Source organism: Primulina tabacum, chromosome 1 (genome assembly GCF_025594145.1).
Source record: "Primulina tabacum isolate GXHZ01 chromosome 1, ASM2559414v2, whole genome shotgun sequence".
In the NCBI taxonomy this organism is placed as follows: domain Eukaryota; kingdom Viridiplantae; phylum Streptophyta; class Magnoliopsida; order Lamiales; family Gesneriaceae; genus Primulina; species Primulina tabacum.
Window position 1 is genome coordinate 53,736,458 of NC_134550.1, and position 140,417 is coordinate 53,876,874.

Sequence of the window (140,417 nt, forward strand, 5' to 3'; positions counted from 1 at the left end):
CAGATGTAAAAATATATGAGATGGAGATTTATATTCATAATAATCCATTTTTTTCCCAAAGAAGATAAATTCGCATTTTCAATGAGAAAAACCTACCAATATTTAAATAATTGCTTTTCAATCTTAATTGATGAGGTCTACAATTTGTCTTTGACTTCTACTCGAGATCGATATGTCTACAAAACTTAATAAACTAAAACTCTTATATATGATCGTTTTTACGAGTCAAATTTATCATAAAAAATTAATGTTTTTGATATTTTTTCATGAATTGAGTCAATTTCGAATATTCACATTTTAAAAATAACATGTGAAACGGTCTAACGAGATTTTTTATGAATTTATTATAACAAATTAATTTATATAGTTTAAATATTATATCCACATGATCCACCATTCGAATAGATTATTATTTAAAATTAAATTAATGTATTTATAATTATTACATAAATTAGTTGTGTGTGTGTGTGTTTTTTTTTTTTTTTTTTTAATGGGGAAAAGGGATTAATGTATTTAATCGTCATCCCTTGACCGTTTACTTTCCACATCCACATATATACACGTGCATTTAATTAATGAACTTTGATAAAATGTTACACATTTCCATCTAAATTATAGTTGTCTTTAATATCTCTCTTATTTTATATATATACAATGATGGTGGTGATTTCTTATCTAAATCAACTAAATACGAACATAAGTAAAATCCGTACTCAATATTTCATGAGTAGGTAGGTCTCTTGTAATACGGGTCAATACTATTGATATTCACAATAAAAAGTAATATTCTTAACATAAAAAATAATATTTTTTTATTGATGACCCAAATAAGAGATCTGTCTCATAAAATACGACCTGTGAGATCGTCTCATACCAATTTTTGCCATATTTCATTGTCTTCAAACATTTTTAAAAAAATACCTCCGAAAGTGTATTTGAAATACACTATATATGTCGCGCACCTATGTCACTTGTTTTATGATATATTTGTGCTATATGTTAAAGTTAAACCTTCAATGATAATTAAATTTTAGTATGTCGGATATTTTTTTTATATTTCAAAAAAAAATCGTTTAACTACCAACCTTATATTATATATATTTTTCATTATAACTTCTCTCTCAACATCTCTATTTAAAATTTTTTTTTTGATAAGTTTACTATTTTTTTTAAAAAATACTTATTTATTATTTTTCTACAAAGTATATATATCGTATCGTGTGTGTCATAATCTGCTATCTAATAATAATCAAACAATAGCTAGCCACCAGGCCTACAATAATAGTTTGTGGTCATTTTAATATAATTATTTTATTATTGATAAGACTTCTTATACGATATTTGTTTTCTTAATCTATATCATTTTTGATCTCTTTATTTATCCTTTTTTTATTTTATAATATTTATTTCTCTAATAATAATTCAATTAAATAATAGTATAATATAATAAAAATATCATAGTCATGCTAGGAGTTGCCCACACTTGATCAACCTTGAATTTTACTCTAAACATGGATGGATTCACCAAGTGGAATTTATTGAAGACATGCGAGGAGTTGGAGACAAGGATCGTTTTTTTGGCAAAAACTTGTGTGAGACAGTCTCACATGTCGTATTTTGTGATACAAATCTCTTATTTGGGTCATCCATGAAAAAATATTACTTTTTATGCTAAAAATATTAATTTTTATTGCGAATATCGGTGGGATTAAGCCGTCTCACAGATAAAGATTCGTGAGACCGTCTCACAAGAGACTTGCTCTTTTTTTTTCTGAACAATTAATTTTGTATATGTGCAAAAGTCATTAATTTAGTTAAATATTTTTCCCACGTGTAATCTACAATATTTTTTGTTAGAATTAAAAAATAAAAATTTTAATTAATATTGATAAAAATGGATCAAGAAATTGAATTAAAGAAATATATATATCGTAATTCGTATCATCTACAAATTTTTGTATATTCCATACTTCCATTGGCTAGGAAGGATCACGATACATCATACAAGGTGATATGTTGATTGTGGTTAGATATTTACTGGTCGACGAGAGGCCAAACATTTAATTACAATTAATTAGAGTATAGACTGAAGACTATTGTGTTTTGAATTTATATAATCTATTTTAGATAATGTCATCATATTAGAAAAATCCTAATTAAAAGGTCAAGCCTCTTAAAATTAACTTATATGATTTAAGTGTTTGTTATTTTATTAAAAGTGGTAATCGATTGTAACAATACAACTCAAATCTTTTAAATCTCATAAATAAGTCAACTGTCATAGTATTTCTAGCATATGCAATTATTTAACATCAACATTATCTCTTCCCATAATTGAGCTATTTTCGAACACGTGATCTTGACTTTAATATTTTTTTAAAATTACATCTTTTTCGAGTGGAACATGTTGATCGCTTTCCATTTGTTAAACAAGTGCATGCTGTTCCTTTGAAATTTTCTTCAACAACATGAACAGATCGTCAAAGAATCCCCCAAATTAATTATAATGTAACAAATATTCGATTTTGTAATCAAGATTTATCCTCCACTCGTTAATTTATAATGCATGTCTTTCAAGAACAAACAATCAAGACGAAGACAACAAGACTTTTTCTAGACAGGTTCATGCATGAATCTTTGTAATATATTCGAATCTTATAAATCCATTACACAGGCACTGAAAAGTCAAGGGTGGGTGACTACTTTAATGGCTAAAACCGGCTCCACTACTTTTGGCCCCTGCTCTAAGCATCATGAATTTCCTCGAATCTTCTTTGTTTCCCTTCGCCATTTTCATCAGCATTTACTTCTATAAAAATCCGATCCCTTCTTTTATTCGGAAACTTTCGGTCAAACTTTTTGTTGTCTCCATCTTTTTTCTTTTCCTATGGCTGGAAACCTGTCAAGATTCAATCTTTGATATTCTCCTCCAAGGTACGCAAGGGGAAATTGCTTCTGATTTACGGGGAATTTTTTAAATTCTATTTCAGGGGTTTGGGCCTTTTTTCACTGTCTTGTCCTGGTTTTTTGGATAGGGTAGCTAGCTATTTTTTGATATAAAAGTATCAAATTTCAAGATTTTTCTGTTTTAACTAGCTGGTATAAAACTCGATTTAAGTTTGAATTTGGAATGAATACTGTAGTCCATCAATACCCGGTTGCTACGGAAGATTTTCAATTTAATCACCACGCAAAACCAAAATTTCCCGAAGAAAAAGGATTAAATGAATACAACTTCAACCATGATTTTGATGGATTCCCAGTTAACACAAAAGGGTCGCCCCCTGCTGATGAATCTTCATCTGAGGGGGAAAGTCCTACAGAATTTGACCATTCTGATCCGATGCTTAAGTTCATAAACCATATGCTTATGGAAGAAATAGACTTAGAAAATAAGCCTTGTATGCTTCATGATTGTTTGGCTCTCCAAGCCACTGAAAAATCCTTGTATGATGTTCTTAATAATGATCTTGGTGAAAATCCCGGAAGCCCGAGTGATAATTTCACGAAAAATACCAGGGATAGTGTTAGTGCAAGCTCCTCTGATGCCACCAGTTTTATTGAGTCCAATTGGAATAATCAAAATCAATGGGAGTTCGAGTCCTTTGTTGCTACCCCTTCATATGAAGTTCTGAATTCTTCTTCGTTGGCTAGGCAGCTAGATTCACAGTCATTTTTTGGTTCCTCGGAGAGGATCATTAGTCATGGTGGTTTTACACTGGATTGCCCTCCGTTGAGTCAATTTTCGGTTTCCAATCCATTGAGTGAGAGCCCAGAACTCAAGCTTAGTGATAACTTTGTTAGCCATTCCTTAGAAACTAAGGATAAAAATGATGATTGTACGGAAGTCGTGGGAAGAGACAAACTTGACTGTTCTCCAAATAGTTCAAAAGAGAAGAAGAACCGTGGTAGAGGAGATGGTGATTTTCGGGAGGAGTACCGGAGTCGCAAACAAGTGGCTGACGATCTAGGTGAAGTGGAGCCACTGGAGATGTATGATAATGTGTTGCTTTGTTCAAATACCAAAAACCCCCTGATGCCCGCCCATGACGAAGTCAAGAAAAGTGAACCAAGAAAGAAATCCCGAAAAAAAGATAAATCGAAAGACTCAAACAAAGGAAATTCAAAAGGTGGCAAGAAGCGAGGCGAGGCGAAAGAAGTGGTGGATTTGAGGGGCCTATTAATACAATGTGCACAAGCTGTTGCAAGTTTTGACAGGAGGACCTTCAATGATCTCTTAATCCGGATAAGGCAGCACTCGTCTCCTCATGGTGACGGCTCGGAAAGGCTGGCTCACCATTTTGCCAATGCCCTTGAGGCTCGTTTGGCTGGGACTGGGACAGAATTATACGCGGTGTTTTCTTCCAGGAGGATATCAGCTGCGATGATTTTGAAAGCTTACAAGACTTATATCTCAGCATGTCCGTACAGGAAGATGTCGAATGTGTTTGCAAACAGGACGATCAAGAAACTAACCACTGGAGCTACAAGAATTCACATTATTGACTTTGGAATTCTGTATGGATTCCAGTGGCCCTGTCTGATCCAGGCTCTTTCTGATCGACAGGAAGGTCCTCCAAAGCTTCGAATAACGGGTATAGATTTTCCGCAGACAGGTTTTCGGCCAGCAGAGAGGGTCAAGGACACTGGCCACCGTCTTGCAAACTACTGTGATAGATTCAACGTCCCATTTAAGTTTACGGCCATAGCTCAAAAGTGGGAAACTATCAAACTTGAAGATCTCAGGATTGACAAAAACGAGCTACTCGTGGTCAATTCTTTGCACCGGCTTCAAAATGTGCCAGATGAGACTGTAACCGTGAACAGCCCGAGAGATGCAGTTTTAGATTTGATCAGGAAGATCAATCCTGATCTATTCATACATGGAGTCGTCAATGGGACGTACAACACCCCTTTCTTTATTACTCGATTTAGAGAAACACTCTTCCACTTCTCCTCCATGTTTGATATGTTTGAGGCTTCCATAGCTCCGGAGGACCCTGAAAGGCTTCTTTTCGAGGAACAGATCTTTGGGAAGGAAATTATGAATATTGTAGCTTGTGAAGGCAGTGAGAGGGTCGAGAGGCCAGAGACTTATAAGCAGTGGCAGGCCAGGAATATAAGAGCAGGTTTTAGACAGCTCCCGCTCGATCCAGAAATCGTTAAACATGTGAAGAACAAGGTGAAGAAGGAATATCACAAGGACTTTTCAGTGGATGAAGATGGGATGTGGATGCTGCAAGGATGGAAAGGTCGTGTCATATATGGTCTCTCATATTGGAAGCCTACCAGCAAGTGATCTAGCGATGGTACAAGCTATATTAAGATAGAATTTTTGCGGAGCATAATGTACGGAGCATGTTTGTAGAGCTCTTGCCTTGGTTGTGGATAGCTCTTGTCTGTATGGAACTTTTCGTCTTTCGTATGATTGACCCTTCTTGCCACACCTGCTTTTGATGTTACTCGTTTGTTACTCCCATAATTAATTTCAACCATTCAGCTGAGTTGTGTTGGGATCTCTTTCTGGTCTCTTAGAATTAATCATTCAATGCAAGGGATGTACAATGTGTGATGATGACCAAAACTATCAAAAATTCTAGTAGGTCGTAAAGTTGTAGCCATATTGCATTTCAAGTAGTGATTTTTTTTTTTTATGTACATAAATGATTATCGAGGGCTTGGATGGTTGGATTTAATCATAATATGGATGCAACGTAACTGATATAAGGAATGTGGAGGATAAATGCATGTGAAAATTGCTACTGTTATTAAATTGATTAGGTGGATATGGTAAAATCCACATCCATTAAGCCAAGCAATACAGTTAGGAATGGTAAAAACAACGGTTATTTCCAATACTCGGAAGAAATACAGGAAAAAGAAATGAGCGAAAACAAGAAGTTCAAATTTTTATGTTCTCGATCTAGTGATAGTTGCCCCAAGTTCAAGCTCTCACTCAAGTCTCAAGAGAAGCTTTCTCAGAATGGAGTGTATCCATCTTCTCTCTGGCTTCCCACAGCTCTGGCAAGGCCTCCTCCATATTGTGGATGCTCTCCAATGAATAATCTACACCTTTTTGGCTTATGAGGTTTGCCAACCTTTATTCAAGAAATACAAGTACTTGGGAAAAATGTACAAGTTTGATACTTTATTTGTCTAGTTTTTGTCCTGGGGAACGGGTGGTGGATTCAAATACAAGAACTGTTTGTAGGCTAAGGGCTTTGCTGTTTGTAGATTTAGAATAGTTATCAAAGAACAACTGGAAAACAACTTAATTCTGTTATACGATGTATTTCCTATGAAGGATCTAAATGTTGTTAAAGCCATATTGTAAAGTATGCACACGGATGTATCGGTCAGTATGAGATGCCAAGAAAAAACCAGAAATACGGTGTGCTTCATCTCCTACCGTTTTGTGAGGATTAATATCTGCGACCTTAAAGGCTTGTTCAAAGGCATTTTCAAATGGCTTGCACACAAAAGGGGACTTGGGAAGTCGTAGAACAAGAGAAAATCAAGAAAATAATCAAATATAAGCATAAAGCCAGACAAATTGCAAAATGCTCTTCGATCTTTTCAACTCATCACCAAAATCATCAACTACTACATCCTTGTGTGTAGGATTCAACGTCTCAAAACATATAATATCATCAGAGCAATCCTCTGTTCCTAGCCAGCTAAGAATTTGAGCAACATGAGCGTCATTTCCGTTCGAAAAAATCTGTATCAAGTGACGTTGTCGAAGTCCAGACACTTAAATTGAATGTATTCATTTCTACATATTAAAAGAAAGGAACTTACAACTTTTCTTATCGGTAAGCTGTTACAACCTCAAATTCCATTGTGATGAAATATAATGGAAATAAAGTTCCCAGAGGTGACCCTCTTGTAAGGAATAAACTTCCTTCCCTGGCAAAGCTAGTCTCACTCACACAAACAAAAATAACCGAGTGACCACCCATCTTTCCTTCCTCACACTTTATTCCAACATCAATTTGGGCTGTAACATAAGCCATGCAGAAGACTCCTTAATGTGTGATCGAGCTTTAGCCATTCATAGGGTAATCTTCCATGCACAAAGCTGCACAAAAGAATATGGTGTCTTGAACACTTCCACGAAGACAAAATTTGACAGATACAACTCTATTATGAAAAACAGCAAAGAATACGTTTCCACATTTGTTTCATTTCAAAGGAAATGAGATGGAAATGCTTGTAATAATATAGATATGACACTTGGCCTATCATTTCAATTTCTGATTTTATTTTTTAGTAAGATATCCATTGAAAACATTAAACTTTGATAATGATTTTGCTACAGAGGAGAGTGCAGCAACAAACACTTCTCCTATGTACATTTCTTAGCAAAAAAAGAAGCTATCATCAAAACAAAACAAGAAGATTTAAAAGGAACAATATTAAGTACCTGTGACAATCATCATAATCAAAATCATATCCAACGAACTGAAAAAAATAATGGATTTTGAAGTTATGAAGTTATAAGTTCTGATTCAACGGTAAATTGTTTCTCTTCAATCACCTTCATTGTCAAATGTGGCATTTAACAAAAAAATTCAAGAACACATACCCTAAGACACAGCCATAGTGGTTCCATAATCCTTGTACAATAGAGCACACATTTCCGGAGCTTTATGCTTCTCTATCTGAAGCTTATTGATCATGTACTCTAAATAAAAAAATCAAATGAGAAGTCAATGAAATAATGATAAAATGAAATTACACCACTTTCACAAATTATATAAATAAATATTATCAACATGTTACCTATGATGCTCTTGGTGCATTCAACAGGTATACCAGAACTCAGGGGATAAAGGGTATCATCAACATCTGCAAATGTCACAAGAAAAATTAAAATTTTAATATAACCATCAAATAATCATTTCCCCATTTTTCCATTCATATTTTTTTGAGCAAAAAAAACTATTCGAATGGACTTACTCAGATTCATGCGATTAACATAATCCTCTTGGTTCATAATTTATACAGGAAAATAAACATATTTATAGTTCTTCAATTAAATGATATGAAAGAACATCAAATTTAAGGACTATTACAAAAAGAAACAATTAAAATTTCAAAACCTCATATTTGAAATTCAGCATTTCACAATTCGTCGTATTATCGTGAGACTACCTAATCTGAAGTCGTTCATGTTCATTGTCATGCATCTTCAAAGTCACAAACCAAAAAGAAAGAACCCAAATAATTTATGAATTTGTTTTAAGATTGTTGGTGGGGATTCTCCTTATCATCTTCGTTTAAACTGCAACGTTTTGATAACTTAACGCATGGAAATATATTAGCAAATTTGAAATCGAGGCAAGAGAAAACTCTTTGTCCTTATGACAATTTTCCCACGAGATATAGTTATCATCTCCAATGATACAACGACTTCCAACTTGTGATAATAGCACTACAAATCACAAGTTTCATAATCATAAAATTAAGTAAACTACCTTTTGAGAATAAGAAGAAGAAGTTCAAAATGAATGCAAAATGCTCTTCTTTTTTGTTAATCCTCACAAAGTTGATGTTATATTGTCTCACTCTATGTAATTCATTAAGATGGAATGATATTTAAGTCATAAATCTTGAAAATGTGACGAAGAAACACATTTTGATAAAAATGATCCTTGAAAACTCACAACCCTTGGTAAACAACGTCGTCAGGCGCCTAGGCGACTCCTCTCTACCCTGGAATTTCCAGGGCAGCAGGGAAGCGTTGAGGCTGTTAGAGTAGATGCTCTGCAAGCCAACTGTTGGCTAGGAATTTTATTGACTCAGTTGTAATTAACAATCTTTATTTTAATATAATTCATTATTTCATGGTTTGTTATTTCTTTATCTGTATACCCATGTTATCAAACATAGATAAAGACCTTGATTATACTTTAATACAAATGAATCGTAATTCGATGTTGAAACTCGTTTGTAAACACTGTATGATCTAAATTCGTTCCTAGTCGATTCAGCCGCCTAAAACATGGATAAAGATCGCTTGAGCTCGATACTAGCATATGTGATGTTATGTACCGCGTTTCTTGGTAAGGGCATAGAGATGTCCAAACATGCAGATGGGTAGTCATATGATGATTATACCGAACAACCCTCCCTCGGACTTTCTAAGTGGTTATCATTCATCGAGAGGATAAGTCCGTGGTTATGATTGTACACCATTAATCCTTACGACCCGAGACAACACTGAGATTCTATATGTTAGGCCTATGCTTCGACTCGTTTATTGACTCTAAGAGAGCCATTAGGTGACGAGGTTGGGTATAAGCCTCGTTAGTGTGAAAATTAGTCATCAATGTTTATTTGCCGACCACACGTTTCGCCTACTTGTCCATTTCTGGACGAGGTTTAATATTTAATTCAATACATATATCTATCTCCCTCGTTTTAATCACATTCTTCAAAGAATCCTTGGAAATCGTGTAGAACAATTTGTTTATTGTCACACATTTACATGACACAATGTAACAAGTCAGAAAGTCAACAAGTTTTTATTGATTTATATCTATAATATTTTTATTGATTGACTCGATCGATATTTGAAGTGAAAAATAAAATTTTCGATTTATAAAGTAATATATTTTTATTGATGGGATCGATATAAGAGATTTATCTCACAAAATTGTAATAAAAGACAATCTTATATGAGTTTTTGTATTATAAAATTCCAAAGATTTGTGAGTCGTGATATTACTAATTTTTTCAAGAAAATTACTATTGCTTGGTTACTCCATAACTATAATAGCAAACAATGTTTTTAAAATCGGATCGGACTGATCGGTTCGACCGAGAATAATTCATGAGTCCAGAACACTCAAAAAAGGTTTTAGCAACTTATCAAACCCGATCAAGAACAACAATAGATTCAGTTTTTTTCTTTGAAAATTTTAATTTTCTTATTTTTTAGAATCTTAAATTTAATATTTTGTTATATATATGATTATTTGAAATTAAGAGTTTGTTAAGAATATTATTTTAGCATTATTATAGTTTATTTAATCTATTTTTTGTTTTAAATATATGTAACTATAATTGATGCTTTAAATATATAATAGTTTTTAAACTTATGATAAATATATTTTTTTGTTTATTTATATACATTTTTAGGTTTTAAATATATATTCATTATATTATATTAATATTTTATATAATATTACAGTATTTCGATTTGATGGATTGGTATGTTTCTTTAAAAATAGATCGATTCGATTATTGGTCCGATCATGAAAATATCGGTAGCAAGATAAAACTTGATTTCGTAAATGCAGTCATTCCATGTTGGAGAGAATAAATCTTGAATGAACAAGCGAAATTGGGACAATGATGGGAGAAAGAACAATGAAACCCCTTTTGTCGCCAAGATTTTATTGTCACTACGTTACATTTACAAACCAATTAATTACATCCTCCGCTGTCTTCTCTAAAATCCAGATTCCCTCCGCCAGATTAAAATGAAGCGATGATCAAATGCAGAAAAGTTTTTAGTAATAATACATTTTTATGGCATGTATCGATGAATTTTTCCAGTTAGTACAAGAGCACCCCGAGGCATCATAGGTGCAGGTAGAACTTTGCACTCTGGATATGTCGAAACAAACATCAGATATCAGCAAAGATCAACGGAAACTTATGCGGGAACTACTTCTGGAATAAGAGGTGAAGACCCGTCATCTTCTGTTATCCCATCCTCAAAAGTTTTCCCAACCTTTTGTTCTTCCTCCTGAAATCCTTGCTTAAATCTGTCATAATTCGTCAACTCACTTGATTTGAAAGGACGCTCGCCAAGTACCTGGACCAAATCCTCTTGATGAAGAGTTTCTTTTTCCAGCAACAACTCAGCAATCTGTGCCACTTGTTCTTTGTGTTCCTCTACGAGTTGCAATGTATGTGTGTATGCCTTTGAAACCCAGTCTCGCACTTCGGTATCAATAATTGCTGCAGTCTTGCTGCTGTAGGGTTTGCTCATCTCAAATCCATCATCCCTCTGTGGAAACGAGAGAAGGCCTACTTTCTCACTAAAACCGTAAACCGCAACCTGGGCATAAGTCATTTTCGTCACTTTCTCCAAATCATTCTGAGCTCCAGTTGAAATTTTCCCCAGTAATACCTGAACCAAAAAATGGCATAAAAGTATGAAAGATTTTATACATAGAGAAGATGGAATTAAGAATTTCAAAGACATTTTCAAAGTCAATTAAAATACTTGGCAACCTGTTCTGCAGCACGCCCACCAAGGGTCATGCAAGTCATATCAAAAAGCTGTTCTTTAGTCATGAGAAGGTTCTCACTGGGAACATATTGCGCGAAGCCGAGTGCTGCTGAACCACGAGGAACAATAGTCACCTTCAACAAGGGTTCTGCATGTTCCAGAAACCAACCGACTACAGCATGGCCTGATTCATGATAGGCTACAGTCCGCCTTTCGAGTTTACTTATAACCTTATGAGAGAAAAGCAGAAAAAAATGTTGTGCTTAATTGAAAAGAAAGGGGTCAAAAAGTCTGCAGAAAATCAATTACGTTACTATGAAATCATAAATATTATGCACCAGTCGATCTAAAGAATATAATTTTAAATGCAGTAATACATCATCGGGATTAGAGTTCGACTGCTATGAGTACATTGCACCACATATGAAAAACTGTTTTAAATGATAATGAGACCTATGGAAACTACTTCTCCAGGAACTTATTCCAAGTTCCATCAAAGAGAAAAATAGAATGACTTCAGAAAAGCACTTCCGTGCTGACGCCCATTTCTATATCACAAACTGCAGAAAGTCGAGAAAGATAATAGACATAAGCCCCTCTAGATCTCGTGATACAAGTCCAACTCGCAACTCAACCCCTTATATCAGACCTTTGAGAGGGAAAAGGACGCCAATTTCTATATCACAAACTACAGAAAGTCGCAAAAGATAATAGACATAAGCCCCTCTAGATCCAACTCGCAACTCAGCCCCTTATATCAGACCTTTGAGAGGGAAAAGGAAAGAATAGAAATTCACTTAATGTGGCGAGCAAGTGGCATTTATAAGTAAAGAAATCAGAACGTATATAATGTCAATTACACATCATGTTTTATGAGCCCATAACCAAAATCCTAGGCAACAAGTTTGACGTGATTGAAATATTGCTAGAAAATTAAGGGACAAAATTCAAACATATTTTAGAACTTTGAAAGGAATCCAGAAGCAATTAAATTTGGGCAACTGTCAACTTTACATGGAGAAATGTAAGATTTATATCATCATTCAACTGTCTCGAAATGAATGTTGCATTGTTATCAACTTTTGAACATGCTAACTTCAGCTATATATGAAGTCACCCCTCCAAGACATCCAACTAAGCTGTAAAATCATCACTCAACCATCTCCAGAAAACTTTCGTCGTATCAAGCTAGATTTAGATTCTAAATTACAATGAAGATAATATTGTCAATATTTTGTTTGGATGAAAATGTGAAGCAAATACACGTACAAACAGTGACAACAGAGAATGCTTTCTTCAAGTTTTACATGATACTCAACCAATATATTAAATTTAAGATATACTATATTTTTAAAGAAAAAGACGAAAACCAGTATATTCTGCATTTGGCATTTTCTTCTTATTTTCATAATCCCAATCAATAATTGTACTCCCACCTCATGATTTTGAAAACAGTGCATAATAGATGAAGAATTGACATCGCAGCAACTTATCAGTGATCACTAAAGTAGGAGTGTCAAGCAGTCCTCAATTTGTTGCTTATGTTAAATATAACTGAAGTAGGAGTGTCGAGCAGTCCTCAATTTGTTGCTTATGTTAAATATAACTTTTAGACTTAAATTACTAAACAGTTGTTTAAAATTAGCCATGGTGATGAGAGGCTAAAATTCCATAAAATAAACTCATTTGCCTCGTACCAGAGCTTCCGCAAGCAGTAGAAAAACTAGAAACAATTATACCCCAATAAACAAGAAGATCCCAATTCATAACGACATACCTTATTTTTCTTCTCAAGACCACCAATGATTCTGTCTATTGCTCCATCAAAATTTTCCATTTTCACCAGAGTTTGATCACATCTGGCAGCTATCAATGCAGCTTCATTGCAAACATTTGCAATATCTGCACCAGCAAATCCAGGAGTGAGGGCCGCTAGTCTCTGAGAATAATAAGGAGGTTCATGATCTAGTTTAAGCTTCTTCAAGTAGATCTGAAATATCTGTTCACGGCCTTTGATATCCGGTTTATCTAAGCTGATTTGACGATCAAATCGACCAGGCCTCAACAAGGCCTTGTCTAAAATATCAGGTCTGTTGGTGCCAGCAATAACAACCACACCAGATGTAGTTCCAAATCCATCCATTTCTACAAGCAACTGGTTAAGGGTGCTTTCACGCTCATCATTAGAACCAGCAAAACCCCCACGTCCTCTTGCTCTTCCAATTGCATCAATCTCATCAATGAATATGATACTAGGTGCACATTGCCTTGCCTCTTGAAACAAGTTTCTAACTCTTGACGGGCCAACACCAACAAACATTTCCATGAAATCAGAACCAGATATGGACAAAAAAGGCACACCAGATTCACCAGCAGTTGCTTTTGCCAGAAGCGTTTTACCCGTCCCTGGAGGTCCAACCAGCAGAGCACCTTTAGGAATTTTGGCTCCCAGCTCCTCATACTTCTTAGGGTTCTTTAGGAAGTGAACAAACTCCATAATCTCCTGCTTTGCTTCATCACAGCCGGCAACATCTTTAAAATAAATCTGAAACAAAAGGAAAAAGAGAGGACAAAGACCTTTAGCCTCGGAGACTCATATCCATAGAATGGAAAATGGCTCAAAAAATTTGGTTCAAGATGGTAGGATTTGATGACAAACCTTATTTTTTGCATTTTTGTCCACCTTCGTGATGTGCGCTTTTCCGATGTTGAAAATCCCACGTGCGCCCTTTCCACCAGTACCTCCAACACCGATTCCCCCTTGCATTTTCCGACCCATGTAAAAGAGGAATCCCAATAACAAAACTGTAGGAGCAAATCTCATTAATTCTTGGAACCAAACCATTTCAGAAACATAAGTAACTGGTACGTAATCATGTCGGTCAATCCCCAATGCTACCTGGGCTTCCTCCAACTTTTCTTCAAACGAATCAACACTCCCAATATTAAAATAATATTTATATTGGCTTGTTTTCTCACTTGCAAGGGCGCCACCAACAGGATCTTCAAATTTAGATTCTTCAGTTGTATCATTGCTATTTTGACTTCGTGGTGAGCTTCTTACATAAATTTTAGCAACTGACTTATTAGACACAACAATTTGGTCCACTAAACCTGGTTCCAGCAGCTTGTTTTTGAACTCTTGAAAACTAATCTGCTAGGTTACAGTCAATAATTTTATTTCAAAAGACTAAAGTAGAAAATTTATAGAAGTGTCATTGACATCAACAATCATCACCATATCATTGCAAGCCTTAGTCCCAAATTAACCAGGCCCAACCACATAAACAATCATTTCCATCTTGCTATGTCAATAAGCAACCAAATGTTATCCAAGGCAGGCATTAGTCTAAAAACATATGTTTTAACATTTCAGTGCCAGGACATTTTTGAAAACGACCTTAATATCAGAGTTATTTAAATATATCATGAAATTAAAGCTCTTGGTAGTTCCTCATAAATGGCGTCCAGAATAGTATGTGTATAGTGTTGCTTAATCCAATACTCCTCAAATTAAAGAGTAGCAATTTTTTTGCCTTTTTTTTTCCTCTTTAAAACTATTTCTTAAAACCTGACATTATGTATCTATCCATAACAGAAAACCAATCTATACTAATTTTCTCATTTTCCTCTTCTTTTATTCCATGAATGTGAACATCCACCGAATAAAGTAAATTAAATTGTGACAGTTCAGCAAGTAATTACCAAGTACCAACAAGTGATGATTCCGAAAGTCAAATTATTTGAATTGCGCTGCATATAATATTTGATTATTGGCCTTTTGGCCTTTAAATGGTTTGATATTATCATTAACAATATTATAGAACTGGTATGCTCTCCCACCACAAGAAGGAACAAGCATAAAGAACATTATAACTTGCCTAATTACTTTTGAAGTCTAAACCTTATAGATATATACTCAAATGGCAATCGAAGTTACAAGAATATGAGAATTGCAATCGAGCAATCAATACCAACACAAAATCAAACCAGTTCGTGACATACATAAAAAAATAGCATGATGAATATTTTTCCCGGAGAAACCAACGGATTAGTATTCAAGAGAGAGATTGTAAATAAATCCACGGGGTTTTAAAAATTGTAACATTGTAAAATTTATATAGACTACTTATCCATCTACATTTTTAAGACAGAGAAAGCAACACAGATTAACTAGCCAAAGTCCAGAAGAGCAAAGAGTCCCGCAATTCTTCATTTTAGTATTAAAAATAGTAAGTACGCATAATCTTACCTGTTTCTCTTCATGCGGCATGCGTGGAAATAATGAAACAACCAATGCAAGCGCCAAGATTGGTGGGACGATATTAGGCAAATACTTGGTGAAAGTGTCTTGAAAATTGCCATGATCTTCTGTATTTCCTTCCTCTGAGATTGAATAAACCAAGGTCACAGAGAGATATTTGATACGGCAACTTAAAAACATCTAAAAGTCTAACATTCAAATGTTGTGCCAAGATAAAAACTCAAAACTCAATTTCGTATTGTGGAAATTTCACGTCACTCATATGGTTATACAGAAGACACTTTGCCAAGCACTCAACTGTTATTGTGGAGCCATCACAACAAAGGAGAACATAATCAGATGGAGCCAATTGACGAAAACATATTCCAAACAGTAGCAAAATTCTTAGCGATGCACCAATTGAATCACATATCTGAAGAAAACTTGAGTAAGATATGCCTAGATGCATGATACTGCTTGAAGAAACACCAAATGAAGATTTGTTCATTAATCAATACAGGGTTCAATATAAAAAGACAAACAACCATGGGACTCAGCCCTCAGGTTTATGTATTTTAACTATGTCATAATTTATTTTAACTGAGTCATAATTTCCGCAAGGACTTAACTTGCAACAAATATAGCTTTAAACATCTCATTGATTCCACCGACTGTCTTCTATGCAAAAAATAAGGAAAGAATAACAAACCTTTCGAACCAGATTTCTGCTCATTTTGCTTCGGAATTTCCTTTTTCTGTCTGGGATAAAATTTTTCGTAGTCTAGCAACACAAAACACAATAACAAATTAAAAGGCGCGACCTATGATACACAATTCCAAATTTTCAACATAGAACTAAAAATAGAAGCTCTTACTTTTCTTCTTTGGCGCTTCACTGGAAAAAAATCTACGTATCCGGGCGTTTTCAATTAAGTGCTTAGAATTTGATGAATAAAATCTAGAGATCAACCCATTTTTAGCTCCTTTCGTAGCTAAATACCCCCTGAGAAAACCTAGTTTTCCATGAAACGTATTATTCACAAGATAATTCGAATGATACACATGCCGAGCTCCAAGAATTTCCTTGTTCAACAACAAGTACCCGCCGTCATCAACACCATTAATCACATTCTGCAAACACAAAACAAAACAAAATAATAAAAATTCTCCAATGAAAACATCTATAAACTTCACCCAAAAGATATAGATCAAAGCGGAGGCTCGAAAGTGGCTTACTCTTGAACGAGAGGCACGCGACAAGGAACGACCGATTCTGGAATAAATCATTATTCGGCAATCTGATCGATTTCGCGTGGTAGAGATGGATTTTATAATTTATTGTAATTAATTGAGTAATTTACGATTGTTCATAATTTTATTTTATTTTTTTTTGTCGAAGCCAATTGAAACCCAAACAGCATGAATTGATGATAAAAAGATCTTTTTTCCGGATCCGCCCAAAATATGGAGCCAAGTCGAACATATTAAAAGGCGACTTTTCTTTTCCATTGTTTATTTAAAAGTTCACAACTATATCTCTACTTCATGGAATATATCAAACTAATTAAAAATTTATTAAAATCTAATAATTGAGTGCAACGAGATAATAGTTATTATAATTTACAATTTAAAATAATTAATTTTGATGTCATTATATATTTATTTTCTCAAATTACAAAAACATTGTGTTACATCTTACCTATATTTATTATATCTCGATAAATATTTATGTATATTTATATATATATGTGAAAATTTTTAAATATTAATATCACCTATAACATAAAAATTTATTATAAAAAACTTTTAAGGTAAAAACTTGAGTGAGACGGTCTCACGAGTCGTATGAGACGGATCTCTTATTTGGGTCTACAATAAAAAGTATTAATTTTTATGCTAAGTGTATTACTTTTTATTGTGAATATCGGTAAGATTGACCCGTTTCACAAATAAAAATTCGTGAGATCGTCTCACAAGAAAGCTATTCAAATTTTAATCACGATTGTACTATATTATCTTTTATTAATAAATTTATTTCCATCATATTTATTATCTTCTATTTTTTCAGTTAAAAATTGAATATATCATTTCAACTTAAAATTTAATAAGCTTCGTTTTTTTTCAAAAACGTTGATTTTTTTTTTTTAACATATCACAATGTGTGTCTCGACTTGTTAATTTTAAAATTAAATATTTTAAACTCTGAAAATTTGTAATTTATGGTAAAAAAAAAATGTATGTTTCATCAACAAACCCAAATATATATTATTGTACCTTCAGTTTTTAGTAGATTAGCATGTGAAATTATATACTAGTAATTAATATTTTTTTATTTATTTGTTATTAATATTCTGTTGGCGGTATTAGAAAACTGTGTGTGATCCAATGAGCTTGCGAAACACGACATTTGACGGGTCAAAACAATGGCCCGGACTGCTTGACGACTTATCGCCAACTGAGTGCGTCTTTCAATTTCAACCTTATAATATAAATTAATATATAATAAAATAAAAAATGTGATTAAACTCGATTTTAACAATAAAAAAACAAAGAAACTATATATTACAAAACGACAGTAAATAAAGAAAATGCAAGTTAACGTACAACTTCCGTTATTTTTTATAATTAATTATACATCATCTCATTCAAAATCACATGGATTTAATAGCCTAGAATATAACATATTGTAAGCATTACATATACAGCCATAAAACGGGTCAAGCCATGAGGGGCGGATCGACCCATCAAAAACCCACAATTTGGCGGGATACGTCGAAAATCTTCAACTCAACCCAAGTTGAATCCGGAGGTGAATTACGAATTAGATAAGACTAACGTGTGGGTCAGTACAATAAAACTAAAAAAAATTATTATAATTTATTAAAATTTTCATTTCATAAACAAATATTTAAAAAATATCTAAAAAATTCTACTTTTTATTTTATACTTATAATTAATAAAAAATTTACGACTTTCATTAAAAATATATCACTAAATTCATAACGTGCTTTCCAATTTTACTTAAGCCCGCAACAAGTACCTAAATTCCGGTTAGGTCGATGCTATATGTGGGACAGTGTCCCACATGATTTAGATGAACAAGATTCACACACATATGTGATTTCAAAAAAATTAGTGGACTCCATGTATATGTGACTAAATTTGAACCCTTGATTCTATCATAGGGTAGTGTCCCTACACGTAGGATGGAATGAACCCTAAATTCCTAACGCAAAAAGATTATTTTCTTTCCAAATTCAGCCCATAACAAGCACGAGTTGACCCACTAGACCCGCATTTTAATAGTTGAAAATTTTCATTTCAACTCATTTAAATTGTGTGACAAGATAGATGATCCAAAAAACCGAACCTAAATTGATACTCTGACACAAAGACAAGACCCATAAAAGTCCAAATTACCACTTGTCCCCTCTCTTTATGGCCAGAAAATTAGCCATTTTTCTGACATTTAGAGATTAAACACAAAATATAGACAAAATTAACCTGAGTCACGGTGAAAAACAAAAATAAGTGAACAGTAACATAAGAGTACTCTGTCGTGAGTAATAGATCTTCCACAGCGAAAGGTGCAAGTGTAGCTGTTTCTGTCTTCTACAATTTTTAAATCTTTTGTCCCATTTTAAATGCCGGGAGTAAGATTAATGTGATTTAATAAATCTTTTAAATGTGGTTCACCATTTGTGTATGCAAAATCCTTAAAGATGCTACAAAACCACACCACAATTTGAACATAATATATAACAAAAATCACAGTTGCATGGCGGGAGCAGAAGAACTAAGCAAAAGCCATCTGCATCAACTCTTGTCTAAGCGCAAGTCTCACGCCGAGACCACAAAGAGAAGAGCAGCTCCAGTTCCGGCGGGTGAAAGTACCCGTTCTTCGGAGGCTCTAGTCTCTTCCCATCGCACACCTTCGGAGACTTTTTCCTCGGCGGAGGCGGAGGCTCTTTCCTCGACGGGATCCTGCGTTTCGGGGTACAGAAACCTTCTTCAACCGCCACCATCTCAGTGCCACAGGCATCAATCATCTTCATTTTCTGGTATGTTTCTCGGAAAAAACTGCGTTACCGAGAGAGCACCGAGACCGGGTGGTTTGAGCTGTGTAATATAGGGGGAATGAATGACGCTGTTAAGAGGGTAGGAATTGGAGCTGGGGGTTTATTCTGGAAGGTGCCTCGAATATGTGGCGGAGAATGGAGGAGACAGATGGGTGGGGCTTCTGAGTCCACGTGGTCGGATGGAAGGGGTTTTGTCCCACGTGCCCAGCACATGTGGCAGTATTGGAACCGTCGGATTGGGGGTAAACTTTAGGCGGCAAATTCTACGTGCCTCTTTATTTGAATTGCAGTCATCTGTGACCCACTGACCCTGCACTTTTCCACGCTGCTTCTCGGACCCACAAAGCACCATCCACCTCCAACTCGGAGCCACCTACCGTACTCGGTACTCTACTAATATTTTAGAAACGATGTCCATCCGATGATTGGAACAGTTGACTATTTGAATAATAATCAAAACACTACATATTATAATCTACCAAATATTGTAATAGAATTTTTTAAATTTTATATGTTGTTTTTATTCTAATAATTTTAAAAAACATTTCATGTACTTCATGTCTAATTTTATTTTTAATATTTATTATTCAAGATGTCGTATCTGAAACGAATAAGTGATATCAGAGTTTTTGTTTAAAATTTTTCTTAAAATCCTGAATATCCTATGTGTTTATATCCTTGTCTGATCTTCCACATGCGAAAAAAATTTGACATTTTTTTTATTAAAGTATGATTATTTTGTCAAGTTTACTATATTGTTGTAGACATAATGACAGACATTTACGATATTGTAAAGTTTAATGCAAACAATTTTATGATGTGGAAAATAAAGAAACAAGTAATTTCAAGAAACGAGAATTGTTTGACGTTTATTGAAGATAGACTAAGAGAAATGACGGACAATAGAAAGTGGGATGAAATTAATGATAATAATGATGTCAAGTATCTCTGAGAAAAATACGAAGGAATATATTTGGGATACTGAAAAAAATTATGAGGTCAAGTCACTACATAACAATGCTTTCCTGAAAAAAAGGCTTTATGTTATTCGGATGATAGAAACTTCACTTATGGCCGATCATATCAATACATTAAATATTATATTTGTCTATCTCACCTGTATGGGGAATAAAATAGAGGAAAATGAACGTGTGGAGCTTCTATTTCAAAGTCTATCAGATTCATATGATCAACTTATCGTCAACTTAACCACTAATATTCTTATGAGTTTTCTAAAATGCAATGATATCTTAACAGTGGTTCTCATAGAAGAAAACTGGCTCAAGAACAAGGAATGTAGTTTGGTAACTTCGAAGCTTTACCGATGATAAGAGAAATATTTATGGATCGTGACTCCAGTGACAGCCAAATGCGAGATAGATCAAAGTCGAGAAGCAAGAAAAAAAATATTTACTGCTTTGAATGTCGCAATAAAAAACACTTCAAAAAAGAGTTTACGAGTACCGATAAGGGTTCTCATGGAAATGTGTCAATTATTTTAGGTGGTGGTGAAATATTATTCAACGAAACAGCAATAGTTGCAGAAAACAGACACAAATTTTTTGACACATGAATTTTGGATCCAAGAACGAAGTGGTATTTGACGTCCAGAGATAATAGTTTGATCAATATGAAGTGGTCTCATGAGGATTTGTATTCATGAGAAATGATCATGTCTTGAAAATCAATAAAAATATTTGATGGCATCATTCGCACCACACAGAGGTATGACATGTGATGGGGCTGACGAATAATATTTTGTATTTGAGACAACTAGATGATATCAGATGCAAAACCCATATCGAGAACGAGATCATGAAAATTTGAAGAGCGTGCTTGTGGTTATGAAGACGAAAAATGTTACTGCAAATCTGTATATATGTTTGAGAAAAATACACAAAGAGTCGGAACTAATGGTTGCATCGATATGTGCAAGAGAAGAATTAATAGTGTTTTGGCATAGAAAGCTCGAACATATGTCAAAATGAATGTCAGAACCGAAGGTGCTGCTCAAGCTTACAAAAGTGTATACCTTTTTGTGAGCAACATGTTACCAGTAAAAAAAACATATTAAAGTTTGACAATTCTTGTGGGGACCTGGGTGCTAACTTGTCTTCTTTAATCATTGGGACTAATTAGATCAATTATGTATACTACTTTGGTTTAAAAAAAAAATTTCTTATATACAGAGCATTACTAACCAAAATGTATACAAGCATACACCAAGCTAAGTTTATTTATTTTACAAGATCAAAAGCAAAGTCTACAACACATGGTCAACTTGCAAAATTATTCCATTTACAAACCATCTAACTAGTGTTTATTTCCATCAATGCACGTCTAGGAATACACCACCAGTTTCATATCTAAGCCTGGATCACCACGCTAATCATCACTCGTTTAAGCTATTCCCGGTACTGATCATGTCTCACTTGTTGTCATGCACACATACAAACACGACAACAGCCGGAAACTCCGGTGAGAATAAATCCCAGTATAAAATATGTATACATGCAATGCATAAGATCATATACAAAACATAAACCATGTATCAAAAACATGAATCATGATTTTTATGACACATTGGTGAATACAGATAAAACTCTTGACTCGACTCACATCTAAGTCTAGGGATCCCGGTGTGAATAAGACGTAACAAATCTCCCACCTACTCTCCCAATCGAGGTGGCGGTACGTCTTATTCCTAGACTTCGGTCCTTTCTGTATCGAACATCTACAATAGGAATCGTTCTTCTCCTATGCCATTCGATACCACCGAACATCTACTAACTTGGCCGCTCTGCCAATGACTCATCTATCTCAAGTGCATTTCTATAATTCAATAGACAAAATATAAACATCTCAAAACATAAACAATTTAGTATGTGGTTTAGGGAAACTCCAGTCCAATCTGACTCGAGTCGTATCTCCCGGTTCAACATTGATTTATACATTTTTCTTCTCGGTCTGACGAAGTCGAAGTCTCGGACTCAAATCTGTCCATATAAATCTGTTAATGACAAAGGTCGAGGAGTATAATATCAATACACCAATCAATTCAATGCTGGATATAATCAGAATTTAATCAAATTCTGTTTCAACGGCATAACTGTACGATCTCGAAATACTGGCAATGCAATATCAGTATATACAAATCAACAACTCATCTGATACCAAATCTGAATAATATCAATACACCCCGTAATACTGTATCAATCAGATATCAATCCCAACATCTCATAATCGATAACAACATAATTCTGATATCAAATCGGTCTAATCACAATCAAATCAACTCTGAAAATTCATAACAATTACATACGGTATCTGTTTTTCGATCCAGTTTCAATTATACAATGTCTGATATCGCAAGAACAACATATATGAATCATATCTGATTCTGGCAGTATCATAATTTCAAATCATCTTAGAACATAAGAAAACCTACGTTCAGTTGAAGCTCTCGTCGATAGAAACTCAATACTGAAGTCGGATTAAAAATGGAACGGACGGATCACAAATCTAAGAAATATAAAGGCGTAAGGATTTTCTCATAGTTCCCTGAAGCTCTTCTCGGTTTCCTCCGTGTTCTTGCCACTGAAATCTGAAGAATGGCACTGATTTACAAATTATATACCTCCACCAAGCATGGCAAGAACAAGTGTTGATTTCTTGTTCAGCATGCCTCGCGCATATGCGCGCCCTAGCTCCGAGCATATGCGCGAGATTTACTGTCTCAGCACGTAACCTCCTCGGCAGATCGCGCATATGCGCGCACTTCTTCCGCGCATATGCGCGAGACCTACTGTCTCGGTGCACAAACACTTGCGCATATGCGCGCCTCCAGCCGCGCATGTGCGCGCAATGTTCTGTTCCAACTTCTTGGCTGCTGCCCTCCTCGCGCATGTGGGCGTCTTCAAGCCGCGCATGTGCGCGCAATGTTCTGCCTACCTCGCGCATGTGCGCCTGGCTGAATCGCGCATATGCGCGAGGGCTCATCCTCGCACAAATCAAATGTTTTATTCCGTCTATCCCGGTCTGATCTGTTCCGTCTATAATTACATCTCAATTATCGACAAATCATATCAGATTACAATAATTGAAATATCGGGCCTTACAATTCTATTGCTTGAAGTAAAAGCATTAGAGCTGATTCATTTGAATGTTTTGACTAGTGTAGGTTGTATCCATATGAAGAGCCATAAATTTTGTCCCGTTCATTGATGATTTCTTTGTGAGATGCTAGGTGTATCCAATCAGGAAAAATTAGACGTTTTCAAAGTCTTCAAAGATTTAAAAACACTGGTTGAACTTGATTCTAAAAAGAAAATCAAGTATTCGATGAATGAGAATGAAAGAGAATATACGAATTTGATGCATTTTGTCAACATTAGAACATCAAAAGACAATTTACGACTGCTTATAAAATTCAAAAAAATGAAGTGGCGAAGCAGATGAACATGACCTTGTTGGACAGAACAAGAGTCATGTTGATGATTTCGGGTCTAGCCAAGTCATTTTGGACGGAAGCAGCCAAGACTGTTAATAAATTTTTCAGTAACTAAATTAACAAATTAGGGATTAAAAAAACAGATTAAATAAAGATAAACTAGTAAAATAATATTAAAAATGAAAATTAGATGTATATTTGAGATAGATGAAAAATGAAATCCAGGTTAAATATATGAACATAATATCATGTACATTATTTATTGTTTTATTTGATGATATCTTACCATTTATGTCATCACAATATAGATTTGATAGTCGATGTAATTTTCTTTATCCTATTATGAATCGTATTTATAACATACTGGTACATACATATACATATATATATATATATATATATATATATATATATATATATATAATAGAGTAGGTCTTTTGTGAGATAGTCTCACGAATCTTTATCTGTGAGACGAGTCAACTCTAATGATATTCACAATAAAAAGTAATATTTTTAGCATAAAAAGTAATATTTTTTTATGGATAACTTAAATAAGAGATCTGTCTCACAATATACGAGCTGTGAGATCGTCTCACAATATACGATCCGTGAGACCGTCTCACACAAGTTTTTGTCTGTATATCATATGAGACAATTGTTGTCAATTGTTGTATTTTAAAAAAATTAAACAAGATGATCTTAAGCTTGGTTCACCATCTTTTCAATTCCTCAAATATTTCTTCCTACATAATGATTGTAAATTTAGCTTTTTTATATAAATATTAAATTTTTATATATACATAATAAATAAATATTTTAAAAACGCGCATGCCAGTTGGGAATGTTAACTAAATTTCCCTTCATTATTTCTTTTCAACGTAAACAAATAACACCATAAACCAGTGTTTTAAAACTAGATCGATCGGAACGATCCGATCATAAGTTCGGTCAGAACAAACTTATAAATCGTTTTATTGTACAAATTATTCACCCGCTTTTTAAAAAATCTATATATTTGTAAATGATTATTTAGATTTTGATTTTATTTAAAATAATATTTCAGTAATATTAGACATTATTTTGATTTATTAATTTTTTTAAAAAATAGATATAATTATTTTTATTATATGTATGCTTTTAGATTTTAAACTTGGATAAATATATATTTTTATTATTTATATACACATTTAAAATATTTATAATTTTAAATTTATTATATTATTAATTTATACAATATAATATTTCTCGATAAAACCATCAATTCAACCAACCGACCGATTGAACTGTTTTTCAAAATAAACTGGTTCAATGACGAACGTGTTTATAAAAACATCGCGATAAACTATATGTTACAAAGTCGTATTAAACAAAAATCACATAGAAATAAAAAATGAAAATTTTAAAGTATATACAATTATTATCTTGCCTTTCCATTTTACAATTGTCTACACCAAGGAAACCAATTCTCACCGCCGCCGCCTCAAAGAGTATCTTCTAAAAATAGAATAACCCGAACCCGATGAAGAATCGGACCTTAACCTCCTAAAAAAAGATCCGTAGTTATGGAAGAACCTCCGAATTTTACCACCCTCCGTCCGCCGCCTTATCCACAGAACTAGCTCATTTTCCCTCTGTACACCACCATTGAGACTCAAACTACTCCATTTCAGGAAAAACCGTCGGAATATCGGCTTCTCCTCTCCCAACAAACCTCCTCCACCACAGAACCACCACCGGGCAGCCTCCACTTACTCAGCCCCACCGTGTGACTCGGAATTGCGTCATGGCAATCAATGGGCAACTGGTACTGGCAGACTGGCGGGAAATGCAGAAACTCAGCCATGGGAGAATGCACTCCGGATGATAAATATGTTTGCAAGGAATTTCGCGGGCCTCGGATCCTATTGAGATTTGAGACAGCTTCTGTGCAAATGGCGCAGTGTGAATCTGAACTCACGTAGGTCGAGAGAATTTTCACCACCGGCAGGGATTCAACTGCCTTCTTGCTCGTCGGCTGAATCCGGATCCAAGCAAAAACTCTGACATCGTCCACAACAAAGGTCGTAGACCCGAACTAGTGTTGTCTTCGTAGTAGAGCTCGTAAATCAGCCTGCCGCTCCTCTTATCTAGTGGAGGTCCAACTTCGACGGGCTGCAGAGTACAATCAGCGGGTTCAACGACAGCCCGTCACAGCGACTGTCGGGACGACGGTCGGGAGCTGCCCGGGGATAATCGAGCCTCAGTAAAGGGTGCAGCGAGAAATCCGTCGGATCCCCGACCTGTATGTGTTAAACGAATAAACGTCAATATTTATTTTTTGTTATTTTTTAAGAGGTTTGTACAAGCTCCTATATATAGGAGTAGAAATCGTGATACAAATAAGGAAAAGACTAAAACTAAATGCGACTTTCATATACATGTTCATGGGCTAATTCTGTATGGGCCGATTATGTCATATACCAACACGCCCCCTTCAAGCTTGGAATAGATTCTGGACACCAAGCTTGGACAATAAAAAACGATGTTGATCAGTGCCCAGGCCTTTGGTAAAAATATCAGCAAGTTGAAGTGAGGAGGCCACATGGGCAGTCTGAAAGCAACCAGCTTTAATCTTGTCACGAATAAGGTGACAATCGATATCGATGTGCTTCGTGCGTTCATGAAACATAGGATTCGCAGCAATGTGTAGGGCGGCACGATTATCACAATACAACGTGGCATGTTCTACAAACAAAACTCCCGTATCAGATAACAAACCTTGAATCCAAATAATCTCGCACGAGGTGGTAGCCATGGCCCTATACTCGGCTTCGGCCGAAGATCGTGAAACAGTGCTTTGTTTTTTAGTGCGCCATGACACTAGAGAATCACCTAATTTAAGACAGTAACCTGTTAACGATCAACAAGACATGGGACAGGAAGCCCAATACGAGTCACAATAAGCTGACAACTTCAAGGCACTGTGAGCAGATAGGAAGATGCCCATACCAGGAGCACCTTTGAGATACTTGACAACTCGCATGGCAGCAGTCATATGTGAGCGTTTAGGGGAGTGCATAAATTAACTCAACCGTTGAACTGCATAACATATATCGGGCCGAGTAATGGTGAGATATATCAGGCGTCCAACCAAGCGTTTATATGAGTCTGGATCAGCGAGTAAATCATCTGAAGTACTGACGGATGAAGGAGGAAGTAAGAGATCAAAGGCATGGGAAGTAAGCTTCTGGTGTTGCTCAGTGGGTGTATCAAAAGGTTTGGCACCCAGAACCCCGACATCCGTAAGAAGATCCAAAGCATATTTACGTTGGTTTAGAAGAATGCCACTGGTAGAACGTGCTATTTCAATCCCCAAAAAATATTTCAGAAGGCCAAGGTCACGAAGCTCAAGCTTAGAGTGTAAGAACTTCTTCAAGGCAGCAATCACATCCAAATTATTTCCAGTAATGACAATATCATCAACATAAACCACTAAAAGAGTAGTGGTATGAGCGTCATGACTGGTAAATAAGGAATGATCATGTTGAGATTGTACAAAGCCTGCATCAATCATCACAGCAGCGAACTTCTGATTCCATTGTCGTGAAGCTTGTTTAAGCCCATACAAGGATTTGCGAAGACGGCAAACTTTAGTCCGCTCTTGAACGTGATAGCCGGGGGGTAATTGCATAAAGATCTCCTCATCCAAGTCCCCTTGGAGAAAAGCATTGGCAACATCCATTTGAAACAAACTCCAACCTCGGATGGCTGCTACGCTAAAGAAAACGAATGGTAGTAATTTTAGCAGTAGGAGAGAATGTATCATGGAAATCAACTCCAGCTTGTTATGTGTAACCCTTAGCCACTAAACGAGCTTTAAACTTATCAACATCTCCATTGGGCAAGAATTTCAGTTTATACACCCATCGGCACCCAATTGGCTTGGCATAGGGTGGTAAATCAACAACATCCCATGTATGGTTAGAGTCTAAAGCCCGTAGTTCTAGATCCATTGCGTTCTTCCACCTAGGATCCAAGATGACCTCATGGTAGGAACGTGGTTCAGTGACAGCGGAGATGGCAGTTAAAAAACTTTGATAAGATGAAGAAAATGATGAGTAGTCGATGTGATTGGAAATGGGATAGCAACTAGAATTAGTAGAGGCATGAGATATTGTGGGACAAGAAAAATCCTTTGTCCAAATGGGTGGTTGAAAAATCCGAGTGGATCTCCTCAAGGGAAGTGGATGTATGTGGGCTGTATCTGAAGGTACATTATCAGAGTTGGTTACTGGAACAGGAGTAGAGGTGGAATCATCAGACAAGTTTTGACCTTCCAGTGGGGAAGAATCAAAGGATGGAGTGGATTCCGGAAATGGAAGGTCTGGAGGAGATTTGACAGCAAAAGGAAAATGAGACTCATGAAAAACAACATCCCTTGACACAAAAAATCTCTTGGTGTCAAGATCCATCACTTTATATCCCTTTTGAAGAACGGAATAACCCAAAAACACACAAGTCGTGGCTCTAGGACAAAATTTGTGAGTGACATGCAGGGCTGTGACATAACAAAGGCAACCAAACACTCTCAAATGAGCATATGACGGAGCTTTGCCAAAAATGACATCAAAAGGAGTTTTGTTGGCAATAATTGGGCTGGGAGTACGATTTATAATGTATACTGCGGTGAGAACACAATCTCCCCAGAAATGAAGAGGAATAAACGATTGAAAGCGTAAATCCCGAGCTAATTCAAGAATGTGGCGATGTTTCCGTTCAACTACCCCGTTTTGTTGAGGAGTATATGGACAGGAACTTTGATGCAAAATGCCAAGTGACGTAAATAACAGCCCACACTCAAGTTTAAAGAAATCAGAAGCATTATCGGTTCGGATGGTTTTAACTTTTGAAGAGAATTGAGTATTAACCATGACAAAAAACTGGTTTAGAAGTCGAAGGATATCTAATTTGGATTGCATAAGGAACGTCCATGTACCTCTGGAAAAATCATCTACAATCGTTAAGAAATATTTCTCTCCATTGTAAGTTGGTGTTCGAAAAGGGCCCCAAATGTCCATATGTACCAGTTCAAACAGATAAGAAGTTTTAGACAAACTAACTTTAGGAAAACTCAATCTTGTTTGTTTTGATTTAGGACATATCCCACAATGAGGTAAGTCTATGTTTTTTGATATAAAAGGTAATAAATGCATTCGAGAAAGGGACATATGCCCCAGTTTTCGATGCCACAAGTCATGAGAAATCAAGGTACAAGAAATGAAAGTATTACACTGTGGTATATTAGATGCTATGTGGTGTGTAGCTCGAACTTGAGGTAGCTGGAAAGGCTGGGATGGTGCTGTGGATAGGTGGTAAAGTCCATGCCTTGCCCTACCAATCCAAATTATCCTTCCACTTTTGTGGTCCTGAAATGTACAATAATGAGGATAGAATGTGACATAACAATCATGGGATTTGGTTAATTTTGAAACGGACAGGCAGTTGAAATGAAAGTTGGGAACATAGAGTACATCATGGAGCAGAATGTTGTCTACCTTTTGCATTTACTAGGAGTTGACTACCATTTGGCAACCTCACGGAACTAGGGGAAGAACACAAAGATTTAGCATTACGCAACAACGAATAGTTACCAGTCATATGCTCATTAGCTCCTGTATCAATAATCCAATCTGTTGGAGCACCTTCATAGAACTGTCCAGCCATGTTAACAGCATTGGTATCTGATGATTCCTGAATTTTTGCAGCATCAATTGTTGATGAATGCAGAGTGGCACCCCCCAGTAACTGTAATATCTCAGCATATTGAGCTGGCGTGAAGCTCGAGCTAACCCCTGTATTGGTCTTTGGTGAAGGTTCGGTGATGTTTCCAGCCACATTGTGAGCTACAGCCCTCGTCTTGGATTTGTCAAAATCTCTACTGAATCGTTGAAAGTTCCCTTTGCCCTGCTGTGGTTTATGCAACCGGTGACCTGGAGGATAGCCTACCAGTTTAAAACAATGAGCTTTAACATGTCCATTCCATCCACAATGATCACATGTAAGTCCATCTTTCCCTCGCTCATCGCATCTTCCTTGTTTTGCATAGAAAATCGAAGTCGGTTGGTCAACTGAGGACAGAGATCGATGAGATTCTTCTTGAGAGAGTAACGAGAAAGCCTGATTAACTGTTGGCAGAGGCATCATCATCAAAATCTGGCTTCGAATATGCACATAACTCTCATTAAGACCCATTAAAAATTGCAACAAACGGTGTTGCTGATCATGCTCAATATATTTCCATGCTGCAGCACATTCACACGATGGCAAGATGACCAAGGAATTATATTCATCCCACAGCTGTTTCATTCTACAAAAATACACTTAAATTGTGTTGTTTCCTTGAGTCAATCTCCCAAGCTCTCGGTGAATAGAGAAAATTCTTGAACCATTCACTTTGTCAAATTGATCTTTCAAATCTGACCAAACCGCGGATGCATCACTAGAATATACAATTCCACTAAAGATATCTTTCGAAACCGAGTTCATAATCCAGGACAATACCAACGCATTACATCTTTCCCACTGATTCAAGGCAGCGTTTCCCGCCGGTGGTCTTACACATGTTCCATCGATAAATGCTATCTTATTCTTAGCACGAAGTGCGATCAATATAGCACGACTCCAAACACCGTAATTTTCAACTCCTGTCAATTGTTCACTAACAATGGTCATACCTGGGGCATCAGATGGATGCAGGAACAGAGGATCGTTGAAATTAGTGTTGTTGGCCATGGATCTGCTGGTTCGGAGCTGCAAGGAAGAAGTATGAAAGGAGACGAATGCAGCGCTCAACGATCTCAATCGATTGAGTTCAAAATCAGCTGCAATTCAAGCTGATTGACGGAAAGATATAACCGCTCCGATACCATGTTAAACGAATAAACGTCAATATTTATTTTTTGTTATTTTTCAAGAGGTTTGTACAAGCTCCTATATATAGGAGTAGAAATCGTGATACAAACAAGGAAAAGACTAAAACTAAATGCGACTTTCATATACATGTTCATGGGCTAATTCTGTATGGGCCGATTACGTCATATACCAACAGTATGAATCCACCGTCGCAGTGTGGACAAGTGACATTGTCCCCGCCTGTGGACATCATGCTGGCTGTGCTTTTGCAGGTGTAACACCAATACCCCGGCGCCGTGGGAATGGTAGTTGAAGCCATCAGATACTGCCTTTCGGGATCTACGAGAAAATTTAAATTGTAACGATACTTTAAATTATTTATCCTCAAAATTATCAAAAAATTTGAAGGGATATAATAAGACATGTAACAAAGAATGTTCAAATTTCGAATAAAAAAAGAAGCATAAATCTAAATCGAAAAAGACAAATATTGAACCGAATTGAATCTAAATTTGAATTTTGTAATTTAGATATAAATTGTAAAACTAAGTTTATTTTGTTTGGTTTTATATTATATATGTCAAAACAAAACCGACAAAAATTACTAAATTAATTTTTTATTTTTATTTATATTTTTATTATATATTTTTGAGATGATATTCAAATAACAAATAATTTTTTTAAATACTTTTTAGTTAGATTGTTCTTATTTAATCCATTAAGATTTTATATTTAAATGTTTTATTTAGAAATTACTTAAAAAGATAAAATATTATATTTTATAATATATTTATATTATTTATTTAAATAATTGTATAAAAAAGAATTAACTAACCGAAATAAATGAAACGTTTTGGAGAAATGGAACCAAAGAAAAATTGTTAAGATATTATATTATAATTTTTAAACATGAAAAATCAGAAAAAAAAAAAAAAAACGAAAATCGAATTCAATCGACGATACATACATCTAACGTGAACAGTGAAGACGCAAATTATTTAACAATTGCGTGACACTATTATTACTCATATATCTAAATAAATAAAATATAATAGAATATTACATGATAATTTAATAATTATTAGATAATATCATTTCACTTTAGATTGTGATTGTGTCAGAACTCAAATGCATAAATTTGTAATTTGCCAGATAACTAAAATGATTTATTTCAGCCATAATCTCATTATATTTCACTGATAAATTTTTTTTATATAAAATTGCAAAGTATCTTTTTATAAAACCCAACTCAGTCAACTTAATTATTATCAAAAGATGGCAATGAATAGAATTGGGTTTGTCATTAACATCAGAAACGTACAGAAAAAGTAAGAGTTGAGTTCAATGTTTTGTAATCTACAACGACAAAATGAATATTTACTTTAACTTCATCCCTATTAGTTAGCCTACTCTTCCGCTAAATAATTGACACGTCACAAAAATTTCATGTGACGGTCTCATCGATCAATTTTATAAGATTTATATTTTGTTTAAATCATCCATTAAAAATATTATTTTTATACAAAAAATATAATTTTTATTGTAAATATATAAGCTTAATTGACACGTCTCACGAATAAAGATTCGTGAAACGATCTCATAAAAGACTTACTCTCTTACACTTATGTTCCGATTCTTTAGTAAGATAAATAAAAAAACATGGATAAAAAAGCGCAATAGGCTAAATTTAAGTGAGAAGTAAAATAAAATAATATAGCATTACTTGTCGATAAAAACCATGATTGATGATTTTATTGTCATACTATAAAGTTTATTGGATACAATTTTTAATTTTATTTAAAGTCATATTGTTAAACGGGTTATTATAGTTTGAGTTCATTTTTCGATTCAATCCCTCGATTTATTCATGTGTCTGAAATAACATAAAAAAAATTAATGTTATGAACAAGTGAGTCTCACATTATTTATTCCGACATAACATTAAAACCCCAGGAACTCTTATTTTCATTTATCATTCAAATGAAGAAAAATGATGTAGTTATGTCGTGGCATTTGAAAAATGTCAAAAATTTATATGAGACGGTTTCATAGGTCGTATTTTTGTGAGATATATATCTTATTTGAGTCATCAATGAAAAAAATATTATTTTTTATGCTAAAAATATTATTTTATTGTGAATATCGATAAAGTTGAGGATAGTTATATAATAAAAATAATAATAATATCGGAGCTTAGTTTTTAGGTAAGTTAGCAGCAGTGATTTGGCAACAAGTGTTGTTCGCAGTTTGAAGATTCTCCAAAAGGTAAACGTGTCATCCGGATACTTCCTTTGGAACACGCTCACTTCCTCTTTCTTCAATCTCTATCTTCATGCATCGTATTTGAGACTTGATAATCTCTTTTCTAATTTCATTTTATTTTTATTATTATTATTATTACATATAGTAATAAATGGCGTTTGGAGTTGGTTATCCATCACCGAGTCAATTAGGCGTCCTAATATTTAGGGAAATTGTTGAAATTATGTATGAATGATACGGAAAAAAACCTGCCCAGAATTACCAAATGCTTTTAATGCATTTTTGGAAAGAGATAATATATATAGTATGTTAGATACAGTCACAGTAATGAGAAACAAAACCCTAAATGGGGCTTTGTAAGAACAATTCGCCGCCAGTTTGATCTTATCCCGGCAGGCTTTTTGCCCCACCAACACTTTCGTCTCACCCACTTCTGAGCTCAGCTTTATTTTGTTTTTATTTGTTTCACTTTGTGTTTTTGTCAGCTGAATTTATATGCTTATTTTTCTTGAAATTCATTGTGAAAGGAACATGGACCTTTCGCCAAGGCTCAATTTTCTTTAGTTCGTAAGCCGTGAAAGATGGTTATTCTCTGTGTTTGATCATTATATTTTGATATCCATCTTTAAGAACCGAGCTTTATTGAAGCTTGAAGGTCAAAAGGTCGAATTTTTATGTGTTTGAAGCTATGTTGTTCAATATGCGCGTATTGATTTTGTTTATAAAATGGATATAAAGCTTTGATCTTGATAGCTTTCTAGGGCTTTTGGGATTGGTGTTTGTTGGTGGCCATTTAACCTTGTTTTACTCGTGGGATGTGCAAGTAAATTTATCTGGGTTTCAATTCTGTGAAGAAACATGTTATCTGAATTGGGTAGGAGGCCAAGGATTGGAAATAATGAAGGTTCCTTTGGAGACGAGTTGGAAAAGGAGTTAGGGTTGTTGCTCCGTGAACAGCGGAGGCACGAGGCTGATGATCATGAAAAGGAATTGAACCTGTATAGAAGTGGGTCTGCTCCACCTACTGTGGAAGGTTCATTGAGTGCAGTTGGAGGGCTGCTAAACCGGGGAGGTGGAGGCGGCGGCGGCTTGGGTGAGTTTGCTGAATTTGCGAGGAATAAGAGTGGCAGTGTTTTCTTGTCTGAGGAGGAGCTTAGGTCTGATCCTGCGTACTTATCTTACTATTACTCAAATGTCAATCTGAACCCAAGGTTGCCGCCACCTCTGTTGTCAAGAGTGGATTGGCGGTTTGCTCAGAGGTTACAAGGAGGGAGTTCTGCAATTGGGGATAGGAGGAAGGTGAACCGAACAGATAGTGACACTGGAAGATCAATGTTCTCAATGCCACCGGGTTTTGATCCAAAGAAGCAAGATGGTGAAAAGGATATGGACAAACTGCAGGGTTCTGTCGAGTGGGGAGGTGATGGACTTATTGGTTTGCCTGGATTAGGACTTCATAGCAACCAAAAGAGTATTGCGGGGATGTTTCACGTGAGTCACCTGTATCGTTTTGCGATTTTTTGCTTATATAGCAGTTGAATATATATTAATTATTGCTGATTAATTTAATTTCCTAATAGAAAAAATTGATCTGGTTTGTCGATACAAAAAATGCTGATGTTTACTATGTTGGTTTGCATATAAAATAGATATGCAATGGCATAAAAAATGCAATTTTGTGTGGTTTATTGAATTGTATGAATGTAATATGCTGCATCATGGGCTGATGTCATAAGGACAATTGGTGCATTTGAATATCGTTCTGGGCATTGCCTGTTTTCCGGCAAATTTTTTTATTAGATTGAAAATCCACTTGGTTCCTACAACTGTCACCGCTTTTATATCATCACAATCAATGTAACCTTTTAATTAAAGTTCCTCCTTTCATTTTCGAGTATCAAACATACCTTAAATCTGGTACCTACAAAAATTAGAATTATGGTTCCATTCCGAATGCAACAACATTATTTATGTGTGAAACCTATCCATCTCCATTAATCATCTTTACCCCACGAGTTCAAAGATTTGGTAATAATTAGACATTAGTGTTTTTATCTTCTTGTGGTCTCTCTCTCTCTCTCTCTCTCTCTCAATCTAGCGAAGATTATTTTTTCTCTGTATTAGTAAAAAACAATGCTGAGTAGTTGTTATCGATCAATCAATCATGTGAGTGAATTGGTGGGCGTTAATCCTTTATAGCATTTGCATTCATTATGATTTGCTTGCATACGGTTATGTTGCTCTTATCATCTCTTCCCACCTTAAATAGACTGGCATAGCTTGATTTCTCTGTTTCAACCAATCAAAACCTCGTGATGTTAATGCGATTGATGAATGGATAGCTAGGCAAATGAATGTGTGTGTAAGTTTTTCTGTAGTCCCCTATGTGACAGGAATATTATCAAGCATTTTTACACCCCACTCAGTGTTTTGTATACGATTTTAATTATTTATCATGTTCTTATATTTCTGTCCCGGAGCAAGATCACAGATGAAGTTCGTTCAAGTCTTCTTTACTTAGAAGGGTATTCTCTATTTGTGCAGGATGACTTGAATCGTTCCACTCCGGTTCCTGGAAACCCTTCACGCCCAGCTAGTAGAAATGCTTTTGATGAAAATACCACTACCATGGTTTCTGCGGAAGCTGAGCTGGCTCATCTGCGTCATGGTTTGGCAACTTCTGACCCTATACACTCTACTTCTAGTATTCAAAATTCTTCGGCTGCTCATCATGCTAGGCAACCTGCATCATATTCTTATGCCGCTGCGCTGGGTTCATCCTTGTCAAGAAGCTCAACTCCCGATTCTCAAGGACCTCAACGTATTGCAAGAAGTCCTAGTCCTTGCCTAACTACTATTGGAGGAGGCAGAGTAGGAAACATAGAAAAAAGAAACATTAGCAGTCCTAGCTCCTATAATGGTGTGTCTGCTCATGCCAAAGAATCTGCAAATCTGGTAGCTGCTTTATCTGGCATGAATCTTTTGAATGATTCTATGGATGCTGAGAATCTTCCATCATCCCAGATTGAACAAGATTCTGATGACCATAAAAATTATCATTTGACTCTTCATGGTGGCCAGAATCAGTCAAAGCAGCAAACATATCTCAAGAAACATGAAAGTGATCAGTATAGTGCATCTTTTGTTCCTCAGCCAGGGAAAGTAACCCGTTCCGCTTCAGCCTTTAACTATGGTGGCGTGTCAAATTTCAGTAAGACTAACCTTACGTCCGAACTGCCAAATAATACAGTTCCTTCTAATAACTCACATCTGAAAGAATCTTCTGCAACTGCTACCAATTTTGGTGGAGGTCTACTTTCTCAGTATCAGCATTTTGGAAGTCCTAATTCAGCGTATTCAAATTATGGATTAAGTGCATATCCTATGAGTCCAATATCAGGTCAACTCGGCTGCCCCAATTTGCCACCTTTATTTGAGAATGCTGCTGCATCCGCTTTGGCGGCTCCTGGAATGGACTCTTTAATGTTGGGGGGATCAGATCTTGGCTCTGCTGCTGCACATCAGAACCTCAGTAGAATGGGAAATCAGATGGCTGGGGGTGCGGTTCAGGCACAGTATGTTGACCCTTTGTATCTGCAATATTTGAGGACAGCTGACTATGCTGCACAAGTTGCAGCTCTTAACGATCCTTCTGTTGATCGGAACTACATTGGTGATTCATATATGGACCTGCTTCAGAAAGCTTATCTTGGTAATATGATATCTTCTCCAAAATCACAGTATAGTGTTCCACTTGGTGGCCAGACTGGTGGCTCAAGTCCACATGGCTACTATGGGAATCCTACCTTTGGAATTGGGTTATCTTACCCTGGAAGCTCGTTGTCCAATCCTGCTGTTACAAATTTACCTGGAGGACCTGGTAGCCCTATGAGGCATGGAGAGTTGAACCTTAGATTTTCTGGTGGAATGAGAAATGTAGCTGGTAGCGTCATGGGACCATGGTACTTGGACAAAATGGACGGTAGTTTTCCATCATCTCTGCTAGAGGAGTTTAAGTGTAATAAAACAAAATGTTTTGAGCTTTCTGAGATTGCCGGCCATGTTGTGGAGTTTAGGTATGTGTTCTCATCAGAGAATCTATATTATATTATCGTTCAGATCTGATTTTCTAAATTATATTATCTGTGACTAGTACGGATCAATATGGAAGCCGGTTCATTCAACAGAAGCTCGAAACTGCCACTTCAGATGAGAAGAACATGGTTTTCCAAGAAATTTTTCCTCAGTCTCTTACATTAATGACCGATGTGTTTGGTAACTATGTAATCCAAAAGGTACCCAGAAATGTGGGAGTCATTCTGCAATAATCATGCCTCTGTAATACCAAGTCAGGAATTGGAGCTTTGAATTGGAGCTTTTTGAGTATGTTAGTTTATCTCTGATTCTAGTATTGTCTTTTCCCAGTTTTTTGAACATGGAATGGCGCCTCACAGAAGAGAAATGGCCGCCAAGCTTCTTGGACATGTTCTTACCTTAAGCCTCCAAATGTATGGTTGTCGGGTGATACAAAAGGTAAAGTTACCTATGGATCTAACCACCTCCTTAATCAAAAGTTTTTGTATGACAAATTCTGACTAGTTTTGTCCAGTGGTGATGTAGACTGTATGATTACCCTGTCAGGACATAATTGCCAACTCTGTTGAATTTATTCTAATTGTTATTCCTCGTGAAATGTTATAAGCTAATTTCAAAATAGGACTTGCTCAAAAACCTAAGTGACAGACTTTTTCCAATTATTTAGGCGATTGAAGTCGTCGATATGGATCAAAAGATCAAAATGGTAGAAGAGCTAGAGGGGCATATTATGCGTTGCGTGCGTGATCAAAACGGGAATCATGTCATTCAAAAATGCATCGAATGTGTCCCAGAGGCGCACATTCAGTTTATCGTGTCAACATTTTTTGACCAATTCGTGACCCTCTCTACTCATCCATATGGGTGTCGTGTGATACAGGTCAGCAAAATTATGGTGTTTCGTAAGTTTTGGGGTGGTGGGGGTGAGATGCTTGGGTTATTTTCAATGAACATGCATTCTGAGATACACTTTTTGTTCGGCAGCGAGTTCTGGAGCATTGTGAGGATGAAACAACCCAGAGCAAAGTGATGGGAGAGATCTTGGGGTCTGTTACTATGCTCGCACAGGATCAGTATGGGAATTACGTTATACAGGTTCTTTTTGAAAGATTACTTTGTTAAGTATGCTTGTACTATAGTATATGCTTTTGCCATTATGGAACTTTTAGTGAAGGTCTACAGAAGTCTTATGTTGATTTAGTTGGTTTTTAGTATCTCTTTTCCCATTTTTTCCCTAAAAGAGTGCCTACTTGAATGTACTTTGATCACAGTTTCCTTCTTTTCCCATGTATTTTACATTATTCCTTATGTTTATGTGTCCCATTTCTTCCATGGAATAAGGAGTCGCTATTTTTACAAATCTGTGTCAGTTTTTTTTGTTGAATAAATTTAACATCTTAGAGACATTCATTGATTGGCATGTATTCCAAGATTTTCTGGTTCATATACTCTACTGCCGTTCTTTTACTGGTTGTAAAGGTCTTGAAAGGATTCAACTTTTCTAGTTGCTGATGGTGCTGTGTTCTTGTGAATGTTCTTAGACGGAATGCGATCCGGTCGTCAGAAGAGACGCCACATGTATTTCCTCTAATTTGTTTCATGTATTGTTGTTATTAGCATGTACTGGAGCACGGAAAGCCACATGAACGGTCTGCCATTATCCAGGAGTTAGCTGGAAGGATAGTTCAAATGAGCCAGCAGAAGTTTGCATCGAATGTGGTTGAGAAATGCTTAGCTTTTGGCGACCAAAATGAATGCCAACTGTTGGTGAATGAGATGCTTGGAACAACTGATGAAAATGAGCCTCTTCAGGTGATGTCAGCATATTCCCACTGTTTCAGTTTTTGCTATGCGCTTATTTTCTACTAGATTTAATTGCATTTTTATCTTGTCATTCCAGCATTCATAGATACATTTTTTGTCTTAGGATTTATTGTTTGAATGCCGAGAACTGTTTTAGGTTAATGCACTTGAAGAAGAGTTAAAAAATCAGTTAGCCATATATGTTGTCTAAATAGTCCATTGTTGCAGTTAGTTTAAAACTGAGTTTCCAGCACCTTAAAAAGTAGCTTGCGTTTTTTGTGAAATGATATCTGCAGTTCTTTCTTATTATTGGAACATAAAGTAGCATCAGATTATCTTACTCTGATGGTTAGGTGTTCAGAGTGGTTGCACCATACATGTTTTTTCATTTTTTTCCCTCATTTTTCTTGCTTATGCGATAAATAAGTGACCTAATTTTTTTCCTTTCAACCAGGCAATGATGAAAGATCAATTTGCGAATTACGTAGTACAGAAAGTACTCGAAACTTGTACTGATCAGCAGCGTGAACTGATAATGTCCAGAATCAAAGTCCATTTGAATGCCCTGAAGAAGTACACTTATGGAAAGCATATAGTAGCTCGTGTAGAGAAACTTGTGGCTGCTGGGGGTACGCATATTTTGGCTTGCGATCGTTTATTTTAAAGTTCATCTTTTAAAAAGCTTTCGATGTGAAAGTACCTTGATTCATCTATATCCCCCGCAGAGACTGACTTAGGTTCTTCAGCCTTTTATTCATCTCAATGGGTCATGTAATACTCCAGGTCGCTCCAAAATCGACGGCTGGATGCCTGGAATTGGAGTGGAGTTTTTGAAAACAAAAACTGAATCTTTCATGTGTCTTCTTTAAAAAGAAGACACGTGACTCTAACGAGTCGAAACGCAGTCAACTCCGACCATCTAGGGACTAATGTTTGTGTGCTGACAATGATTCTTCATTGATACACTTTCTCTACGCCCACTTTAACTCGCTTTTCTTGGTGACAGAAAGGAGAAGCGCTGCTCAATCCTCGCATGCCGCTGCGACTTTTTAGGAAAGGAAGTCATTGTACAGCTAACCGAGGCTAGTTTGAACTACCCATCGTTTTTTTCTTGATTGCAAATAAAGTCGTGGTCTGTACCGAAACCTGTACATTCAGTTTTAAGCTTTCTATATATACGAGTCTAGTGAGCCTACGAAGCTTAGAGGCCGAATGTTGCTAATGCCGGTGCAGTGGATTTTAAATTTACTAATACAAATGCAGAGGGTGTGTATTATACAGAGGTGAGGGAGTGGGGTTCATGTATAAATGAGGCCTTGTGGAAACTTGTTTTCCCGTGTAGAGCCAAGTGGGAGGGTGTATGCCATTATGTACGGTAAATTTAACATTTTTCTTGCTCTTCCTGTTTATTTTGTATTTGATGTGATTTTTCCATCATCCCTCCATTCAAGCTTTACTGATTTGTAATTTTCTTTTGTTCAAAATTTTAATTGATAATATTTTTAAAAAAATTTACAGTACAGATATTATTAAATTATTTTTTAATTTTATTTCCGAACCAAAAATATCATCTTCTCAACTTACAAAATATTCAATTTCTATTTTTACAAAATATCATAAAAATCTAAATTTGTAAATTCAATTTTATATATGACTATCGCTCATCCGTTCTAAATAAAAATGTCAGATTTATTTTTGCATCCATCTCAAAGATAGTCTATTTTAAATATTTTTTTATTATTGTAGCTATTTTATTTATTAATATATGGTATCATTAAATATGTTACGATGATTTATTTTATTATGTTAAAACATCAATTAAATAAGGTGAAAATTAAATTTTTTTAAAAATATTTAATTTTTCAATATTTTCATAATTTATGTGAATACATATACAATCTTAACACAAAAACTGCTGTGATATTGTATAACAAATCAATTTTGTAAAATGTATTTTTCATTTATTTGTATAAAAAATATTATTTCACTACATATATAATTAAGATCGACGTGTCTTAAAAAAACTTATTTCAAATTTAAATATATGGGTCAAAATGAACGTATCTTAATAAATATTTTATCTTAAAACTATAGAACATAACATAAAATATTATTATTAAAATTATTTTTAAAATTATTTACTTTGAATATAATATTTTTAAATATAATGTTTTTTAATATGTAAGTCACACTAGTTAATATGTATAAACTAAAACAGATATGGCAAATTAGCATTAAATTCACATAGGGATCCCAGTTCCTAAACTATTTTCTTTCTTAGCTTAAACTCCCTCTTAGCCCAAAAATATCATACATCACTCTCACATATTTAATATTTTTATCTGAAAAAACATGTCATTAATATCAAAATTTTTTATACATGTTTGGATACTCGAAAAATCATTATTAATTTTAGATCTGAAAAATTTATTACTCAAATATCATATATTAATACTTGATTTTTAATGTTTTATATCGAATTTTCATCCGAAAAAAAATGTCATTAATATCAAAATTTGTTACATATTTTTAGTACTTAAAAATCATATATTAATTTAGTTCTAAATGTTTTATACCGAATTTGATTTTAAAAAAAACCACACATGGGCTCAAACAGTGAAAAACATTTTTTGAATTAGTCACGTTCTAGAGAAAAAAAAATCGATAACACATTTAATTAGATTGATTTATTGATAATTTGCTTTTTAATGATTGTTACTACAAGTTTATATTTTATAAATAAAAATTAAATAAGAATCGAGATATTTTAGAAAATATCTGGGTAAATAGCATTGAGCGTGGCTAGTCTGGAATCTCCCACCGCTTACTCCACTCGCTCTTTCCTATTTAACTCGGCTATCAACATAAGAATCTAAATCATGGATGATCAGCTGAGGATCGAGGGGGATGATGGAGTGGCGGAATGGGAGGCCGGCCTTCCCTCCGTCGACCAACTGGCGTCCTTGTCTCTGTCTTTGATACCGGTGGATCTGGCGTCGGCGTTTAGAATCTTACCGGAGCCGCTGCGGACAGCGGGTGATGTCAACCGTGCCTCACACTCTAATCTTACCTCCCTTCGTGATATTAAGCCCGCTAGGGATTGCGTGGTGTACGAACAAGAAGGATCCGACCCGAAGAAGAGCCGGCTGATGGGCCCAATCGATGAGGAGGGCGGTGGTGATTGCATGGATTACCAGTCGATGGACGTGTCGGAGAAGGCTGTGAAGAAATCGCGGCTTGTGTGGACCCCTCAGCTGCACAAGCGATTTGTCGAAGTGGCTGTGCACTTGGGCTTGAAGAACGCGATGCCGAAGACGATCATGCAGCTCATGAACGTCGAGGGTTTGACGAGGGAGAATGTTGCCAGTCATTTGCAGAAGTATAGATTGTATATTAAGAGGATGCAGGGGTGTTCCAACGAGGGGCCCTCTCCGTCGGATCATTTATGTGCTTCAAGTGAGGCGACATCAAAACGGATGTGATCCCATCCATCGGACTGGGAATCGAAATGAAAACATACTTCACAACAGTGACGAGAGTGGAAATCATGAAGCGTGCAATGGTAGAATACCGATTCAAATGCCATATCCGCTGCCACTACACTTTACTCCCGTTCCGGCTGAGAATGTTAACTCCGGGTATCATGGAATTCAGCAGCAGCACAATGCTATGATGATGCAGCAGCTGCATAATGATATGATGATGATGCAGCAGCAAAGAGACTGGTCTGGAAACATGTATAATAGTATTCCATATCATGTTATGAATCAAAATCGGAAGTAAGTCAAGTAACCGAAATTTTCGCAAATGGTGTTGGGTCTGGTGGATTCATTGTTTTGGGAAATTGGCTAGGTGAACAACTTTTAATACTTTCTTATTTTAAATCCTGGATGCTCATTTTCAAGAGTGATAAATTTCTAGTGGTTTAGAAGATTTCCCTTTTGTTGTTATTTGGTCTACAACATAACCCCATAATTTAACGTTCCTGTTGAAAGATTAGTTCTTTGACTCAAGATCGATTTTCTTGGAAAGGAAATTAAGATAATTCGAATGTACTTTCTGATTCCTGAGAATTTTTGGCTGGTCGTGTTGCTTCAGGATGTCATATCTGAAAAGAATTGCAATTTCTGTCTTTTATATATATTCAAATGAAGGGTAAATTGTATTCTTGATTCATTGGACTTTATTTCATATAATTTTTCCTAATTGAAATTGTCATTACTTGTTACCTATTTTACTAGTTACTGATTACTGATTTGGTTGGTACCTAGTTATTTTTATTTCTATTTTTGTTTGGGAGAGGTATACTTTTTGAAATATTCTGATGCTACTTGTGTCCCCATCATTTCGTTTATAATGCATGACCTTGAATTACTGATGAGATGAATTAGTTGCAGGAACTTACATGAGAAAAACCAATTTTGTTGAGATGCAAAATAACATCGGAGTTTCTTAATTTAAGAGTTATTAATAGTATTCGTTTGTAATGTCTCTTTGGTTTAGACTGATATGTAATTCTAAATTCACCGCCTGTTCAGAATTTCGAATATGTACAGTTTCTAGTATTATCAAGTTCGAAATATCTTGGAATTCAGTTGGTTAAACTTTAATATTGTCTGTGGGGGATTGTTGGGATTTGAAGTGGACTTATTCTGGCATATAAAATTTCTTGGTCGCATCTTCTGGGATCATAAGAAACTACTGAAAATCTTGCATATTTGCTGAAATGCTATGCAATCGATCAGGTGAAGTTTAAAAATCCTGTGAGGTTTGCTTCTAAAATTTCTCAGGTTTCATGCTGCTATGAATGTAAACTTGAAGTTGTTTACATTTGGGTGGGGGCGAGTGATAAAAATCTGTGTTTTCCTAAAATCTGGAGCATCATTTGTTCATTTTAGTCCTCATGTGTTCATAATTACATTGTTGACTTCATCTCCTGATAACCTGGATCTGTTTTACTGGATCTGTCATGGGATGAATTTCTAAGGATATCAGGCCACCAACGTGGAATCTCCTCAGGGAAAGGCGACAATGCACGTGTCTTGGACACTACAGGGACCAAGTACAAGCGCCCTTCATGATCTAGAATTGCGTTCATTATCTATCTATATAATTAGTTTATAAATCCCAGACCAACTTAGTTTTTTTGTTAGCTATCTTACATCCTAGGCGAATGTTTTTCCAGCCACAGTTAGCAACCTGATGTTTTCTTGCCCTTAAAGTTGCAACAATCACAACTAATATAGTATCTCGTCGTTTTTCTGTATTGGTGAGAACTGTTACACTTGATGTGTCTTCTGTCCGATGTTGCAGCTCGTAAACGAGAAAACATCTCAAGTGCACGCACAATGAAGTACTAAAGAAAGGAACTTTAATAAGGTGCTGTTCAGGTTGCTTCCTTGATGTTGTGAGCTGATTCGGTTTTGGAAGAATGGATTTTTTAACCCAACTCGTGAACATGCCTCGACTCATGAATATGATCACATATCAGTATGTTAGTCAAGGTCTCGATCTATTGATGGAATAAGTTCAGTAATATACATGCAAAGATTGATTGATTTCTTCAATTCTCATCTCAATATCTTTCATAATGTTAGAATAATACTAAAAAAATTTAGAAAATAAGTTGTGGAATGAATCTCTCATTTGTTCAAGGAAATGAGACCTAACATGTCACTAAAATAAATTCGACTTAGACCAAAAGATTTGGAATACATTCGACTCAATATACGATGATGCCTAGGACAAATTAATGGGCTTTAGTGAAATCTTTCATGAATTTACATACACAATAACATATCATCAAATGACAACACGACGCTCGGCAAGCCCGATGTTCTTAAATTTACAGCACAAACATTTACACAATTATCTCCGATGGACAATATAAACATTGTGTGACAAATACCATTTTGCTTCAAAACCAGAAATCCGTGATCACATTTTTCCCACCTGAAGGCTTTTACTGCAAAATTTTGGATTCAATTTCTTCTAAGCTCAAGCCTTTGGTCTCAGGAACATTTGCTGTCACAAACACAACAGCAAGTACAGCAATCGCTCCAAATAGAAGAAACAGATTCCCTGCTCCAAGTAACTCCTGAGAGAGGGATACCATTCAATATATATAACAATTTACTTGCACCTTGAATTTGCGATGAAAGAAGCCCGAAAGATGCAAAATGACTGCTACCTTTAGAGGGGAGAACGCGAAGGTCACTATAGCATTTGAGCCAAAATTTGTGAGCACTGCAAGACTGATACCCTTTCCTCTAGTGCGAAGTGGGAATATCTCTGATACCATAAGCCAACTGATAGGCCCGAATGATATCTAAATTTTGGATGAATATCGAAACATTTATTCATCGGCTGACCGGTTCAAGAAAATATTACGAGGCAAGTTTTTGGTTTTTGATACTGATACTCTATCTCCATTTTTATTTGTGTCATAAAATAGTTTTAGGCGGTCATTGTCAATTACCTGATAGCAGCCTACATAGAGAAGTAAAGCAGCCACAGCAACAAAAGGAAACCCTCCGAGGAATTGGTAGTAAGCTGAAAGAAGCAGCAGAGAGAAGGCCTGTCAACACGAACACCAAGTTAAAAGACATTCATACTTTGGCTTTGACTTTTGGGATGAGAATTTAAATTCAAATTTAGTTTTTGGACAATGATGACGATGGAACATACAAGACCACCGACACCTCCAATGAGCAGGGGTCTTCTCCCAAGATCATCAACCTTCAGAACGGCTACCCCAGTCATTAGCAACTGCATATAAAAAAGGAAAATATAAACGTCACACCCATTATTGCATGATGAACTGGTTTTGAGACAACCAACAAAAATATTCAATAATTTTGGTTGTTCCTTGAGAAGTACCTTAAACACACCGATGACAACTGAAAGTTTTGTGGCATCAGCAGCTGCAGAGAAACCAGCACTCTTCCGAAAAATGATTGGAGTGTGATCAAACAAGAAAAGAAAAAGTTACAAGATTGGCATTTAAAACCAACTGAAGTCAATCCAGTTTATAAAAAGAAGTACTTGAAGTATGGAGCCTGCATAGTACAGAACACTTGGTTGCCCAGTGATCTGTATGCAGTTGAATCCAGAAATCTTTGTCAAATATTTGAATTATATGAACCAATATATGATGCAACATTTCTATAATTCAGTGGCATAGTAGGCAATTACACAAGTATCACATGAACTTCAAACAAGACAATAGAAACAGCTAAAATATGTGACTTGTAGATATTATGTCAACCTGCTGAAATAGAACCAATCCACCTCCAATTATAAAGGCTTTCAGACTTGGTCCCTGGAACACCTCAAGTAAATTTCCCTCTGATTCCTGATCACTATAAGCAGATTTTAGAGAGAGAAGCGTATCCTCGATTTGTTTCTCAGATACTTTGTCATCAAGAGATCCGCCTCTTAGTTTTCTCAATGCAAGGATAGCCTTCTCTTTGTATTCTTTTAAGGACCCTTCGCCTTGAATTGCCTTGAGAAGCAACCAACGTGGAGATGGCGGCAGACTCAACATACCTAAACCCATAATAAAGGCAACTGGAGCACTGGATCCATACATATAACGCCACCCTCCAACAGCATCAATTTCAAAACTTCCAATGAAATAGCCCAACTGCGTCAAGAAACATGCTTGAATGTATTGTTGCGTTTTGAGCTAAAAATAATGGAACAGTTGTGGGTTGGAGAGAAGACTAACCAATATCCCTAGAACTATGAAAAGCTCCTTTAGAGATATCAAAGTTCCCCGAATTTGAGATGGACAAGTTTCTGCTATGTAAAGAGGCGCCCCATGCATTGCCTAAACAAGATGATCATTAATTGATGTATTATCATTTTATCAGCACCACATTACTTTGACTTTGAAGACAAAAAGTACAGGAGAATATTAGATAACCAACCATGCCGATACCAAGACCATACACAAGCCGAGCTATCAAAAGAACTTCAAGGCCAGGAGCATAGGCAGTCAACAAACCACCACTTAAATACAAGAGGGATGCAATGATAAGTTCTCTCCTCCTTCCTATATGTATCAATCAAACATAATCCTTAAACTGTAGTTACAACAGAAGTTTTAAGAAAAAATATGTTATGACTGGTCGAAAACCATACCAAGGAAATCAGCCAGGGGATAAACAATGAGAGAACCAAGAAGAGCTCCATAAAGGGAACCACTAACCTTAATAAAAGAAGCAATCAAAGAAAAACAGTGAAGTATTCCATGTAATTACGCACGAGACATTCAATAAAATTTGAAGCTTACCACTAAACCAAGTTGAACTGCTGAAAGGTTGAACCAAGTTGTCCCACTTAGCTCAGGTGACTGTAAAATGACAAAATTTTTTTTATCAAAATTCCAACAGAGATCCAGGACATCAAGTGGGAATGTTACCTGCAATGAGATGGTAGCTCCGGAGGTAGCACCAATATCATAGCCAAATAACAAACCACCCAATGCAGGGAACACAAATCTGACAATCGAGTATAGCAGTCACCGCATACAGAAACAATAAAACTGTGGGAACATAGATATGTCAGAAATAAAATGCAGAAAATATATTTTCACAATCCAATCCCAACCAGCAACTCCATCAACTCTGGAGAACTGAAGGAAACCAAACTCGAGGAACTTTTCTTCCATTCTTTAAGGTCATACCTAGATGGGCGTTCTCAAATCATCACCAACTAAGCAATACTCACAGCTTTTGTAGAATACCATGATATGTGTTTTACTCTAGGGTGAGGCAGAACATATTCAACACATTTTAGTGCATATATTGATCCAAATGAGAGAACATTTCATTGAGTCAAATTAGATATTATTTACAAACAAATTCGTCATTTTGCTGCGTTTCATGGACACACAAACAAGTTCAAAATCAAAAGGGCCAAAGGAGAAAAGGAAATTGAAATTAACCCGATCAGGCTTCACTACACCGGACAATTTATCCAAAATTGAACCGGGGCAAATAAACAACGAAGGAATCAAAAGAATGACTTACGGTAAGATAACAGAAGACCAAGAAAAAACTTCTTGCTGTGCTGCTTCAGATTTAGCTTCCCCCGACGAAGCTCTCACCTTCCAACAAGAAATAAAAAAAGTCTTCACAAAAATATATTAAAATGCAACCAACCATTTAACACACCAAGTAAAATATCAAGAAAAAAAATTAATCTTTCTTCATTGCCTTCAACAAACTGGGTTTGGCAGCTGAGAGCAAATAAGGCATTCTAAATCTTCTTTCCTTGGTGCAAAATGAGCGGCTTTGTGAACACAGATTAAAAGGGTCTCCACCTGCACGTGTACTAGTCGTATGAGTGGATTTCACGGAATTGCAGAAATGGGTTTTTGAGTGGGTCTTTGTGAGACGGATATCGAACGAAGGAGGAGCATAAGTCAAGGCCATTGTTAAGACAAGGTTTGCTAATTGAACAGAATATCGTTCTGGAAGTTGGACGATTCTTGTGGTCTACAGTCTTGCGGTTATTGTACGCGTTTCGCTATCAGTAGTGGCCCATAAAGTATGATCTGTTGTATGTATAGATAAAGAAATCGGGATGCATCTTGAAAATCTTTCTGGAAAAGAGTAAAGCTAGAAGAATTTCACTGGAAAAGAATCAAGCGACTATTTTGCATGCATACATCTATAATTAATCCAGGATGATGGTAAACCTATATACACTTGTACTCTACATACATTTTTTTTCTTCTCATTTGAACGTTTGATGAATTTCACTGGGAACACTTGTCCAACACTCTACCATATAGTTTATCTTTTGAGTAGTTTTCACGCGGTTTCAGATATTTTTATTCGTGCGATTGATTCACTCGATCCATAATTATAATGAATGATAATTGATGGGTGATGAGGCTCAAATTAAGTATAAAAGCCCATGCCCACAATTATTATTAATTATAAAAGCCCAAACCCACTATAAACTCTCCAAAAAAAATCTATAAATAGGAGGGTATTCTCATTATTTAGGAGGGAGGAAGACTTTTGGATACGAAAACCTTTTAGCTCTCAATTACTTGTTGAGCGTCGGAGTGGATCCGACGCCTCTGACGTTTCGTTTCTGACGCAGGTGATAGCCCACAAAAATTCTCTCCACCAGCTACTTGGACTCGTTTACGAACCAGCAGAGTAGTTTGGATAATCATCATTTTTGTCTACATCAATAATATTTTTAACATTAAAAAATATATTTTTTCATGAGTTGGATCAAATAGAAAATTATGTGATTATCTCAAATTGTTTTTAAATTATCTTTTTATTGTCATCCCACTATTACTGTACGGGTCATCAGAGAAGGTGAAATCCCAGCAAATAGAAAAGTAAGCTCGTCATCTATCTTTTAAAATTTACATTAAAGAGGTGAAAGATCTCATTTATTTATTTTTTTCTAAAAAAATAGAGATAGAGAAAGAGTGAATTGAAGTTCCTAGAATAGATACAAAGTTATTTCCCATTATAAATAAAAATTGAACACTAGAAAATAAATTTTATTATCAATCAATATATCATGAAAATAAACAAATGCCGTATTTACAGAACACTTGCATTTATGATCCAAAGTTAAATCTATATCTATATGAACGTGAATTGTGAATTTACATCAATGTCCTTACATTCATTTAATAATAATCATTAATACATGTTTATATATGAATGTGAATTGTGAATTTACATCAATCTCCTTACATTCATTTAATAATAATAATTAATACATGTTTAGTTTTTTTTTATTTTTTTGTGAATTTACACACTCCATTTTTAATTTTTTTTTGGTTTCCATGTTTTTCATCTATTAATTAATGAAATTTAAATTGAAGATAAATGAATTTTAGTCTTTTCCAATCTATTAATTAATGTGATTTTTTATTTTTTGTGAATTTACACACTCCATTTTTAATTTTTTTTTTGGTTTTCATGTTTTTCATCTATTAATTGATGAAATTTAAAATAAATTGAAGAGAAATGAATTTTAGTCTTTTCCAATCTATTAATTAATGTGAATTTACACACTCTATTTTTAATTTTTTAATTTTTTTGTGAATTTACACACTCCATTTTTTTTTTTTTTTGGTTTCCATGTTTTTCATATATTAATTAATGAAATTTAAAATAAATTGAAGAGAAATGAATTTTAGTCTTTTCCAATCTATTAATTAATGAATTTACACACTCCATTTTTATTTATATTTTGTTTTCCATGTTTTTCATCTATTAATTAATTAATGAAATTTAAAATAAATTGACGAGAAATGAATTTTAGTACTTTCCATTCTATTAATTAATAAAATTTAAAATAAACTGAAGATGCATGAAATTTAGCATTATTTTTTGTTGTAATGAAATTTGCACTCTATTTTTTAAATTTTACGATATAACTGATACGATATAGCTAATACGAAAGTCACAACTAACAAGTTAAATTCGATTAAAGAAAATCTATATCTATATCTATATCTATATATGAATGTGAATTGTGAATTTACATAAATGTCCTGGCCTTCATTTAATAATAATAATTAATACATGTTTATTTGTTTTTTTTTTAATTTACACACTCCATTTTTTATTTTTTGGTTTTTCATGTTTTTCATCTATTAATTAATGAAATTTAAAATAAATTGAAGAGAAATGAATTTTAGTCTTTTTCAATCTATTAATTAATGTGAATTTACACACTCCATTTTTAATTATTTTTTTTATTTTCTATGTTTTTCATCTATTAATTAATGAAATTTAAAATAAATTGAATAGAAATGAATTTTAGTATTTTTCAATCTATTAATTAATGAAATTTAAAATAAACTGAAGATGAATGAAATTTAGCCTTATTTTTTGTTGTAATGAAATTCACACTCTATTTTTAAAATTTTACGATAGAACTAATACGATATAGCTAATACGAAAGTCACGACTAACGAGTTGAATTCGATTAAAGAAAATATATATCTATATCTATATCTATATATGAATGTGAATTGTGAATTTACATAAATGTCCTGGCCTTCATTTAATAATAATAATTAATACATGTTTATTTTTTTTGGTGAATTTACACACTCTATTTTTAATTTTTTTTGTTTCATGTTTTTAATCTATTAATTAATGAAATTTAAAATAAATTGAAGAGAAATGAATTTTAGTCTTTTCCAATATATTCACATAAATGTCCTTACCTTCATTTAATAATAATCATTAATACATGTTTAAATTTTTTTTTTTGTGAATTTACACAATCCATTTTTAATTTTTTTGTTTTCCATGTTTTTCATCTATTAATTAATGAAATTTAAAATAAATTGAAGATAAATGAATTTTAGTCTTTTCCAATCTATTAATTAATTAAATTTAAAATAAACTGAAGATGAATGGAATTTAGCCTTATTTTTTGTTATAATGAAATTTGCCATCTATTTTTTAAATTTCACGATAGAACTGATACGATATAACTAATACGAAAGTCACAACTAACGAGTTGAATTTGATTAAAGAAAATTAACAAGTATATGATGTTATGATGTGATGTTTTGACATGTTATACTATTTTACGACATGTTTACCCTTATGCTAAGATCATGAAATGTATGTTGAGTACAGTAATTTTCATTGTTGCATGTTATATATATGTATTTGTTATTAAGTTACAGGTGTTGAGTCTTTAGACTCACTAGGTGTGATTGATGCAGGTAAGCATGTTGATCAGTATATCGAAGGTGCCGAAGACTAAGTAGTCGGAGCTGGATGTGCGCACGCTAACCCGAGGGCCTTATTTTTTCCGCATGTTTTCATCTATTAATCAATGAAATCTAAACTAAATTGAAGTAAAATAAAATTTAGCATTCTTCTTTTGTGATGGAATTTGCAATCCATTTTTTTAAAAAAAATTTATATCTATAATGAAATTCAATCTATTATCTATTATTATTATTATTATTATTATTATAAATATATGAGTTTGAATTGTGAATTTACATATATATCCTTATCTTCATTAAATAATATTTATTACTACTATAAATATATGAGTTTGAATTGTGAATTTACATATATGTCTTTATCTTCATTAAATAATATTCATTAATATATATCGCTTTGTTTGTTTTGTTTTCATATATTAATTAATGGAATCTAAACAAAATTGAAGAAAACTAAAATTTAGCATCAGCCTTCATTCTTCAGTAAAAATTTGCACTCCATTTTGAATTTTTTTTTGTTTTTCTTGTTTTTCATCTATTAATTAATGGAATTTAAAATAAATTGAAGAGAAATGAATTTTAGTCTTCATTTTTTGTGATGAAATTTGTACTCCATTTAAAAAAAAAACATATCTTTAATGAAATTCGAAACGATAATATTAATAAATATTTTTTTTTATTTTTTATCAGCTATTAATGACTTCTAAAATAAATTAAAGAAAAATGAAATTTAACCAACTTTTTTTGGAATAAAATTTAAATTTATCTTTCATTTTTTGAATCTCCATTTTTTTGATGAAATTTGTACTCCATTAAAAAAAAACATATCTTTATTGAAATTCAAAACGATAATATTAATAAATATTTTTTTGTTTATTTTCTATCAGCTATTAATGACTTCTAAAATAAATGGAAGAAAAATGAAATTTAGCCACCATTTTTTAAAATAAAATTAAATTTATCTTTCATTTTTTGAAATAAAATTTACAATATATTTTTTAATATATATATATATATATATATATATATATCTTTAATGAAATTTAAAATAAATAAAAGAATAATGAAATTTACATTTTTGTTTGATTTCTATTTTTTATTAATTAAAAAATTTTAAAATAAATCGAATAAAAATGAAGTTTACATTATCGTTCAAAATTTTATAATTCTCCAATTTTTATGAGGTTTTATGTGAAACAGTTTCATTGTTATATAGTCCTGAGAGGGGCTGACCCAGTTATTTCAGGGGTGAAAAATAATTTTTTTCACGATTCAAGTCAGATATGAGACATATTTCACAAAATTCACTCGTGAAACAACCTCATAGGAGTTTCTGTGTCAATTTTATTTTAACTTAAATAAATTAACATCTATGAATAACATAAATAATAATAATTAATATAATTTTCTTCGCTTGTTTGTTTTTTCCATCTATTATTTAATATATTTTAAAATAAATTGAAGAAAAATAAAATTTAACCACCAGTTTTTAGAATAAAATTTAAATTAAACATTCATTTTTTGGAATGAAATTTACACATCATTTAAAAAAAATATCTTTAATAAAATTTAAAATAATAATAATAAATACATATTCTATTGTTTGTTTTTTCCCAACTATCAATTAATTCTAAATACAATTGAGCAAAATGAAATTTAGCCATCATTTTTTGAAATGGAATTTATACTTTATTTGTTTTAAAAAATATATCTGTTATATAATTTAAAATGAATAGAAGAATAATAAAATTTACAATATATTTTCACAGAATGAAATATATCCTTATTTTAAAAATAATTTTTTTTGTTTGACTTATCTTTTTTTTTAATGAATTTTTATAGTTCTCCAATTTTTGAATTGGACTTATGTGAGCCGATCTCATTAATATATCCTTCAGATGGCCAACCAGTCAATTTTCAGAGTGAAAAACAATGATTTTTCATGATTAGTGTAGGACATGAGACATGTTCTCGTGAAATAGCCTCGTAGGAGTTTTTATGAAATTTTTATTTTAAACTTGAGTAAATTAACATCCATAAATAACGTAAATAATACACGATTAATAAATTTGAAAACTCTAATAAAATTGTGTGAATTTACATATATTTCCTTATTTTCGTTAAATAATATTAATAAATACATGTCTTTTTTTGTTCGTTTTCAGGTATTAATGAATTTTATAATAATTGAAGAAAAATGAAATTTCATTTTTGGAATAAAATTTACAGCTTTTTTTAAATATATATATATATATATATATATATATATATATATATATATTTAATGAAATTTAAAATAAACGACACAATGTCAGCAGCTTAACTCACTAAAACTTCATAGGAGTTCACTCATCCCAATACTACCTTCACTCTTGCATGTTTAACCTAGCAAAACTGAATGATAGTGAAAGATTTATCTTTTAGTTCGAATGTTGCTTAATCTTTATGTCAAAATTTATATTTGTTACATACGACGCATTATTTATTTCTTATAATTGTGATTTACCATGCAAAGCCCTATACTAAGCAAATGGTGAATATAATGAGGATTGCATTGACGTGACTGTCAATTTTCCAAATTGTAAAACCCTATGCATGACAAACACAAATAATTGTTTGGTACCATAAGAAAACATTTCAAAAGAATCAAAATGAGTTTAAATTAATTTTATGTGTAATAATTACTCTTATATACATCAAATGGATAGAAAAAGTGGAATAAAAATGAAATCAAATCGTTTTTATGTAAAACTAATTACCAATACCCAACCCAAGTTTTAGATCACACTAAAAAAAGGTGATCATTACTTTACTTCTTTATGTTACAAGTATAGAATAACAATCACAATTGAAGATGAGAATGAGATGGCAATAATAACATTATTTGGAAAAGTTGCAGCGTCTTTTGTTGGATGTTCTATTGAAAATTTTATTCAAATTCATGACCAGGTATAAGATAAAACAAACAAATGATTTTATATTTACATAAATATTGCATCTAACAATAAAAATTTTCAATGCAGAATTTACCAAATAACCCATATAAAGATTCGTTAAATCAACCAAGCTCCACACATTCTTGTTCAAGTTAGATAATTCATTGGAAAAACGTGATGAAATGTTAAAAATTGTGGCAGAAGCTATTGAGATACATGTCAATTATCCAACAACAAATGCCAATAATCTCGAAAGATTATCAAGCCAACTAAACAAAGCTGTGTACCACCAAAGGTAGAAAAATCAAATGAAATAAATATCAACAAAAACATGAAGATCCATGAAGACGAAGATGAAATAGAGATTCGAGATGAAGAACCAATTGCCGAGTACAAAAAAAAAAGATAAGAAGATAAAAACCGATGGACACAAAAAGATTTCAAGAGGTCTTCAAATCAAAGACAAGAAAATGTGATGATTTCATTTGTAACTAAATAATTAACTATTTATCTATTAAAAGTTATTCTTATTTCAAAAATAATTTAAACACATTTAAATAAAATTATCATAGACAAATTATCACGTGCAACGCACGTGCATTTATCTAGTAACCACTAAATACATCGTACACGATGTTATAGACAAGGCATAGCTTTATTTTGGCATTGACTCGTCACCGAATGGTTAGATATGGCTGAGAAAGACAAGTAGTTGAGATCATCCCTTCAATTTGCTACCACGCATACCACTAATTGCACATGTTCCACTGTCAAGGTCATTGAAAATATTGCACAAGACTAATATGTCATGCTAATTCATTAAAACGATCATGATTTGTGTTTACATATGATTTAGTTCGTCTTCATTCAGACAAGGACATAGAGAACATTAAAAATCATAGCTAATAATCCAACATTTAAATATCAGCTGTTCTGGATGGATAGTCTCAATCTCACTTCTGCAGAAACTTCACACAGCACCCCAGCAATTAAAATGGTTTCACTTTGATGCATCCCTTGGCTCCATAAATGTCAAATTTCCAACCTAAGAACCCAATTTGGTTGTGTTGGTTGCCAAGTCCCTTACGAGGTCGCGCCTGGATCGCTAATCACACCCAAAAAGTCATCTTTTATGGTGCCGATACAAAACTGCAAGAGAAGAGCAAGTATGATAAGGCTCAAGGTCATGGGATTGAACAATATCTATGATATATGTTGTATTCAATATGACAAATAGTCTTTAAAGTGAATAAAACTAGATCCTGGAATAAATTACTCATCAAAACAGGATGCCACTCTTCACTCGTCAGTTCTGCTGTATAGACTTTAGATACAGGGAACTTGTCCGCCACCAGAAAATTTAACGGAAAATAATCTGAAACATGAAAAACTAGGGATAATTTCTTATATAAATAAAGTTTCGCATGTTTCTCAACAACCCCGTTGAAAAACCCACCCCTGTGAACTGCTTGATTCCCTGGTAAAACAATTGGAGCTATATTAATTTTGAAAAAAGACAAAAAGAAAATATTTGGAATCATGTGTGCTGAAATTATATAGTTGTCAGAGTAATAATGAGAAGCTCTTACTTCCCTAAAAATAAAATAAATGATTATGCTCATTGTGGGATCTTAAAATAAACAGAATTTTAGTTCTTACATTATATATTAAGCACAAGAGAAATATTGAACGACATGTTGCAACAAAAGGGCAATTGGAGGACATACAATTTCTGTGGCATCAACCCGGGTTCCAATTATCTTCAGCCTAACTTCACTGTCTTTCTGAATTTTGACCTGGCGATTATCAGATAATCAATTGCTAATGAGAGTTTAAAAACTTTAGACAAGTACTACACATTTGGGCATCAAGAAATAGGATGGAAGCGATAGTGATAATACATACAGAACCATCTGAAGTTGTGTAATTAGGCATGTCCCCAGATTGAAACTCCATATCATCTGGTATCAACTACGTTCAGAAAATGAAGTGACAATCAGAGACCATATGTTGATGGAAGAGAAGACTTTTGAAACAGAAAATCAGAAGATCACTGCATTTTGACGGAGACGAGTTCGGTATAAATTATTCACTGCATTTTCACGGAGACGAGTTCGGAATAAATTATCTAAACAATTAAGGCCCCAAAGAAACAGAGGAGATATCCCAATATATATATATATATATATATATATATATATTTGAATAAAACAAAAGCCCGTGTCAAAAGTAAAGACCATCACCATGTTTTACTAGTCGATATTACCATGTGGAGTGAAGATTTGCAAGCAAGAGGAAAGCACAGGGACAAACTCATGATAAATTAAAAACCTCAAACCCTAAAAATCCTTGGAAGACAATATCCATACCACCAGCCAGAACAGACAGTTCCAGCAATAACTGTCAAGAGACATGGCAGCGGCAGCAAAAATATCACATAAATGTTTCAAACACGAGACAAAATGGAGAAACTCACATGATTAGACACGAAAATTTGGACGGGACCTGCTTCAGCAAAAAAACCCATCTGCAAAATTCTTCTCACTAATCACTTAACTTAAAAAATACAATGAGAAATACGAACCAAAGGAAAAAATTTCACCTTATTAACCATCGTAACAACAGCTTCCACGATCTCTCCTTTAAAGGGTCGAAACACAACGCACTGATACTTAACAGGGAACGTGACAAATCCCGTTCCATCACGAATTAATCCCTTCCCTACACTTTCAATACCGGTAATCGCCACAATGAACCCATGTCGACCGCTGCCCAATTATAAAACGTCATACACAACCGTAATTTAATTGAATAATTTATCAAAAAAGTAACCACGACATCAATGAGTAAAGAGTCTGGAAGTTTAATTAAAAGGCTAAACAATTCAATTGCGGATGAAAAACCTGCAAGTCCCTTCGACGTCCTTCATAAGCTTGGCCACGAGCTTATCGCGTAGGTCACGGCCGAAGTGGCGAGGATGCAACTGCATGTTCCGCTCCAATACTATGTGAAAAAACATCTCTTTCAGCCGAACCGAATTGTAGAAAAGTATGCTTTCCCGATACGATATGGACGGGGGAACAAGCACTGTAGAATGATCGTGCCTTAGGGTTTGCAGTGTCTACGAGGGAGATGAAGGAAAAGGGACTGGGCAAATTGCAGACCAAATAAAAATTCAATCTTTTAAAATTATAGTTTGTTATCCATTTTTTATATATAATATTTTTTTCACTCTTTTATAGATTTATTATTATCTCATTATTAAATACATTAACTATTTTTAATAATATTTTATTGTATTATTAAATCAGAATAAAATTGATTTTTTAAAAAAAAAATTTACTTTTTCTAATAATTTTCTTAATTTGTCTGAAAACAAATACAAGTCAAAATACATATGACAAAATGAATATTTATCTTGTAGTTATCTTGTGAGACAGTCTCACGAATCTTTATCTGTTGAAACAGGTCAATCCTATCGATATTCACAATAAAAAATAATACTTTTAGAATAAAAAGTAATACTTTTTCATGGACGACTCAAATAAGATATATGTCTCACAAAATACGACTCGTGAGACCGTCTCACACAAATTTTTGTCATTTATCTTACATTTGACATCATTCGAATTATATTAAATCACACTTTTTAAGAGGATATATGTAAGAAAATTACAAATATAAGGAGTGTGCAATGTTAGTAATTATCAGATTTATTTATTATTTTTTACGAACATGAAATGAGATATATATTTAATATTTAAATATATTTGAGCTTTTTAATATGAAAAATTTATGAGAGAAGTGGATGTAATTAACCCTAATTCATTTTCAAAATTAATAATTTTTTATTTCAAAAATAATTTGCGTTGTATCCCTGAGATTAAAAAATCAATAATTATTGAGCGACATAGATAATTTTTATTCAATAGTTTCATTGTTCCAGATTTCAAATTTATTTTTAATAATTTGTAAAAAATAATTTTAGATATTTGAATAATATAATTGATAATAAATTGTACATGATGTCATAATCAATAATATAATACAATATAATTGATAAAAAAATCATATATATTTTTATTAATTAGTGCTCCTAAATTTCAAGCACTCGTATTTGTGCTCCAGATTTTTCTTTTTGAAAATTTATAATATAAAATTGCCCTTATTTAAATCTGCTCGAAAGCTAAGCAAGGTTATTTGAGCTATCTTATGTCTCACACATAATATATGTGTAAGGATCGTATATCGTATTATCGTAAATCCTATGTTGATTATCGATAATTTATGAAATTGTCATGTGATTATGTATATGATGTATATCATGACAATGAAATTGAGAAAATAAGTATTTGATATTAATTGACGTTGTAAGAGCTCGAGTGTAGAAGCCAGACGCCAATACAATGCAAAATCAATATTTGGACAGAACTTGTGGCGCCCGAGCAGTAGAAAATGACCGCCCGAGCGCCAGTGTGGGAAAAATTGAGGCTCGGACAGAACACTCCGCGCCCGAGCGGTAGTTTTTGACCGACCTAGCGCGGTGTAAGTAGAAGTCGAGGACAGAATGTCTCGCGCTCGGGCGCGAGAATTCTACCGCCCGAGTGCGAGAGCGGCGGTGATAAGAATGAGATTTTCTCTTTTCCTTCGCCATTTTCTTGTCAGCAACTTCGAGGAATTCAAGAGAAAATCAATTTCTTTCGTACAAAATCACTTCGAAACGTTGTCCAAACTTGAAACAAATTATAGATTCGGAATCTTCGCGTTGAGAGCTTCCTTTTGAGGTAAATTTCTTCTAGTTTCAGCAGCTCTAAATATGAAAGTGCTGGAATAGCATGTAGTTGAAGTCGAGATTCATATATGTGGTAGAATAACCGACAAGAAACTCGTATTCGAAGTCGGAATTGAATTATGTTATGATTTTGATTTGATATGAATTTTCAAAGTTTCAAAAGATATTTGGAACTTATATTATTGATTTTGGATCATGTTATTGATTGAAATGAATATGTTATTGATGTAGATAAATTATTATACAGATATTTTCAAGCTACATCAACTGGAACGAAGAATTGAGGTATGTTGCGACCGGGTAACATACGACAGGTATCTGTATTATATGATATATGTTGGATTGGTTTGATTGATTGGAATGAGAATGCATGTTTATATGCCTTATTTGGTGAGATTATGTGGCATACATGACATTGTGATTTGAATATCTATGTATAAAATAAATGTTTTGTTAACACACATCGTTTGATGCATACATCGATACATGACATGCACGTTGAGCTATGATCCTTGGATACCCTGATATGATTTGATTGAATTCTGGGGTTTGTGAACACAATGCTATGTTTGGTATTACATGATCCTTAAAGCATAGACATTAGTGGCCCCGATGATTGATTGAGATTTGGAATTTGATGGTGTTTTGTCGACGCTATCATACGAGTATCCCTTATTGAGGCCGGTGTGCCAGCTCGAGCATTTATTTGATAGCGATTCGTTTGATTCTGACATGTGCTCAGTGGATGGGCATTTGACATGATACCTCCACGACATACATGCATTGCATACCATATATCATTGTTTAGATACTTGTGGTATATATGATGGTTGTTCCATATGGAGCTTTGCTCACCCCCAAGGGGGGCTGTTGTTGTCTTTGTGTGTGGACAATAGCAGGTACTCCAGGATATCAGGAGGCCGGAGAGGGTACTTTTGGAGGGAGTCACAGTTTGGGCTGAGGTTTTATGTTTTGTTCCCAGTATATATATATGTATCTATATATACCGGGGCATGTCCCGCGGATTTGAGGTGCTTGTATATAATTGGTTTTGATTATGTGTTGGCGAGTTTTATGATATGAGATAAAATATTATTTTTAGTATTCAAATTATAGAAGAAATATTTTGGGCTCATCGTAAAGAAAATTTAAACTCGTTTTCCGCTGTAATTAATTAATCCTAATCAGATTGTATTGTAATAACGATTAGGAGCTAAGGGCCCCACACAGAGTGGTATCAGAGCATGGCTGGGAATGCTCGATTGAGTCTTGTGTACACTGGAATAGGCACAAATGAATTGTGCATATGTGTTTGATTTATTTATATTACTTGCTCCTACTTGATTTAGTTTGAGTAAGTTATTGATGAGATTGATTATATGAGATGATGATGATGTGAAATTGTTATTGATTTGTGATATTCATTCTCTGATTTGTAGATTGATCACACAAATGAAACTGCGAGTAGCAGTACTGAGAGAATAGTCGGACAAATTGAAGGATTGTCCATGGATATAGTGATGGCTCGATTCCAGGGTCTTAAACCACCGAGGTTCTTTGGCACTGAGAGTGCAGAAAGAGCAGAGGCTTGGTTAAAGGATATCGAGCATTTGTTTAATATTGTTGTATATTCCAAGGCTCGGAGACTGAAATTTGCTCTCTATCAGTTGAAAGACCGAGCAAAATCTTGGTGGGAAGTCGCTGAGATTGGATTGAAAGAAGCCGGGATTGAAGTCACATGGGATGTCTTCAAGGCCCAATTTTTGGAGCACTATTGCCCTCCTTCCTATTATACTGCTCAGGAGAATGAATTTAATAGTCTGCAGCAGGGAACGATGACTGTTGCAGAGTATGCTTCGATATTTTCTACTCTGTTGAAGTATGCACCTCATGTAGCTGGGAATGCAAAAGCGAAATACAACAGGTTTGTGAATGGTTTGCATCCTGCTCTATATACTTTTGTTGTTTCTGGATTGCCTACCAGCTACGCAGAGGCAGTTGAACGAGCTAAGGCAGCCGAGGCTGGACTCAGGCGAGGAGGTCCACAGTATACTCCTCCACCGCCAGTGTCAGCTCAACAGCCTACACTGCGCCCGAGAGGTAAAAAGTTCAAGAAGACTGGTTCTGTTTCTTCGTCTTCTTCGAGTTCTAGTGGATTCTAGAGAGGGAGTCCCGTGATTGCTCCTTATTTTAGTCATTGTGGGTGTAAACATACTATCGAGCAGTGTCGAGGTATGTTTGGTACTTGTTATCAGTGTGGGCAAGAAAGTCATTTCTCTCGAGTATGTCCGAACAGGGGTACGACTTCTTCCCAACCCCAGCCAGGATTTAGAGGTGGCCCCAGCATGATGAGACATGCTGTTCTTGTTCCATCTTTTCAGCAGTCGAGTGTCCCACGATATCGAGGACCAGGTGGTCAGACTGCTCAAGTTCCTCCTCAAGTAAGAGTGTATGCTATGACGGAGGATCAGGCGAAAGAAGCTCCTGGTGGTGTGATTGCAGGTATTTGCATGCTTTGCGATTATCCTGCACGTATTTTATTTGATACAGAAGCATCTCATTCATTCATATCTCATGCATTTTTTGCATCTCATGGTATTGAGTGTACCCCGTTGTATGATATTTTGTCGATAGCCACGCCAGCAGGAAAGATTATTTTGTCTGAGCAAGTTATGCATAACTGTGTATTGATATATGAGGACAATGTGATATTTCTGAATTTGATTGTCCTTCCAATGCACGACTTTGATTGTATTGTTGGCATGGATGTCTTGACGACAAATCGAGCTACTATTGATTGTTTTCATGGAGTGGTTCGATTTCGACCGATTGATGGACCCAAGTCGAATTTTTATGGCAAGGGTTCCCAAGCCAAAATTCCATTGGTATCTTCCTTGGAAATGTCTCGACTTTTGACTAGAGGAGATGAGGGTTATCTTATCTACGCTATTGATGTCTCTAAGAAGGAGCCTTCTTTATCTGAGATTCCTGTTGCGAAAGAATTTCCAGATGTATTTTCCGATGAGATTCCTGAGTTTCCTCCTCATCGAGAAGTTGAATTTAGTATTGATCTTGTGCCAGGGACTGCTCTCATATCTAAAGCTTCCTATCGCATGGCACCATTGGAATTGAAAGAATTGAAAGAACAATTGCAGGATCTTCTCGATAAGGGATATATTCGACCGAGTGTATCAACTTGGGGAGCTCCTGTTTTATTTGTTCGAAAGAAAGATGGTACTATGTGAATGTGTATCGACTATAGATAACTAAATCGGGCTACTGTGAAAAACAAGTACTCACTTCCTCATATTGATGACTTATTTGATCAGCTTCAGGGTACTTCTGTATACTCGAAGATTGATCTTCGTTCTGGGTATCATCAAGTACGAGTTCGAGATGAAGATGTGCCAAAAACTGCTTTTCGTACGAGGTATGGCCACTATGAGTTTTTGGTTATGCCTTTTGGTCTCACGAATGCTCCTGCTGTCTTTATGGATCTAATGAATCGTGTCTTTCGAGATTATCTTGACCGATTCGTTGTTGTATTTATTGATGATATTCTTGTATATTCGAAATCGAAAAAGGAGCATACTGAACATCTGAGACTGGTGCTTCAAACTCTTCGTACTAGTCATTTATAGGCTAAATTGTCCAAATGCGAATTATGGATGGACAAAGTGATATTTTTAGGCCACGTCATTTCGAGACATGGCATATCTGTTGATCCTGCGAAGGTCGAAGCTGTATTGAACTGGCCAAGACCTACGAATGTTCCTGAGATCCGTAGTTTCATGGGTTTAGCTAGATATTATCGTCGTTTTATTGAAGGATTTTCGAAAATAGCTAAACCTATTACTCAACTGACACAGAAGAATCAGCGATTCATTTGGTCAGATGAATGTGAAGCTAGTTTTCTTGAATTGAAGACGAGATTGACCATAGCACATGTGCTTACTATTCTCTCAGGTACAAGAGGATTTGTTGTGTGCACAGATGCGTCTGGTAAAGGTTTGGGCTGTGTTCTGATGCAACATGGCAAAGTGGTTGCTCATGCGTCTCGTCAATTGAAATATCATGAAACACGTTATCATGTTCATGATCTTGAATTGGCCGCCATTGTGTTTGCTTTGAAGATCTGGCGCCATTATTTGTACGGAAAAAAGTTTGTTATCTATTCAGATCATAAGAGTCTGAAATATCTCTTTTCTCAATCTGATTTGAATATGAGGCAACGCAGGTGGATGGATCCCCTGAAAGATTTTGATTTTGAGATTCAATATCACCCTGGATCGGTGAATGTTACTGCGGATGCCCTTAATCGGAAATTTCATGATTCTGTTTTAGCTTCTGTTTGTGTCGCCAAGGTACATGAGGATATATGTACTTCTGGCTGGACTTTTCACTCGAATTGGAATTCTGTCACTGTCTCAGCATTGCAAATTGAGCCGAACTTGATATCGAAAATACGAAAGACCCAACGAAGCGATGCTCAAATCCAAAAGTCAAAAGAACTTGTATCTGCAGGACATCAGCCTGGATTCCAGATTTCTTCTGATGGTTCTTTACGATTTAATGGTCGGCTGGTAGTTCCTGATGATTATGATTTGAAATTTGCTCTTCTTCGAGAAGCACATTATAGCAAATACAGTATTCACCCTGGAGGTCGAAAGATGTATTTGACATTGAGACCTCAATTCTGGTGGAAACGTATGAAGAAGGACATTGCTGATTTTATTTCGAAATGTCTTGTCTGCCAGCAAGTGAAAGCCGAGAGAATGAAACCTGGAGGATTACTCCATAGTCTTGAAATCCCGAAATAGAATTGAGAACATATTGCTATGGATTTTGTGACTCATTTACCCCGTTCGCCCAAGGGCTGTGATGCTATTTGAGTTATTATTGATCGGCTTTCGAAATCTGTACATTTTATTCCGTATGAGCGGACTTATCCCTATAAGAGAATGACCCGTTTATACATCGAGAATATTGTGAGACTGCACGGTGTGCCAGTCTCGATTGTATCTGATTGTGATCCCAGATTTGCTTATAAATTTTGGGGTAGTTTTCAAGAAGCGATGTGTATGCGTTTGGCTATGAGTACTGCTTATCATCCTCAAACCGATTGCCAGACTGAGCGTACAATTCAAACGTTGGAAGATATGTTACGTGCGATTGTGATGGATTTCAGAATGGGATGGCAAGATGCCTTACCATTAGTTGAATTTTTTTATATAATAGTTTTCAAACGAGTATTGGTATGGCACCGTTTGAAGCTCTATATGGGAGACGATGTATATCACCATTATTATGGGATGAAATTGGTGAGAGACAATTGACTGGACCTGAAATGATACAAGAAATGAATGATAAGGTTCAGTTGATTCGACAGAGAATGAAAGCTGCTCAGGATCATCAAACGAGTTATGCGAATAAACGAAGACGACCCTTGGAATTTCAGAAAGGTGACAAAGTATTTTTGAAAATATCTCCCTTTAGAGGCACTGTTCGATTCGGCATGCGAGGGAAATTATCTCCTCGATATGTTGGTCCATATGAGATCCTTGATCGTGTTGGTGATCTTGCTTATCGATTGGCATTGCCACCAGCTCTATCTGCCATTCACGATGTATTTCATGTTTCTATGCTGAAAAAATATGAACCAGATCCATCACATGTACTTGCACCTGATGAGGTTGAACTTGATCCTTCTCTTTCCTATGTTGAACAACCTGTTCGCATTATGGATTGAAAGGAAAAGATATTGCGTAACAAATCGATTCCTTTAGTTCGAGTGCAATGGACACGACATGGTGTGGAGGAGACAACGTGGGAATTGGAGAGCAAGATGCGAGATTCATATCCACACTTGTTTGATACTATTCCACATGTTCCATTGTATTCAATGTATACTGATCCATTTACTGATTTTAGTTTTGATATGTACTATAACTGGTGACATATATATGTTTGCCAATGTTATGTATATAGAGATGTTTGAGATTTCGAGGACGAAATCTTTTAAGTGGGGGAGAAATGTAAGGACCGTGTATCGTATTATCGTAAATCCTATGTTGATTATCGATAATTTATGAAATTATCATGTGATTATGTATATGATGTATATCATGACAATGAAAGTGAGAAAATAAGTATTGGATATGAATTGACGTTGTAAGAGCTCGAGTGCAGAAGCCGGACACCAATACAATGCAAAATCAATATTTGGACAGAACTTGTGGTGCCCGAGCGGTAGAAAATGACCGCCCGAGCGCCAGTGTGGGAAAAATTGAGGCTCGGACGGAACACTCCGCGCCCGAGCGGTAGTTTTTGACCGCCCGAGCGCGGTGTAAGTAGAACTCGGGGACATAATGTCTCGCGCTCGGGCGTGAGAATTCTACCGCCCGAGCACGAGAGCGGCGGTGATAAGAATGAGATTTTCTGTTTCCCTTCGCCATTTTCTTGTCAGCAACTTCGAGGAATTCAAGAGAAAATCAATTTCTTTCGTACGAAATCACTTCGAAACGTTGTCCAAACTTGAAACAAATTATAGATTCGGAATCTTCGCGTTGAGAGCTTCTTTTTGAAGTAAATTTCTTCTAGTTTCAGCAGCTCTAAATATGAAAGTGCTGAAATAGCATGTAGTTGAAGTCGAGATTCATATATGTTGTAGAATAACCGACAAGAAAGTCGTATTCGAAGTCGGAATTGAATTATGTTATGATTTTGATTTGATATGAATTTTCAAAGTTTCAAAAGATATTTGGAACTTATATTATTGATTTTGGATCATGTTATTGATTGAAATGAATATGTTATTGATGTAGATAAATTATTATACAGATATTTTCAAGCTACATCAACTGGAACGAAGAATTGAGGTATGTTGCGACCGAGTAACATACGACATGTATCTGTATTATATGATATATGTTGGATTGGTTTGATTGATTGGAATGAGAATACATGTCTATATTCCTTATTTGGTGAGTTTATGTAGCATACATGACATTGTAATTTGAATATCGATGTATAAAATAAATGTTTTGTTAACACACATCGTTTGATGCATACATCGATACATGACATGCACGTTGAGCTATGATCCTTGGATACCCTGATATGATTTGATTGAATTCTGGGGTTTGTGAACACAATGCTATGTTTGGTATTACATGACCCTTAAAGCATAGACATTAGTGGCCCCGATGATTGATTGAGATTTGGGATTTGATGGCGCTTTGTCGACGCTATCATACGAGTATCCCTTATTGAGGCCGATGTGCTAGTTCAAGCATTGATTTGATAGCGATTCGTTTGATTCTGACATGTGCTCAGTGGATGAGCATTTGACCTGATACCTCCACGACATAGATGCATTGCATACCATATATCATTGTTTAGATACTTGCGGTATATATGATGGTTGTTCCATACAGTGCTTTGCTCACCCCCAAGAGGGTTGTTGTTGTCTTTGTGTGTGGACAATGGCAAGTACTCCAGGATATCAGGAGGCCGGAGAGGGTATTTCTGGAGGGAGTCACAGTTTGGGCTGAGGTTTTATGTTTTGTTCCCAGTATATATATATGTATCTATATATACCGGGGCATGTCCCGAGGATTTGAGGTGTTTGTATATGATTGGTTTTGATTATGTGTGGGCGAGTTTTATGATATGAGATAAAATATTATTTTTAGTATTCAAATTATAGAAGAAATATTTTGGGCTCATTGTAAAGAAAAGTTAAACTCTTTTTCCGCTGTAATTAATTAATCCTAATCAGATTGTGTTGTAATAACGATTAGGAGCCAAGGACCCCACAAATAGATATCAATATAAGAGAAGAAAAAGGGAAAAAAATATTTACTACAAATTGAAGAATTTGCCCCATTATTTTTATTGTGAATATCGGTAGAATTGATCCGTCAGATAAAAATTCATGAGACCATCTGTATATATGGATTAATCACATATTTGTTATATTTTAATGTCTGAACCGTTTTGGTCAAAGAAACCACCGTTTAACGTTTCTTTTCTGACCGGTTTTCATGCATTTCCTAAAGTTCTAAAGAAAAAAAAAGATTTGCTTCTTTAACATATTCTTTACATGATCTTCCTAATATGTTAAATGCGATAATTTCGCCATCGACAAAGAAACGCATAGATGTGGTCTGCGTGCAAAAAACTTATTGGGTTTTGCCTCTTTAAATCTTCCTCTCATCCATCGGTTATCTGGTATGAGTTTCTCGCCCAAAACTAGGATTAAATTTGTTTTCGTATATTCTACGTGAATTCATTGAATTTATTATATGTACACGGTTGATCTATTGTGAGTTTGATTGGTAGTTTGATAGTTTTAACTTTCGTGGTTTTTTTTTTATTTTTCGATTTTGGCTACGATGTGTAAAATTTCTTGTGGAACGTTTATCGACATTTGAGCATTATATTACGATGGTATGGGGTTTTGAACATTTCGAGTTTATTGACTTTTGGTTTCTGATGAAAATATCAAGATATGTAGATTTTTGTTAATCCAGATGTCCAGATTTAGGAGATATTCGTCCTATTGTTTTCAGGAGCAATCATGAATCGAGTGATGTGAAAATGGTAGCAAGAATTATGGAGAAAAATCATTCTGAGTTCATGTTATGAAACGTGGTTTGGTGAAGAAGTCTGCGAGATAACAAATCTTTTCCATTTCGCAGATGGCATATGACTCGGCTGAACTGCGGCAGATAGAAACCGATGTACCAGAATCCCCCTTGGAACAATTCGACAAGAAAAAGCGATTTTCTTGCAGTTCAACATGTCCATTTTCAAACCAAGAATTTATCGAGTTCGATGCAGCACAACGATCAAAAACTACCGTCAAACTTTGTGGGCTTACAATCTTGTACACGATAGTGATGATAATTGAGATTTTTGGAGGAATGAAAGCCAATAGCCTAGCAATCTTAACTGATGCGGCTCACTTGCTTTCTGACATTGCTGGATTCTCCATATCCATATTCACCGTATGGGCATCTGGTTGGGAGGCAACCACTCAACAATCCTTCGGGTACAGCCGTCTTGAAGTCTTAGGAGCCCTTATATCCGTGCAGCTAATATGGCTTGTCTCTGCAGCTCTGACATACGAGGCAATTAACAGGCTCCTCACCAAGACTACAACTATAGACGGTACGCTCATGTTTGCTGTTTCAGCACTGGGCTTTGTCCTCAACTCTGTGATGGTCTTATGGCTTGGACATGGCCATTCATGTCACGATTGCCATTCTCACCATTCCTGCGAAAACAAAGATCATAGCCAAGAAATGGAGGAATCTTGTCAAGGAAGAAACGGGGAAGAAATTATGAAACTTGTACCGACGGATCTAGTTCAGAAGACTCATGAGAAGACAAACATCAACATTCAAGGGGCGTACTTGCATCTTGTGACCGACCTTATACAGTCTTTCGGGGTGATGATTGCTGGATCAATCATTTGGTTGAAACCCAAGTGGTTGGTGGTTGATCTGGTGTGCACTCTTGTTTTCTCTGTCGTTGCTTTGAGTACAACGTTGCCGATGCTGAAGAATATATTCGGTATACTGATGGAACGTGCACCCGGTGAGATTGATGCTGATACCCTTGCAAATGGACTAAAACTTATTAGAGGAGTTCGTGATGTGCATGACCTTCATGTTTGGGCAATTACAGCTGGAAAACATGTGTTGGCTTGTCATGTTAGAATTGAACCTGGGATATGTCAAAATGAAATCTTGGATACTATTAGGAGTTACTGTGAACGAACTTTTGGGATTCGTCATGTAACAGTTCAGATCGAACAAGAATTATGACATGAGAAGAATGCATGAAAATTTCGAAAAACTACAGGATTTCTTCAAATTTCTGCGTGTTAATAGAGAAATGAGTCGCCGCACATTTCATGCTTTGAAACTATCTTGTTCGAAAAGGCAAAGCTTAATGGTTGTTTGTACAAACTGCACAATCCCCTAACGAAACACCTACAAGTCAAATCCATGATATTGGTTATCTGTACTATTTTTAACCCTATTTTAAGGGATGGGATAATTACATTATTTATCATGTAATTTAATTTTTTTATTTTTTTCACATTAAAAAAAATTGTGTTTTTAATCAAGAAACTTGCATGTTTTTTCTATTTCCGGTTATGTCATCGATGAATTTGTATTTTTAATTCAACTTGTATATTTTTCCATTTTTGATCTTATTACAAGACTGAAATCCAAATTTGCCGTTAATCGTATAAAAATAATTAAAAAAAAACACGCAAGTACATGCCAAATAAAACAAATTCGCTATTAACACGACAAAAATTGTGATAAACATGAATTACAACAGGGCAATGTAATTTTCCCCAATTTTAATTGTTATATCAAGACCACAGTAACAAGCAAATAACTCGTTTTTTTCAACATTTGAATCATCAAGCATATAGGCAACCACATGGAACAAATAGTCAAGTGAAATCGCAAAGACCCAAGGGAGTATCCAAAGTTGTAATGAACTCCAACCGAAGAATGCGAAAGGCAAAAGGTAGACCAAAAGACAAAAAATTGTTGATTCCAAACAAACATCACCAGTACTAGTCATTGGGACAAAAATTAACAATAAATCTACCCTAAAACTCTTTGACCACCAACACCGCCTTTAAACTAACACACAGAAAATAAGTAAGAAAGTGTTGCACAAGAATATATTGGAACAAAAAAAAAAATGGAACTGAACAAGAGTTCGGATCATATGGATGCCGAAATTGCACCCAGAAATGGTATAGCTCAAGTTGAACAACAGCCTCTTCTCGATTTCCAGAAGTTTCACTAACATTGATGGTGGTACCGTGACCAGGAACTGCTGCTGCAGCTGCAGCAGCTTCTTGTGCTGCTAATGCCTTCTTGCTAACAATATGATATATTTCCGTTAAAATACTCTGAAATGCCTTTTCAATATTATGTGACTCCAGGGCTGATGTTTCAAGAAATGAAAGTTCTTCCTTCTCGGCAAAAGTCTGTCCATCTTGCTCTGCAACTGCTCGGAGATGGTTGAGATCGGATTTGTTTCCAGCCATCATGATAACAGTGTTGGAATCTGCATGTTCCCTCAACTCCCGAAGCCATCTTTGAACATTATCAAAAGTTTGCCTCTTAGTAATGTCATAAACAAGGAGTGCGCCGACGGCTCCTCTGTAGTAGGCACTCGTGATGGCTCGATATCTTTCCTGGCCAGCAGTATCCCAAATCTGGGCCTTGACCGTCTTTCCCTCTATCTGTATAGTATGTCAAGTATACCGGAGTTACTAAGAGAACCAATGGTGCTTCCAAACTCGTCACCATCCGCGACATGGATTATTAACACAAACCAACAATTTATGGAAAAAGCGAAGAAATGGATGAGAGTCATTAGACATGACTTCTGCGCGGTAAAAAAGATAGACACCTATTTTCAGAATGAGGACTAAAGAAACTCAAGAAATGGTTTCGAGATATGATAGTAAATTCATAGAAATGAGGTTATTAAGCACAGTTTATGAATGGAGTTAACCGAGATTTCAATTTCAAACAAAGTACAATGCAGGCTTACATTATGATGTCACAGGAATAAAGGATAATTACGGTCATAAAGTTATACCAGCACACTTCTCCATCATATCATAGACAAAGCAACATTTGACCATGTACGACAAATTGCATCCATCATAAGATGATTCAAGTCATAACTGAATCACGTCTGAATTATATTAACCATGTTTACAAAGTAATAAATAAAGGATACATCACATACAAATTCAAAATACTAAAAATAGATACATAATAGTGTACACAAACATACCAACCAGTATATTTATTACACACATTCAAAATAGACATTTAGAAATATATACATATGTATCGACATATCCTGTCAGAAAAGACCAACTGAAATATAAAAGTACCGAAATCCCATGGGAACTCTAACCACCTAACATGGTATGGTTTTATAATGCTTTCTATAAACTCGATGAACATAAAACCAACCGAATGTTATTTAATCCAATCAACAATCAGCAGCGGAACCACCTAGACCTAGTGTAGCTTGGGTTGTAATCCTTCCTCTAAAGTGCGATAAGGATCGGCATTTTCTTGTCCCGTATACATAAACAGCATAAATACCAAGTACTCTTAATTGCCGTAGAACCAAATCACAAACTTTTATGACCATATCATGAATTTAAAATATTCTGACAGCACGTCTCAGCCCCCGACAACACTACATTTGGCCTCTTTTTCACATGAAATTGAACTGTTTGTCGCAGACATCATATCCGAAGATCAAAACTTCATGAAGTGCACAGAAACATTTCTTAAATCACCAATCGTTCACCACGCTATGCATATGATTAGTTAATCAAACAGTAATAAAAAAAACTAGCCAGAAAACAATCATACACGTCAGAAAAATAATAATTACTGACCTGAAGAGTTCTGGTAGCAAATTCAACTCCAATGGTTGATTTTGACTCCAAACAAAACTCATTTCGTGTGAACCGAGAAAGAATATTGGATTTCCCGACTCCTGAATCCCCGATCAACACGATCTTGAATAGGTAATCATACTCGTTATCCACTCTATTCGCCATCCGATATTTTCCTTACTTTATTATCACCGTCTATTTCAATTTTCAACTCTCCTTACACCTTCATACACAAAACCCATAACAAAACTCAGAAATGAAATTCCTAGATCCAAAAATTTTCAGATCTACGCATTCAGATCCAAATATCAACCAAACCCGCCAAGAAATCACAATAACCCAGGCAGCCAAACATAAGATTAAACGAATAACGCGACTTACCGTGGAGGAAAGATGTTGAGCGTTCAGATTAAAATATAAAAGCAAACAGTGTTGCTACCAAGTTTGAAATGGCTACTCAAATGGGGACGAACTATCGCACCACACCTTCCTCATAAAGAAAAAAAAAAGAGGGTAAATAAATGGTTTGATTTGACAAAAATGGGATCTTGGAGACAAAATTTAAGGTGGCGTCAATGGTGACAGTTGGGATTGTGGGAATGTGAGTGACCTCCCATGTGTCAAACATTGTCTTATTGTCCGATTAATTCACATGATTGGAAGAGATCAACTTTATATAGTGTATTTGTTTTGTGCCTAAATTCATTCAAATCATTTTTTAGTTGACATGAGTACATTGAAATTGAGTAGATATTTCATGAGACAGTTTCATGAATATTTATCTGTGAGACGGGTCGAACCTACCGATATTTACAATAAAAAATAATATTCTTAGCATAAAAAGTAATATTTTGTAATGTATGACCCAAATAAGGGATCTGTCTCACAAAATACGACCCGTGAAACTGTTTCAAACAAATTTTTGCCGTTGTAATTTGGTCATGACTTGGATTGATGTATGAATTATAGCCATCAACAATTCAAATAATTTTTTAGTAATATTATATTTATTTTATTATTTTTTTAATAGAATGAGTCTGATATAAGACGGTCTTACATATCTATATTCATAAACGAGTGACTCAGTCTTTACTTATAATAAAAAGTAATATTTTTATCATAAAAATAATATATATATTTTTTCATTTGTCGGGTCTAGTGGTAGATCTGTCTCACAACTTGATTCGTGAGATGCAATTTTTGTGTTTTTAAAAAAAAATTGATGAAATTTAAATGTTAATTTATGTCAAATAAATTCTTTTTTCTCTCTCTTTTTTTTTTTTAAAAAAAATTGATTTGATAATTTTAATGTAAAGTATGTTGATGTATACGGGTTGGTGGCCCGACGTTTGAGTTAGTTAAAAGGGAAGAATAGAAAGAAATGGCCCAGCAACTTTATTTTGGGTGAGAAAACTTCATACATTTATGAAGTCACAATTATGAATTGATATTTGGTATGATTGAAATAATAATAATAATACTAAAATATGTTAATTACATTTATTAGCACGCAAATAGAGTTATAATCTAAACTCTAAAGTCAAACTTAATATCAATAATTTAATTGGCAATCAAAAGTTTAAAACGAGACAAAATTACAGTCCATCATGCTCAAAGCCACTGGCATGGATTCTTATAATATACAAGTGAACTGACGCATGCAACACGGTGTTTTTTATAATTCATTTGGTTTATATTTATATCTGGAACGAAAGAAGTATCATATTTGTACATAAAAATAGATGCAAATATATTGAATGCCAAAACAAAAATATGCTTCCAAGTCATTTGAAGTCATTTTGTATGTTTGGTAAATTTAAAAAAAATATCACAACAAATCCAATGTTCATCTTTATATTTCAAATTAATTTTTTTTACAATTTTTAATTTCTCAAAATTTTCCGGCTACAACATCTTATTTTACTCAAATATTTGAGGAAAAAATATTAATTTTCAGAATTAGATATATTGTTCCTTTACCTTGCTAACCAAACAATAGATGATTAATTAATTCATTTATTTATCCAACGGAGGAGGAGGCAAGCTTCGGGAAGAATGCGGTGCAGCAGAGAAATATTCCACGATTCCATGGCTAATGGCGTGGAGATACCCACATCTTCCGGCCAATCTGATGGCCCCATAATGGAGAATGTACTTCTTAGCTCGTCATTGACTGGTAAATGTTCCAAAATCACATTTTTTTTCCAGACAATAAACCATTGCTTTGTGTTACTGTGTATATGTTTGTGTACAAGTACCCGGAAGTAGCTGGTTTTGGTTTATGTATATTCTGGAGCTGCAAGACTGGATAGTATACAACTCATTATTTAACTTGGCAGGCAAAGGGTAATTTTCGAGAGTTTTGCGAACAAAGAAATCATATTAACTATTCGGGGTTGGGGAAGAAAAGACAGTCACCGCGAATTTTCACCAGAATAAAACGTGGTCTTGCAGAAAATGAACGGAAGGGTCTTCAATTAAAGCCACTGTAGTTGTTGAACCAGGAAAATTATTAGATGTTTGAACTTTGAAGGCGTTCCTAAGCTTTGATTGTTGAACGCATGGCATTTGAGGTACATCTCCCTGTCATATATCATTATGTCTCATTCATTGTGTCGTGTTTTGGGCATTGGTATATGTAAGAAATGCCAAGACCAAAATGATGTTGCACACAATCATTAATGAATTATCACAAGCGATTTCAAGATTTGACTGAATTTGATGCTCTGCCCTTTCACCGGAGTATCTGCAGTTATGAATTGAACTTGAATCTAATTATATGATGTTTATTGTTATTATTTTTTCCTGACCAGAAGCATTTTTTTTATTTGTCACACGCGATGTTTCCTACCTACTTTCTTCCATTTTACGTAGCTTTTTTTTAATGTGATATTGACTCGTGTCAGGTTGATGGAGCAGGAGTGGCATTATGAAATTGCAGTTCTGCTTCAAAAAAGAAATTTTCAGTTATTGGAACTTTCTCACGGATTTCTGCTCCTTCACATTGGAGATGCAACATGAATTCCTGGCTAAGTGCTAATCTGCTTCCAGTGCACCTAACCATCAGAATGATGAGGCTGGATGCTGGCGTTTGTAAACATGATGAAATGGCCCTATAGTGACCTGTATGGGGATGAATGTATGAAATTATATGCCTTGACCCAGGAATTTTTTCCTCGTATTTTTCTTTCATCTGTTTGATCGATTGTTGCTTTGGGCCAATTTTTTGAAAGTGAGATTGCATTTTTCTTTCTATTTTGAAGTGGCTGGGTATGCTGAACTATATCATGAGATCTTTCTGGTGGTGAATATTCAGCTCAATTTGATGAAATTCCCTTATTTTCAGGTGGGAGAAGTATGTTAAGCCACTTATCAGTAATTTATTTTAGTGATGTATGTGTTGAATTATGTTTAAAGTTTATCTATACCATAAACTATAAAATTTTCAGTCGTATCGAATCGTTTGTGGCCACTCTGTATGAATCAAAAAACTTTGTTAATCTAACATTCAATAATGCGTATTATTCATTAGAAAACTCTCTTCCATTGTGAAATTCATTACCGTGAAAATACTTGATAATCTGTTATGTTCTTGGATGGTTAAAATACTTTCATCATTCATGAGGTGGAGAACTTTATATAGTTGAGTATAGTTGATAATTGGCATCAACTAATGTTGCACCGGAACAGGAGTAGTGCACTCGTGCCTGGTTATGATAGCAGTTTTGTTTTGCATCCAATAAGAGAGAACCAATTCTTTTACCAGTGGAAACGAAGTGTTATTCTATTTGTCTTGAAACTATATTTACATTTTGTCCCTTCCTTTTAATTAATTGTTGGTGGACCTGATGCATAGAAATTTATGAAAGAGTTCTTTTGTCACTTACCACAGTATTTTGTTATGGCTGGCAGGCGAACTTGACCAATACTGGTTAATTTGAAGGAAAATTATTATTTTTATTTCACAAAAATTGAGAATTTATTTTAATTCTTTTGTGTATCTTTTTGCATTATCAAACATTGCAATTTATCAAATACTCGATTAAAGGCATGGACAGAAACCAAATACCAATACATCCCACTATGAAGGAAGTACTGTTGTGTACCTGTATAAATGATTAAATGTGTGTGCATGTTGACACGTGGATATATGCTTAATGAATGGATTTTTAAATATTCAAATATTTTCTACACATGGGACCATAGGCTTCATAAAATTAGGATACACTCCTACACAGGCTTCACTAAATTAGGCTACGGTTCCACAATGGAAATCTTAAATATGTATGCTTATTCGTGAGGTAGCATGTGGTGCACTCATTAGGTGGACTTTGAGGGGAAAGGAAGTTATATAACAAAGTGATAACTTTCTTAGTATGGTATCCAGATGAACTTGAGAAGACCAATTTTAGAGAATTCATTCAGTGATATCCCCTTGGTGACTTTTGAGAATTTCGGAGGTTGCATTTAAACTGCTGCATCAAAATTTGCATGTGACATTGACAGTTTCGATATGTCCATGTATAGAGTCCAGATTTTTAACTTTTTAATTAGTAATGGCGAATTAATATCACCATTGTGGGAATTGCGTCGTGCGTGTATACACGAGTCTACAAATACCAGAAGTGCTTTCATAAATTTCTTTTAATGTTCTTATAGTCACATTCTAAAAGAAATTTGAGCGAGCACTTGATTTAACTTTGCTTGCATTTTGCGAACCAGTGATGCATTGATACGCCTGAGGCAAAAAGGCATGTATGTACGTTTTTCCTAAATGATATGCAATGACTAATCCTGATAGAATGGTTTTACTTAATATTTTGCCACAACAGCTTGCACTAAAAATAATATTAGTCTTCCTACTTACTTTAATGACCATAGTCGTAAACTCCGAAAGAATTTAGCACGCAGCAGCCATTTATTTAACAACAGAAGAATAGCTGAAAAATTTCATACTTAATAGTACCCTGTATGTGCTGTCCCTTTGATGTCGTGCTTCCTCTTTTTAGACGGACATTAAATGTGGATACACAATTTCACTTTAGGGATTCGCACAATATCGCACGCATTTAAAATTAGATTATATATATTCTCTCCATTGGGAAACAAGGAATAGAAAATCTACCAACTTTGTTTTCCAATCTTTTATCTTTACCATTCATGAACAAAATCTCCCCTTTGTTTTTGCTTTAGATTTCTTTGTGGCTTTTTTCTTTCAGATGGCGACTACAGATGATATCCACATCGACGCAAAACCCAATGGCCATGCGGATGGTTGTGATTTTCGCCATCACCACCGCCGTCGCGCTCGGAGGTCCTCTATGGCTAGCAGTAGCGGGACTGTAACAGATGGCAACAGCCTTTACTTTTCAGAAACTGACTCAGATGCGGTTGCTGATGGCTCACTGCCTGTTGCCTTAACAGATGAGCCCCTTCTCATGTGCAACTCTTCTAGAGGGTCTCCCGGCACTCTTGTCGATCCAAGAGGCCGACAGAAATTAGATTGTTCGGTCCTCCCAATTTCAGAGGAAGAAGAGGTTGATCTGGAACATGGTGAATCAGAGCTGAATTTGCAAAATAATGGAGACGAGAGAGGATTCAGATGTAGGATTTGTCATTTAAATTTGGAGGGAAATTATGATGATAGTCAAGGAGATGAGAATTCTACAGGGGTTCCAGTTGAATTGGGCTGTAGCTGTAAAGGAGATTTGGGGGTCGCCCACGTGCACTGTGCTAAAACTTGGTTCCAAATCAAGGGAGATCCGTGAGTGCCAGTTCATATGATTTCTATATTTATTTACTTCTTTTAATATTTATTATTCAAATTCTCTTAGAAATAGATATTGTTGTTGTTTCCTGAACAAAAAAAGAGGATTTTGTTCATAAATTCATGTTATATGAATTTTGAATCCTGCTTGAAAATTATTCACATTTTTCATCTCAGTTATTATTAAAACACAAAACTCATGTGAGATCGTCTTAAGAGTCAATTTCGTGAGACAAGTCTTCGATCTGATTCAGTTCATGAAAAATATCATTTTTTAATATTAAAGTATTGCTTTTACTGCACGTATGGATCAGGACGACACGTCTCACAGATTTACTGTCACAGGAGGCCTGCTCTTAATGAAATGACCGAGTATATCAATAAATTTTTGGTGTTAAAGAATGTGAAACTGATTTTGAATGTAATTGTCAGGAAAACAATTTCCAAACCACAGCATACCTTTTCAATGGCAGTTGGTGCATAAGATGCAAAAATGTTATACTATTAATGTATTTGTAATTGTTTTGTTTGTCGAAAATCATTTTCTGGAAACATAGAACCTCCTTATTACTATGTGATTCTTCTGTTACTTTGCTTTTGTCCTACAGTCCAACTCAAGTCAGAAAAATCTCCATCATTAGCCCCTAAATGTTGCAAGAAGTATTAATTTTGTTTCTTTTAAACCAAATACCAGCCTGAATTTAACATGAAAGTTACTTAGTAATTATTAGAATGTCTATATGTGAATATAAAGATATAGAGTTATGGGAATGGCAACCGAAATTATTTTATGATGACATAACAGAACCATCATTTGAAGAGGATTTTATAACTTACTAGAATGGTTGTGCATCTGTTAATTGAAGACCTTTTTTTAACTTTATAGAGGAAAAATAGATTTAGAGGATAAATCCCCTTTTCATGATTAAATCATTTATCTGAACTTTTGGAAACAGTGCAAATATCGTGCGTATTTGGATTTGATCACTATTCCATATCTGATTGGTTGCGACATTCTCATGGAATAAAAATCAGCCAAAATATTTAGAATATTAAACCTGAATTGTTAGTGGAAACTTGACATGTATTTGTTTGTAGCACCAGTGAGCATTATAGTAGGCATATGAATAATGCATTCAAAAGGAAAAGTATCACACGCGCCTATGTTCATGCTTTAAATAACTAAACATGTTTTGACAAAGAGTAATATGTTTCTTATTTGTGGGATGGCTTCGCTTCAATGCGAGCACTGGACCGTTAAAAAGGATCTGACTTATTGAAGTCAGATGCATTATTTTTCTTGATCGGTTCATGATTGTAACCTGATTTCTCGCGTTGAAAAGAGTGTTTTTATTCATTTCTTGTGGTAGTAATGTTTGCGAAAATAATTATCTCAAAAGTACCTTGATCTATTGGTTTATGAAGTGTGATGTCCAGCACATCATGTTTCATTATAATTTGATGTTAGAGCACAGAGACAGTTGTAATTCCCGGGGTTTAGTATCTGATGAATCATTATGTTTTGCTTTGCAATGAGGTTCAGACTACAATAACTTCTGTATTTGTCTCATGTTCCTGTAATTCAAGTTTGTCCCTGTTAATATCATTTCCATTTCATTGTCCAAAATAAAATATTTTTGTCTTCCAAAATGCTGGCATTTATGAGATTAGGGAGTACATCCTCGTTCTCTCATTGTCTATGTGCTAAAAGCAGTTCATTTAATTTAAGAACTCAATTCAGCAGTTTGATTGTCTGTTTCAGTCTTTTGTTGTTCTGCATGTTTCCTATTTACTGGAAAATGAATTTTCACACAGATACCAACAAAGATGGCTTTGAAGATTTTTCATTGTGTATGTACGGTGGTTAATCTACTGGTACCTATTTATGATTTACGCCACTTCTTGAAATGGGATTATTTGTCGTGTGAAGCAATGCTTTGTTTGACTTGTTTTATTTCAATCATGCAGTAACTCTTCCACTTTACATCTCTTTTATCTCATGAAATCTATTGAATGCAGAATTTGTGAAATTTGTGGTTCCATTGCCTTGAACTTTATGGTTGAGCTTGGAAATGAAGTAATCAACATAGAAGTGGCATCACACACTTCTGAGGCCGGCTCTGAGACCAATGGGTTTAAGCACGGTCATCTTGTTTTGACCTTTATGATTGCTTTCATGGTTTTGACCTTTGTCATTTCATATACTTTTCATATGAAAAACCTTAATAGAGAAGATTAGAAAAAACTCGGGGAATTCTTGATGACTTTCTTCGTGGGGTTGTGTTTCTGACATTTTCTAATTGTCCTTGGGACTTTTTTGTTTATTTTTGGTATGAATCTCGAGGGGTAGTAAACCCTTTTGTAGTTCTATTTCAATGGTTTAAAGTTGAGAAACCATGAATAACTGTTTGGTATGGTATTCTACCCTGCTTATGTTATTTTTGGATTTGTACATTGCTTATTTAACATAATCCCAGATTTGCACATTTTTTTGATCCGCCCAAATTCGCACACTTCAAGCACATATTTTGCACACAGTGAGTCAGATTTTTGCATGAGGTCTACATCATCTGTGGTTGTAGTCGTAATTTATATTCTTTTTTTGGTTAAATGTGTAATTTTCTATATTCTAGCCCAAATTTGCACAGTTCAAGAATTTGCACACTTCAAGCACATGTGGTTCGTTTTTATTTTATTTTATTTTTTTATTTTTACAAACATATGTCTCAGGCTCCTACTTGATTATTTTAAACGATCCCAAACCTCCAGACTGCCGATCGATCATGAATTTTCAGCCCAATTTTCCCTAGGTTTTCGTACAAGTAAATTTTAATCTTCCTATTTTTTTAAAAAAAAAATAATAAATAAATAAAATCGTGCGCTAGCGCTCATCCATCATGAATTTTCAGCCCAATTTCCTCTTTAATTGTTTAACCATCTATAATATTAATTGAGACATCCGTTTAAGCAACTTCACAACTCACAACACTACTCCCAATAGGGTTCATCAATGTTCGAAATTTACACCTCAATATCATTTTAAAAAATCTTGAAAAATAACACAAAACTACACTCGCAATTTTCGATTGATCGAGTAAACTATAACGTAACGCATGCATACATCTAACATAAAAAGCCAGAATCATCGCACATTCGTGGTTTCTACAAGTGGTGGCAGCATGATCGCTTTTGATTGAAACCTCAACTGAAACATGATTATTTATACCAAAACACACTAAAGACGAGTCATCAAATTTCTGATACAATATAGCCTCAAAAATTGCAGGGTCAACACATCATACAGAAGTTTTTGTATACAGAACTCACTATGAAATCGTACATGCTCACAATCATTTCATCTCGTGTTTTATTAGCACAGGTAAATGACGTGTTTTCACATTGATTGAATATGCAGATATCATCCATCTGCATTTAGAAAACGATAAATGAGACAACTTTGATACAAAATACCTGAAATGGCATACACAATAAAAATTGTACAGAACCCTCGAATCTCAACAAACGAAAGTTTCCAACCTCTAGCAACCACATTGTGAACTTATGGGTGGTATCTCAAAGCTCGGGAGTTTTGAGTGTTTTGAGTCCCCCTCACGGCATTTGGAGAATTCGATTTCTGATCCTCCTGGGAACAAATACTGGATAATTCAGGGAGGTTTTTTGGGGGTGTGCAAATTGCTTGAGAACAAAATGGTGGGAACTGTCAGCAATTTCTCCAGTCATCTCCTGCATAAAGTGCTTGATTCCCAAGCTCTTCTTCAATTCTGAGCAACTGCATCAAATACTTAGCCGTTAGCTTGTGCTCAAATTTCAAATCTTTCAAAGCCAGCATAGATATTCAAACAGAACTAGTTACATATTATGCTACTCGGTTGAAATAGGAACGAAGATATGCATCAATATTCAATCCCATTGAAAACTAAGAATAAACCTTTCGATCATATCACACAAGCCTAAATTTTGAACAATTTGGAATCTTCTGAACTTACCAATGTCTAATTAAATTGAAATACAACCTTATTAACATTTTGTATTAGAACAAATTGATATAAAAACAAGACAAGTGTAGAGCCTGAGTTACCAATTTCACACTTCTATTTTTAGTCATCCAATCATTTATTCCCTTGGTTTACATGTTAATATAGTTAAAGAAGATAGCTTGAGCACCCGAACGCAATTAAGAGCAGCTTTCAAGAAATTTCATACTTGTGGACAGGCCAAAAAAAAAAAAAGAAAAGGAAAAAGATAACTACAAGAAAAGTTTTTATTTTAACTTTCTTCCAATAGAATTGGAAAAGGATCTAATTTTCTGATATGTAGTTACAAAAAACCACATGGGGTCATGATCCTTTGGTTGAATGGTACCCACCTTCCCAATTACAGGAATTGATTATCAACTCATGTTCAAACCCCGTACAGTACCCACACCCAATGTCTCAAAAAATAAAATAATAAAATACAAAAGACATAATGCTAGATGTAACCTGATTGTACTTCACTAATCTCTCCCCCCGGCAAGGTGCACCGGCCTTAATCTGACCAGCTGAAAGGCCAACAGACAAATCAGCTATGAAAGAATCTTCACTCTCACCGCTTCTTTGAGATATCACCACACCCCAATTAGCATCCTTAGCCAATTTGACCACCTCAATGGCCTCAGTCACAGTGCCCACCTGATTAACCTGAAATTCAAATTAACAACAAATGAAGTTCGCACAAATTTGAGTAATGATTGTCACAGAGAATGCAAACTATTTTCAAATCATTATCTAGAAATATCCTTAGGAAATCCACAGATATTGTTTTCAGTCAGAAAGCCAGTCATGTTGAGAAATGAGACATTAAAAAGAGAAAGCAAAAAAGTTACAAGCGCCTCGCCAATTTTCAAATATATATTCACATGTGCAGAACCATGAACTCAATTAAACTACCAGCAGTGAAGCAAATAGTTTCTCACTGTCCATTTGTCATGAGCAGTGAGCACCTAAAAACAAAGTGAGCATCGGACTGTATTAAAAAACAAACATGGTATGGACAAAAACATGGGGGAAAGCCAGCAAAAATGTATAAATACAAATCAGTAAGGACCTTTAGAAGAAGAGTATTGCAAGCAGCCTCCTGCATGGCTCTCTCAATTCTTTTAGGATTTGACATCAACAAATCATCTCCAACAACCTGAAAGAAGAAATACTTGTCAGGTTATCTTGAAACAATATCAATCACACATCAATGTTCGAAACATAACACGATCACCATTTCAAATTTTTCGTCTTCCAAATTGAGTTATGCACTGAGATTACAAATAACTCTTTAACTGATGTGATAGTTGGTCAAATTGTAAGCTTTTAGGCCATAACTTTGGCAGGATAGACATCGCAAGTAAAATTCATCAGTAAGAATAAAAAATAAACCTGGCATATCCCAAGACTAGTAAAATACTTGGAATGTTCCCAATCCTCCTTGTCAAATGGATCTTCAATTGACACAATCGGGTAAGCTGAGATATCCAAAAATCAGGGAAATGAATGTAAGGTAAAAGAACAAAAGAAATGAAGATTTAAAACCTAATATTCAATGAAAGAACTACAACAGAAAACTGAATTGCAACTAAATACCTTCACAGAGTTCTTTGTACATAGCAATCATGTCCTCTCCTGACTTATAATTTTGACCAGATTTATTTGGTGATTTATAATCTAAATCATACTTCGTACCTAAATAAGCAGGATAAAAGAAAATCAGTTTTTCCCCAGCTAGACCTGAAAAACAGATATTTAAGGAGAAAAATGGTATCAAATATATTGATGACCCCGAAGTCCAGGAAGGACATATTTGACTATGGTATCAAATACGAATAAAAATTCTAAATATATTTACATATACTCTAATAAGGTTACGAATCAATAAATTAAATACACATGGTCAAATAAATATAAGTATAACTTGCATGTGTGCCTAGAGAAAACTAAAAAATAAGTGATAAATTGTATTAAAACTCCTTATTCGCAATTTAGAGACAAAAAGACTACATAAGCCACATTAATTTGGAGAGAGACATATTAACGAATCCAAAAAAATAGTTTCCATGTCGCAAACTACATCACTGTAAATGCAAGAAGAATACAACACTATCAAATATATTGAAATGCCAGGATATGCATACTTATACGTTTAAAACCCATACTGCATGTCATGTACTTCAAAAAGATGAGTACCATATGAAATAGAGATGTAAACAAGTACAAAAGAATGACTGATGTCTCGGGGCTGAAGCTTTGTATTCACATGGTTGCGCAAGAAAAGGACACATCACCTATGCAAAATTCAGTTGCAGCTATATCAAGTGCTATTTTTATTTTCTCGTTATAGCCTGTTCTTCCAATTGCCTCCTTCACAAGATCTAAACCTTCTTTCAAACTGCAGTGCAGATATAAAAATTACCAACTTTGTTCAACAGATCAAACTAAATGATAGAACTTGCCTGGATATATTTGGAGCAAAGCCACCATCTTCCCCAACATTACATCCATACAATCCATATTTCTCTGTAATCACAGCCTGAGGAAAAGATTAAAAATACTAACTGAGAATTTGATGCAAGCAACAGACAGTTCATTCAGCAAAAAGTCAGCCAACAGTAATTTAGCACACGTATTAAATTTTATAAGAGATCTTAGAGTCCCACAAGGATCACAAAGAACTCAAGTTCCAATCCACAAGAAGCACTATAAATCATACGCAGAAATTGATGAAAAAAATCGTAAGTATCACAATATATGAAGCGGATGAAAAATCAAATGCTATATTTCAACTAATTCTGATAAACATGATTGCAAGAGAGTATAAGATGATTAAAGCAAAGTATCAAGATGAACATAAACTAGGCGGATATAACAGTAAAACGAGGTGTATTACAGTTAGAAATTCTAACCTTCAAATGATGATAAGTCTCTGAACCCATTTGCAATGCCTCCTCAAATCTGAGTGCTCCGACGGGAAGAACCATAATATCCTGACAATATCTTTATTGTCATTGTTGATGAATTTAAAACAAAACAAAATAATTAAGGCCCATATTCAATTGTTCCTTACTTGTACTGACAAATTGTTCCCAGCATGTTTTCCACCATTTATTACAGTGAAAGCAGGGACAGGAACATTGAAAGTAGTTCTACCAGCAAGATCAGCAATGTGTTTGTAAAGTGAAACCTGAAGGAGAAAATTAAGAAAAGGATAATGAAAAGACAGTTAGCCTGCAAAAGAAAAGCAATAACATGTCCCATTATGCATGCCTCTTTTTCAGCCGCCCCAGCTTTGCAAGCAGCCATTGAAACTGCTAAAAGTGCATTAGCTCCAAGTTCAACCTAAACAGTAAACCACAAAGTTTAATGAAGAGAACCAAACAATTCACCAGAGTCCAGCGTAAATGTAAGGCATTTAAACAATATCTAAGAGTGACAGATATTATATGAATTTTAGTCATTGCATGCGCATGCATAAACAGGCAGCAATACACACATAACTAAAAAAGTCTGATCGCTACCTTTTTATCAGTCTTGTCCAGATCTATCATGGCTTGATCAATTTGAACTTGAAGAGTTGGATCCATACCAATTAAAGCTTCGGATATTTTCTCATTAATATTATTAACAGCTCTACTCACACCTTTCCCAAGATAGGTACCCTTGTCTCCATCACGTAATTCAACAGCCTCATACCTTGATATACGAGCACATATTTTGATTTCATGCACAATTTAAAAGACTTCAAAGATAATATCAGTATCTTCTATCAAACAAAGCTTGAAGAAATATACGTGACTGAGCAAACAAGTTGATTCATGTGACAAGAATAAATGAAACGTTTATGCAGACCGCAGAGACAAATAAACATATGAGAATTACTCGATATCAACCAAGATTTGAAAATTCTAGCCCCACAAAACTGGCTGAAATCGATGCAACAAACATTAAATCCTTTGTAGTGGGCATCAATAACATAACAATTAACCATCTATGTGTTCCTAGATTAAAATGTTTTGCCCTTCCGGCTTTCTATAGCAATTTCAATTATTCTCAACAAACTACTGCTTCTGTGACCAACAAATAACAAGAGCATCAACTATTTGCTGCTTTCCTTGGACTTCCATAATGACAACAACAGGAAGATCAAAAGCCACTGGATTGAGCAAATGAAGGAAAGCAATAGACAAGCAGAGTCATTTAATAAGACTAAGGTTAGGGTGAAAAACTCTGGTTATACCTGTCCAGACTCCAGAGTACTCTCATTTACAACATGAATACTTGAAACATACGGGTTGAAAAGAAACATCATTTTATCTCCCCCGATAATCTTATACATTGAATCACACAAACTTCTCCTATGAAAATTCCAATTACATCTGCGCCTGCCTTGGAGTAATTAGATAAAAATAGTGTAGTCATTTCATATCAATATGTGTACATTTTTAAACTTCATTGGAGGTAGATGCAACGATAATTTAGGAGAGGAAGTTTGTGTAACCTTTTACGAAAGTCCGGGGAAGTAGATGCAATATTTGCAACTTATTCCACACACCAGAAATACAGCATTTCGCATAAAAACTTCTCAACTATTCTAATTTACTTTTATTTCTCTATGATAATGCATCTTTCATCTAGACTAAATTAGAAGTGAACCCCACAGTTGGCGTGCGAAATTTCCCTTCAGACAGATAATCACTGAGTCATACGAATAAGTTTTTCCAGACAGTGTTATCCATTTTCTTGTTCTTTCAATAAAATTTCTGAGGAAACTAATTCTATTAATGCCTCTACAATTTTAAGTTTGACAAGTCTTTGTCCATCTCTGTGTCCACGGTTATTTGCAAAACCTTGCTTCTCATCAAGGAACTCCATCTGCTTACATTCACGTTTACTTTTCACATCACCATTTCAATAGCCCCGAGCACCTATGCTCAAATTCTTCAAAGTTTGTTTGACTCCACTAAAACAACCTCACATGTTTCAACAATATGAATTCATCAACCATCATATTCTTTATTACTTGGGGTCTTGAGCTAAGCCTTGAAAATCTTAATGTCATAATGCTTTTCAAATCCTCCTAGCCATTGTCCCACTGCAATAATTCTTGCTAAGAAGAACGCCCATGTTATGGCAATTCAACCCAGAAGGTAATGGGTTACTCCTACAGCACTGTCTTGTACAATGCTCAAGGCTCTCGGCTGAGTAATACGAGCAACTTTTAATTATTTACGAGCCCAAACAATGGATTCAACAAGTTCTTGCCAATAAATCACATCAATAAACCACATCCACTAAATAGAGCATTAAACTAAAAGCCCAAAAGTACTTTACAAGAATCATGTCAAGTATGTATGGTGTCTGAGCACCATTCGATTGTCATTCAACAAAGTTTGAAGAAGCTTAAGCGAAAAACAAAGCACGCTTTCAGCTGGAGTCACTAGAAATGGTTGCCAACACTTCACCATTCCAAAACTACCGAGTAACAAAATAATTTCAACCTTGATTGGTCAAAGCATTCATGAACCAGCTGAAGGTGAAAGGAAATTCTAACATCAAGTTTGGGTTATATCTATTTTCGTCTTTATGCCCCGATCCTTGATTTTACCCTGATAAAATCATCCAAAAATGATTTACCTAATTCTAACAACGTAAACTCACAATGAATAAAAAAATAAAAATAAAAAAATCATAAGAAAAGACGTGATTCGAAGAGAATCAGGAAAAGGCTCTTGCTGAGGAAAACTCATACACAGCATAATCCGTCATGCTAAATCATTAAGAATTTGACTGGAAACTTAAGTGGAAATATATTGAAGCTTTAATTTTGAATTCTTTAAAACGTGACTTGATCTTCTAGATTTAAATGCTTTTTCGGAGAAAACTTTTAGTTTTCTTCGAAACTATTTTTTTAATGGACGAGAGAATCGGGAATATGATAGCGTGATATCTGAGGACCATGACTCGTATATATAAATAATATTTATCGTTATCTTCTGATGATTCTGTTTCAACTCATCATAAAACAAAAATTACAATTATGTCTACACATTAAAACCCACAACTATTAAATACATTAAATCCAATAATCTGAAATTTTAGTTGATCATTTTATTTTGAGTTTAAAATAATAGATAACACATTACACATAATTATTTACTTATAAAACATATAAATAAAATCGATGCAACAGCTCTTACATGCCGGAGGAGGCACCACTGGGGGAGGAAGCACGAAACACGCCCTTGTTGGTGTGCAAATCGACTTCAACAGTAGGAATTCCTCTGCTGTCGAGGATTTGCCTGGCTTTAACCTTGGTGATGACGGAGGGAACAGATTTCCTCATGTGATTGGAGATGAATAGAACGGGATCGGGCGTTTTTGCCCTAACGGCAGCATTGACGGCGTCTTCGATCTTCCGAGCGAGCATATGTTTGTCCAGATACTCCTGCACTGACATTTTCTTTCTCTCTGCGCGAATCCGGTTGCACAGGGTCGAATGATACCTATTTTAGTACCAATCAAAATCCCTTTATAGCAAGTCAGGTGAAAAAATGTTTCTGATAACTATGATTTATAAATTAATATTACACATATATATTTAAAAAAATCGAAGTTTATTATATTGAAAAGTATACAAATTTTTTTTAAAAAAAATTATACTAGGAATGACATATGGATACAAGACAGAGATAATATATCTTTATGTATAAGACGAGTCGTACTTATTTACAATAAAAAAAATCTTGTTTGCCATCTACCCAAAAATAGTTTATATTTCTAAAACTTTTGTGAGCTAGTTGATAGCCCCGAGCTCTAATAGAAAACTCCACCGTTCCAAATTGGATATTCAAGCATCTATTCTGTTAAAAGAACTGAGAAATCGGATATCTCGGTCCGGTCTAATAAAAACATGGGCTAAAAGCTATGATTGGGTTGGACCCCAAAACATAAAGCCCACTTCTCAAGTTAGGCCTCATTTGAATAAATTGCTCGAGCTAGAACCCGATATAATTTCACAAATTATAAAAATTTAAAATTCGTGTTTCGATAAGATTCTTGTAAAATATTTTTCAAAAAATGTTCTCAAAATATAATTTTTAGCTAAAAAATATTTTTTTATAAAAATAGTCGTCCAAACGCATATTTTTTATTAAAATAATTTTTAAAATGTTTTGAAAAAAACACCTTTATAAAAATATTTATAAGTATTTGTCCCATAGATTGAAAAAATCTCCATCACTCCTAAAACCAACAATAAATCAATCTAAGTTGGACTTTTATGAGACGATCTCACGGATCTTTATCTGTGAGATGGGTCAACCCTACTGATATTCACAATAAAAAGTAATACTATTAGCATAAAAAAGTAATATTTTTTCATGGATGACCTAAATAAGAGATACGTCTCACAAATACGACCCGTGAGACCGTCTCACACAAGTTTTTGTCAATCTTATATATACTTTATATCTTAACATTATTAAATGTTAGGGACCCCAGAACCAAAGATATGTAAATATATCGTAGTTGAACTCGTGAGATTAAATAAGAATAACATAATTAGTTTTAAACTCTAATTATTTTAAAATCTTAGCCAAACGCTTGCAGAATTATATAATAATGTTGATTCGCATAAAACAATAAATTATATTTATTTCAATTATAGTAATACGATATTCGATTTTTTTAAATAAAACTTATTGCTTTTATTAAAAACATTTTCCAGTAATAATAAAATATTGCCTTCCGGAAGTGTGTTATTCATCAAAAGCCACGCTGTATTATTATTAGTTTTTTTTTTTTTGGTGTCATTTTGTGGTACAGATATCCATTAGAGATAAATAGGTAAAGATCGGAGGAGGCAAGCTGACTCAGCTTCGAGAAATTGGAATGGATAAACCCAATTTTTTTTTTTTCATTATATATTTTTTACCATACGAACCAAACAGTGTGTTAGAGTTTAACAATGTCATTCTTGTTTTACCTATGCCCACGAGCATGTATGTACACTTTTTGAATGGACAAAACTGCATTTTTTATTAATTATTTTTATCGCTTGGCGATTTTGATCATTTACATTATCAAATTTCAATTTTTATATATTTTCTGATTTTTTTTTGTAATGTTAGTCTTTTTCATCGAATGTGCTGATATCAGACTATACACGTCATCGTCACATCAATACTTCATTAGTGTCATGTCAACGTCAACTCCAAAAATGAATAAAATTGTAAAAAAGATATGATAGACCAACATTGAAATTTCACAACATAAAAAAAAACTAAAAAACAAATAGATAAATATAAATGCGAAAAAAAATAATAATAATCTCTTGTCGATTACCGTAAAAGAATTAGGGTTTACACATACATATGAAGACTGATCAGCTAAGAAACTCAGAACATCAAAATTGAAATTATAAGATCTGATATGTAAAGATTGAATTTTATAATATTATATGGAAACTCGTTTAATTAGAAGGATGAGCTAAGAAGCTCATTCATAAAGGCTGAACTCATAAAGAATCAAAGTTTGAATTTAAAAGTTTATGTATCTTTTGTCTTTGTACGTGAATGCTGAATTGATGGTATAATATTTGAAAAATGAACTAAAAAAATTATAGATGAATTAGGTTGAGTTGAGAAATCTGACACGTAAAATTGAGAAGAAAAGCATAGGAAAAAAAACATGTAACTACAATTGAAAAGTAATCAATACATCAAACAACTCAAAAAAATAGTAATTAAACCATATAATCTTTTACCATAGCAAACGTGACATCAATTTTAAGACCAGGTTCAAATCTTGTGATTTAAGAAACATTTTGTTAGACTTAATTTAATTGTGGTGATGAGAGTCAAAATCAGTAGGCCGTGAAACTAAATCAGAAGACAGTATAATAAGCAGAAGCTCTCGTATCGCTTAAACAAAAGAAGTACTTTTCGAGTACTTAACGACTTATAAAAGCAGAGGCAGAACTTAACTTAAGCAGAAAGAAGAACTTAACGTCTTTCGTTTGATAATTACAAGTCTTAAATGTTACCGTTACCTTACCTAGTACTAGTATTAATTGCATCATTAACGTTGTACGAAGACATTTAACGCTACTTACTAGTTTTGGAATGAAACAAAGACTGATTATTCTGAAGCTTTTTGCAGGACCCTTTCCGATGATAAAGCTGATTTACTCATAGTCAAAGAAACAGTTTTGTTTATAGGATTCAATGTTTCTATATATATAAAGATCAATCATATATAGAAAACAACGCTTATCATTTTCAAAGAACACAATCTTTATCCAACGTTGTTTTGAGCTATCAAGAACCACTACTTATCTTCAAGCAACACACCAAAAATCAACACACTCTTTATAGCAATTATCCGATCTTCTGAAATCATATTGTGATATTGTTTCGATATCTCTTCACAAACTATTCATTTTACTATATCTTATTGAGAAGAGTTTTGTAATCTGGAAAAGAGTCTTTTCCAGAACTTTGTTGTATTCGTCTTATTGTGTTGTGAAGCTAAGAGTTTCAGTAAGCAAATGATAAGTCCTACTGAAGTGAGTGTGTACAAAAGTTGTATTGTAATAACCAAAGTCTTTAGTGATATCTTCTGGAAACAGAAGAAGGGGATACGTAGAAGATTTCATCTTCGAACTTCCAGAAACAACCACTGTCTACTGCCTACTGTTTTATTGTTTTCACCACATACCATCAGAGCGTTTCCGCACTTATTATTGTGAGCTGATGTGTATTTATTCGAACAAGATAAGCTATAATCTCTAACAGAATTCTAGCACATTTTGCAAAAACATCCAACAAATGAAAGAGTTTATTCATCTCCTCTAAACTATATATCAATCCCCAACACACTCAAAATCCAAAACGCGTGCTAAAATTTAATCTAGACCGTTTAAGGTCTAAATTCAAGGCACGCGATTTAAACCCAAATAGGTGTAAGATTTATTACATACCAATTCAAGTCCAGATTCGGGGAAAAAAACATATTGTGCTCGCTAAGATTAATGTAGACCAATTTAAGTCTAGATTCAAAAAAATGCAATATATACGCTAGTCAGTACGAGGACACCAAACACCCAATTTAATCTGGACCAATTTAAGTCTGAATTCAAAAGAAAAAGAAAATTGTTACAAGCTTTAATTTAGACTGTATCATGTCTATGTTCAACCGTGAAGGCCAGCTCCGAAATGGTACCCAATTCCATCCTTCACCCGAGGAGCGACGCCCATTTATAGTGCTACATTTAATTATCTTGATCAATTTTAAATCATGCAAATAGTTGTAATACCGAATTTTAATGATATTATTATTTATTTATATTTATTAATTTTTATATTTTTATGAAATTAAATCACATTTCAAGTTTTGTTAGGAAGTATTATACTTTTTTATATAAGTGAATAAATTTATAGATTGTGAAAATCATAAATGGATGATAAATTATTCTCATAATAGTTTGTTGATAAAATTACAAAAATATTCTTATTAGAGAATACTTTTAGATTAGATAAAAACATCGAGGGTCAAAGTGTCGAGAAGATTTTCTATTTATTCACCGAAATTCCATAATCACTTTCGAATAATTAGAATTAGCACGAGACTAGCTTCGAAATCAAAATTTGAAATTAAGAAACAGTAGAATTGTCTCACAATATACGATCTGTGAGACCGTCTCACATAAGTTTTTGCCTTAATTTAATTACAATGATAATGAATATGTTAAATAAATTGAATTTGTTATTTAAAAAACTGAATTTCTTTCTTTTTTTTGTTAGTTGAATTAAATGTAAAATTAATATAAAACACCAGTAAATTTATAAATAGACATTTGATTAAATAAAATAGTTATTGTATAAAAAGTAATAAGGAATATCCTAAGAATATTTTTACAGGGTAAAATTTGAAGCTGGTGAGGTGGAATAAAATTTACGTTTTTTCAGGGGAAGATGAAAAATCCTGAATCAAAACATTTCTTTAAGTTCACTTCCTACCCACAAAATTATGGTACTATGTCATACAAAATGTGGTACACTTCATGTGGAAATGTAGTACTTTTTAAAGTACCCAGGGACTGAACACAAAAAAAATCGACTGTTGGAGACTGAAGGCCAATTTCCCGTTTTTTTAATCCAAAAATCAATGTTTTCATTTATTTAAAAAAAAAAGTTTCAAATGGAGAGATGACGTTTTTTTTTTTTATCCATTCTTGATTGGTGAGACCGAACGAACAGTCAAAAAAGAGATTCACAAGAATATGCTTCGTTTTATCCACTAAAGTGAGTATTGGTTGGTGCTTAAAATTTATTGATACAGACACGACGGCATGTGGTATAATAAAGGCGCATCATCTTCCTCAGACCAGCCTGTCGCATGAAGTGAAGTTTTTAAGTGTAATTTATTTGAGTAATATGATTTATAAATTATTATATAAATCCGAGAGTTTACTCAATTAAAAAAAATAAAAATAAAAAAATTATGAGTTCTAGCATCATCAATGGAAAAAAAAACATAATCCTTGGTATATTTGCATACAAATATCATATAGAATCAGACTAAGTCTCTCGTTAGACGGTATCATGGATTTATATCTATAAGACATATCGATCTGATTCATATTTGGAATGCAAAGTAATACTTTTTAAATAAAAAATAACATATTTTCACGGCTGGGTCAGATAAGAGGTTCGTACGTATCACGAAATTGATCTATTAGACAGCCTCATGAGAATGTTTGTGATAGAACAATTATTTTATAATTTAAGTTAATTTGTTTTTTTTTTTTCAATATAAAGTTTGTATGTGACGAGAAACTTTTTCACATTAAAATTATAAATTTTATGATTTGAATCTTATTTTTATTGTCAGATTTTGCATACTATAGAAAAATTTTCTTCTTTGCATACCTTTATTTTTAAAATACAATTTAAATGAATTTGGTATTATTTTAGGTGACATTTGAGATATTAAAGTTGATTTCTTGAGAAAGTAGGTAGATATATTTCTAAATTATAGATAGTTATATACTATATTTTATAGGGAGGGATAAATGTGCATGTGCCCAATTTAATACTTTCAGTTCCCTTTTAATATTTATTAATAGAGTAGGTCTCTTGTGAGACCGTCTCACGAATTTTTATCTGTGATACGGATCAACCATATCGATATTTATAAAAATTAATATTCTTAGCATAAAAAATAATATTTTTCATGAATGACTCAAATAAGATATCTGTCTCACAAAATACGACCCGTGAGACCGTCTCACGCAAATTTTTGCCTCATTGTTTTTGTATTTTTGATCTCATGAGTCAATTTTGTGATACATATATTTTATTTGAGTCAACCATATTTTTTATGCAAAAAAAATATTAGTTTTTATTATAAATATGGATAGAATTGATTCATTTCACGAATAAAAATTTATAAAATCGTGTAATAAAATACATATTCTTGGAATTCCATCTGCCCTGAAAAAATTCATGTTCGATATTTTGTAAAGACATTGTTCGAGGGTCCGAGCTTATCCGTAAATTTTCGGGAAGCGGAACAATTATTGGTCAAGTTGGTGGTGGTGTTGTTTTTTTTTAAATAAAAATAAAAGCTACCATTCAGCAAATATTTGAGTAGATCAAGGGGGTGTATTGATTATAGACTTTTAATGATTTTTATGGAGTTTAAAAATTTAGAGGTATTCAAACTAGACTTTTATATACTTCATAAAAGTTTAGTGGTATTCAATGTAAACTTTTGTAGAATTTTAAAAAGTCATGTGGTATTCAAACTTGACTTTTAAAAACTCTACAAAACTCTATAGTTATTCAAAATGTCAATAGACTTTTAATGACTCTATGGAATTCTATTAAGTACAAAAATTATAGCCTAAGGTACAACAATAAAATGTCAACAAAAGTTTTTGATTCAACCTAAAGATTTGGATGTACATTTAATTGAGAAATCTCCCAAATTCAATACAAACTTTCATTCTTTTCCCATCTATTTATTTTTCCTTTTATTTGTACTTTTCAAAAAAACATAATTAAAATTTAATTTTTTATTAATTATTATATATCATTTTATTTTTAATTATTTTCTTAAATTTTAGTTAATTTATATATTAAATTATTGTATAAGCAAATTCATACCGATACTATACCAAAATTTTCGGTATACCGAACCAAAAAAACCTTACGTTTTAAAAAAATTTATAATTTATTGTTTTAAAATATTATATATTTTAAAATTTTTTGTATATCTTTTCGGTATTTCGGTATATACCAAAATTTTCAAATTGGATATCGTTACCATACCGAAAAATTCGATATTGTTACCGTACCGTATCGAAATCTTCGGTATACTTAAAATACTTGAATTGGTAATCTCGGTATACCGAAAGTTCGGTATTTTTTCCCACACCTAACAGGGCTTGTATTGGCATGTGCTATATTACACAATTTTCTTTGAAAGAAGTGTCAATTCGATGAATTTCAAATTGAACTAGATAATGAAGCTCAATTGTCTTCATCAGCACAAGTTTATGAAGTTGACGACTTTGATCAGTTATTTAATACTCAAAAACAACAACGAGCAAATGCTAATGCATGGAGGAATATCATAGCCAATGGAATGTAGAACGATGTTGATCAAATTGTCAGTAATGATTAGATTTTTTTTATAAAAGACTACTCATTATTTTGAGTGTTCTTTTAATAAAATTTTATTATGAACTTATAAAAATATTATTTATTAATATGTTGAATTGACATAAAGAATTGAAATTTTGATTTCAACAAATTGGATAGTTCATTTGTCGTTTTTCACAAATTAAATTGATTTAACTTTTAAGTAAGTAAAATTCATTTACATTCATAAATAAAAAAAATTTAAAATTGAAGAGGTTATCTATGTCCAATAATTATTTTAAAAAAATTAATAAAAAATAAATCACAATTATAAACTACAAAATTCACATAATTCTATGAAAAAATTTACAAAAGTCTACAAAAATCTTGAAAAAAAGTCTATAAGAATCTATGAAATTTGTTTTACAATTTCTATACACGAAATCTGTGGTCCAAGTGACAATCATAGTTCATTTAAAAGAAGATGTCTCATGTACGAAGCCTTTGAAACCCGACTCCGATATTAAAAAATTCAACATTTATCGTACCAATAGGCAACATAAGGGACCATATTTTGTTTTGACATATTTCGGGTGGGCCGGTTTAACGGGAACCGGACACGTATCTGGTCCACTCCAACAACCAATGACTAATAATGCCTCATGGTCCGCCATTTGACCAAAACCCAAAAAATAATAATCAAAAACTCGTCATGGATAATATAATCATTAATTGATTTATTTTTAAAAAATTCAATTTTTTATATTTTGGATAATACATAATAAAATTAATTTTTTAACAAAATACATAATAAAATTATTTTTTTTAAAAAATACACAATAAAATGATAGTTGACGCGAAGATGACGATAAAAGGTTGTGATTTAAAAATTGATTTTGTGAAGAAGAGAAATCGTGTAGGCAACAAACATTGTCCAACTTCCACGGTTACTTGTCTGATAATGTAAGAGTAAACTAACACACATATATAAATTTTATTTATAAGTTCTATCCATTATTTTTAAAAATATAAATTTAAAAATAAAATTTTTTATTTGCCCACAATTCAAACAAATATATACCCATTATTTAATAATTATTTCCAAATATATATTAGTATCTATTGCACATTAAAATATATCTGTTTTTTTTTAAAAAAAATCATTAAACAATTGTATAAAATATGGAAAAATCATCAACATATATTGATACGAGATGAAAGCTACAAAAAATAGGAGTATGTTTCTTGTGAGACGGTCTCATGAATCTTTATCTGTGATACGGGTCAACTCTACCGATATTCACAATAAAAAATAATGCTCTTAACATAAAAAGTAATAGTTTTTTCATGGATGACCCAAGTAAGAGATTTGTCTCACAAAATACGAGTCGTGAGACCTTCTCACACAAGTTTTTGCCCAAAAAATATATTTATCTTTTTTCTAAAAAAACATGATGGAGCAAACATCATATTCGATAATTTTTTTCTCCTAAATATTTTCCAAATTAGAGTAAATATGAAAAAACATGCCCTTATTTCCTTTAAAAAGTGCAATAATATATTAAATTTTATTTTATTTTATGAAATAATATAGTACAAGTGGTTCTATATTCTCTCTATTTCTAATTAAAAGACATTACACATGCAATTTAATCAAATCGAGATCGGGATTGGGCTATCCATCTCTCTCTTTGAAAATTTTGACGGTTTCGAAAGTGATATTGATTTTAAAAGTAATTTGCATGAATTTAAACATGTATAGAATTATCGGGTACGTAATTTGACAATTCAATAAAGATAATAGTAAAAAAAAAAAAAAAACATGTTCGTATCTTTAGATCAAAAAACCCTTGTATCTTGTTATGTACAAAAACACTTGTTTATTAAAATGTATTAAAAGCAACAACAAAGTGTATGAAATTAATATTAAAACTATGAAGACGAAGACTTTAAATCATATGTTTATTTTTTTACACAAAAATTTTTGTGAGAAAGTCTCACGGATCAATTTCGTGAATCGAATATTTTATTTGGGTTATTCATGAAAAAATAGTACTTTTTATTGTGAATATCGGTAGGATTGACCCGTTTCATAGATAAAGATTGATGAGACCGTCTCACAAAAGACATGTTCATTTCTTTATATAACAAGAAGTGGTATTTTTTTAATATACATATAAAACGATTAAATTGGTGCATTCTTCGTGTGTCATTGTTCTTATTTAATATTGCTTTTGAGTTTATTAGATGTCTGACGTCGGCTGGATTAAGTTTTTATATTTGTATTTATAGACTTAGAAAAATTTCCCTTCTGAGCTAACTTTTAGGATGAAGTTAAATCCAAATTCTTGATATTAACATAATATCAGTGTCTAAGCTCCCCGTTATGTGTTGAAGTGTTGGAACTGTCGGTATGAGCCACCTACTGATGTCTTGTAAACCCCACGCTTCGTATGTTCATTCCTGGACTTGATTAGGGTATGTTAGATGTTTCACATCTGTTGAATTAAGTTCTTCAAAGTTGTATATATGTACTTCGACAATCCTCAAGAGCTAGTTTTTGTGTAGAATTAGACTCAAGTCCATGATTTTAACAGAGTTTTTTTTTTTTTTTTTTTGTATTTTCTATAAAAACAAAATAATGCGAGGAAGAGGTACATTTGTGGGAAATTTTGGTGTTTTAATATAATCATGTAGATATGGATATAGATACAGATTTTAAACTTAGTGCTTAAATCCCGCAAAAGATTATCTCGTAAAAAACCATAAATGACGAGGATTGTCCAATTTTTAATCGGCATCTAAAAAATATAACTCAAAATTGTCAATTTCTTAGGGTTGATTGGTATAAGAGCAAGAACGCTACGGCATATTTCTTGTGCCAAGGAGTCAGATCTTAAAACGTGGCCGTATTATCTCTATTACATATTCAATGATTATTCACGTTTGATCCATTTATTTTGACATAGTAAGAACTCAATCAAAATTTTAAAGTTTTTCCGAAGTATCAACATCCAATGTTGTCGTGCTAGCATATATTGTGCCAAGTTAATGTATAACAAGGACAACCGAGTGAAAATGCAATTCCAAAGATGAAATAAAAGGTGGCGTAAAAGGTTTTGGCACTCTATAAAACTCAACCATATAAAATTTCGAGATAGAAAAGAGAATAAGACGATAATAATATAATCCAAAAATAAATATATATTTTTTAAAAAATTAAAATAACGAGTTTAGATTTAGGAACCTCATCCATTCCTCGGTGGATGGCATGTGACTACAAATAAATAAATAATACAGTTAATTTAAATATATATATATATTAAAAAAAATTATCACAAGTTGGGTGCCACACGTGATAATGTCCTAGACAATGTCGTTATGTCACTATGACTATTTTTTAAAAAAATTTTGAAACAATGTCACTCTAATAAAAATAATAACTAAGGACACCCACGTTGGTGTTCAAACCAATTGATATTAACACCACATTGGTATTCAAACCAATTACTTGTGCATTGTAATGTAGGCGTTCAAACATTTGAACGCCCATATTATCTTATATATATATATATTATTTTATTATTACTTTTTTAAAGAGAGTGAATGGGATGGCCAAGAATTAATCACATGTATTAATATTTTATATATATGTATATTATTTAATTTAATAATGTATTTAATAATTAAATAAAGATTATTTAATTTTAAAAATATTAATAAAAACATATTATTATTTATATAAAATAATAATAATTTAAATTTTGTAAATAATTTGAAATTGAATTTATGTAATATAAAATAAGAATGAGATGAATGAGTGGACAACGAGACCTACAAATAATGAATGTTAATGTTAAAATGAATGTGGTAGAACAGATATGTTAATATAATGTGTATGTGACATGTGAACCCTTCGATTTTTGCTGAGGTAGTGGGTGTAATAACAGCAGCGAATACGGATGTCCTAATAAATGACTTGAAATGCATTATGGATACCATAGAACAATACATACACGATATGTATATAAAATAATGATAATTTCATATATGAATTATAATCACGATCTATGATAGATCGAGTTGATTCGTAATTTTTTATAGTTTTTAATTACTAAATCATATGAAGTTTATGTATATAAAATAATGATAATTTCATATATGAATTATAATCACGATCTATAATAGATCGAGTTGATTCGTAATTTTTTTTATAGCTTTTAATTACTAAATCATATGAAGTTTTTTTTAGTCGTTTTCGTGAAAACTAATTGGTGTTATAAAATCTAATAAGGTTGATCTATATAATATAGATAATATGAGATCAGCAAGTGTCGCCGCATAAAAAGAAAAAAAGATGGCGAGGAAGTGTCGCCGCATGGGAGGTCATTTTTTGGCCCCCTCTTTCTTGGCTATAAATAAGCAATTTCAAGCGGTGCATTAATCACAAACAAAAACTAAAACAAGATCAGAGACTGATTCAAAGCTATTTGTTTATTTTTTATGCGTACGTGTCTCGAATCTTAGGATCACAGTCTTTTGCTTCCCTCCTCAAATCACGACTTTTAAGTTTATCTTGGTTCTGTTTTCCGTTTTGCAACTGTTCCATTCTTGGAATTTGCACTTTTGTTTGTTTGGGGAAGGAGATATTGATTTTATTTTGATTTTTTAAGCCGGTAAGGAGTGATGTGTGGAATACTAGCAGTTTTGGGTTGTTCCGATGACTGTCAAGCCAAGAGGGTTCGGGTCCTCGAGCTTTCACGCAGGTTATTTCCTGTGATTTTTGCTTTGTTTACTGAATTTTTTGTATGCATTATCCTTTTTCGTAACTGGGTGATGGACATATGGATCTGGGAACGTAAAAAGTTTCGATTCTCGCAAAAAATAATGAAACTTTTTTTGGTTAAAAAGGTACTAGTTTGGATGGACTGTGTGGACTGATGAATTATTTTATTCTACGTTATTGTTTTAGTCCAAATTTATTTCATGCATGAAACGTTACTTCTTGTGAAGTTGAAAAGTCAGGTCTGGATTTCTCGTCATCTCCTTAAAAACACCAACTTGTTTCTATTTGTTCTATAAAAAAATTAAATCAGAGATAGATCAGCTACTAAAATTCTTAAAAATCGAAAGATGCACGACTAAAATCCAATTTTGATGAACCCAGAGGATAAAAATCGCAAAGACAAAAGTTACAATATTCCATTTTTGGTTCCTATAGTTTTACAAAACTTTTAAATTCATAATAAAGAACTTGTCATCAATTTACGAGTCGTTTGTGTCTATCTTTCTATGTATGTACAAATAGCTATCTATTCGAAAAGTCTAGCCTCCGTGACACCAAATCTTGGGTTCATTTGTATGTATGTGTATGTATTTATGGACAAGAGATGAAATTGTTATTGGACTGGAATATTTTCCAAAAAAAAAAAATCTAAACTGGAATGAAGTATTTGACATTTGTTGGTTTGTCCTGTTGGTGCAAATTTGTGTTAGATTGCATAAATTGAACAGTAGCTGATATCTTATTGTTGGATAGATTGAAGCACAGGGGACCTGATTGGAGTGGACTTTATCAGCACGGGGATTGCTATTTGTCCCACCAAAGGCTAGCGATTGTGGATCCGGCTTCTGGCGACCAACCCCTATTCAACGAAGATGGCAAGATTGTAGTCACGGCAAGTTTTTTATCTTGAAATATTATTACATATGCAATGGTTTTGGTGGTTTTTAATGGTTGCGAAAGTCCGAAAAAGCCCGTCGGATTTGCTCTTGCGCACGAGCTTCTGTTTTCTGCACCGCCCTACTTTTCATTCTTTTTTTTTGCTCGGGCTTCTTCTGCTTTCTTATTCACTTCATTCTTAAATTTCGAAATTTAATTTATTCTTTGTTAGTCACAAGTTATGCATTCATGCTCGATCACATAAACAACTGACAAAATACGTAAATCCGTTCCATATTCACAATCTTTCAAGCTACTTCCTTCGATATTTTAAGTGCAAAACATCTTGAATACAGTTAGAAATAATAATATAAATTCCGAAATATATCCTTACGTTGTCGTGATTCAGATTTGTCCTTGTTCGATTTAAAAATTCAAGGAGGTGTGGATTTGAAAACTTATATTCAGACTTGATATGTTTCTCCTGAATCCAGGTAAATGGAGAAATCTACAACCACGAGGAATTGCGCAAGAATTTGCCTAATCACAAGTTCCGAACTGGAAGTGACTGCGATGTTATTGCGCATCTGGTGAGTATTTCAATTTTATTACACAAAAAGCCTCTGGAGGCCAAGAAATTTGTTTTTGTTAGTTCTTGATGTAATCTATTAAAAAAAAACGTTCAGTATGAAGAGCATGGTGAAAATTTCGTGGATATGCTGGATGGAATGTTCTCATTTGTGTTGCTAGATACTCGTGACAACAGCTTTCTTGCTGCCCGTGATGCTATTGGAATCACTTCCTTGTATATCGGCTGGGGACTTGATGGTAGTGTTTCTCAGTAATCTATGACCCTTTATTCATGGTGAATGAAATTTGTGACGCCATAAACAATGGAGTTGGGGTATTTTAAACTCAATTTATTGATATAGGTTCGGTTTGGATATCATCGGAGCTGAAAGGGTTGAATGATGAATGTGAGCATTTTGAAGTTTTCCCTCCAGGGCACTTGTACTCGAGCAAGATGGGCGGTCTTCGAAGATGGCATAATCCTCCATGGTTCTCCGAGGCCATTCCATCGACTCCATATGAACCTTTTGACCTGAGGCGTGCTTTTGAAAAAGTGAGGATTTTTGCAGATTTATTCAAGGCTGATTTAGTGAATTAAAAAGATGTTTTAGATGATTATTTTTTCGGCGAAAAATCATTCAGGCTGTTATTAAAAGGCTAATGACTGATGTTCCATTTGGAGTTCTTTTATCGGGAGGACTTGATTCATCATTAGTTGCTGCTGTTACTGCTCGTCACTTGGAGGGCACGAAAGCTGCGAAACATTGGGGAGTACAGCTTCATTCTTTCTGTGTTGGCCTTGAGGTCAGTCGCCATCATCCTGAAAATTTAGAGTTTATCGAGACTCACTTTTGTCAACGCGAAAAGATTTTAATATTTTCTTGTTCAGGGGTCGCCTGATCTGAAAGCTGCAAGAGAAGTTGCTGATTATTTGGGTACTGTTCACCATGAATTTCATTTCACCGTTCAGGTTTACTTTTTCGAGCCTACATGGGATTTTTCATTTGATTTTCATCTGAATTTTATTCCTGTTTTTGAGACAACTAATCTTTTATGCTATGTTGCAGGATGGTATCGATGCAATCGAGGATGTGATTTATCACATCGAGACATATGATGTAACTACAATTCGAGCAAGCACTCCCATGTTCCTTATGTCACGTAAGATCAAATCACTTGGAGTAAAAATGGTCTTATCAGGTGAAGGAGCGGATGAGATTTTTGGTGGTTATTTATACTTCCATAAGGCACCTAACAAGGATGAATTCCATCGTGAAACTTGCCGCAAGGTATGAAATGTGGAATCTACTCTGTATAAAGACTGAAGAACTTTGATGATGTCAAATTTATTTAAGTTTTATATAAATTCAGATTAAGGCCCTTCACCAATATGATTGTTTGCGAGCAAATAAGGCAACTTCTGCTTGGGGATTAGAGGCGCGAGTTCCGTTTTTAGACAAGGAATTTGTGAATGTCGCAATGAGCATCGACCCTGAGTGGAAGATGGTAAGGCCATTATTCGTAGTTGTTCATTTATGAACTTTCATATTATCAAATTATTTCCATACTTTCACAGTCTCAGATCAAACCAGAGCAAAAACGTATTGAGAAGTGGATTTTAAGGCAAGCCTTCGATGATGAAGAGCGGCCATATCTTCCTAAGGTATTTAAAATTGATCCTCTCGTGTGCTTGCGTGTAGCTAAATATTCATAATTTGAAAAAGTCGTCACACAAATTTTTCTGTTTGATTCTTGCAGCATATTCTCTACAGGCAGAAGGAACAATTTAGTGATGGTGTGGGTTATAGTTGGATTGATGGACTCAAAGCTCATGCTGAACACCATGTATGTATTGTATCAGCTTTCACTAAAATGGCTGAATCTCGACTTTTCTGTATTCCCAATCTTTGCCAAGACTAATATTTTTTTTTTGTAAAACATAATTAGGCGGCAAGAACAGCCGACCCTCTGGCTAAAATTTACGACAAATGCGAAGTACTAAATTAGTATTTTAACTTTTGCCTACATTCAATCATGCTTTTTGTGTGTGAAAACTTGAGATTGTTTCTTCTTTTTGCTCCTCAGCCTGTTGTATAGGGCATTTCTGCAATATAAATTGACAAACTGGAAGCGGTACGTTCTCTTAACAGGTCAATGATAAGATGATGCTCAATGCTGCGCATATATTTCCCCATAATACTCCAATCACGAAGGAGGCCTATTATTACAGAATGATATTCGACAGACTCTTCCCACAGGTATGGTTTGTTTCAGATGCGCGAATGAAGAGATTTTCTGCCAACTTTTTGGCATTGACATTGAAAAGGGCGAAAGCATTATACATCACCATTATTTTTCAACGCAGAACTCAGCCAGCCTCACTGTCCCAGGTGGTGCAAGTGTGGCGTGCAGCACTGCTACGGCTGTGGCATGGGATGAATCTTGGTCGAAAAACCTTGACCCATCAGGCAGGGCTGCCATTGGTGTGCATAATTCGCCCTATGAGAAACGTGCAACCACTGTTGTCACTAATGGGAAGTTGACGACTAAAGTCACCGAGCCTGTGGCACGAGTGATGGAGACTACACCAGGGCTAACCATTCGGGGCTAGCATGCAACTGCTCGTATAAGTTAGTATCAGCAGCAGTATCTATTATAATTGCTGCTGTATATGGGCTGTCTGTACTATATATTCAGTTCAATAAAAGGACTGCTGGTGTTATATAGTAAATGAATTTATACACCAACCTCTGTAGTTTTCTTTTTCTATTTGGCACGTCTATTCTTCCCTATCTCAACTGTATTATTCAAGCAGCTCGTTTATCTCAAGAATTTGCTCGGCATCTGGTTTGCTGGCACTCCATTGTCCGTATTTTGTTTTCAAAACATGAATCAGTTGCAAAATACATTCTAAATATAACATGAAAATTCAAAATCTATATATAAATATACGCACATACATGAATATATATATATACAAAACCACTTGTTTTAGCATTTGTCATTTTTGTAAATTAACCTTCAAAAGATCTAATAAAACTAAAATTAGACAAAGCTAAAAAATATCTGTGAAAAAAAATCTATACAGTAAAATTTTGGTCCAACCAATGCAAAGTTTTAAAATTTCAATTCCTTTTAGTAGAATAACTGATTTCAAAACGAACGTTTTATTTAGTCATGTTAAATTAGTATTTAATATAAAATCGAAAAATAAAAAAAATAATCTTTTTCTATCCAATTGATATACATATATTTTCTTGAAATAGGGAAAATTGTCTTTTCTTTTCTTTTTTTTTTTTTGAAGAAAGGAATGTGGCATATTCGACTCTTGTCAAAGATGCAAATAAACAAAGGAGGACTCCTTAGTTGATCATGTAATAAATGCTGCTCACCTAGCTTTCTCCGAACCCGCCGAGGCCCTTGCAAATTCTAAGATTAAGAAATATTCGACACATTTTATATTTTGTGTGTTTGAATTTTTTTATTGTATATGATATCATAAATTTTCATCATATAATATTTATTTTGTACAACATTGGTTTGTTAAACAATTGTTTATTTTTTGTACCAAATATACTTTAGATATTTTATGTCACGCCCCGAAACCGAGACGCGTCATCGACGTTTAACAATTAAAATCACAAAATAACAAGCCACGTAATACATAATTTATCCAAAAGTCAGTCTATTACATAATCATAATTGTTTTTACAGTGCACAATTGTGGAAACAATAACGTAAAGAAAATAAAAATAAAATTGATGCTTGAAATTTCATGTCTCAAACTTTATCACCAATGCCAAAACATATGTTGTTCACCTTCTTCCACTTGATATTTGCCCTTATGGAGGGAAGTAAGAGGGTGAGTGTTTGGATAAACACTCAATATGTGGGGGGGCAATCGTACACAAGAATGCGAAATATACATACAATTTTGAGTTCAAAAGTGATATGTCGCAACATGAATCAATACATGAGATAAATAGAATTCAAAACAAGGCATCCAAACATATTGTAATTGGAATATCAACTTATACACAACATTGTTATTCATATCATTATCCATGATATACTGATCAATATCTAATTATTACTCCTCTAAGGGACGATGCCGTGTATCGGTTATTATAACCCACATGTAGGACCGAGTGCTTACCGCTTTACCAAAAACTATAACTGGTGGTAATGGTGCAAACTCAAATCTTTTAAACCGCACAGCAGCTTAAGCATCATAGTTTGATCGCTCTACCAAACAAGAACAATTATTGCACCCAATAATCTCCCACCCAATAATTGCACTCCTTGCAATCAATGGGAATCGAACCCGTGACCTTGGCTCTGATACCAATTGTAGGACCGAGTGCTTACCGCTTTACCAAAAGCTATAGCTGGTGGTAATGGTGCAACTCAAATCTTTTAAACCGCACAGCAGCTCAAGCACCACGGTTCGATCGCACAATTATTGCATCCAATACCACCGCATCATGGCCATATCTTATCTTGTCATGTTTCGAAATTTCCTTACAACTTTTAATTTGAATCCTAACAGTGCATTTTCAAGATTTCATTGCATAACAAAAATGATCATGCGGAATGAAACAGACACATAAGCAAAGGTCATAAACATGTAGTTCACGGTCGAGTTTTCAAAAATAACATAAACATCATTATTTTAAAACATACTTATAAGTCCACTTGTTCTTTTCTCGAAATAAGTGTAAATGACTTGCTGTTCGAAATGATATTCCGTTGATGCTCGAACTTGGCTCAAACAAGGGTCGAGTGTTATTCAGAATTCGGTGCTGCTTGGTTTGCTTCTTGGACGAAAACTTTGCTTGAAAATGAATAGAGTGTCGCTTGAATGTTTTGTTGTTGAATTGCTATAGGAACATGAGAGATTTCAAGCTTGTGAAATATGATTTATGTATAGCAATTGGTGCTCTTTTATAGAGAGTTGATAAGGCACCTCACTACATGTTATGATCTCATGTCTCAAGTCACTACTCCATGATCATTCAACTACTAACCCACATTTTTATGCCACTAAGTCATGTTTAATTAGCCATTAAGTATGTGAATTTTCAGGGTCTTCACATTCTATGAATTGACTTTCAAATTTATGAATTTGTTCATAAATGAGAATGCTTAATCAAATATTTTTATTTATCGTTATTGATACGATGAAGTATTCATCCTGTAATATTTATTTTGTGAAGAATTAACATTTCCTAAATAATTGTTTATTTTATAAAGTAATTAATAGTTTACACAACTTTTACTTTTAAATATAAATATTTAGATCCACAAAAACATAATTATCATATATTTACACAATATTTTGTTATTATGTATTTAAACTAAAATATTTATTTTGTTTGAATTTTTATTTATTATTATGTTAAATAATAAAATAATAATATTTGCACACTTGCATATTAAAAAAAACTTTCGGGTTTGTCTCATGGGTCGAGTTAGCCGGATTGGTTTGGGCTCAGGTTCATTGTTTTCATGTTGGTTTGAGTTCAAATCGAGATTTTTTTAGTAATCATCTTGCTTAGACTCGGCACACTCAAAATGAGACCCTTAATTTCAAATCTTATTCTTTATGATTTAAGTTTTGATATATTAAATTTTTCATTATTATTATTATCAAACATGTTAATTATTATTTTTATATAAGTAAAATATCAAAAAAAATATGATGATGATTATTATTATTTAAGTTAGTATGAGATATTTTTTTTTATATAATATAACAAACCACGGGACTTAAAATATTCCCATGAATGTCTCGCCAATTGAAGTGGCGTGACTCTCATTTTTATTACGCACCCAGTTTGGGTTTTGCGGTAAACAGTGAAAAATCCCCGGCTCTCCCCCTTTCGCTTCCGATTTCCCACTGTTTTTGCTGTTTTCCTCTGGATTCTTCCCACCCTCTAGATTAGTTTCAGCAAATATCCTTGTTTTATATCGAAATTTCATAAAGAATCAATATTCAAGAATCCCCATTCATTTTCCCTTTTCAGGTGATATTCTCAGTTCTAATTTTAATTCAATGGAGAACGATCCCGCTTCCCCAACTCCCATCCCAATCTTTTCCAACTTTACCTCACCATTTGACTACTCTCCCAAGAAAAGTGAATCCAATTCTTCAACAAGGAAGCCCCTTAGTTTGTGGCCTGGAATGTACCACTCACCTGTTACAAGCACCCTTTGGGAGACGAGGTCTAAGATCTTTGAAAGGCTTCTTGATCCTCCGCTTGATGCACCCCCACAGAGCGATTTGCTGACGAAAAAGCCATCACAGAGCAGGATGACTATTCTGTACAATTTCTCTAGTGATTATACGCTGAGAGAACAATACAGGGATCCTTGGAACGAGGTCAGAATTGGAAAGTTGCTCGAAGATCTTGATGCTCTTGCAGGAACCATATCTGTCAAGGTAAAATGCTTTCAAGATAGTTTTTTTTTTCTTTTTTCAGTATGTCTATCACACGTTATTTCGATGCTTGTACTCAACCTTGCATCTGGACGGTGTATTCATTTTCTATCACTGGTGATTTCTGACATCGATTTGTTTCAGGGCTCGAATTTTCTCAGATTGCAAGTTTTATACCATTATAGTTTACTGTGTTTGATTAAAATATACGAGCCATTATAGGAATAACCTTGTTTGTGAGAAGGGTCAAGGCTGGAGTAGAAAACGATCTTTGTTTTGTCTTGAAATCTTTCGTTTCTTCCTTGTGTGATATAGCACTGTTCAGATGATGATAGCACCACTAGACCGCTCTATCTGGTGACTGCTTCTGTCGACAAAATGGTGCTAAAGAAGCCAATTTTTGTTGATGTTGATCTGAATATATCCGGGGCTGTAATTTGGGTTGGCCGGTCTTCAATTGAGATTCAGCTTGATGTGACTCAGCCTGCTACTGGTACTTTCTTTTCTAGCCAATACCCGTTTTGTCTTGAAATTATTCCCTTGATTCTGTTATCCTCGTGTCTACCTTATTTGGGACGTGTGGAGCAGTAATCACTGTCCGGTTGTTCGTGTGGTTGTGTATGTGAGTTGACTATCAAAATATAGTGCTTAGGCTGCTCTCCAATGGAAAAGATTTGTCGCACCACTAACATCTAAGTGTACTTTTTGGTATCAAAATCAAGTTTATGTGGTCATCTATGTGGCACAATGATTAAAATAGGTCGTTTTGGCCACGAATCAAATTTTTTTAGTAAAACAGTGACCGATACTCGATCATAATGTCTAGTCCGACCCAAAAGGGAGGATAAAACTAAAAGCTCAAAGTTCTGCCCAAAGTCAAATTAATTAAGATAACCTTATGCACATCTTTAACTAAAAGAAGTTATTCTTCACTGTGTAGCTAAAGACACCGATTCAGTTGCCTTGACCGCAAACTTCATTTTCGTGGCTCGTGATTACAAGACGGGCAAAGCGGCTCCTGTGAATCGACTAGCACCAGAAACAGAGCAAGAGAAGTTGCTCTATGAGGCCGCAGAAGTAAGAAGCAAACTGAGAAAAAATAAGTTAAATGGTGATAAAAAAGTTATTGAAAATGGTGAGGTGAATAAATTCAAAGCATTACTAGCTGAGGGACGCATCTTTTGTGACATGCCAGCCTTGGCAGATAGAGACTGCATTCTTCTTAGAGATACTCGCCTCGAGAACTCTTTAATTTGTCAGCCACAGCAAAGAAACATCCATGGTCGTATATTTGGAGGGTTTCTGATGCTCCGAGCATTCGAATTAGCTTTTTCAACATCCTATGTGTTTGCTGGAGTGATGCCATCCTTTATGGAGGTTGATCATGTTGATTTTTTGAAACCGGTACGAGTATATGGTTAAATCTATTTTATGTCATTCTGATCATAAAATTTAGTGAAATATCAAAAGACAAGTAATTTATTTGTCAAAAGCTACATTAGTCGTTCTATGGCTAATCAATTGTCATTTTGATGAACACAGGTAGATGTCGGGGACTTCTTACGTTTTAAATCATGTGTATTGTACACAGAATTCCAGGATTCGGATAAGCCCCTAATCCACGTAGAAGTCGTCGCTCATGTTACAAGGCCTGAATTAAGGACTAGTGAGGTATGCCCTCTACACTAACCAAGTGGAAAACACATATTTTCCAAGTTTTGATCTCATTTAATAACAGTCTGTGCATGCATATACTCGATACGCGTATTATATACTGATACTGGCTTAGATGTACAAAAAAGAGCGGATGGCCCCATTCATGATTTTTGACCCGCAACTTTCATCAGATAAAACAACTAACACTCTTTAACAATAGCAAAAATGATATGCTTTGTGCTTTTGATGGTATAGGTGTCGAATAGGTTTTACTTCACATTCACCATTCGTCCAGAGGCAAAGTCGATTATGAATAACGGTCATAGGATTCGAAAGGTAGTTCCAGCGACGGAGGAGGAAGCACACAGAATCGCTGAGCGTATGGACGCCGATGTGTTGTAGCTGTTTCAACATATGAACCTCATTGCAGATTTAAGAGCATACGTGCTACAGAAATTTGAGGAATGGAGGAAATATAATTTTATATCTAACGATTGAAAACAAAGTATCTGAATATGAATATCGACCACTCTTGAGAGAATCAAAATGCCACGTCATTTTGGTCTGTTTTATAAATCATTTTTATATTTGTATGAATGAAAATGGACATAACCCTTATAAATTCAACATTTGAAAATAATAAGATCTCAACTTTAGTTATACGACTGAATTGAATAAAATTGCGCATACTTACAAGTTCAAATCTATATAAATCTAAAACACGGTTACATCTTATGTATTATTTCTCGTGTATGAAAATATAAATATTGATTATTCATCTAATAATTAATCTACAAATCAAATATCATATAATCGATAATTTTACCATAAAAACTTCTTTCATTTATCAATTTTGTATCACTCATATTATGTATCCACATCTTTTCACTATCTCATCTTATGAGTCAAATGGTAAAAGATATATGTTTATAAACAATTGTCTCTACTATCCTTGATACTCTCGATGACATTTTCCATTTCAGAGAAGCGCATTGTGCAATTTCCTTATTGATCAACAAGATGTAATAGTTACATGTATAGGCTAAAGGCGAGTTGGAGATATGTGCAGTCCATATATATTTCATCATATATAAAGAATAGTTAATGTACCAATGATGTTAGAAAAACCACCGTGGAGATGAAATGACTGCACTTTGCCTTGGCCTGTTTTGTTGCTCCAAATTGTTCCGCTTCTTCATAATTGAAGAAACCGTTGGGCTAAAGTAGTCATTGCTCCTATGAGAAGTTGTCCCTTGAGAGTAAACATTCCTTCCTTGCATAAAGCTCCTGTGCTTTTCCAGCGTCGCGCCACGGGCAACTAAATTTTTCGGCATTGGCCCCCATCGGTTGTAGTTGACACAACTTTGGCTCCTCCCTACTTGATAAAACATTCCCTTTCTAGGACTGGTATAGTTACGGCTTTCAGCTGTTTCGGCAGAGTACATGGTTGTTTCTCCTTCGCTGCTGTATTCATGTGGTGCTTCTGCTATCTCAATGGGTGAAGAACTTGACTGGATGTCACTATGAGCAGCCCCGTTGACAGACCCTGTTGATTCAGCGTCTACCATGGGGCAGGGTGGTCCTACGTCATGAAGCTGTTGTCCTTCGGCTGGTAGCTGAGATAAGTTTTTGGCATAATTTTGATCACAGTTGGTCAGTACTTTTCTTGATGGTTGAGGTGACAGTGAGGCTTTAGCAGTTTTAGGTGGAAAATTGATGCCCAAAAGCTGAATCTGAGTGACATCCTTGTTCTTTACTGGGAACGAAGTTAGCATTGGGGACTCGGAAATATCCGGAGTTGGAATCCCCTGGACATGAGTTGCAGCTTGTGGGTCAATAGTCAAAGTCCCAGCAGCAGAACTTGATCCAGGTTGCTCAACAGGTTTAGATATCAAGTTTGAGGATGTTGGAGTCCCCATGTTTTCACCTTCGGTTGCCTTAAAAACTCGTCGCATTGTGAGTGATGCACAAGAATGCTCACTTTTCTGACCAGTAGACATCAACCGTATCAAAGGTAACTTTGGTTTGTTAAGTTCATCAAGGTTGCCTTCCCAGTGCTGGTTTAACCAATCACAGATGATCGGGATAGGGATACCAAATTGCATGGGCACGTCTTTCTTCCATGATGAAGTTGAAGACGTTGACGTAGAAGAGGATTTAGTGTTTGGTGATGTTGCAAGCTTCATAGGATCACAAACCATGAAAGCCAGGTTGCCATGAACATCAAAACCAGCAGAGCCCGCGCTCCAAGTCACTCCATCAGTTGACAGCTTTATCAGATTGTCTGTAGCTATAACTACCTTTCCTTCACCCACAGCCAACTCCTGTTTCTCCGTATATCCTAAAAGATAAACCACACTTCCAAGTTCCAAATTTGGCTTTGAACAAGTTTTCAAGTAGTGAGACTGTGCTTGTGCATTTGACTCTCCATCTAGGGCATCAAGCCCTACAATAGTCAGATCAAGAACAGAGCTCGTGATAAAGAATCTGGAGAAATTTAAAAAATTTAGGGCATGCATCAGTTACCAGAAAATGCATTTATGCTCCTTTTAAAAAAATAATATTTCCAATCAGACATTGAGAAGCCGGGGAAATTCACTTCTGGGAGACTAGCACACAGCAAATCATGATTTATGTCACGGGATTTCAATCAAGGTAAAAATAATCCAAGGAGTTGTTCCTCGACTCACAGTTCCAAGAATCAATTAAAACCATGTCCTGAGACATTCCGAAAACATAGAATCTGACATACCTTTTGGAGCCAAAAAAGGAATGAGAGTAAAATACGATGTTTACTGGTGGATAGGCCATTATAGAGTATAAATGGCACCATATGATATTGTTTTCCAGTTCCATTAGGCGAAAAGTGAAGCTAGTGAGTTGGTTTAGAGCTAGAGGCCATTCTTAGACATGAAAGTCCCAGGATCCACCTCCCCACCACAACTAATCACTAATGATCAAGGATACTTACACCAACTGATACATAAAATATAAAAGCTGTTACACGATTCTTATTTTTTCATATGTTGTAGAAGACAACCTTAGATGCATAGCTAACGATTCAATGACTAATGCTGGTAATTTTTTTTCCAGTTTTCATCTAGTACTGATTTTTGGATGCTAAAACACAAGGACCTGAATTGCTTGCAACTTTCTACTTTTTGACAGACAATTGTGAATTAGAAAAGTATCAATAATGAGAGATGCGACAATGTGTGTCAGGCACAAAATAGAAATTCCAGCTGTAATTTCAGTTTGGGTTGTACTTCCAAATCTAAGTAGTTAATGATCAAAAGTTCAAAGCATATAATTGATGGAGCTTAGTATCTTTGTCAACCACCAACAAAGAAAAATATGTTGTGGTGGTGGCATAGGACAGCCATAACCAACAAGAAATGGCCGGAGGCTAGCCAACCACCTTCCCTTGTGAGATTCTCCCAATTTCTACTGAAGGACAGTGGATCCAAGAGTGGAGACCTCTCTGGTTGATAGATTTCAAAAGTCATTGAAATTTCAACTTTTACCTGATAGAAACATTGTTTCTTTCTCCATAGAAAAAATTGTATATCATTAAGAATATAAGTCTTAGACTGGTTATACCTCAAGTTTCAGGGTGGGATGATTAAGAGACCATGGGTTATGGCAACTGTAACAAGCCTAAAACATATGGTGTAACAAGCCTAAAACATATGGTAAGAGACATAAGATGGTCGTCTAATTTTTTGGGTTTAGGCCCCCAATTTCCAGAGCCACATTCGAATTTAGGTTCTGACTAACTCAAAAAGCCAGATCAGAAAAATACATGGGGTGAAGCTTTTCCAGCACCTATCTCCTCGTTTGTAAGACTTGTACCAACATGCTTTTGTTATCACAATCATCCATTTAATCAAACACTTTACATAAAGTTACGCTGGAACTGACTAGTTCATGTGTCTTTTTCTGGTATTTTTGGTATTTTAAGCTGGAACAGGAAGATTATGCAGGAAAATTGACGTGTTTGGTACACCTGTATCATACACTCACGAATTAATCCATGTTCAAACATCTTATAAACCAATTTTATCTCAATGAAAATACTAGCAGGCTATAATATATCATAATTATGGAGAACTGAATATCAGTTAACTCGACAGTTAACTGGCGACTTCATTATCAGTACATATCCCAGAATAAAAACGTTCTTTCCAGATAAAACTGACAAACTTTTCGCCGATAATAACTGATGAATTCGCCAGGATAATAATTTTAGCAACTATCTTTATTCAAAACTAAAAAGCCAAATTCTACCAGATCCAAAATCAACTCCGGGCTCCCAACAACGGACACAACAAAATAACTTCATTTATCCATCAAAATTCAGCGACTCTTGAAACTTCCCAAGACTTCATCAATCATCTCTCAACAAACATCAAACAGCATAAATCCCCGACAAGCCACACATTGAGCACATGCATTCATCCCATGCTCCGCAAAAACACAAAGCTAAAAACAAGGAACGAAAACAACATTATAAACTGACCTATGAGGAAAAAGGCTAGCGGAAAGTCCATTCTGGAGCCTAATGTCGGCCGTCTCCGCAGCAACGACGGAGGGGATATTAGCATGGGTGGTGAGCAGCAGATTCCGGTGGATCAAGAATCCGGTGCCTCCTCCGTGGATTCTAGCCATAGCCATTGCCTTGCCGGAGAAAATAGCAGCCTTCATTCTCTCCGACTTGCCACCTCCGCTGCAGAAACACCAGGATTCCCCCAAAACCCTCATCCTATCTTCTATCCCGAGAATGACTGCAGATTTTAGGAGACGAAACAGGCGAAAATTGTTAGATCCAAAATGTGGAGCTGGGACTGGAAGCGCATTTCTTCGTTCTTCAGTACACTTTTCTCTCACCTTGAACTTGAATGTGTACTTAGCTGTGAGCCATAACCATATAGTAGCTGGGAAAAACCAGATCTTTATCATTAAAAAAAATAGATATATATATATATATATATATATATATATATATTCCGAGTGACTGATCTTCCACCAATCCGTATTGGTTTGCAAATTAATTTAGATGGAACGTTCGACATCCACAGGTTTTCTTCAGTAATTTCAATGTCCAAAAACAAATACAAAAACAAAGACTGAATCTTTTGTCCAAAACAATATTTTAACCATTATTTTGCACACATTATGTATGCATTTATCATGTCATTTTAATCTATAATGAACATTATCATCTAAAAACCTCATTATACTAAAATTATTAAATAAATTGTGTAATTTTAAAGGAAATTTGACAAATAAATGTGTAGGTAAGAATGGGCGTGGCCGCATGTTCTATTCATCTGAGTGTGTGATTATTTATGATGATAGGAATTAGGAACAAGCTGGACCAGGCGAACATGTGATTGTAATATCAAGTCCTCCTTTTTGTGCATAAACCATGTGATACAAAATGATCATGTGTCGTCTTAATGATACGAGGGATAAAATAAACGTGCATTGGATCAATGATTATAAATTCGATTTTTTCTATCAATTTTTTTCTCGGATGAGATTGTCACATGTTATTTATTGAATGTGGTTTATTTGACTAATTTGATTTACAAGCTAGTGCGTTAGACCAAAAGTTTACTCGACACACTGAAAATTAACCGTTGTATGTTCTCACGTCATAAAAAATGTGTTTTGTTTACTTTTTTTTATTGTTATTTATTACTTATATGTAATATATAAAAATGACAAAAACTTGTGTGAGACGGTATCACGGATCGTATTTTATGAGACAGATCTTTTATTTGAGTTATCTATGAAAAAATATTATTTTTTATGCTAAGATTATAACTTTTTATTGTGAATATCGGTAGATTGTCCCGTCTCACAGATAAAGATTCGTGAGACCGTCTCACAAGAGACCTACTCTATAAAAATATATATAAATAAACAAACTAAAAACATAGGCACGTCGATTTTTATTTAAGGTGTTTTTATCCTCCAAGTAGATTCAAAGTGCACCACCGATCCAAAAATAAATTCTCATATGGATTAAATTGGTCCATAATAATCGTCACACCTATCATAACCTCTTCCGATATAATTTTTTGGAATTTAATAGTAAAAATTGAAACCAATTATTTCCGATTACTATTAGAAAATATGAGAAAATAACAATTTTGAAAATTTGTTATTATTTATTTACAATTTTATTAATAATATTGTCAAATCGAATATTAATCTTATATATTTTTTAAAATTTTCAGTAATTGTAATACGTTTTATTAAAGATGTCAATGAGTGATTCTAATTTGACCCGTATTAAACTCGTCAGTTCGTGGCGGTCTAAACACGATCATACATGTGTGTATGTTAAATTAGTAATTTATTTAAATTTTTTTATTATATTGAATAATTTATTTAGTTTTTTTGCATATAATTCTTAAAATTGAAAGTATGTCTAAAATTGAAATTTGAAAAATATAAAGTATTTGTCGATAATTAGTAACTCAAATAAAAAAAAGAAAAAAAAACAAAATGGTAATTTTCGACGCACACCCGAATATTCCGTTTCATCCTACGGAGTTTTGGCTTCCATATGAAAATTTCTATGTCCATTTTCAACACGCATCTCCATCATCAACCAGAGAGCGGTGCGATTCTTCGGCTATAGCCATGGATTCGCTCCCCACCCGATCCCTTCGTCTCAGAGTCCATTTCGTATTCGTCTTGATTTTCTGGATTCGGTTGTTATGCGTTGCAGAAACTAACGCAGGTGGGGACTTTGGAGAAATGTTGCGAAAAGGAGGAAGTGAGCAGAGAGAATTCGATTATTTTAAGCTCGCTCTTCAGTGGCCTGGTACATTTTGCCGCAAGACTCGCCGGTGTTGTTCCTCCAATGGCTGTTGCCGAGGGTACTTTATTTTCTCGCTGTGCTATTAGAGACTGTGCAAGTCTTATGTGTTTTGTTGGTTGTGGTTGGTTTCATTGGATCCAATTTTTTAGCAATTTAAAATGTTGAAGCATTTAGGGCTAAATTATGTCGGCTTTTCGAATTTCGGCCATGCCATAAGTCGTGGTAAATTTTTTATTTTTTTTGGAACTGGGTTAGATGATCTCCCTTTGTTCGAAGTTTACTTCAGCCTCATGAATCTATTTATTCGTTAATCCTTCGAAAATTCAATTTAACGTTTCTTCTCCTTAATGTTCCTCTTGACGCAACTATCTTGCTTCTTTTATATGTAAATAAATATTTTCATTCTCATTCATAACGAATATGTGGATTTTCTTGAGCAGCTTGCTTAATATTTCAAAAATAATTCCAGCGGATTAAGACTCAATCGCTTAAAGGAGGCTTATATGGTTCATCCACGTGCTTATACTGGCTTGATTTATTTTTTCTTGCTGCTCTTAGCTTTTAACAGTCTTTGCTTTTAAATGTGAACACTTTCATGAGAATGTCAAGGAAACTTACTTTCTTCTGTTTAACTTGCACCAGTTCGAATTCACCTGCAGAATTTACAATCCGTAAGTCCAATTGTAACCCATTCTTTTGCATATGATAATCAAGCTAGAGTTTTATTATCATTTGAAATGTTATTTATGCATTCATCATGTTTAGCCTCCTTTGTGAATTTCTAGCGATGAAGTGTGTCGGAATTTCAGTTACATTGTTGTAAATATTTTTTCATCCAGATTTCTGATCTAATTAGGAATCCTCATGCGATAACGTTTATTTTCCAGATGGACTTTGGCCAGATTACAATGATGGCACGTGGCCTGCATGTTGCTCTGGTAAAAGATTTGATGTTAAAGAGGTATTAGTTTGTAATTTTTGTTGTGCAGCTTGAACATGTAGACATGCTCTATATTCTAGAACATGTGACATCCTGATATGTTGGTTTTGCACTTTGAACGTGCAGTTTGAATCTGGAACGTCATGATGCTTGATCTACATTAAATTATGAGCTTTACTAGTGTCACTGCTAAGAGCATCCTTGAATAACTTTGATACAGAACTACTGGATGTGTATATGTCTACCAAAATCACTGTTTTATACAGAGATGAGAATCAGTTCCTGACCCAGAAAGCAGCGTGAGATTTATAGGTCTCAATTACTATGTCAACTGGTGTGATCCCTTAGAAGCTTACATGATCTATACATTATGCAGTGGATAAGAAGCTTCGATGTTGTATCCCTGCTTAAACCAATAGGTTTAGTTAGATGTAAATAATCAGTGAATACCTTGAAGCGTAGGTTTTTTATTGTATGATTATATCTGTATTTTGTATTCTAGACTGCCTTTTGTTTTAAACTTTGACAAATATTTACCGTCAACAACATATAGACGCTTATTTTTGGGAATAACCTCGCACCTTTTCATTTTTTGATTGTTTATTGACTGCAGATTTCAACATTGCTTGATGACCTTAACAAGTACTGGCCATCGCTAAGCTGTGGTTCTTCATCAAACTGCCATGGTGGAAAAGGATTATTTTGGGAACATGAGGTTTTTCAACTGTCTGTTTTTTTCAATTCCAGGCGATTTATTACATGGAACTAATATTATCTCATTTTGTTTTTACCTTATTTTGATCGGGACGACAATGATGACAGTGGGGTAAGCATCTTTCTTATGGTCTTTAATCGTTTATGTCAGAGAACTGCAACGACATTTTAAAGTTTTAAATACATTTAATCCGCTGGCTATGTTAGTGTTAACTTCTTTATTTCCTTGTTTTGTAGAAAAACATGGAACTTGTTCCTCCGCAGTTACCGGGAATGAATATGACTACTTTGTGACGGCACTTAACACTTATTTCCATTATAATGTCACGGTAAGGGATTATTTCATTGGATCACTCGTTTTATCCGTAAAATTCCTTACACCAGCATCTGATGCCATCTTATGTTATTCTGCTTTGTGGTTTTGTAGTGAAGAGAAAATAAAACACTTTAGACTATGTGTGGTTTGGACATGATCCGTGTTACAATGCACAAATTGCTAAAATTCTTGTTATTCTCCTAAAAAACATGACATTAAAATTGCTTTTGAAGTTTGGGACTACATTGCTATTCCATTTTCCGTCCCAAGGACATGATAAATCTGGACATTCGTAGAAGATACTGGTTGCATTCAGCACTTTTCAAACATTTGTTGGTCCCTTTTACCAGCATAGTTTGTATTTCATTTAATTGGTTTTCAATTTTATTTACATCAAGCAGGAAGTTCTAATAAATGAAGGATATGTAGCATCAGATTCTGAAAAGTATCCTTTGGGAGGCATTATCTCAGCCATTCAAAATGCTTTCCATTTAACTCCAGAACTTGAATGCACTGGTGATTCTGTGGAGGAACTTCGGTTATGCTTCTATAAGGATTTTAAGGTCCAAACCTCCTTTTCGAGAATTTATATTTTTTTTCATTTTTATTTTAATGAAGATCCTCGATACCCTATTAATCATCTTGACTTAGTTAATATCTTATGTTTCTCGTGTTTTCTCTTATTAAGATTTTAATCCCAGGTAGCTAGTATCATTTGCGTGTCTCTAAAATTTTCTATCTGAGATTTTTGATCAAGTTCTAAACATGAGATGTTTGTGCAGCCTCGGGATTGTGCAAACGACTCCAACTCTCTCAGTAGCATGGTTAATGCGAAAAAGTCATGTCCCAAATATGTTAGGTTGCCAGCATTTGTCTCATTGAGTGAGTTCAATTCTCCAAGCACTTTAGCCACTTTAAATCTTAACATTATTTTCATCCAAGTTTCTTATTTTGTGAATGTAGATACAAGATATTGACAAGATAAATGGCCAACATGAACAACACAACTAAATTGTTTTAAATCCACTTCCTTACATCGTAAACATATAGCTTTAGATGCTACAAACCACCTACATGTGCTTCCAAATTTTTCAGATTGTTTTTGTGCAGTGTAGTGCGTTTAATATATATTTCATAGCATCTAGTTAAGCCTGATATACTGCTTTTCTTTTTATTGCAGCACACGGAAACAATATAATTGATGCATCTCAATCGCCTTCACTCTCATCTATTTGAATTATGTTGCCTGGGGTAACAAACTCGATCAACCACGAGCCTCCCGTTGGTTTATTACCTATATTATGAAAAACTCTGGATATGTTTGTGTTGTAAGTTATATGTATATACAAATGAACCCTTTTGATGATTTACTGCAACTGTCGTTGATTTATCAATATTGAGATTTGAGGTCATAAAACTGCTGTGAATAATTTTGAACCAGAAAATAAGTTGGAGCCCTTATAAATATTCTTGAAGACGTTTCGTTTTCTTGTTTTGTTTTTCGCCCTGTTTTAACAAGAGCTTTGATCAGTTGCTTCATATGTTCTCTTGCATTTCCTTCACGATCTTTTTGCTTAAGTTGTGTCTGGATCTTTAGATATATTGAAGAAGGTAATTAATTATATTGCATAGATCCAAGGATTTTGGTGAGTTAAGAGGACCCAGAGATGTTGAAAGAGTTGTGTTTTTCAGAAAATTATGCTCCCTTTGTCCCCATTCCAATTACATAGACTTCTTTTATTTTTTCCGCGATCCCAAATATATAGTCTAGTTTTTATATTTAGTAATATTTTTTCTTGTTTTTTTTTACCATATGCTCTGTCAACTATGTTATGGGAAACATGTAATATTTTTGAATGAATTAAAATTTGAATGAACTAAATAAAAATTATTTAATAATAAGGATGAAATATGAATTTTGATTGTAAAATTTTGTATTTCCAATGATTTTTTTAATATGTGTGATGCGAAAAATTAAAACAAATATTTATTTGAGACTAAGCGAGTATATGACAACATTTATTGATCCAATCAATAAGGAGTCAGGTTTCGGTTAGAGTAAAATCTCCAGATCAAATGTTATGAAGGGAGGAAGTATGTTTGGGTAAAGTTTTTCTATAATGGGTCCATCGATGGATGCGAGGCGGAGAGTGATGTTGCCTGAGGACCCCTACTTCCTAGAGCAAAAAATATTACACAGCGTACCTGGTTTAAATTTCCATGTAGACATGAAGAAAATGACAGTAAAAAATCTTTTGTATGACATATTTCCGCGATCATGTCTTTGCTAATCTTTCTTTCGTCATTATTATCATTTAAAACTCTTTCCTGTGATATTTTGCCAGTTGATCTTGATTTTGTTTGAAAGTGAAATACAACGAATGTAATAAGCCACCATGTAATTACTTTTATCTGATGTGATTAAACAATTGGTTACATCAAACAATAATTCAAATATTACGATCAAATAAAAAATCAGTCATGTATTTGGTCATATTAGTTTATCTATACTATATATTATCTTGTTAAATTTGAGACACCTAAAATAACTAATTTTTGATGTCATGCTTTGTGTTAATAATTATATATATTAATAAAATGTTAAAAATCGCATGTAACTCAGCGGTTAAAACTTTGTTTTCTAAACATTAAGTTGTAGGTTCAACTCCTATTTCTACCTTTTTTTTCCTTTTTTTCTTATTATTTTATTTATATATCAAAATTGCAATTAATTCTCCTCTATTTTTTATAATTATATTTTGATCTTAATTTAAATATAAACAAAATAAATTATAGAAAATATTCTATAAATACGCAACGCGTGTATCAGTATACTAGTTATATCTGAACAATCTATCGCCAATGACCAAAATGGAGAAATATCGTGGGGAATTAAAGTTGTCAACTGTAACAACAAAACAAGTAAATTACAGTCAACAGACAAAGTACAAAAAAATCCGATGTGAAATTCAACTCCCACCCGCGGTAGGATTTAACTCAAATGTGCCTGAAGCAGATGCTGGTTAGTCCTGTGAGAGGCACTTCAGGTGGGCTTTGAATTTTAAGTTCACCCGGACTGATACAAGGTATAAGCAATCGCTTGAGCAACATGTACAAGGTCTAAAAATAGGTCTATCGGCATTTTCTCCTGCAAGATACCTGGCCGGGGAAGTATATTCTCATCTTCATACTCGAGATTTTTTTAGAACCTGCTAAGAACATTGGTCACCTCTTGCTACACGAAACACATCGATAACCAATACCAGTCGAATAAATACAACAGAAACAATGACGAAAGGATCAAGTTTTAATACAAACCTTAAAAATATTTCATTCTGAGCTTTGTCAGACGAGGAAAGAGCAAGGACTTCCCAACTCAAACTTTTGACAGAAGTCCCGGGCCAAACGGATCAAGCAACTACCTCATCTTGATGAAAACCCACTTTAGCCAAGTTGAAAAGCAATGCTGTGAAAGGTGTTCAGGTAGATCCACCTAGATAACACTGTTATGCTGAGTAAACTGAGGATATAACAACGAATTTGGACGTTATGAGCAAGAATCTGATACTAATTAGAGTCGGTGCCTCAGTGTGTGTGAGTGAGAAAGCGTGAAGGAGGGAGGCAAAAAGGGATCACAAATCACAAAGCTAGTGGACAGTCACATAATGAGTACGGTTAGTGAAAACCAACAAATTGATAAGATAAGTGAAAGAACACACCCTAACATCAGTTCATTTGAAAATCATCTAAGAATGTAATTGTTTCAACACTTGGTCATAAATTCACGAAGAAAATTAAGGACAAAATGGCGTTTGAACTTTGAAGGCTGAATACGATCTAATGCACCAGCATTCTTATAAAGCAGGCAGAAGGTGAAGCGGCCATATACCAAGTGCCGACAATTTTTGGAGCAACCTGCTGAAAAAGATGAGCAAACAAGTTGGGACATTTTACATTTGATTGAACTGGAGAAACAAATGTGTGAAAGAAATTTTTGTTTTGTGGTATCTAACATCCAAGTTTCCCTCCATGTTTCTGAACAACGGAAGAAAACACCCCTCACAAAAGTAACTGGTAAGTTTCAACTTCATAAAAAGGAGTTGCTCCTATCTTGGTGATTGCCAAGAACTCTTGTCATCATACCATTTGGCAACATTTATGAGCAGTAGAATGTCATAGCAATGTAAACCATAGTATACAAAGAGAAAAAATTGAGACGGATTTTGTGAAAGATCAGTTCAGAACTTACACTACTCCATGTTGTGGAATAGTCATCAATAGAGAGCAACCAATCCCCGGCCTTGGATGGCATAGCCAGCATGTTACTTGATAAATTAACATCAAGTTTCTCATTTTCATAGTTTTCAGCAGGATCATGATCCCGTCTCCTTTTTCTTCTTTTTTTCCTGCCCTTTTTAGACTTGAGGCCTATTGAAGACCTCTCGTTCCTATCTGATCCATAATCTTCCACAAACTCATCATGTAATATGGCATACTTGTCAGACTCACGAAATCCTATCCCATTACTGATAAAAAGAGATTCCCAGGTCTCAGGAGAATGAAATTCCTCCAACAGCCTAAAATGTAAAGCCCAAGACTGCACACCTAACCATTTAATGAGTTCCAATGGTTTCTTCTTAAAGCCTTCTTCCATTAGCAGGACAAAATCATGACCATGGCTAGGGGGATTGCAAAGCTGAGAGACCAAATTCTTTATTTTAACCATGTCACCCTTGCTGCCTTCTTCTTGAACAAGTCGCAGGAGCCGCCGACCTTGAGTTGTCACAGCATTGAGTAACAGTAGCTGATCGATAGAAATAGAAGCAGAGTACTTTGACAGTATAATCTCGAACCACTCTGATGCATTACGAAACCCTAAGAATCCTGACCTTGGTTCCATATATTTAGGTATCAAATCTAGGAAAAGATGTAGATCCTGCTCTTCGAGAATGATTAGAAGGTGACTACACAAGAAAGAGAAAGATTCCTCCATTAGGAAATCCTCCACAACTTTCCATACTTCTCCAAGTTCCTTGTTATACATCAAGTCAATAAACATATCAATAAAAAATCTAGTATCAATCAACAAGATTTCACCATCCTTTAAAGACTCAGAGAACTCCTGAGATGACCAAAATTCAGGCACATACTCAAGAAAATTTTCAACAGTCCGCTGGACATCCAGATCAAGGAAGTAATGGGGCTTTGTCGCAACCATGGCAGGTGACTGCCCATGTTTACCTTTCCACTCAAGTTCCTCCCAACAAATATCTCGGTTTACAAAAGCAAATCTGGACAATGCCTTTGCACCCTTTCCATGCTCCGAATAACCAGATTCAGAAAAATTAGAGAACCACTGCAAGATCCTCCTTGGATTACCTGGCTAGATTAAAAAATTGTCAGCTCAAATAGAATATTGGACAGAAATATGTAACACATGTAGTCCACTGAAAGCAATAAAAAATGCACTGCCAAGTTCGCTCTATTTGAAAATTTTGAAAAACCAACTAATTACGAGGCAAATAAACAAGTTTTCAAGCAGTAAATTACTATTTCACTCCAAGTATTATTTGCACAGAAATTATCAACATTGTAATATCTGCATTAAAAAATATGTCCTCATTGAATATTAAAGCCTGATGTGTGACGCTTGGAGAATCATGATCAACAAGTAATTTGGTTTTTACCATATCATGGGGGAAATGTTTCTTCCCATGCTGTATGAAACTAAGGTCTTAAGAGTTCTTGATACTATTTACTCTGTTAACAGGGGAAACAACATAAATATTCTTTGATTAACAAATCTCTGAACCCATCCGGCGCTACAGATATTTCATGTGATGAAAATGAACACTCATCCATGATTTTGTAGATTCAACCCCTCAATTAAACCAAACTACGTTTGAAAAAAAATTTATGCAAAGCACATTTCCTCAATGAATTAGTCAGCACCTTTGAAAAAATTCTCCAATTTTTTACTTCTCTTGGCTATTATAGGCCCGACTTTTTGTGGCCACTTCTCAAAGATAAGTTGAAGAAGTTGTGATGCCAAATACTGCTTCACTGGCATGGATCTCAATAGACTCACAAACAGCTCCCTTTGGCAACGGTGGCTGATAGATCTTATGCTAGAGAGAGTGTTACAAAGCCAAAGCCGAGCTTCAGATCGGCCATCTGATGACATCAAAGACCAGATTACTATTTCTAACTCATCAAGCCGAGATTTTCTCCACGCAGAAGATTCATCACTCCCATTGCCATCAGCCCATGTGGGCTCAGATAGAAACAACTCAAGCATTTCTGGGTCTGCAGCACTAAGAATATCAACATGAGAAAAGTACGTCAATATATACTACCCAAGACATCAAAGGAAAAAACTGAAAGCAAGAAAGAATTAACAAGCCTAAGAAATAGCAGCCGAAAAACAGTAAAAACTTTACAAATCGAAAGGGAGAACTTCAACACAAAGATTGTTGGTAAAAGTTGAAGTCTGGAAACTTAGAAGCTCAAATCGAACTAAAAAAACTACTGAATTGGAACATTAATCCATGACACCCCCAACCCCCACGTTATTTGTAACAACTTTGTTGGTTGGTTAATTGGTCACATTTTATTCATGAAATGGCTTGGATTGTTATTGGTCAGGATCCGTTAAAATAATTCTATTTCTATTAGATCGAATAAGTACATTAGTCTCCCAAGTACCTTGTATCATAATTGAAAAATTCTATGACTCTGATCTTTAATATTGTCTTATTTATTACCAGAATACCGAGAGCGCTTCTTATTAAAAAACTGAAAGAAGCCTAAAAAAGGGAATAAAGGATGGAAATGAAGCCAAATCAACACCAAAAAGAGGAATTCACTGAAGAAGATGGATATATTTCCTTTTTTTTCCGTCAAGCTATACGTTTTTACCTTGTTTCTCAATCAATTTATAAATTACACGTATAATCTAATACCAAAGCTCCTGGAGACCCTCCCTCATCAACAAGTCTGGCTCACCCAATCAAATTAAAACAGTATGCTAAATAAACGGAACAAAAAATCAGATGAAATTTACTTACCAGAAATCTGAAATGCCTCCGTCGAAATCCTCTCGGAAAATTAACCGAAGCTTGGGAGAATTGCAGTAATTCTTTTTTAAAAAGGAAATTATATATATATAGCAGCGTCGAAGTTAAAAACTTAATACGAGGCAAACGGCCGGAGGCAAAGAATTTTCAGATTTCAACAGAGAGGGTGAAGGTGAGCAATTGGGCCTTAGACCTCATATTGAGCTTTGTAGCCTAAATTATATGGGCCGTGCAGGTCAATCTAATTTCCTCCGATGCATGAATTTTAAAAAGTTCGAATTGTTTAATTTCGTTAAAGTTTGTGATAATTTATTGTTGGGCTTGTTTGAGTAGCAATACTTACGGCCCAATAAGTGGCCCAATTTAAGCAGATATATTCCATTTTGTTTAGCGTTTAATTCGAGCTGTTCGTTGTGTTTTTGCAAAAGGTCCAGTTCTGTTTTACGGAATACATGGAAACCTAGGGTGCCCTTCCCCCCTCTTTTCGTTCATCTTTTCTTAATTTAATCGAAGATTCTTCTTTTTTCTAAAGTGTCAAGTTCCAGTAAAAATCGTATATCTGCACATTTTGAGTTAAATATGTGTTGAAGAATCGGGAAAAATGGAATACTGTTTGGGTTCGGAATGTGCTATCTTGAAAAATTTTTGTTTGTAAATTGACTGATAAATTTCGCTTTGTTCTTGGTTGGTTATAGATGATAGTTGTGCTGTATAAAAAGTTTTGAAGCTTTTTATATCATGATAATAATTTCTTCTTGTCAACGGTATGTTTCGTGAGCTTATTCAGTTTCAAAGTAGCGAGGTAGGGGCCGAGTAACATTAGAAAAATAATTTCGTATAAGGTAACTAAAAAATTTCGGGAGTGGGTGGACTATTAAACCGTCAGCTGTGAAGGTTGGCACCGTTTTTTGTTCTTCTGGGCCGCGCTGGATCCTTAGCAACTTAGAGTGAAACTGAATTAATTATTACTATCTTTTCATCCGTTTCTTATTTTTCTTTGCTTGTTTCATTGGTCACTCATGTGGTATAGTATGTTAATTTTTGGCGGACATGATTTATGGGCTTCAATGATGCACTGAGCTTGTTATTTGGGCTGCTATTTGGGTTGCTACTTACGCAGTCGTTGCTGTCTTTTATATATTCAAATACTCAATTTCCCCTTCGTTGTAAAGGTCTTGCGAAATATATAGCAGGGAACCAAAGAAGACGTCTCCATGGGTTATGCACAGTTAGTTATTGGCCCTGCTGGCAGTGGAAAGGTTATTAATTGAATCATGTGACCTTGTCCATTAATGTGCTCGAAACGTCATTATATTGATTTCAGTTTTCAATCTGATTTTTCTCGAAAGAATAATGTGTAAGAGTGTCTTTGATAATGAAGTTGACAGTTCTGATACACGCTAAGACACTGATTAATTGCTTTATGCAGTCTACTTATTGTTCTAGCTTGCACCAACATTGTGAAACTGTTGGCCGCTCTGTGCATATTGTAAACTTAGATCCTGCTGCTGAGAACTTTGACTATCCTGTAGCCATGGGTAAGCATGCTAGTAATGATTAGCCTTTCCTTTCTGTGGACTCTAATATGGAAGTTTTTAATTGTAGATATTAGGGACCTCATTTCTCTGGAGGATGTGATGGAGGATCTCGGATTGGGTCCAAATGGAGGCCTTATTTACTGCATGGAGTATCCTGTCATCACCCAACTTTTCTCCTTGGCATTTAATTTTTATATTATTTGTTTTGTTTTATACCCATCAAACTAAAATCTCTACTTCTAGAATCTTGATCTTACATAATTTTATTGCAATATGTGGGGCCTTAATATTTACTTCCAGACACCTTGAAGAAAATTTGGATGATTGGCTGACAGAAGAGTTAGATAACTACTTGGATGATGATTATTTAGTTTTTGACTGCCCAGGTATGTATTTTTACCTGCTTCATTGCTCATATTATGATATTCCAGTGTCCTCGGTATTATTTGTCCTGCAGCATTTCCTTACTAAAAATGTAATATTTTGTCAATTCTTAGTTTAAATTATTTATGAATTGTCTGAAACATGGAAGTTTTGCCTGGGATAAATTTGTTCCTTCTCTTTTTGATTGATGAATTCATCTTGGCAAATCATTGAAGTAGTATAACCATCCAAAGAAGTGGTATAAGTTGCATAAAAGGAACATATATACTTGAATACATTCAAGTATTACAGTCGACATAGCTTGTTTGGATTTTCTGGTATTTGTTGCACTACCAGCTGGATTGTTTGCCTTCATTTACTCTTTTGTATATAGAGTTATATCCATAGTTGTCAATCGCGCATAGCGCCCCGTAGCGCAAAGTTTGCCCGTGGCTATAGCGAATAGCGTAGCGAGGGTTATTTGAAAGTAAAGCGCCATAAGTATATAAATTTATAATAAATAGTAACATCAATTCAAAAATCTTAATTTTCAGCATAATACTCCATCAACTTTAATTGTAAAATACTAAAACCTGAAATTATTTTAAGTTTTTCATTGAAATATCATAGAAGACACAAAAATAAAACAAGAAATGCAGAAAAATATAATTTCCAGCAAAAATCTAAGTACATGCCAAAAAAGCCAAAATTAGAAAAAAAAAGGACAGAAAAAAATAATCAGAAAGAATTCTGTTATTACTCTTGACCAATCGTCTTTCTTTTGTGTTGGTTTCACAGCTTTTGCAAAACAGTTTACCCATTTAAATAATGTGGATCTTTTCTTCTGAAGGAGTCATCTCTCCATTCGTTCAAATTGCCTTGATTTTCGTTTTTCCGTTCATTTTCTAGCTAGCATGAGCAATGTGGCCATCTTGGCAGCAATACTTACTAATACAATGTCTTGATAGTCATTTACTCATTTATGAAAAAATTTGTCAATTGGTTTTTGAAATTCTATCGAGTTCAAATCCCTTAGTTCCTAGGCATGTCCCTTCAGATTTTGTAATTGCTGCTGGGTGCTATCATGATCCTATTTACAGCAGACTCTATGATTTCTAAGTTTGTACTTCATTGATTATCTTTCTAAGTTATTTCCCTTTGTTAGTATGAGAAATTTTGATCGTACTAATACGGTTAATTCACTAAAATAATGTCAAAATGATAATGGGGAATCGTTGTCATCAGTAAACATCTATATGCCCCGACTTTCTGTATATCGATCTTTTTTGAAAATGTTCTAATAAAACAGGTCAGATAGAGCTCTTCTCCCATGTTCCTGTGCTGAAGAACTTTGTGGAGCATTTAAGACGAAAAAATTTCAATATATGTGTTGTATACTTACTCGATTCTCAGGTATTTACGTCTGAAATTTAACCATCTGCTGTCATGCCTTTCCACTGCCTTTATGCATACTGAATTCTGTGTTTTACCATTAGTTTATAACGGATGTAACCAAGTTTATAAGTGGTTGCATGACTTCACTTTCTGCCATGGTTCAACTGGAGCTACCTCATGTTAATGTTCTCTCCAAAATGGACCTTGTGACGAACAGGAGAGACATTGAAAAGTCTGTGCCCTTTTACATTATAAAGAAGACTTCTTCATATTTATTATTTTGTCCTTGGATTTTTGCATGATTTTGTTTCCTTTAGTTATTTAAACCCAGAACCTCGGACACTGCTGGCAGAGCTAAACCAGCGCATGGCTCCACAGTTTGGAAAGCTTAACAAATCTTTAATCGACTTGGTAAGTTTGAGCATGCCTCAATTTATGTGTTGATCTCCATTCTAAAAAACTTTTTAAATTTGAAAGGATTTTGTCCCTTATTAAGAAAAGGGTATGTTCCCGACATCGGTACCATTAAATTTCTTTTTTGAGGAAATAGCGTCAAGTTTTGAAAGAGCTTATGATGTAAGTGATGTATAGGTGCCTGACAGCCTGTAGTGATAGGGAACGAATCTGGCATTTTCTTGATTTTTTTTGCTTTATGTGGGTGTGTTTTTCATCACTCCTTCAGTAATCTTTTCAAGAATATTTGTGTTGGTTCTGGAGTTGAATGAAAGAAATAATTAGTTCCTTTCTAATAAGACGTGGTGGTGTTGAAGATGGTGGTTTCTGACTATGCCATTGCAATTTCTATTGGTAAGTTTTTTGTGGTGTCGAAGATGGTGGTTTCTGATTATGCCATTGCAATTTCTATTGGTATGTTTTTTTGTGTGATTGCATGCATATCTATACAATATAATTGTATATTTCTGTGTTTTGCGTGAATACCAATGCATATTATCCCCGTCAAGTATTTTTAATACTCCAATTATGAATTACCTAACTATATTCTTAATCATTCCTAACATCTTTGAATCAGGTTGATCAGTATAGTATGGTGAGCTTTTTCCCCCTTGACCTGAGAAAAGAGAGCAGGTATGTTGCCAACTTTGCCTACATTATTGCTTCGAATTTTCAAATTTAAAAGGAGGTTGTCAGTTGTGACTAACTTAATCGTGACTTGACATGAGAAAAGAGATCATGTATGTTATGTTGCCAACTTTCCCTACGTGATTGATTGGAATTTTCAAATCTAAAATGAGGTGTCAGTTATGACTAACTTAATCATGATAAAGATACCAATCTTCCAAACCTTGATTCCCTCTCACCTCTAATTATATAATATGAATGAAGGTTGAATTTATTCTACAAGGCATCTCGAGAATTTATTATACTTTTGTCGTGTCCTTTTTGTCTCTTGTTTGCTTCATAAGCAAAAGAAGCCCTAATCAAGGATATTTTTTTACAAAGGCTTGCGTGATCAATTCCAGCTCATCTAAAACATTCATCCATATTATCGCTTGGAACTCACTTTTTTGGCTTATTCATCATCTGCTCCTTAAGACCTCTAGCTCTACATATTTAGTCTCCTTTTGCCAATCTCCGCGATTTCGTTTTCATTGTCTGGGGAACCTTAAACTTGAGGATAAACCTCGGTTAAATTTATGCATACGTATGTGAAAATCGTTGCGGTGTGTGTATGATTGAAGCTTCTCTCCCATTTACATTTTAGTGGTATACCCAGAGTCCGAGATAGGCAAAAAAGAAGACTTCTAAGCTTCGAGTAATGGCTATGGGAAAACATTAATATCTCCTCGTTTTGTGCAGTATTCAGTACATATTGTCACAAATCGACAACTGCATTCAGTACGGAGAAGATGCAGATGTGAGGGTTAAGGATTTTGACCCTGACAATGATTGAAGCTTTCCGTGTTTCTTTTGCTTTCAAGGACGAGTAATTGAAATGGTTCAAATCATATATGGTGTATATCATTTTTGTCCCTCTGAAACGAATGGTCGGAGAGTGGGATATGCGTTTCTGGTCTCTGGTGCAGATGAAGAATTAGGTGTTTCTTAGTTGGCTGGTAACTTGAGCTTGTATCAAGAAAATGGTTTTGTCTCCATGTGAATTTGCCAACCAAATATTGTCATGTAAAAATGCATTTGAAGAGAGTAATTGCAAGGTTGTTTGTCTTACTACCTAATTCTTTTTTTTTTTTTTCATTTACAACTAAGGTTGAACGGAAACTTGAATGGTTATTTCCTGTCCTACCTGAAAACTGACAGAATGAATATTCTACGTACTTTCTGCTAAGCATCAATAGAGTATAAGAAATTATAAATTTTATTTTAAAAAATATCAGATAATTAGACCTGCCTGATCATTTGAAGGAAAAGTTCCATCCAACCATAGATTTGGATTTGATATTAACCAAGCTAGCTAGCTTAAAATGCATCAAATATCATTTAGCCACTTAGATTGAATATTATTTTTGAATTTCAAGTCAAACACTAACGATGTAAAATAGAAGCCACACAAATAAGCACTTGGCCATACTAACCTTCGTCACGATACATGGAAACTACATGGGTAAGAGGTATATATGTTTCAAATTATCAAAATTTACGTCCTAAAAGGAGTTGAGAGTAAAAAAATTTTGTACCAAAAACCGATTCAAAGGTCGATTCTATGCTACACCGAGAAAAACTATCGGTACGTAGTAATTTTTTGTGAGACGTGATTTTTTGTTTTCAAGCGAACATCTTGTAGAAATATAACAGAAGTGTTTTTCCCAATGTTTCTTGTAGAAATATATCATAAATGTTTCTCTCAGTATAGTATAGAATCATCCCTCGAATATAGGGTTTTCTAGATGCTTACTTAGGCAGACGAAAATAAACGATTCTTGATATGGTCCAGAAAACCGTGCTCAGAAATTATGTCACTCTTTGCACGTACATACGCCTTCGGTTTTGGAATCCTTTACCTTCTGCATTTGACTAATTACTTTAACTGATCGAAATACATAAAGAATTACTTGATGTGAAAAAAGGAACAATCATGGATTATACATATTTATTTAATTTAATTTTTGACTCAAATTTTATAAAATATTAGAGTTATAAATTATAATATCGTCTATTATCATACATATATATCATGCATTATTATTTTCATCTCACGATTGAAATAATATCTATTAATCAAGAACAGAGAAGTTGTGACCAATTTTAAAAAACTCAAATAAAAAGTACATGTGCAAGAGCTATTTTTAAAATAAATCAAATTTTGTGATGGTATATATATTTCCTCTTTTTCGGACAGAGAGATACATATACATAAAACCGACGCATTTTGGTTATAACAATAAGGAAAAAACACAAAAAATACCTTGTTCTTCTAGTTCTTTTTTTTTTTTTCCATGCCAGACTATTACAGCCAATTCTTGAATCATAAAATAGATTACGTATCTACAAACACATACACATACATGTACAGTCCAAATTATCTTAAACTTTAGTTATATTAGTAAATTAATTTAAAATTTTATTTCGTTTGAACAAGTAATTCGAAAACGTGTGAAACTTTTTTGAACAATGTTTTTGAAAAAATTGATTTTCAAACATAATTTTTAAAGAACGATCGAGGTATTTTTAGAATAAAAACGCAAATTAAACGAGAATTTAAATTTTTTGTAGATAATTATTAAGACAATTTTTAATTTTTTTTTAACTATGAATCGTTTTTTAAAATAAAATAGTTATTCAACAGATGTTTACTCATAAATTTTATATAGATTTGCAATAAACGCTTTTATAATACCATTTTATAAATATCTGTTCAAAGCCTAAACAGAACCTTATTATGTATGTTTTATTAGAACTACTACATCGTTGCACGCGTTACGTGCTTGTATAATATTTTTTATAATTCATTTGATTTATATTTAAATGAAGATCAAAATATAATTATAAGAAATAACGAAGAACTACATTGTAATTTTGATATATAAATTGAAAAATAAAAGAATAAAAAAATGACCACAATAAGTATTGAACCTATAACCTAAACCCCAAGAAACAATGATTCTATCCGTTGAACTACATATAACTTGCATTAAAATTTTAACATTTTATTAATATATATAATTATTAAAACAGACCATGACATCGAAATTAGTTATTCTAAGTATCTCAAACTTAATAAAATAACTAGCCACCGAGGCACACGCGTTGCGTGTGTCATGAATAAGTGAGCATAATATATTAAACATTCATGACATTACAACACCATGACACCGAAATATTAGTTATCATGAATATATTCATGAAAGACAATGAATTTCAAAGCTTAAATAAATATGTCAAATTAATAGATCCCAACTGCAACAATGACACAAAAAATTTTCAGTGAACATATAGAGTAGGTACCATTGATATTTCGGCTATTTATGTCCCAACCATATGTTCCATATGGCAGAAGCAGTGGATATTGCAAAGGATCATAATACCCAACTATATCTTGAATGCTGATAAGATTTCCACCGATTCCTTGTATAGTAATATCTCGACTGCTAAAAGTTTCTTGACATTCGTTGTCAACAATGACGGCTGCAACTTGAGATGTTGTTGGTAAACTATATTGATGTTCATTAGGTTTTTGTTGCCTGATGATGAGCCTACAGTTAGGTATGTCTTGACATTTGTCAATCTGTCGAAATACGTGGACAAATGGATTGTGTTGATCAAGAATATTTTGTATCTTGAGCAGCAATTCTCGCCTTAGTTATGGATTTTCATGAAGTCTATTGTCTATATCATGTTCAGTGTCTACAATCCACATCTGCATGTACCTTGGCCTACAATTCTCATTTGGTAGGAGACTTCCAATCGAGTGGTATATTGATCCATGGGCTCGAAATGTGTAAATTCCATGCGTACCGGTCGCTAAAGACTCATCTAAGCTGACACCCATCGATGTGAAAGAGAAAACATGATTGTATGCCCTTATGAACTGCCGAAAATTCCTACCTTCCTCATTATCCGTTGCATGCAACTCTTGCAATTCAGTAGGAGAAGAGATATGATCCAAATTTGTACTTCCATTTCTGCAGCATAATTGTGATGTTTCACCATGAAACAATAGAGCGTGGCAATGTAGACAAATTCTTGGGTCAAACAATTGCCACCGATAATTTATCTCACTTTCACCGAAATTTCTTGCTATGTTACGATATCGACGTGGACGTGGATATCGTCGTAGGTTACTAATGACATTGTTTTCATTGAAATTATTTCCTGCAATTAATTTCAATTTAATATTCAAACTAAGAAATATGTAAACTAAATTTTGTTGATGGAAAAATGAACCAATAGAGTATAACTTCGAAATTGATTATTCTAACATAATTGCAAACCTTGTTTTTTTAAAAAAATATACTTTCTAAATATTTCGCGATATACTGATTATTGAAAAAAGTTGAAAATATATTTATGACAAAATGATTTTGTTTCATGATGTTTTAATATAACTAATTTATTTATTCTATTATGTTAGCATCATATATTGATGACACACGAAACGCGTGTGTCTTTATGGGTTGTTGAAATTATGAAATGCATATAAGCGATAATGAGGAATGAATATATTTCATATAATTCAGTAATAATATATATTATATTTATGAAATGCATATAAGCGATAATGAGGAATGAATATATTTCATATAATTCAGTAATAATATATATTATATTATTATAATTTATTTTTCATATTTATGTGAATTTTTTAAAAATGACAATAATTAATTTAAATATTAATTTTTTGTATAAAACTCTTAAAATTGAACATTTAAAAAATGTTGCATATGTTAACGATATAGTTAAAAAAATATATGGTAGAGTTAGCAATTAGGTTGTGTTTTAAATTGATAGTTCATATAGTTATATGTTGATTTTTGGTTTTTTTATTATTTATAGATGACATAATGTGAAGGCAAGAAAAAAATTATACATGTTATATCAGTGGTATATTTGAATTTTGTAAATACCTTGATGATTTAAATAAGTTTGACGTTGACATGTGCTAGTACTCCCTTGCTCAAAATTTGATGTCATTGTTTGATAAGGTAATGTCTGTATACGACACGTTTGTCCAATAGCAGTTGTGGTGATACCTGAAATTGAAGTTGAATATCAAATATTTAATCTATTACATGTGGATTTAGTATCAAACATTGGCTTGCATATCATATAAAAGAAAAGCTAAAAATCATTAAACTTCAAACAGTTAAAATAAAACATACCATCTTGATTTGAAGAAGTTTCCATTATTGTATGTGTTGTGGTGGTCGTAGCCAAATTGTTGTTGATGGGAACTGAAAAATGGGTAAGAGCATTATACACGTGTAGTAGAATAATTAAAAAAAATCACAAAAAAAAATAATATAAATGTACGAAGAAAGAATATAATGATCGATAAAAAGGAAAAAAATTCATATAGTATATAATGTACCATTCAAATGTGTAGTAACATCTGAATTTTGAAAGTTGGATTCATCAGAATATGTAGAATGTGCACTTCTATTAATACGTCTTTGGTAGTTTGACCGACGTCGGACTAGATTTGTTTGTCGTTGATCTTGTGTCAGTAATTGTCTTTGTGATCGTCGTCGCGCTGTGTTTAATTGACGTCTTTCATCGTCATTACGATTGGTATGAGTAGTAGCCCGTGTAGAAGGAGAAGACATTGAAGCTAAATAGTATTTAAACCTTTGACAATATTTAGAAGGCAATTCTTAGATATTGATGTAGACATGTTTAAGTTTCGATGACTTCATAAATAAAATAACATGTAGAAACCATCGTTACACATTAAATGAAAAAAAAAAAAACCAATGAGATTAAGAGGAAGGAAACTTACATTGTTTGAAGAAGTGAATCGAACTTCGTGAAGCCAAAGAAAAAAATTCAGAGGAAAGAAAGTATTGTGTGAAAGACATTAACCAACAAATTTAAAGGAAAGAAAATCTTATGTGAGACATTTTCGAGATATAAGATTTGGAAGAGTGAAGCGAATGAGTGGATATTTTCAGTAAACCACACCGGAAGTGGTAAACCATACAAAGCCTTAACCTTGTCTTATCCAGATTAATTAAAAAAATCCTGTTTTGGCACATCACTCAATATAATTTGTTATTTTTGTAGTTAAGAGTACAAACATTCGGTCCACCAATTACTTGTTAAAGGAAAAACACTTGAGTCGAAACTTTGTAATTGCATCGAGCAACTCCATTTGAAGAACATACACATCAATAAGTCATTCCAAAATTTTAATAATGAAATTTACCGTACATTAAACTTTTAATCCAAATGCGTGTTAATTTTACTTCATTTCGAGCTGCAACCAATTGCAAGATGTTTCTTATAAATAATTTGGTTCAAAGTGATTTCACATGCCTTGTAACAATCACAGATATTTTAATTTTTCATCAGATAGGAACCTCTGGGCACAAAAATTTTACATACGCTTGTATACCTAACCCAAAAGAGTTTCGATTTTATTAACATTCAACACCTATTTCTATCTAGAAGCCAACAAACTTGGATAGAAGTTTCAAAGAAATGGAGATGATTATGATGGCATTCATAGTAACTGTAACAGGTAGTGTACATTATCACACGACAGTTATTCTTATAATGTTTATTTAAGCTTTGAAATTCATTGTCTTTCATGAATATATTCATGATACAAAATATTTCGGTGTCATGGTGTTGTGATGTCATGAATGTTTAATATATTATGCGCACTTATTCATGACACACGCAACGTGTGTGCCTCAGTGGCCAGTTCTTATAATGTTTGTTAAAAAATTGTAGCGTAGATAACCTTTTCTTATGAAAAGTTCAGGAAAACAAATTAATTTCTTCTTTTAGAAGGTCATTCATATATTGTATTGCTGGTTTTCAAAATTTTTTGTTCTTTAAATATGATGTATAAATATTCTCATTCCAAAGGACCAATTGTGAGAACAATTTGTACCCCCTGGATGCGTTAAAAAAGTCCACACCTCCTCCCTTTTATCCATCTATACACCTGAGAGCCGATTTGTAGTTGTCCAATTGCAGTATATGACTGAGGAACATGGTTTGGTACAGTTGAGGGTTGTGCATAGCTTACACACAGGCAGGAGACTAATGATTATCCTGTAGTTAAGTAAAGGACTATGTACATGGAGCATAGCATAAATTAGACACTTGATTACCAAAAGAATACAAATACCGTAGAACTATAAAGTGTTTGACTCACATAGAAGCAAAGTGCAAAGGATACACGACAATTATATTCAGACTCAATAACCCATGGAATAGTAGGTAATGAATACAATTTAAATTTGAAAAGGTTTCATTTGAAAATAGGCTGTGAAGATGGTTTCTGAAAGATGGAAAGAACAATACGTGTGAAATGGAGAAAACCCAAAATTAAATCCATTGCAAAATAACCGAATATCCAACCAGTGAATTTCGTTAAATGTTCCGAGGACAACAAAGAAACCGAATATCACGCACATAGAAGCAAACAGAAATAAAATCAAACATATATAGCCGATTATTACCTGGATTGTTGGCCTTCCGGATGAGTAACGCGGTGGATAGAATAAAGAAATCATAAGGCAAACCTTAATTTAATGTTGACTGCAACAGAACATCCCATGATAAGCCCATGTCTGCGAACCCCACGATACCATTTCGGACCAATCCTCTTCAGTGGGACATCCTTAAATCCTGACTTTTCGAACCACTCAATGTACTCTTCCTCTTTTGGAAAAAGCAACCAAACATCTGCAAAGAAGCGAGACAACCAAAATGTAGGATACACAGGACCAATTATGCAAGCCTTCTCCCTGAGTCGAAGAACTATGTAAGCCTCCTTGATTCCAAGCTGTGGGTCTGGCCAGTACTCGATCTTAATAAGATTCACAAAATCGTAGAACTTTTAAGAGATTTCCAATGAATTATTTCAAGAGTTTATATGCAAATACTTTAACTAATTAAGCAACTACACCAATATTTGCCTAGCTTTTCCTATACATGTTTCATCAACCCAAAATTATTCATTCAAATCCATGAACCAGAGCCTTCAATTCACAATATCCAACAGAACCATCAATTAAAGAGGCACACAGGACGTCTTGATAAAAATAACTTTTGGTGGCTCATACATAATACAAAGATAGTTTGAAGCAACAACATCAGTCAAACTTTCAATAACACTAATAAAACAACATCTGATGAAACTATGCCCTAATTCGCAAGCCTCATTCAAAGTAATTTTTTTAAAAAACATGATTCAAGCCAATTGAAGTTCAAGTACTGGATCCGATAAAGCTAAATATCACCAAACACACAATATAGCCGCACATTTTAGACCCTTGTGATCGACGAAACATTAAGAACAAACATGAAAGATCAGGACAACCCTCATCCCCAAATGTAGTGCCTATGCCTCGAGGCCTGTTTCACAGCCGAGATTCATACAACACAATAAAGAAGCATTCTATTTTTTTGTCATAACATGGAATAACATTAACATGATAGATCTCCTAAGGCCTGTCCAAATATACAGTCAACATTAAATCAATCCTTTTTCAAGCTCCAGCTTTCAGTATAGGTCATAGCCATTTTAGCAACTGCTCCTATCACAACATGATGGTGGTGACAGCACTGAAAGGCAGGATGGTTGGTGTAAGCGTTGATCATCATCAAATAGCTATATTTGTTTATATCTGAAACCAATAGAAAATTATATTTTCGCAGTGCATTCATCAAAACTGATGCGTACAGATATGTTGCTTGAAACAAATTTATGTCTAGCAGCCATCACAACCAATTTGTTTTAAAAATTCAAAATCGATCAGATAGCAAGTCCAATATATGATTTAAAAATTCAAAGAAATGGAATTCAATTACAGATATCAAAAACCAAATAACAAAACACCAAAAAACCAAAATCAGAGAAATAATAAGCTAAAAACTAACAAAGACAACAAAGCGCAACCTAGGATAAAGACATACATGGTTACGCACTATAATCTGAAGAGGATGAAGGGAGGAAGATATTTGCGAACTTACCAGAGGATACCTATGTTTTCTTGTCCGGAAAATTGATTTTGAACCGGCAGACAGGAAAACAATGGATTTGTTGGAGGAGATAGTGCAGACGAAAGCGGATTCTATGAAGGTGAAGCAACAATATCTGAGAGAATTGTGCAGAGTCGGTGTGAGGGAAGGTTAATTTATGAAGATGATGCAGAGAGAATCGTGGAGTATGAGAGAATCTTGCGGAATAATTTCATGGAACGGTTATGTTGGAGACTTGGAAAGATTTTGAGAGATATATATTACTGTGTTGAAGCAAAAGGGCAAAAGGGGAAGAAAAATTGGTGTCCGCAGGTAGTTTTTGTGAGCCTCTCAGATTTAATAAAATAGTAGAGAATAGTAGAGATATAAATAATATAGATTTTGACACTTTAACTAATATAGTATGATACAGGTGCTTGCCGCATCGTGTGGCATAAAATTTCTACAAATTTCTCTTTTACCATATCACGTCGATCTTTGTGAAGAATAAGCCAAATACCCGTTGTTGGCGCCGGTTGGACAGCGTTTCTTTCAAAACTAAAACCATAAATAGCTGATTTAAAATTCAGAAGGAAGCATGAAATTATCCGGTCCACAATTAGTATTGTGACCAAAAACAATAACGAAACTGCTAAAATCTCCTTGCATTTGAGGTGTTTGACAAGAGCAAAAATTTCCGAGGACTTAATTCGATGGTGCAAGAAAAAAGCAAAAAATTCCGAGGACGTAAAATGCAGGGTGTGCTGCTGTTCACTCGTCATCATCCTCGTCTTCACTGTGAGCTGCTGCAGAATTCAGAGCATTCAACCTCTGGACCAGCTTCTCCTTCCTCTCCTCATAAGTTAGCTTCTTAAGGTTGTATCTGCGGAAGTGATTCCAAAACACAAATTGCAAGTGAGAAAATAGTTTGAGTTAAAATAAGACTGATTTCTTGATTAGATAATTTCTCGACAGCGATTACTTCCAACTTATCATGGAACTCATGATGGTAAACCATTCATCACAGCATGTTCTAGCCTCTAGGGAATAAGATACTTGTCGAGAAATGGTCTTATCAGATAACAAGATCTTCGTTACCTCTTGTGCGGCGACTTCGATGGTGGTTTTACAGATTTCGTTTTTGCTGGATCAGCACGGATGGCAGCATGAACCTTCTTGTACATCTCCTCTATGTTCTCTGACTCAATACCCTTTTTAATAAACCTGCTAAAGTGAGATTGGTACTTCTCGGGCTCATCTTCCATCAAATTCTGCACAGTTAACGTTGTAAATCAATTTAAAGCACTAGCAGAATAAGAAATTGTTACTAGTAGAAT

The 140,417-nt window shown here is 34.2% G+C and overlaps 20 protein-coding genes, 1 long non-coding RNA gene and 1 pseudogene across 44 annotated transcripts in view; 10 read left to right on the forward strand and 12 right to left on the reverse strand.

Moving 5' to 3' along the window:
* Positions 1-2,789: 2,789 nt before the first annotated feature.
* LOC142549509 (scarecrow-like protein 33) lies at positions 2,790-5,520 on the forward strand. The gene has a single exon (XM_075658485.1). The coding sequence runs from the start codon at positions 3,131-3,133 to the stop codon at positions 5,297-5,299; it is 2,169 nt and encodes a 722-aa protein (XP_075514600.1). The 5' UTR covers positions 2,790-3,130; the 3' UTR covers positions 5,300-5,520.
* A 144-nt stretch (positions 5,521-5,664) lies between these two features.
* Positions 5,665-7,999, reverse strand: LOC142513018 (uncharacterized protein C24B11.05-like). Its single transcript, XM_075619710.1, has 8 exons — positions 7,963-7,999; positions 7,786-7,851; positions 7,599-7,687; positions 7,427-7,464; positions 7,008-7,081; positions 6,802-6,830; positions 6,582-6,721; positions 5,665-6,497 (listed from the first exon to the last, which is right to left on the reverse strand). Exons 1-8 carry the CDS (start codon positions 7,997-7,999, stop codon positions 6,308-6,310), a joined length of 663 nt encoding a protein of 220 aa, XP_075475825.1. The 3' UTR covers positions 5,665-6,307.
* Positions 8,000-10,365: 2,366 nt separating this feature from the next.
* On the reverse strand, positions 10,366-16,933 carry LOC142549517 (ATP-dependent zinc metalloprotease FTSH 3, mitochondrial-like). The gene is made up of 8 exons (XM_075658498.1): positions 16,728-16,933; positions 16,367-16,622; positions 16,201-16,272; positions 15,501-15,634; positions 13,908-14,402; positions 13,026-13,793; positions 11,251-11,478; positions 10,366-11,146 (listed from the first exon to the last, which is right to left on the reverse strand). The coding sequence occupies exons 1-8, from the start codon at positions 16,776-16,778 to the stop codon at positions 10,667-10,669; spliced, it is 2,484 nt and encodes an 827-aa protein (XP_075514613.1). The 5' UTR covers positions 16,779-16,933; the 3' UTR covers positions 10,366-10,666.
* Positions 16,934-25,486: 8,553 nt separating this feature from the next.
* On the reverse strand, positions 25,487-27,054 carry LOC142513034 (E3 ubiquitin-protein ligase RDUF1-like; annotated as a pseudogene).
* Positions 27,055-29,531: 2,477 nt separating this feature from the next.
* Positions 29,532-30,791, reverse strand: LOC142513081 (uncharacterized). The gene is made up of 2 exons (XM_075619711.1): positions 30,446-30,791; positions 29,532-30,301 (listed from the first exon to the last, which is right to left on the reverse strand). The coding sequence occupies exons 1-2, from the start codon at positions 30,789-30,791 to the stop codon at positions 29,532-29,534; spliced, it is 1,116 nt and encodes a 371-aa protein (XP_075475826.1).
* Positions 30,792-33,075: 2,284 nt separating this feature from the next.
* Positions 33,076-40,480, forward strand: LOC142549525 (pumilio homolog 2-like). Of its 2 annotated transcripts, XM_075658518.1 has the most exons (10): positions 33,076-33,176; positions 33,927-34,664; positions 35,718-37,249; positions 37,327-37,468; positions 37,599-37,706; positions 37,936-38,148; positions 38,253-38,363; positions 38,886-39,080; positions 39,526-39,700; positions 40,078-40,480. In XM_075658518.1, exons 2-10 carry the CDS (start codon positions 34,032-34,034, stop codon positions 40,122-40,124), a joined length of 3,156 nt encoding a protein of 1,051 aa, XP_075514633.1. In that variant the 5' UTR covers positions 33,076-33,176; positions 33,927-34,031; the 3' UTR covers positions 40,125-40,480. The 2 variants fall into 2 exon arrangements, with proteins under 2 accessions (XP_075514633.1, XP_075514624.1); XM_075658509.1 differs by lacking the exon at positions 33,076-33,176 and having other exon boundaries at positions 33,192-34,664.
* A 1,368-nt stretch (positions 40,481-41,848) lies between these two features.
* LOC142549547 (transcription factor PCL1-like) lies at positions 41,849-44,337 on the forward strand. The gene has a single exon (XM_075658540.1). It carries the CDS (start codon positions 41,951-41,953, stop codon positions 42,551-42,553), a length of 603 nt encoding a protein of 200 aa, XP_075514655.1. The 5' UTR covers positions 41,849-41,950; the 3' UTR covers positions 42,554-44,337.
* Positions 44,338-44,770: 433 nt separating this feature from the next.
* LOC142549537 (D-xylose-proton symporter-like 3, chloroplastic) lies at positions 44,771-48,745 on the reverse strand. Its single transcript, XM_075658529.1, has 14 exons — positions 48,293-48,745; positions 48,107-48,183; positions 47,497-47,575; positions 47,368-47,427; positions 47,217-47,283; positions 47,003-47,127; positions 46,801-46,902; positions 46,339-46,716; positions 46,116-46,163; positions 45,951-46,013; positions 45,759-45,839; positions 45,550-45,648; positions 45,262-45,399; positions 44,771-45,168 (listed from the first exon to the last, which is right to left on the reverse strand). The coding sequence occupies exons 1-14, from the start codon at positions 48,509-48,511 to the stop codon at positions 45,034-45,036; spliced, it is 1,671 nt and encodes a 556-aa protein (XP_075514644.1). The 5' UTR covers positions 48,512-48,745; the 3' UTR covers positions 44,771-45,033.
* A 6,803-nt stretch (positions 48,746-55,548) lies between these two features.
* LOC142549555 (DNA-directed RNA polymerase II subunit RPB7) lies at positions 55,549-57,917 on the reverse strand. The gene is made up of 6 exons (XM_075658553.1): positions 57,653-57,917; positions 57,352-57,517; positions 57,226-57,276; positions 56,655-56,720; positions 56,477-56,545; positions 55,549-55,898 (listed from the first exon to the last, which is right to left on the reverse strand). Exons 1-6 carry the CDS (start codon positions 57,766-57,768, stop codon positions 55,833-55,835), a joined length of 534 nt encoding a protein of 177 aa, XP_075514668.1. The 5' UTR covers positions 57,769-57,917; the 3' UTR covers positions 55,549-55,832.
* A 9,704-nt stretch (positions 57,918-67,621) lies between these two features.
* On the forward strand, positions 67,622-69,516 carry LOC142519742 (metal tolerance protein B-like). Of its 2 annotated transcripts, none has more exons than XM_075622773.1 (2): positions 67,622-67,773; positions 68,115-69,516. In XM_075622773.1, exon 2 carries the CDS (start codon positions 68,244-68,246, stop codon positions 69,372-69,374), a length of 1,131 nt encoding a protein of 376 aa, XP_075478888.1. In that variant the 5' UTR covers positions 67,622-67,773; positions 68,115-68,243; the 3' UTR covers positions 69,375-69,516. The 2 variants fall into 2 exon arrangements, with proteins under 2 accessions (XP_075478888.1, XP_075478892.1); XM_075622777.1 differs by having other exon boundaries at positions 68,244-69,514.
* A 580-nt stretch (positions 69,517-70,096) lies between these two features.
* Positions 70,097-72,654, reverse strand: LOC142549561 (ras-related protein Rab11C-like). The gene is given in 4 exon segments (XM_075658565.1): positions 70,097-70,363; positions 70,366-70,825; positions 72,011-72,233; positions 72,392-72,654. Coding segments are annotated over 3 exon segments (651 nt in total). The 5' UTR covers positions 72,176-72,233; positions 72,392-72,654; the 3' UTR covers positions 70,097-70,337.
* Positions 72,655-74,017: 1,363 nt separating this feature from the next.
* On the forward strand, positions 74,018-80,240 carry LOC142549567 (uncharacterized). Of its 9 annotated transcripts, none has more exons than XM_075658593.1 (6): positions 74,018-74,356; positions 74,465-74,583; positions 74,917-75,149; positions 75,274-75,365; positions 77,230-77,774; positions 79,797-80,240. In XM_075658593.1, the coding sequence occupies exons 3-6, from the start codon at positions 75,092-75,094 to the stop codon at positions 80,014-80,016; spliced, it is 915 nt and encodes a 304-aa protein (XP_075514708.1). In that variant the 5' UTR covers positions 74,018-74,356; positions 74,465-74,583; positions 74,917-75,091; the 3' UTR covers positions 80,017-80,240. The 9 variants fall into 9 exon arrangements, with proteins under 9 accessions (XP_075514708.1, XP_075514699.1, XP_075514690.1 ...); XM_075658584.1 differs by having other exon boundaries at positions 74,018-74,186; positions 74,350-74,583; XM_075658575.1 differs by having other exon boundaries at positions 74,018-74,583.
* Positions 80,241-81,013: 773 nt separating this feature from the next.
* Positions 81,014-88,331, reverse strand: LOC142549608 (cytosolic enolase 3). Of its 2 annotated transcripts, XR_012821227.1 has the most exons (13): positions 88,018-88,331; positions 85,339-85,513; positions 85,088-85,159; positions 84,888-85,004; positions 84,727-84,807; positions 84,277-84,353; positions 84,109-84,212; positions 83,411-83,509; positions 83,207-83,292; positions 82,884-82,970; positions 82,280-82,477; positions 81,315-81,567; positions 81,014-81,203 (listed from the first exon to the last, which is right to left on the reverse strand). XR_012821227.1 is itself a non-coding variant. In XM_075658659.1 (12 exons), the coding sequence occupies exons 1-12, from the start codon at positions 88,275-88,277 to the stop codon at positions 81,499-81,501; spliced, it is 1,425 nt and encodes a 474-aa protein (XP_075514774.1). In that variant the 5' UTR covers positions 88,278-88,331; the 3' UTR covers positions 81,014-81,498. The 2 variants fall into 2 exon arrangements, 1 of the variants encoding a protein (XP_075514774.1); XM_075658659.1 differs by having other exon boundaries at positions 81,014-81,567.
* Positions 88,332-99,897: 11,566 nt separating this feature from the next.
* On the forward strand, positions 99,898-104,561 carry LOC142549621 (asparagine synthetase [glutamine-hydrolyzing]-like). Of its 2 annotated transcripts, none has more exons than XM_075658673.1 (13): positions 99,898-100,232; positions 101,006-101,144; positions 101,623-101,718; positions 101,815-101,956; positions 102,061-102,251; positions 102,341-102,502; positions 102,588-102,668; positions 102,766-102,987; positions 103,070-103,204; positions 103,275-103,361; positions 103,457-103,543; positions 103,849-103,956; positions 104,064-104,561. In XM_075658673.1, exons 1-13 carry the CDS (start codon positions 100,153-100,155, stop codon positions 104,307-104,309), a joined length of 1,776 nt encoding a protein of 591 aa, XP_075514788.1. In that variant the 5' UTR covers positions 99,898-100,152; the 3' UTR covers positions 104,310-104,561. The 2 variants fall into 2 exon arrangements, with proteins under 2 accessions (XP_075514788.1, XP_075514794.1); XM_075658679.1 differs by having other exon boundaries at positions 99,899-100,232; positions 103,281-103,361.
* Positions 104,562-107,500: 2,939 nt separating this feature from the next.
* On the forward strand, positions 107,501-110,453 carry LOC142549633 (acyl-coenzyme A thioesterase 2, chloroplastic). Its single transcript, XM_075658690.1, has 5 exons — positions 107,501-108,140; positions 108,453-108,630; positions 109,078-109,541; positions 109,680-109,808; positions 110,049-110,453. The coding sequence occupies exons 1-5, from the start codon at positions 107,754-107,756 to the stop codon at positions 110,193-110,195; spliced, it is 1,305 nt and encodes a 434-aa protein (XP_075514805.1). The 5' UTR covers positions 107,501-107,753; the 3' UTR covers positions 110,196-110,453.
* Positions 110,454-110,737: 284 nt separating this feature from the next.
* On the reverse strand, positions 110,738-114,892 carry LOC142549643 (uncharacterized). Its single transcript, XM_075658701.1, has 2 exons — positions 114,313-114,892; positions 110,738-112,280 (listed from the first exon to the last, which is right to left on the reverse strand). The coding sequence occupies exons 1-2, from the start codon at positions 114,750-114,752 to the stop codon at positions 110,912-110,914; spliced, it is 1,809 nt and encodes a 602-aa protein (XP_075514816.1). The 5' UTR covers positions 114,753-114,892; the 3' UTR covers positions 110,738-110,911.
* A 1,414-nt stretch (positions 114,893-116,306) lies between these two features.
* On the forward strand, positions 116,307-120,085 carry LOC142549652 (ribonuclease 2). The gene is made up of 9 exons (XM_075658711.1): positions 116,307-116,686; positions 117,271-117,299; positions 117,516-117,589; positions 118,182-118,283; positions 118,391-118,394; positions 118,520-118,611; positions 119,000-119,161; positions 119,381-119,480; positions 119,779-120,085. The coding sequence occupies exons 1-9, from the start codon at positions 116,310-116,312 to the stop codon at positions 119,832-119,834; spliced, it is 996 nt and encodes a 331-aa protein (XP_075514826.1). The 5' UTR covers positions 116,307-116,309; the 3' UTR covers positions 119,835-120,085.
* A 1,376-nt stretch (positions 120,086-121,461) lies between these two features.
* Positions 121,462-125,826, reverse strand: LOC142549658 (uncharacterized). 7 transcript variants are annotated; one of them, XM_075658749.1, is made up of 5 exons: positions 125,666-125,826; positions 124,551-124,904; positions 121,917-123,977; positions 121,758-121,807; positions 121,462-121,674 (listed from the first exon to the last, which is right to left on the reverse strand). In XM_075658749.1, exons 2-3 carry the CDS (start codon positions 124,894-124,896, stop codon positions 122,755-122,757), a joined length of 1,569 nt encoding a protein of 522 aa, XP_075514864.1. In that variant the 5' UTR covers positions 124,897-124,904; positions 125,666-125,826; the 3' UTR covers positions 121,462-121,674; positions 121,758-121,807; positions 121,917-122,754. The 7 variants fall into 7 exon arrangements, with proteins under 7 accessions (XP_075514864.1, XP_075514857.1, XP_075514888.1 ...); XM_075658742.1 differs by having other exon boundaries at positions 121,758-121,833; XM_075658773.1 differs by having other exon boundaries at positions 121,462-121,833; positions 121,917-122,101; positions 122,848-123,977; positions 125,666-125,825.
* A 255-nt stretch (positions 125,827-126,081) lies between these two features.
* LOC142549697 (GPN-loop GTPase 3) lies at positions 126,082-131,157 on the forward strand. Of its 4 annotated transcripts, none has more exons than XM_075658796.1 (10): positions 126,082-126,139; positions 126,868-126,933; positions 127,104-127,212; positions 127,280-127,361; positions 127,513-127,598; positions 128,885-128,988; positions 129,072-129,202; positions 129,288-129,381; positions 130,001-130,056; positions 130,789-131,157. In XM_075658796.1, exons 2-10 carry the CDS (start codon positions 126,889-126,891, stop codon positions 130,880-130,882), a joined length of 801 nt encoding a protein of 266 aa, XP_075514911.1. In that variant the 5' UTR covers positions 126,082-126,139; positions 126,868-126,888; the 3' UTR covers positions 130,883-131,157. The 4 variants fall into 4 exon arrangements, 3 of the variants coding, with proteins under 3 accessions (XP_075514911.1, XP_075514904.1, XP_075514920.1); XM_075658789.1 differs by having other exon boundaries at positions 126,087-126,139; positions 126,847-126,933; XM_075658805.1 differs by having other exon boundaries at positions 126,087-126,102.
* A 2,010-nt stretch (positions 131,158-133,167) lies between these two features.
* Positions 133,168-137,696, reverse strand: LOC142549718 (uncharacterized). Of its 3 annotated transcripts, none has more exons than XM_075658816.1 (5): positions 135,884-135,970; positions 135,476-135,732; positions 135,267-135,338; positions 135,012-135,137; positions 133,168-134,259 (listed from the first exon to the last, which is right to left on the reverse strand). In XM_075658816.1, coding segments are annotated over exons 1-5 (969 nt in total). In that variant the 5' UTR covers positions 135,886-135,970; the 3' UTR covers positions 133,168-133,747. The 3 variants fall into 3 exon arrangements, with proteins under 3 accessions (XP_075514931.1, XP_075514939.1, XP_075514947.1); XM_075658824.1 differs by lacking the exon at positions 135,884-135,970 and adding an exon at positions 137,577-137,696 and having other exon boundaries at positions 133,169-134,259; XM_075658832.1 differs by lacking the exon at positions 135,884-135,970 and having other exon boundaries at positions 133,172-134,259; positions 135,476-135,862.
* Positions 137,697-137,795: 99 nt separating this feature from the next.
* Positions 137,796-139,754, forward strand: LOC142549744 (uncharacterized). The gene is made up of 2 exons (XR_012821248.1): positions 137,796-137,908; positions 139,077-139,754. It is a non-coding gene; the product is annotated as an uncharacterized LOC142549744 (long non-coding RNA).
* LOC142549735 (large ribosomal subunit protein uL18-like) overlaps positions 139,640-140,417 on the reverse strand; it is a 3,353-nt gene continuing 2,575 nt past the window's right edge. Inside the window, exons 8-9 of the mRNA XM_075658845.1 lie at positions 140,179-140,351; positions 139,640-139,963 (exon numbers count right to left, since the gene is read on the reverse strand). Coding sequence (XP_075514960.1) covers positions 139,852-139,963; positions 140,179-140,351 — 285 coding nt within the window. The 3' untranslated portion in view covers positions 139,640-139,851. The remainder of the gene's footprint in view (positions 139,964-140,178; positions 140,352-140,417) is intronic.

Coding starts and splice junctions, on each gene's coding strand:
- LOC142513018 (XM_075619710.1), bottom strand. CDS start 7,999: ATGAACCAAGAGGATTATGTTAATCGCATGAATCTGA. Junction 7,688..7,785: donor ATGCACCAAGAGCATCATAG/GTAACATGTTGA, acceptor TTTTTTATTTAG/AGTACATGATCAATAAGCTT. Junction 6,722..6,801: donor GCTTACCGATAAGAAAAGTT/GTAAGTTCCTTT, acceptor CACTTGATACAG/ATTTTTTCGAACGGAAATGA.
- LOC142549643 (XM_075658701.1), bottom strand. CDS start 114,752: ATGATAAAGATCTGGTTTTTCCCAGCTACTATATGGTTATGGCTCACA. Junction 112,281..114,312: donor GCTAGCCTTTTTCCTCATAG/GTCAGTTTATAA, acceptor AAATTTCTCCAG/ATTCTTTATCACGAGCTCTG.
- LOC142549658 (XM_075658749.1), bottom strand. CDS start 124,896: ATGCTTGAGTTGTTTCTATCTGAGCCCACATGGGCTGATGGCAATGGG. Junction 123,978..124,550: donor ATTGGAGAATTTTTTCAAAG/GTGCTGACTAAT, acceptor TAATCTAGCCAG/GTAATCCAAGGAGGATCTTG.
- LOC142549525 (XM_075658518.1), top strand. CDS start 34,032: ATGTTATCTGAATTGGGTAGGAGGCCAAGGATTGGAAATAATGAAGGT. Junction 37,707..37,935: donor GTTGTCGGGTGATACAAAAG/GTAAAGTTACCT, acceptor CCAATTATTTAG/GCGATTGAAGTCGTCGATAT. Junction 38,149..38,252: donor ATGGGTGTCGTGTGATACAG/GTCAGCAAAATT, acceptor TTTGTTCGGCAG/CGAGTTCTGGAGCATTGTGA.
- LOC142549697 (XM_075658796.1), top strand. CDS start 126,889: ATGGGTTATGCACAGTTAGTTATTGGCCCTGCTGGCAGTGGAAAG. Junction 127,362..127,512: donor GGCCTTATTTACTGCATGGA/GTATCCTGTCAT, acceptor ATTTACTTCCAG/ACACCTTGAAGAAAATTTGG. Junction 130,057..130,788: donor GACCTGAGAAAAGAGAGCAG/GTATGTTGCCAA, acceptor CGTTTTGTGCAG/TATTCAGTACATATTGTCAC.
- LOC142549555 (XM_075658553.1), bottom strand. CDS start 57,768: ATGTTTTTTCACATAGTATTGGAGCGGAACATGCAGTTGCATCCTCGC. Junction 57,277..57,351: donor TTGTTACGATGGTTAATAAG/GTGAAATTTTTT, acceptor AGAATTTTGCAG/ATGGGTTTTTTTGCTGAAGC. Junction 56,721..57,225: donor AAATTTTCGTGTCTAATCAT/GTGAGTTTCTCC, acceptor TTCTGAACGTAG/TTGATACCAGATGATATGGA.
- LOC142549509 (XM_075658485.1), top strand. CDS start 3,131: ATGAATACTGTAGTCCATCAATACCCGGTTGCTACGGAAGATTTTCAA.
- LOC142513081 (XM_075619711.1), bottom strand. CDS start 30,791: ATGGCCAACAACACTAATTTCAACGATCCTCTGTTCCTGCATCCATCT. Junction 30,302..30,445: donor TCAATTTGACAAAGTGAATG/GTTCAAGAATTT, acceptor AATGTGCTGCAG/CATGGAAATATATTGAGCAT.
- LOC142549537 (XM_075658529.1), bottom strand. CDS start 48,511: ATGGCCTTGACTTATGCTCCTCCTTCGTTCGATATCCGTCTCACAAAG. Junction 46,903..47,002: donor ATGGTCTTGGTATCGGCATG/GTTGGTTATCTA, acceptor CATCTTGTTTAG/GCAATGCATGGGGCGCCTCT. Junction 46,014..46,115: donor ATGCAGGCTCCATACTTCAA/GTACTTCTTTTT, acceptor ATTTTTCGGAAG/AGTGCTGGTTTCTCTGCAGC.
- LOC142549517 (XM_075658498.1), bottom strand. CDS start 16,778: ATGATTTATTCCAGAATCGGTCGTTCCTTGTCGCGTGCCTCTCGTTCA. Junction 14,403..15,500: donor TGCCGCATGAAGAGAAACAG/GTAAGATTATGC, acceptor GTAACCTAGCAG/ATTAGTTTTCAAGAGTTCAA. Junction 13,794..13,907: donor ACAAAAATGCAAAAAATAAG/GTTTGTCATCAA, acceptor CTTTTGTTTCAG/ATTTATTTTAAAGATGTTGC.
- LOC142549633 (XM_075658690.1), top strand. CDS start 107,754: ATGGAGAACGATCCCGCTTCCCCAACTCCCATCCCAATCTTTTCCAAC. Junction 108,141..108,452: donor CAGGAACCATATCTGTCAAG/GTAAAATGCTTT, acceptor TGTGTGATATAG/CACTGTTCAGATGATGATAG. Junction 109,542..109,679: donor ATGTTGATTTTTTGAAACCG/GTACGAGTATAT, acceptor TGATGAACACAG/GTAGATGTCGGGGACTTCTT.
- LOC142549567 (XM_075658575.1), top strand. CDS start 75,092: ATGCTGGCGTTTGTAAACATGATGAAATGGCCCTATAGTGACCTGTAT. Junction 75,366..77,229: donor CTTATTTTCAGGTGGGAGAA/GTATGTTAAGCC, acceptor TTTTTCTTTCAG/ATGGCGACTACAGATGATAT. Junction 77,775..79,796: donor TTCCAAATCAAGGGAGATCC/GTGAGTGCCAGT, acceptor TATTGAATGCAG/AATTTGTGAAATTTGTGGTT.
- LOC142549718 (XM_075658816.1), bottom strand. Junction 135,138..135,266: donor AACTTCTTCAAATCAAGATG/GTATGTTTTATT, acceptor CTTCAATTTCAG/GTATCACCACAACTGCTATT. Junction 134,260..135,011: donor AACTTATTTAAATCATCAAG/GTATTTACAAAA, acceptor AATTAATTGCAG/GAAATAATTTCAATGAAAAC.
- LOC142549621 (XM_075658673.1), top strand. CDS start 100,153: ATGTGTGGAATACTAGCAGTTTTGGGTTGTTCCGATGACTGTCAAGCC. Junction 101,719..101,814: donor GCGATGTTATTGCGCATCTG/GTGAGTATTTCA, acceptor AAAAACGTTCAG/TATGAAGAGCATGGTGAAAA. Junction 103,957..104,063: donor TCGACAGACTCTTCCCACAG/GTATGGTTTGTT, acceptor TTTTCAACGCAG/AACTCAGCCAGCCTCACTGT.
- LOC142519742 (XM_075622773.1), top strand. CDS start 68,244: ATGGCATATGACTCGGCTGAACTGCGGCAGATAGAAACCGATGTACCA.
- LOC142549547 (XM_075658540.1), top strand. CDS start 41,951: ATGGATGATCAGCTGAGGATCGAGGGGGATGATGGAGTGGCGGAATGG.
- LOC142549652 (XM_075658711.1), top strand. CDS start 116,310: ATGGTAATTTTCGACGCACACCCGAATATTCCGTTTCATCCTACGGAG. Junction 116,687..117,270: donor TCCAATGGCTGTTGCCGAGG/GTACTTTATTTT, acceptor AACTTGCACCAG/TTCGAATTCACCTGCAGAAT. Junction 117,590..118,181: donor AAAGATTTGATGTTAAAGAG/GTATTAGTTTGT, acceptor TATTGACTGCAG/ATTTCAACATTGCTTGATGA.
- LOC142549608 (XM_075658659.1), bottom strand. CDS start 88,277: ATGTCAGTGCAGGAGTATCTGGACAAACATATGCTCGCTCGGAAGATC. Junction 84,808..84,887: donor GGAACAATTTGTCAGTACAA/GTAAGGAACAAT, acceptor AGATATTGTCAG/GATATTATGGTTCTTCCCGT. Junction 84,213..84,276: donor TTTGCTCCAAATATATCCAG/GCAAGTTCTATC, acceptor TCTGCACTGCAG/TTTGAAAGAAGGTTTAGATC.